The following is a 121,896-nucleotide window of genomic DNA, read 5'->3' on the forward strand; positions in this document are numbered from 1 at the left end:
ATGGCTTTATACATGTTTTTAAATTTTCACTCTATTTTAAAAGAAACTAAAAATGGAAATGGTGCATTGTAGGTAAAATTTAGACACAGAACTACACAGCATCTGTACTCAAAGAAAACAACATCAGGAAAAAACAAAAGGACTCGAACACTACCTGATTTCAGGACTTCATACAAAACTATAGTAAATAAGTAAATAAATAAAACTAAAGTAATGAAGACAGTGTAGAAATGAAACATAAGTAAATCACTGGAACAGAAGACAATCCAGAAATGGATTCATACATATGTGGCCAGTTGATTTTTGAAAGGTCCTAATGCAGTTAAATGGGGGGAAAACAATCTTTTTTAACAAATGGTGCTGGATACCTGGATAACCATATGTAAATAACCAAGAAACCTCAGACTTTATCTTGTACCATATACGAAATTTAACATGAAATGGATCATAGGTTTCAATGTAAGAGCTAGAAAAAATGCCTAGAAAAAAACTTAGAATCTTTGTGGCCTTGAGTATGGCAAAGATTTCTTAAACACAACACCAAAAGCACAAACTATTTTTTAAAATTGACATATTAGACTTCATCAAAATCTTAACCCTTTTCTCTTCAAAAAGCATGATTATGAACATGAAAAGGTAACCCATGGAATGAGACAAAATGTTTTATGTTTGTTCAAGACTTGTGCCTAGACTGTATAAATAATTCTTTTTTTCCACCCTTTTTTGGTTTTTTGAGACAGTCTTGCTCTGTCACCCAGGCTGGAGTGCAGTGGGTGGCGCAATCTCGGCTGACTACAACCTCCACCTCCTGGGTTCAAGCGATTCTCCTGCCTCACCTTCCCGAGTAGTTGGGACTACAGGCTCCTGCCACCATGCCTGGCTAATTTTTTGTATTTTTAGTAGAGATGGGGTTTCACCATGTTAATCAGGATGGTTTCGATTTCCTGACCCCATGATCTGCCTATCTTGGCCTCCCAAAGTGCTGGGATTACAGGCATGAGCCACCGCTCCCAGCCTAAACAATTCTTACAACTCAAAATAAGGAGACAGAGAACCCAATTTCATTTTTATTTTATTTTTTAGATAAGTCTCACTCTGTTACCCAAGCTGGAGTACAGTGGTGCAATCTCGGCTCACTACAACCTCTGCCTCCCGGGTTCAGTTGATTCTCCTGCCTCTGCCTCTAGAGTTGCTGGGATTACAGGTGCGCACCACCACGCTCAGCTAATTTTTGTATTTTTAGTAGAGACGAGTCTCAGCATGTTGGCCTGGCTGGTCTCAAACTCCTCACCTCAAGTTATCCGCCTGCCTCAGCATCCCTAAGTGCTGATATTTACAGGTGTGAGCCACTGCACCTGGCCCCCATTTTTTTTTTTTTTTGATGAGTAAATTGTTTGAATATTTCAAATTTAGGAACACTTAACCAAATATATACACATAGCAAATGAATTAAAAGATGCTGCACATCATTAGTCATTAGGGAAACATAAAACCACATTGAAATACCACTAGAATGGCTAAAATTAAAAAGACTGATCGTACCAAATGTTAGTTAAGGATGCAGAAAAACTGGAACCATCATATACTGCTAGTGGGAATGCAAAATGCTACAACTACTTTGGAAAACAAAATTGGTTCGGCAGTTTCTTAAAAAGTTAGACATATATCTACTGTAAGATCCAGCCATTCCACTTCTAGGTATTTACCCAAGAAAAATGAAAGTATATGTTCATACAAAGACTTATTCACAAATGCTCACAGCAGCTTCAGTTCTAATAGCCGAAATCTACAAACAATCCAAATGTCTATCAGCAGATTAATGGATAAACAAATTATGGCAAATACATACAATGAAATATTACTCAGAAAGCAATCAGATGAATCTCAAATAATCAGGCTGAGTAAAAGAAACCAGACAAAATAGGAGGTGTCATGAAGGGAATGAAGAATCTCTTGGAGATAATAGGTATGTTTGCCATCTTGATTGTTGGGATGGTTTTATGAGCACAATGTGTCAAAATTTATCAAATTGTCGACTTTTTTTTTTTTTGAGACAGAGTCTCACTCTGTCATCCACGCTGGAGGAGTACAACAGCACAATCTCTCAGCTCACTGCAACTTCCACCTCCTGGGTTCAAGTGATTCTCCTGCCTCAGCCTCCAAGTAGCTGGAATTACAGGCATGCGCCACCATGCCTGGCTAATTTCGTATTTTTGGTAGAGATGGGGTTTCACCTTGTCGGTCAGGCTGGTCTCGAACTCTTGACCTCAGGTGATCCAGCCGCTTTGGCCTCTCAAAGTGCTGGGATTACAGGTGTGAGCCACCACGACCAGCCAAATTGTCCACTTTAAATATGCAATTCTGAATATGCCTTAAGAATTTTTTTAAATGAAATAAAAATTAAAAATAATGATGACTTTAAATGTCCACTTTAAATATGCCTATTATATTTCAATAAAAATATTTTAAAGTTTACAGTGTATAGATACATATGTGTGTGTATATATATATATATATATCTTTTATGATTCCCTGCTGTAATTTTTTAATTCACCAACCAACTACAGGTCCCAATAGTGTCAAATGAGAGGGCTTCTACTCAACTTGCCCCCACTATCCTCACTAACCCTGGACAATGTCATCTATGCTGTTTGACAGATATCTGCTCTTCTCTGTCCAGAGAATTCTAGTGAGTATCTAGATGTAGTGAAATCTATACTGAATAAAACTAAATTAGCATTCCTTCCACTTCATATCCATTTTCATAAGGCAAGATCTGTTTTATTGTAAATTCACTTATATAACGAGAATACTCTGGACATTGCTTAGTAAAGTTCTATTTGCAATTTATTCTAAACTTTATCCATTAATTACAGGCACAATGAGTAACAATCATTACTACTAATCACTAAAATAAACAGATGAAGCACTCAAATGTATAAACCTTTTATTTAAAATTAGAGAGACTCAAATACAAATTAAATAAGTACAATACATAATAGTAAGCCTTCATAAAACAGATCACAATCACTTTAAATCATTTACTAGTTCTACAACAAAATTAAAGAGAAATTTAAATACAGTCCAAAATCAACTTATTTTTAAACTCTTATTGTCAACACTAAAATTATTACAAAAGATTCAAAGACCTTTAATTAGAAAATGAACAAGGCCAGGTGCAGTGGCTCATGCCTGTAATCCCAGCACTTTGGGAGGCCGAGGTGAGTGGATCATGAGGTCAAGAGATCGGGATCATCCTGGCCAACATGGTAAAACCCTGTGTCTACTAAAAAACAAAAATTAGCTGGGCATGGTGGCGCATGCCTATAATCCCAGCTACTCGGGAGGCAGAGGCAGGAGAATCGCTTGACCCACAGGACAGGGGTTGCAATGAGTCGAGATTGCACCACTGCACTCCAGCCTGGCGACAGAATGAGACTCCATCTCAAGAAAAAAGAAAAAGAAAAAGAAAATGAACAAAACTACTACAAGATGATTCCTGCTATCCACTAAAATAAATAACAATTAAAATTCAGTGTGATTTCCATTCATCCACAGATAAAAAACACCTCATTTTAAAAAGACAATTATCTGTTTCTTTCCAAGGCTATGAGTACTGATTTATTTGACTTTTAACTTTAATGTGGCACAACAAGCTTGATCAGTAAAAGCAATACCATTAAAAATGTTTAGAATGTTCCTTACAGATCCTTTCTGCTTCACTTCGGGAATGAGGTATCATATGTCTAACATTTAAAACATTATATAATGACACAATAGATACCTTTTAAAGTTATATGGCAAAATAAAAATATACCCTGGTTCAAGTTGGTGTTTGGAAAAAATAAAGATATGCATTAAACAATTAAGTTTCAGCCAGGCACGGTAGCTCACACCTGTAATCCCAGCACTTTGGGAGGCCGAAGCAGGTGGATCACTTGACATCAGGAGTTCGGATCAGCCTGGACAACATGGTGAAACCCCATCTCTATTTAAAATATAAAAAACTTAGCTGGGCATTATGGTATACACCTGTAATCCCAGCTACTGGGGAAGATGAGGCAGAAAAATCGTTTGTACCAGGGAGGTGGAGGTTGCAATGAGCCAAGATCACACCACTGCACTCCAGCCTGGGTGACAAGAGTGAAATGCCATCTCAACAACAACAACAACAAAAATGAAATCTCTTCTTTCCTTTATGATGGGAAAATGATCATATTCATTCTATTTTTAATTTTATTGTCTTAATTCTCCAGAAAAAAAAAGTTTTATGTTTTTATTACCAATGTTAATATATCCAATTCTAAGACTTTGCACACATACAAAAAATACCAAGGGATATAGTCTAATATGTTAAGCCTGTATTTTCCTGAAATTATTGGTAAAAAGTAGAACTAGACTTGTCTTAAGTAGATAACAGGAAAACACACTATTATGGTGTTTGTATACAAAAAATAATCCAAAACAAATAAAAACATACACTCAAGATGGCACCCACATTATTCAAGAATAAAGTTATTTACATATATACTAACAATTATATGACTAAATGATCAGTTTCCTAAAACATGCATATTGTCAAGCCTTTTATAAATAAACTTATAAAGCCAACTTGCATATTATCAACTGTCATGATTAGAGCTTTCTGTACACCAAGAGTTAAAATTTTAACATCTATTGTTCTATAAAACTAAAGATAAAATGTAATCAAATTCAGCAGTTCTCTGTAAAATTTTATATATCTCAGCAACCTGTCATACTGCCTGTCATCAAATAAATTAACTCTAAAATGTAGTTATTCTTTCCAGAATTTTTGTTTTTTTAGAGAAGGGGGACTTGCTATGCTGTCCAGGCTGGTCTTGAACTCCTGGCCTCAAGTGATCCACTGGCCTTGGCCTCCAAAAGCACTGGAATTACAGTCATCAACACCACACCCAATATCTTTTCTAAAACTTTAATTTCCACTATTGCTCTTTTGAAACCATTTTAATAAGTCACAGTTCTTGGAGAAAATTCACTGAGGGGAAGGAATTATTTTCTACAAGCAACTCTGTCATGAGTGATAGAGTTGTAGCTCTCTTATAAGTCTTTTTCCTCTTGCAAAGAGAATGAAAAATACGCAGAGATTTCCTTACTGACTAAATGTAAAGGTTAAGAGGACGTAATAAAACTTTGGATATAGTAGGATATAGGTTTTCACAGTTTATTTACTACTAACTAGCTATGACCTTAGGCAAGTCATTTAACATGCTGTGTTTTAGTTTCACCTTTGAAACAAAGAGATTCAAACACAAATATCTTAAGCTTCCTTCCAACTCTCACATAGTATGATTCTGTGCTTCTGCAGGAATTCTTAATTGATAAACTGAATCTTCCATAAATCAAGAGAACTGATGTGTACTAAAACAGCACAGCCAAACTGACCCTCTCCTTGTCAGAAAAAAAACACAAAGATCATGTTCAAAGCTCAACTTCCAAAACCTGACTAGACCCATTCCCTCTTCAGCCAAGCCAAAGAATAGCCCATAGAGTTGAAACCAAATCTTAATTATATAAATCACTTTAAAAGTATAATGTAAACCCATTAAATTTATTAAGTCTATGCCAGTTTTCCTACATTCTGATTCACATTATTATTATTTTTTTTTTTTTTGAGACAGAGTTTCGCTCTTGTTACCCAGGCTGGAGTGCAATGGCGCGATCTCAGCTCACCGCAACCTCCGCCTCCTGGGTTCAGGCAATTCTCCTGCCCCAGCCTCCTGAGTAGCTGGGATTACAGGCACGCGCCACCATGCCCAGCTAATTTTTTGTATTTTTAGTAGAGACGGGGTTTCACCATGTTGACCAGGTTGGTCTCGATCTCTCGACCTTGGGATCCTCCCGCCTCGGCCTCCCAAAGTGCTGGGATTACAGGCTTGAGCCACCGCACCCGGCTAATTCACATTATTTTCATTTTATCTACATTCAAGATAATATGTACAGTTAAGGAAGGGTCTATTTAATATCCTTACACTTCTAAACACTAGTAAAAGTTAAATAAAAAGAACAGAATATTAATAATTATCATATTCTGCCAAATTTTTAATAAAAATGTGCTAAGTACTATTTATGGGTTAGAGAAACAAGGCAAAGGTAAAAAAGCAAATCCTGCTGACAAACGCTGATGATCAAACGAACTTAGTTGTGTTTTGCAATTACTTTAAAAAAACAGGAAGGAGAGGATGTTAGCAGAAACCTACTTAAGCAATACTGAATCATGACATTCCAGCAGCTTTTGTGAAAAACAAATCTATAAAGTAGTATTTTTACTAGTGCAGTGCAAATTGGTTTTTCTCTGTCTAACAATGGACAGTAAGTGAGGCACTTAACTGTAACATAGAAAAATAGGGTATATTTAAGAAGACATCCAAAATCATTCAGAAAAGATCATTAGCACTATTGAAAAAGTTAGAAATACCATTTTTATTTAACATGCATTCAATGTTACACGTTTCACTGAGGAAAATCCTTCTGAAGGTAAGATTACCGTTTTATTTATAATATAAGAAACAGAAAACATTTCCTTTTCAAGGGATTCTGGATTTCTAAGAATAAAATCCAAGTCTTCTCAACCTGAGTGCTACATATTTATAAACAGAAAAATACGTCTTACCACACAGGAGAAATGTTATGAGTATCAACAAATACCATGAGCTGGGAGCAGTGGCTCCTGCTTGTAATCCCACATACTCGGGAGGCTGAAGCAGGAGAATCACTTGAGCCAGGACTTCGAGGTTAGAGTGAACTATGATCAGGGCACTGCACCAACAGAGCCAGACTCCATCTCTTTAAAAAACAACAACAAATACCACGTACCATGTGATCCTCAACTTTATTCTTGAAGGATCAGATGTTTTTATTTTATGTAACTTCAAAGAAGGGTACCTAATGACCACAACAGAATAATTAATAGATATTTAGCACCTAAATTTAGAGATGACTTATGTATTGCCATAGCTTTAAATACTTGTATGTCTGTAAGTTGGGGGAAACCAAATACATGTTGTTCAATGGCATTATTCTTAGTTACAAATGCATCTACCTAGAATATTCAAACACAATCTTATTTCTCCCTGAAGTTGCAGACATATATATCTTTTTAACAAGTAAAGTGAGGTTTATTATTTCTTAAGCATCATTAAATTGTCTTCTGAATGTGGCACTTTTTCAGATTAGACAAAAAGCAGTTCCTAAACAGTCATTCATATTCGACCACTAGTATTATTTTAAATGTTCTTCACTATGGGACAGAGGTCAAAACTGAAGTGAATAGCTGTGGACCTTCTGCTGAAATACATTAGTAAATATAAGCAGGAACAGAAGAGATGAACACACATTAATTTCTGACAATATATTGGCACATAAATGCTTATCTATAGGGTGAAAAAGCACTTAATGAAAGGATACATATTTGCCATGACAGTATTTCAAGTGAATGGAGACTAGTGTTTCCTTTCTTCATATCTAAGTGAAATATCCTTGTGTTACCTAAGTAAACTTGACTTTAATCTTGGATAGAACACTTTACTTCACATGTTAAAACTGATGGCTAGGTGCAGTGGCTCACACCTGTAACCCCAGCACTTTGTAGGCCAAGGCAGGCGGATCAAGACCCTTCTTGCCAATATGGTGAAACCCCATCTCTACTAAAGATACAAAAATTAGCTGGGCGTGGTGGCGCACACCTGTAGTCCCCGCTACTTGAAAGGCTGAGACAGGAGACTCGCTTGAACCCAGGAGGCGGAGGTTGCAGTGAGCTGAGATCATGCCACTGCACTTCAGTCTGGTGACAGAGCAAGACTCCGTTTCAAAAACAAACAAAAAACTGATGCATGACATTAACTGAAGTTTTCTATGAGACAATTTAATCATCCCCACTGAGAAATCCTATAATCCTACCTTTTCTTCCTTAATTTGCTTATAGAAAGGCTTTCCTTGGCTCAGAAAGGAAGAAAAAAGGCTTTAAAAAAACATTTTTACACCAAGGAGACTGGCAAATTTCAATAGTTCGCAGTCCTCACATTTCTCGTTTGTATTTATGTTATCAAATTTCATTCCTTACTATATAATTAATTTTCTCAGATACAGAAGGGTGAAAATTCATATATTTAAGGTAATTTTTTCTATTTTCTGTAATATATTCTAACTTATTTTTGAAAGTACATGGGTACATGAAAGAAACAGGAATATTGCTGATGCAATTTAGTGAAGAAATAAAGTGCATATAGCTTTTAATATAAATAGTTTGGTACATTACAGCTAAGTAAAAAGCTGCATGTACAAAATCAAAATGAAAACTCAGCTCAATACCTAAATTCTGAAAAATATGAGACATGAATACAAATCCTACATAAATAGTAACAAAATTAGGGTTAGGGAGTGCTCCCCTCCAAAAAAAAAAAGGCAACTGAAAGTATTTTTAAGAAAAGTTAAGTGGATATCTGCTTCCCAAAAGACCATCACATTCTACACAGTAATACCAACATGCAATACCTGAAATGTAGCATCACATTCTGACTGCTGCCCTTGAACCTCTGCATTTAATTTAGAATTCTCTTGTGTCTGGCTAACTTCACCTTGCGAAGTAGGAGGAATGCCATGACTCTCATCTACAGAAGCACCATCACACAAGGCATCTAACTGTCCTGGGAAACAAGCAATGTGAAGTTTACTATCTCCTGTCTCTTCATCAAAATTGGTCCTTTCATCAGCATCTTCCAGCTGTTGAACTGAAGTTAAATATTGTTCAAGCAGACTATTGTCCTGCTCATTATTTGAGCTTTCCTTATTCCATTCACCATGTTCTTCACTAACATCCCCTAAATCTGATTCTTTGCCATATCTAACTGTGTCAATGGAATTCCCCATCATGGAGTTTTCACTGCCTTCTGTGGAACTTTTTTCAAAATCTAAAGAACCCTGCGAAGAGTGAACTTGTTCTGCTAGAGAGGAATGAAAACCAGAGTCTGGAAAATCTGGTAATGATTTCTCTTGAGGAGCTACATCAGAAGCAGTGAACCAATCAGCATTTTGGTCAGAAGAGGACTCCTGGCTTTGGGTAAATAATGGAGGTTTAGATGGCTCAAGAGTACTTGATATAGGAGGAACATCAATATGGCAGGAACTTAGATGCTGGTCCACTGTCTGTTGCCAAACCTGTAGAGACCTTACCTATAAACCAGAAAACACAGTCATGTTATAAAAACAAAAAGTGTCTGGGTTTGTTTGTTTTTGAGACAGGGTCTCACTCTGTCACCCAGGCTGGAGTGCAGCGGCATGATCATGGCTCATTGCAGTCTCAACCTCCTGGGCTTGAATGATCCTCCCACCTCTGCCTCCTAAGTAGCTGGGACTCCAGGTGCCTATCACCATGTCTGGCTAATTTTTAAAATTTTTTTGTAGAGATGGGGGTCTCACTTTGTTGCCCAGGATGGTCCTGAAATCCTGGCCTCAAGCAATCCTCAGGCCTCAGCCTCTCAAGTGCTGGGATTACAAGCATAAGCCACTGCACCCTACCTATCTATTTTACAATTTTCCTTCGAGATCTTTTTGTCCAGTAGTCATGAAGTTGGCAAATTGTAAAACTGGAACTAGAAACTGCTGACTCCCTTTACCTTTTCCGGAGCACCCCAAGCCTAAACCACACTGGCACAAATAGTACATGTTCCTGGTAACAAAAGGCCCTCACCCAAAGTAGGGATGGGTGAAAGCAATTCTCTTGCTTCTACCAGAAAAACAGCCAGAAGCACAACAGTACGTGTCTAGCTAAGGGGTCAATCATGTATTGAGTATCTAATGAGATTTATTCAATAAGACAGATTAGAGCCCTTGATAGAAGTAGATCCTGTAAAATAAGTCTCACTTTAGATACCCAGGTAGATATTAAGAGTTTTAAAATATTATCAAACAATACAGTATACGCAACTTGCTAAAAACATATCAAATTCTTGACAATATGACCTCTACATTTCTAAAGTATAACAAAAATTCCAAAATTTTACTGTAAAAACTACAGACAAGAAAGCAGTATTTAATTTTTAGTTTCCTTTTGACCCCCCTCCAAGGTAATTACTGACAGCAACTTGATGCATACCCTTCCAGACTCTTTTCTAGGCAGTATTTTCAAATACACAGGGAAGCTGGACAAACTGGTGTGTGTCTGTAGTCCCAGCTACTCGGGAGGCTGCAGCAGAAGGATCACTTGAGGAGTTCAACGCTGTAGTGCACTAGTGCTGTTTTTTCACTAACCAGTATTATTCTGGAGATTTTCCCATGTCGGTCCATACTATTGCCTTATTCCCCTTTTTTTTTTTTTTTTTTTTTGAGGCCGAGTTTGGCTCTTGTGACCCAGGCTGGAGTGCAATGGCGCGATCTCAGCTCACCACAACCTCCGCCTCCTGGGTTCAGGCAATTCTCCTGCCTCAGCCTCCTGAGTAGCTGGGATTACAGGCACGCGCCACCATGCCCAGCTAATGTTTTGTATTTTTAGTAGAGACGGGGTTTCACCATGTTGACCAGGATGGTCTCGATCTCTTGACCTCGTGATCCACCCGCCTCGGCCTCCCAAAGTGCTGATATTACAGGCTTGAGCCACCGCGCCCGGCATTGCCTCATTCTTTTTAGCTGTTATATATTCCATAGTAATATTCTATAATTTAACCATTCCTCTATTGTTGGTAACTACAAAACCTTACAAATCAATAATTATTTTTTCATTTTATAGGTCAAATCCTATTATAACAAATTTGGCCAGGTGATGTTGCTCACTTTGGGAGGCTGAGGAGGGAAGACTGCTTGAGCCCAGGAGTTTGAGACCAACTTGGGCAATAGAGCAAGACCCTATTTCTATAAAAAAGAAGAAATAAGGGGCCGGGCGTGGTGGCTCACGCCTATAATCCCAGCACTTTGGGAGCCCGAGGCGGGTGGATCACGAGGTCAAGAGATCGAGACCATCCTGGTCAACATGGTGAAACCCCATCTCTACTAAAAATACAAAAAATTAGCTGGGCATGGTGGCGCATGCCTGTAATCCCAGCTACTCAGGAGGCTGAGGCAGGTGAATTGTCTAAACCCAGGAGGCGGAGGTTGCGATGAGATGAGCCGAGACCGCGCCATTGCACTCCAGCCTGGGTAACAAGAGCGAAACTGTCTCAAAAAAAAAAAAAAAGAAAAGAAATAAAAAATTTATTAAAATATTCCCAAGAAATTATCATCAGTAAGTATTTGATATGATACAATGCTAGTAAAACCAATTGCCTAAATTGTCCCTAAGTGTGGTATTATAGGCCGGGCACGGTGGCTCACGCCTGCAATCCCAGGATTTTGGGAGGCCGAGGAAAAAAAAAAAAAGAAAAGAAAAAAAAAGTGTGGTATTATAGGATTCAAACACTCTCCTGTACCATTATGTATACTTTTTTAGGATATGCATATTGTAGCCATATACCATCTTAATCACCTTTCATTCAAATATTCCCAAAAGATAGATAGATAGCTACATAAAACTTCAAATTGGGGTTGTTGTATATACTGGAAAGCTATAACAGCCTTCAATTAAGCCACTTTCCTCCTGCTTTATATTATTTTGTCTTTCTTGTCAAAATTGTCAGAATATTTTTCTTCAGATTAAATAAAATGCAACAAAATTCACTGTCCTGGCCCGGTGCGGTGGCTCACGCCTGTTACCCCAGCACTCTGGGAGGCCAAGGTGGGTGGATCACTTGAGGTCAGAGTTCAAGAGCTGCCTGACCAACATGGAGAAGCCTCATCTCTACTAAAAATACAAAATTAGCTGGGCATGGTGGTGCAGGCCTGTAATGCCAGCTACTCAGGAGGCTGAGGCAGGAGAATCGCTTGAACCCAGGAGGCGGAGGTTGTGGTGAGGTGAGACTGTGCCATTGCACTCTAGCCTGGGCAACAAGGGCAAAACTCCGTCTCAAAAAAAAAAAAAAAAAAAAATTCACTGTCCTAGTTTAGAGTTAGTGGCAAAGAACACAAACCATACCCTTAACCTTGAACAAGACTGCTTAATACACCTGAGTACTCTATGATTATCTCAATGAATAAGGAATTTTTATTTGATCATATATGAGGTAAATCAGGAGGAGGGTGTTTACCTGGTTCCAAAGAAATGTGAAAGCTTCTTCTTGTACAAATTTTTTAATACGTTCTTCGTCTCTTTCTTTTCGTAACCTACAATAATTCAGAACACATTATTGACGTAAGGAAGAGTGCTTTGACTCGTACTTCCTGTTACAACTAATAAACGCATGCATTGTAAAGAGATTAATAATCTAAGTTATCTTTCCCACTTTTACAATATCTAAATTAAAGCCTTATTTTATTTTTATTTTTTTAACTTCAGAATCAAAATGGAACAGTTTTATAAGTGACATCATAAAGCTTAATTTTGAACTGTGACTCAAAGTAGAAGCCAAATGAGATATGACTGAAATTCAGGTATTAGTTCTATAAATTATTTCCAGCAATAAGAAAAAAAATGTTAAAATGCTCTTTGTCTGGCTTCAATTTCTCAGTCAAACATACCAAAGGAATACAAAGTGCGAAAAGGAGTGGTTACCCAAAGCGTCCAAGACAATGAAGGGTCACACTTAAGTATTCATGATCACAGCCTGAAACACTCTCTCCTAAAGACTAATCCCAACAAACTTCACTTTTGTGTTTGCCCAAGTCTCTGATCTACTGCTTGCTAACAAGAGACCTCCCAACCATTATTCCTCATTCATTAAAGTCTTAGCTCTGGGATCCCTGCTGTTCTCTCCATACTTACGGTTTTCACAAACCTGAGGCTCCTCCTTTAGTGATCCATTATCAGCCAAACTGTCAACAGCATTTTGTTTCACACCTCTGACCCAGTTATCCACTTTCTATAGCCCCTCAAGCCTTTCTCCTATGCCATCTAGAGCTCTTGAATTCTAATCAGCAAACTCCCTTACATACTTCACCTCTCTCTAAACTTTTCCTTGTCCAAAGCAGATCCACTTTTGACAGAACTACAGCCCTCTAAGTGGAAGGTATTTTTCCCTCTCACTCATCAGGGTAGGAAGATTGTTTCTCACTGCTGTTTTCAAATGATTCTTGATCTCCCTCCTTTAACTCCTGCCATCCTGCAATTTCCCAAAATTCTTTGTCAAGTACTGATCTCTCACCCTCCGCTCCCGGTCACTGAAGTCTCAGCACCAGGCTTTCTCTTTGCCCCACTCCTGTCACCATTTTTGGAGACCTCAACATTCACATGGATGCTTTAACAATCATCCACTCGATGTCAGTCACCCATTGTCATAGTCTCACCCTAGGCCAAATCATTTGACGGCACCACTTTCAGAAGTGGTTGGGAACACCCAACACCACCCCCCACTTCCTATCCTCCCAGCTCACTTGCTGTTGTACCCACTGCAACAGTCCAGACCTCCAGCCTAATGATCCTTCCCTCCTACCTCACTTAAAATTCCACCCAGGCCAGGCACAGTGGCTCACACCTGCAATCCCAGCACTTTGGGAGGCCGAGGTGGGCGGATCACCTGAGGTCAGGAGTTGGACAGCAGCCTGGCCTACGTGGTGAAACCTCATCTCTACTAAAGACGTAAAAAAAAAAATAATTAGCCGGGCATGGTGCCAGGTGCCTGTAATCCCAGTTACTAGGGAGGCTGAGGCAGGAGAATCACTTGAATCTGGGAGGCAGAGGTTGCAACGAGCTGAGATCGTGCCATTGCACTCCAGCCTGGGTAACAAGAGCGAGACTCCATCTCAAAAAAATTTTGAAAAAATAAAAATAAGTAAAATTTCAGCCAGCAAGGTGACTCACACCTATAATCCCAGAACTTTCGGAGGCTGAGGCAGGAGGATTGCTTTTGCCCAGGAGTTCAAGACTAGCCTGGGCAACACAGACTTCATCTCTAAAAGAAAAAAATTTTTTAATTAGCTAGGCATGGTAGTGCATGCATATAGTCCCAGCTACTTGGGAGCCTGAAGTGAGAGAATCACTTGAACCCAAAAATTCAAGGTTACAATGAGCTATGATCATGCCACTATCCTCTCGCCTCAGTAACAGAGCAAGACCCTGTCTCAAAAAATATAAAATCTGAGATCTATCATTATTACTCCCTCTTAAATATCTTTAGCTCTCTTGCCCTTCCCTCACTCTCTCTACAATATCACCTAGGAAAAAAAATAATTTCTGGTTTAACCAAATGAACCATGCCTGAATCAGAAGAGAATAGCTAAGAATTGCTGATGCAAATCATACAACCTGATCCATTGCTTTGCACTTTTAAGTGTTTTCTCACATTCTCCAGCAACCTTCCTCCATTTTCCTCATAAGGTCATCTTTAAGATGAGCACCTCACACCTCTTACTTCTCTCCTTACACCTCCTTCACTCCTCTTCTACTTATCTGCAGGTGTTGACCACATCTTACACATTATTGAAAAAGAAGCAGCATCAGACAGAACTTTTTCCCATCTCCACCATCAAAGCTACTACCTTCCCTGCTCCTGCTCCTATCTCAGGCCACTTGCTCTGCTTTGATGCTGCATTACTTCTCCTCTTACCTTCTCAAGAACTACAATCCTGCTCTTCCTCTCCTTTCTCTTTTTTTATTCTTTTTTTTTTTTTTTGCTGCACCATCAGTGTTTCCCTCCTTATTTATTCATTCCATTAACACATGAACACATTCTGTATCTCGTCTCTAAAAAAGAATATTTCTTCACTCTAGATTCTCCTCCAGGAACCACTGACTCTCTTCTCCACAAAACAACTCTTTCCAAGAATTGGCAACACTCATCCTTCAAACTCTTTACCTTTCATTCACTATTCAACCCATCTCAAAATGGCCTTCATCCCCCTATACCACTGAAGCTGCTCTTGGGAAGGTCCTTGTGCAGTAAAGGGTTAACTCAGCAGGACTGGGATGTTCTTTTTTTTTGAGACAGCATCTCACTCTGTTGCCCAGGATGGAGTGCAGTGTCACGATTTCGGCTCACCGCAACCTCCACCTCCCAGGTTCAAGTGATCCTGCTGCCTCAGCCCCCCAGTAGCTGGGATTACAGGCACTCACCACCATGCCCGGCTAATTTTTTTGTATTTTTAATAGAGATGGGGTTTCACCATGTAGGCCAGGCTGGTCTCCAACTCCTGACCTCAGGTGATCCACCCAGTGGCCTCCCAAAGTGCTGGGATTACAGGCATGAGCCACCATGTCCAGTCGCAGGATTGAGGTGTTCAACACTGTATATTGCAAAGATAGGACTGGCCCTTGCCTGACTCCTGGGAGATAATCTCCAAGCCTTTGGAATATCCTGCCTGAAAAAGAATATCTTTGTACACCTGGGGTCTTCTTGGCCCACATCAGACAGTTTAGGCAATCAATGATTTCTAGTCAACATCTGTTTTGTCCGCCTGGGGCCCTGGGCCATGGAGTATCAGTGTAACCTCTATGGGGCCTGAGGTCTGAGTAGTTAAGATCAGTCACATGGGTACTCAAAACCTATGTGACTGAACCACAATAAAACCCTGGACACCAAAGCTGAGGTGACTTACACCAGCTGGCAATACTTCTTATGTGTTATCATACATCATTGCTGAGAGCAGTGAGCCCTGTCTGTACAACTCCACTAGGAGAGAACAACTGGCAGCTTGCACCTCATCTCTCCTGGACTCTGCCCTAGGCACCTTTCTTCTTTACTGATTTTAATCTGTATCCTTTTGCTGTAATGAACCATAATGATGAAAGAATAATATTTTCCCAAGTTCTATGAGTCCTTTTAGCAAATCATCCAACCTGAGGACAGTCTGGGAAATCACCAACACAGTCACCAATAATCTCCAACCTCCAAGTCTAATGCCTGTGTCCTCCCTATGGTACCTCTCCTCTCTCCTGAAACACTTTCTCCTGTTGAAGGTGGAACTCTCCTAGTTTTCCAACCACTGTGGCTGTCCCTTCTCAGTATCCTTTGCTGCCTCTTTCTCTTCTACCTAATATCAGTAAATATTGCTAGTTGCAGTATTAATGAAATCCTAATTTTCCGGGGTTAGCAGTCAGTAAAACATATGCGCCATGGGATTAAGGAATAATTCCTATTGTAGTCCTATAGAATTTTAGTCCCTTCTGAATCCCTGCTATTTTCTTTAATTCTTATGTCATGTACCGAATTCCATGGAGACTTCATCATCTTCTCATTTTTTTTTTTTTTGAGACGGAGTTTCACTCTTGTTACCCAGGCTGGAGTGCAATGGTGCGATCTCGGCTCACCGCAACCTCCGCCTCCTGGGTTCAGGCAATTCTCCTGCCTCAGCCTCCTGAGTAGCTGGGATTACAGGCACGCGCCACCATGCCCAGCTAATTTTTTGTATTTTTAGTAGACACGGGGTTTCACCATGTTGACCAGGATGGTCTCGATCTCTCGACCTCGTGATCCACCCGCCTCGGCCTCCCAAAGTGCTGGGATTACAGGCTTGAGCCACCACGCCCGGCCTCATCTTCTCATTTTTATACTTAGTTTTTCTACATTTTCTGTACCTTTCTATGTTTAGAATTATAGATCCCTATAAGGTTCATGTTCATTGAACATTTATTGCTACACTGCATCTATGTATCAAGTGCTTTGCTGGGGATGGAGATGCAGCAGATAGAGCAAACAGTCTCTGCTCTCCAGATGCTTTCAGTACACTGTAGGAGACAAGCAGACCAACAGTGGCCGCATGCTGTGAAAAGCGTTACAATTACAGAAGCACAGTGTTCCCAATCAACTGTAAGAATCTGACAGCCCGAAACCAACAAAACCGTGCATCAACAGCACTTTGGACCCACCTCCTTATTTCGTCAGTTAAGCAGACAATGTGCTCCTGCATTCTGCGCAGCCGGATTTCATAACGCGCATCTTTGGCTTGAGGGTTGTAGTTCCTGGCATAAAAGCCCCGCCAACAGGCCTGAAGCTTGGTGGCTGCATCGTTTAATTTCTGAAGAGCAACTTTATCTTGTCCCAAAGCAGCAGATCTCTGGGTTAAAATCATGCAGGGAAGTTTCTCTGAAGTTGCTTGAGATATGGTTTCTTTATTTTCTGGTTGTATATGGGAGACACTGTGTCCAGCTGACTCAGGAAAAAGTGTAAGACTGTGGTTATCATCCTTCAAGACAGAGCTGATTATTGTTGGCTCAGGGCAAGAAGAAAGCCCAGCTGTCTCATTTACCTCTGTACTGATCTCACTTTTCATCATTTGAACCAAATTCTCATTTGCAGCCCATAAAGGCTTTTCTTCTTCCTTATCCAATACCTGGCTTTCCAGCCCTTTCACAGATTCATCTGCAACACCATCATCTTCTAGGCCCAAGTTAATGCCTTGCAGCCTCAGCTCAACTGTAGGTGATACTGGAGATAGTCCTGATGCAACTGGCATAAAAGTAGACTCTGAAGAGAGAAGACTACAATTTAACTTGTCCTCATCTGTCTGTATGTCTTCCAGGTGCAGCTCATTTCGAGAATATCTTGTAGTGTGTACAGAGGCTGGAAAATTATTCTTAACCGCAAATAACTGATCATCATTACTGCTTATCCCAACCCAAGAATTGACTTGAATGACGGGTTCTAGAAGAATCAACAGAGTGTCATTTAAACCACTAAATATTTACATTTTAGTTATGTCCTTTTAATGAAATCTAATCCTTGAAATAGAGTAGAATGCAATAAAATGCCCTCAGTGATTTCTTCCAATATGCCTAAAACATCAAACCAAACCTTTTTAAGAAAACGAATTCTTGGGACAATCATAAGAATCATCAAAGCATCAGGTCTATACAAATGGTAGCAGTCCTTGAAATGTTTCTTAAAATTAGAAATATAGTAATTATAATATACATACATATATGTAAGATCTAAATGATTACTGAAGTTAGCAAACTAACAAAAAAATATGAAAATATGCACCTTTTTCTGCTTCATGATACCCAACAAATTAAACGACTTGGAGAAAAGGGATCAGAGACAAATTAATTTCTTACCACTTTCCTGGGATATCTGGCAATCCTGAACAGGGCTCGAATGCTCAGGGATAAGGGATGCCCTGGTTTCAACAGGAACAAGAGGAGACAACTCTTCATTTTGGCTTTGGTTCATCAATTGCCTCTGGTGAAACCTAAAAATCAGTAACATCTCGTCTGATCTACCCAAACCAAAAAAAGAAAGATTTTCTGCTTCCTAGGTAACAATGTCAAAAAGGTAGAAGTTTACAATTTCTCAAAGTAGTCACTTTTAATCACTGTCAAATTCAAAGCCTCATTTGAAAGACCTGGATAAAGAAGGTTAAGAAACTTATTTTTTTAATTGCAAAGACAGACATCCTCCTATGCACACATACACACATACAAAAACATTAAAGGCAGGATCTCCGATAAAGTAAATATTAAATGCTTCTGGCAATACTTTTTCTCTTTTTTTCACTGTACCTTTTAAACGCAGATATACCTCATAATGTAAGTATTCAGAAATCCACATGAAACACCTACATTAAAGAACAAATAAGTTGGGCACAGTGGTGCACACCTGTAATCCCAGCACTTTGGGAGGCCAAGGCAGGCAGATTGCTGGAGCTCTGGAGTTGGAGAACAGCCTGGGAAACATGATGAAACCCCATCTCTAAAATATTATGAAACATTAGCCAGAGTGTGGTGGTGCGTGCCTATAGTCCCAGCTACTTAGGGGTCTGAAGTAGAAGGATCTTTTGAGCCCAGGAGACTGAGGATGCAGTGAGCTGACATCACACACTGTGCTCCAGCCTGGATGACAAAGTGATCCCAAACGCAGTGGCTCATGCCTATAATCCCAGCACTTTGGGAGGCCAAGGCAGGCAGATCACCTGAGGACAGGAGTTCAAGACCAGCCTGGCTAACATGGCGAAATCCCATCTCTACTAAAAATACAAAAATTAGCTGGGTGTGGTGGCACATGCCTGTAATCCCAGCTACTCGGGAGGCTGAGACATGAGAATCACTTGAACCAGGAGGTGAAGGTTGCAGTGAGCCAAAATCACACCACAGCACTCCAGTCTGGCGACTGAGACTCTATCTCAATTTAAAAAAAAAAAAAAAAAAAAGAACAAATACATTTTTTAAGAATCCCGCCAGACGCGGTGGCTCATGCCTGTAATCCCAGCACTTTGGGAGGCCAAGGCAGGTGGATCACGAGGTCAAGAGATTGAGACCATCCTGGTCAACATGGTGAAACTTGTCTCTACTAAAAATACAAAAAATTAGCTGGGCATGGTGGTGCACGCCTGTAATCCCAGCTACTCAGGAGGCTGAGGCAGGAGAATTGCCTGAACCCAGGAGGCGGAGGTTGCGGTGAGCCGAGATCGCACCATTGTACTCCAGCCTGGGTAACAAGAGTGAAACTCCGTCTCAAAAAAAAAAAAGAATCCCATCCCATTTCCTGGCTCATACCTATAATCCTAGCACTTTAGGAGGCCAAGGCAGGAGAATCGCTTGAAGCCAAGAACTTAAGATCAGCCTGAGGAACAAAGTGAGACCCCATCTCTACAAAAAATTAGCCAAGCATGGTGGCATATACCTGTAGTTTCAGCTGCAGTGAGTTATGATTGATTGTACAGCTGAACTCATAGATCAAGGGACCAAGACCCTGTCTTTAAAACAAAAAACAAGGAAAAAAAAACCCTCCATTCCCCCATGCCATATTGTTTGGCTGTCTGCAGTGCACAGTCCAGCTTCCCGGCAGGAACTGCTACAGTGACAACAGGACTGATTATCCAGAAACATGGCCTACAGCACTTGCCTCAGGCCCACTATCACCACAGCAGAGACTCAGAGGTACTGTAACTTGTGAATTCATCAGCTGGTAGAAATAAATGGGCTTACCTCTGTTTGCTCAAAATCTTCTCTAGTTTGGCATCCTCTGCAGTTTGAAGACCTAGTGTAGAAGTGAGGGGGCAGACTGTAGCCAGATACTGGACAAGCTGGATGTGTTGGCCAGGCCGATATGCTCTCCCCTTGCCTTGACTATAGAGCCATTCAGCTTTTAAGCTGGAATTGAGGCACATAAAGAAGAGGAGATGGCCCAAGTCGGGTTAACACATATTGTCAGGCAATAACGATCTTCCTCTTAACTTACTTTATAGCACCACTGGATGCTTTTCATAAATAAAATTCTCTCTTTTTTTTAAATCAACCATTCCGCCTCACATTCCTCATTCTAATGTTTTAAACCCTTTTTCTTGCTTAGGGGAGCTTCCATAGAGCTTCCACTAATGGTGCCAAATATTTTTAAATCATTTTCAAGAAATCAATGAGTATTCTCTTCATTCACTCTGTCAAACTGAAATGCCTAAATAGATCAACTGCATTTAAATCCATTCGTTCATAATGACAGTTTAAAAAAAAAAAAAAGTAGCCAGGCATGGTGGCATGTGCCTCTAATCTCAGCTACTCATGGTGGCTCATGCCTGTAATCCCAGCACTTTGGGAGGTCAGGGCGGGTGGATCACAAGGTCAGGAGATCAAGACCATCCTGGCTAACACAGTGAAACCTTGTCTCTACTAAAAATACAAAAAAATTAGTGAGGCATGGTGGCAGGCACCTGTAGTCCCAATTACTCCAGAGGCTGAGGCAGGAGAATCGCTTGAACCCAGGAGGCAGAGGTTGCAGTGAGCCAAGATTGCGCCACTAAACTCCAGCCTGGGCGACAGAGCAAGACTCCATCTCAAAAAAAAAAAAAAAAAAAGGGGATATTAGCTAGGTGCAGTGGCTCATATCTGTAATCTCAGCGTTTTGGGAGGCTGAGGAGGAAGGATCCAATGAGCCCAGGAGTTCCAGACCTGACTGGGAAACACAGCAAGACCCCATCCCTACTAAAAAGTTTTAAAAATTAATCAGGCTAATATATTTTTGGTGGCATGCACCTGTAGTCCCAGCTACTTGGGAGGCTAAGGCAGAAGAATCGCTTGAGCCTGGGAGGTTGAGGCTGCAGTAAGCTGTGATCATGTCATTGCACTCCAGCCTAGACATTAGTGCGATACCCTATCTCTAAAAATTAAAAAGAAAAAGAATTTCTAGCACTAGGAATTTCTCCTTAAATAATTTTAAAAAGGAATATTAAGTTTCTCCAAAGTTCTGCTCCCATAAGATCTCTCACTAAGCAACAGAGTTACAGCTTTGGGCAAGGCCCTGTCAACAGTAAAACAGAGCTCTGCACACATTCAGAAAGAACTCCAAACACTGAGGTGCTACGCAAAGATGCTCAACTCCCCACAGGTGTGCTTAACTCTGAGACATTACTCAGCCAAAGCACCACAAGGTTGGGTTACTGCTCAGGTTACTCTTGGGTGACACATACACTCAAATCAAGATCCAGCTACCTGACATTATCAAAGAATCTAGGATACATTTCACAATGAAGAACTTTAACTTGGATGTTCTTAGCAAATAACATCCAGGATGAGCAGACTTTAAAACCTGAACATTCCCTCCTGTCCTTCAAGGGCAATTCTCAGTGCTGACCAGGAAAATACTTTATCACTGCTCAGGCCAAACACCGATTTTTAAGGCAATAGCTCTCCCTTAGAATAATGTCTCCTTCCTGAACAGAGTACTTCTAGAGTTGTTTTAAAACATGGGAGCACTGTTGACAGACTACAACTGTAACAGCATCTCATCTCTAGCACAGCATCAACCATCTAGGTTCCTTGGTTTGAGTGTAACTCTATCCATTCTTTTCTTTTCTTTCTTTGTTTTCTTTTTTTTTTTTTTTTTTTTTTTTTGCGACAGAGTTTTGCTCTTGTTGCTTAGGCTGAAGTGCAATGGTGCGATTTTGGCTCACTGCAACCTCCGCCTCCTGGGCTCAAATGAATCTCCTGCCTCAGCCTTCCAAGTAGCTGGAATTACAGGCATGTGCTACCACACCTGGCTAATTTTGCATTTTTAGTAGAGATGGGGTTTATCCATGTTGGTCAGACTGGTCTCAAACTCTGGACCTCAACTGATCCACCTGCCTCAGCCTCCCAAAGTGCTAGGATTACAGGCGTGAGCCACTAAAAAAAGTGCCCGCCCCCACCTTTTTTTTTTTCCTTTTTTTTGAGAACTCTATCCATTCTTGTACAGCCTAACAAGCCATTATGAACAGGGATCCTGTGAACATGCATGCACATGACTTTTGGTAGATCTAAGTAGCTATTTCTATACAGCATATACCTGAATTAAAATTGCTGGATAACGGGGTATATATGTATGTTTAGTTTTTCAAAGTAGTTGTACCATTTATACTCCTCTAGTTTATGAGCGTTCCAATTGCCCCACATCTTTAGCAACACTTAGTATTATCAGTCTTTGAATTCTGGTTAGTCTAGCTGGGTGCAGTGGCTCAGAAAGATGCTCGTCCCTCCATAGGTGTGCTTAACTCTGAGAAACTGCTCAGCGAGGAGGGTCATCCCAGTACTTTGGGAGGCTGAGGTAGAAAGACTGCTCAAGCCCAGTAGTTCAAGACCAGCCCAGGCAAAATAGCAAGACTTGGTCTGTACTAAAAATTTAAAAATGAGCTGGGCACGGTGGAATGTGTCTGAGTTCCAGCTACTTGGAAGGCTGAAGCAGGAAGGTCCATTCAGCATAGGAGGTGAGATTGCAATGAGCTAGGATCATGCCACTGCACTCTAGCCTGGGCAACAGAGTGACACTCTATCTTAAACACAGTGACAACAAAAACAAGAAACAGAAATCAAAACTACTGAGGAAAGGGAGGACCCACTGAGAACCATCCCAGTAACCCATCCACAGTCAGTCTTCCCCAGACACCATGAACCACATTGTGCAAACCTTCTTCACTCCTGTCAACAGCAGCTACCCACTAACTATGAGACGCTGAGGGAGGAGCATGAGGGGGCTGTGCTGGGGGCATCCCACAACCCTGCTCCCCGACATCCACATCCGCAGCAAGACGTCCATGCCCGACCATGTCATCTGGTCCCTGTTCAACACCCTCTTCATGAACTCCTGCTGCCTGGGCTTCATAGCATTCGCCTACTCTGTGAAGTCTACGGACAGGAAGATAGTTGGTGACCTGACTGGGGCCCAGGCCTATGCTTCCACTGCCAAGTGCCTGAACGTCTGGGCCCTGATTTGGGGCATCATCATGCCCATTCTGCTTATCATCATCCCAGCATTGATCTTGAAAATCTACCAATAGTTCAGGAGGCATCATCCAGGCCAGCAGCTCTGCCCATGACCTGTTTCCAAAGAACTCCACCTTCCATTCCTCGCCTGTCCCCAGACCCAAGTCCTGTATCAGCCCTTTATCCTCACACTTTTCTAGAATGGCATTCAACAAAGTGCAAGTGTTCCTGGATTTTTAAAAAGGTTTATTATAGTGGAAGCTGGTTGAAGACGCCATAATAGCCAGGAAAAAAATAATAATCTTTCTGAATTATTAAAAAGTTACCATAATAGTTACTTTTAATGAGGAGGGGAGTTATGACCAGAGGGTGACAAAGGGGACCTCTGGATGCAAATTGTATTTTCTTTTCTCACTTTGTTGCCCAGGCTGGAGTAGAGTAGTGCAATTTCATTTCATTGCAATGTCCACGTCCCTGGCTCAAGTAATCCTCCCACCTCAGCCTCCTGAGTCGCTGGGACTACAGGCACATATCACCACACTCAGACAATTTTTTGTATTTTTTTCTTGTAGCGATGAGGTTCCACTATGTTGCCCAGGCTGGACTCAAACTCCTGGGCTCAAGCAATCCACCCACCTTGGCCTCCCAAACTAATGGGACTATAAGTGTGAGCCACCATGTGCAGTTATGTTCCAGTCTTATTCTCTGTAGTGATTATAAGGATATTTTTAAAAATCATTTTTTAAACTGTATTTTAAATTATGTGATAGCTCTACAATTTTTTAAAAAGTGTAAAAAACAATGTTGCCATTGAGTTACCCTCCCACCTCCTCCTTCTTCCCATACTTTTTTTTTTTTTTGAGACAGAGTTTCACTCTTGTTACCCAGGCTGGAGTGAAATGGCACAATCTTGGCTCACTGCAACCTCCACCTCCTGGGTTCAAGCAATTCTCCTGCTTCAGCCTCCCAAGTAGCTGGGACTACAGGCACGCACCACCACGGCCAGCTAATTTTTGCATTTCACCATGTTGACCAGGATGGTCTCGATCTCTTCACCTTGTGATCCACCTGCCTCGGCCTCCCAAAGTGCTGGGATTATAGGATTGAGCCACCGCGCCCGGCCCCCCACTTTTTTTTTTTTTAATTATAATTTCAGTTCTGGGATACATACACAAAACGTGCAGGCTTGTTACATGGGTATATGCTTGCCATGGTGGTTTACTGCACCCATCAACCTGTCGCCTACATTAGGTATTTCTCCTAATGCCATCCCTCCCCTAGCTCCCCACCCCCAAACAGGCTCCAGCGTATGATGTTCCCCTCCCTGTGTCCAGATGTTCTCATTGTTCAACTCCCACTTATGAGTGAGAACATGCCGTGTTTGGTTTTTTATTCTGTTAGTTTGCTAAGAATGATGGTTTCCGGCCTCATTCACGTCCCTGCAAAGAACATGAACTCATCCTTTTACATAGCTGCATAGTATTTCACGGTGTATATGTGCCACATTTTCTTTATCCAGTCTATCATTGATGGGCATTTGGGTTGGTTCCAAGTCTTTGCTATTGTGAACAGTGCTGCAATAAATATATGTGTGCATGTGTTCTTATAGTAGAATGATTTACAATCCTTTGGGTATATATATACCCAGTAATAGGATTGCTGGGTCAAATGGTATTTCTAGTTCTAGATCCTTGAGGAATCACCACATTGTCTTCCACAATGGTTGAGCTAATTTACACTCCCAACACTGTAAAACTGTTCCTATTTCTCCACATCCTCTCCAGCATCTGTTGCTTCCCGAGTTTGTAATAATCGCCATTCTAACTGGCATGAGATGGTATCTCATTGTGGTTTGGATTTGCATTTCTCTAAGGACCAGTGATGATAAGCTTATTTTCATGTTTGTTGACTGCATAAATGTCTTCTTTTGAGAAGAGTATGTTCGTATCCTTCACCTATATTTGGATGGGGTTGTTTGATTTTTCTTGTAAATTTGTTTAAGTTCTTTGTAGATTCTGGATAGTAGCCCTTTGTCAGATGAATAGAATGCAAATATTTTCTGCCATTGTGTAGGGTGCCTGTTCATTCTCATGCTAGTTTGTTTTGACGTGCAGAAGCTCTTTAGTTTAATTAGATCCTATTTGTCAATTTTAGCTTTTGTTGCCATTGCTTTTGGTGTTTTACTCATGAGGTCTCTGCCCATGCCTACGTCCTGAATGGCAATGCCTAGGTTTTCTTCTAGGGTTTTTATAGTTTTAGGCCTTATCTTTAAGTCTTTAATCCACCTTGAGTTAATTTTTGTATAAGGTGTAAGGAAGGGGTCCATTCCCAGTTTTCTGCATATGGCTAGCTGATTTTCCCAACACTATTTATTAAATAAGAAATCCTTTCCCCATTTCTTGTTTTTGTCAGGTTTATCAAAAATCAGATGATTGGGCTGGGCGTGGTGGCTGACACCTGTAATCCAAGCACTTTGGAGGTCAAGGTGGGCGGATCACCTGAGGTCGGGGGTTCAAGACCAGCCTGACCAACATGGTGAAACCCCATCAAAAAAAAAAAAATTAGATGATTGTAGATGTGTGGTGTTATTTCTGAGGTCACTGTTCTGTTCCACTGGTCTATATATCTGCTTTGGTACCAGTACCATGTTGTTTTGGTTACTACAGTCTTGTAGTATAGTTTGAAGTCAGGTAGCTTGATGCCTCTAGCTTTGTTCTTTTTGCTTAGGATTGTCTCCACTATGCAGGCTCTTTTTTGTGTCCACATGAAATTTAAAGTAGTTTTTTCTAATTCTGTGAAGAAAGTTAATGGTAGCTTGATGGGAATACCAAATTTATAAATTTGGGGGGCAGTAAAGCCATTTTGATGATATTGATTCTTCCTATCCATGAGCATGGAATGTTTTTCCATTTGTTTGTGTCCTCTCTTATTTCCTTGAGCAGTGGTTTGTAGTTCTTTTTGAAGAGGTCCTCTCTTGTAAGTTGTATTCCTAGGTATTTTACTCTCTTTGTAGCAATTGTGAATGGGCGTTCACTCATGATTTGGCTCTCTGTTTGTCTGGTATTGGTGTATAGGAATGCTTGTGATTTTTGCACATTGATTTTATATCCTGAGACTTTGCTGAAGTTGCTTATCAGCTTACAGAGATTTTGGGCTGAGACAATGGGGTTTTCTAAATATAGAATCATGTTATCTGCAAACAGAGACAATTTGACTTCCTCTTTTCCTATTTAAATACACTTTATTTTTTTTCTCTTGCCTGATTTCCCTGGCCAGAACTTCCAATACTATGTTGAAAAGGAGTGGTGAGAGAGGGCATCCTTGTCTTGCACTGGTTTTCAAAGGAAATGCTTCCAGCTTTTGCCCATTCAGTATAATACTGGCTGTGGGTCTGTCGTAAATAGCTCTTATTATTTTGAGATACGTTCCATCAATACCTAGTTTATTGAGTTTCAGCATGAAGGGGTGCTGAATTTTATTGAAGGCCTTTTGTGCATCTATTAATCATGTGGTTTTCATCATTGGTTCTGTTTATGTGGTTGATTACAATTATTGATTTGCATATGTTGAACCAGCCTTGCATCCCAGGGATGAGGACAACTTGATCGTGGTAGATAAGCTTTTTGATGTGCTGCTGGATTCAGTTTGCCAGTATTTTATTAAGGATTTTTACACTGATGTTCATCAGGGATATTAGCCTGAATTTTTCTTTTTCTATTTTGTCTCTGCCAAGTTTTGGTATCGGGATGATGCTGGCCTCATAAAATGAGTTAGGACGGATTCCCTCTTTTTGTATTGTTTGGAATAGTTTCAGAAGGAACGTTATCAGCTCCCCTTTGTTCCTCTGGTAGAATTTCACTGTGAATCCATTTGGTCCTGGGTTTTTCTGGTTGGTAGGCTATTAATTACTGCCTCAAATTCAGAACTTGTTATTGGTCTATCAGGGATGTGACTTCTTTCTGGTTTAGTGTATGTGTACAGTAATTAATCTATTTCTTCTCTAGTTAATTTGCATAGAGGTGTTTATACTATTCTCTGATAAGTTTGTATTTCTGTAGGATCAGTAGTAATATCACCTATCATTTTTTATTGTATCTATTTGATTCTTCTCTTTTCTTCATTAGTCTGGCTAGAGGTCTATCTATTTTGTTGATCTTTAAAAACATAAATAAATAAATAAATAAAACAGCTCCTGGATTTTTTTTTTTTTTAAACAGAGTCTGGCTCTGTCACCCCAGGGCTGGAGTGCAGTGGTGCGATCTCGGTTCACTGCAACTTCCACCTCCCAGGTTCAAGTGATTCTCCTGCCTCAGCCTCCTGATTAGCTGGGACTATAGGCACATGTCACCATGCCTGACTAATTTTTGTATTTTTAGTAGAGATGGGGTTTCACCATGATGGTCTCAATCTCTTGACCATGTGATGCACCCGTCTCAGCCTTCCAAAGTGCTGGTATCACAGGCATGAGCCACCATGCCCAGCCGGATTCACTGATTTTTTTGAAGGGTGTTTCATGTTTCTATCTCTTTTACTTCTGCTATGATCTTAGTCATTTCTCATCTTCTGCTAACTTTTGAAGTTGTTTGCTCTTGCTTCTTTAGTTCTTTTAACTATGATGTTAGGGGGTCAATTTTAGATCTTTCCTGTTTTCTTCTGTGGGCATTTAGTGCCGTAAATTTCCCTCCAAACACGGCTTTAGCTGTGTCCCAGAGATTCTGGTACATTGGGTATTTCTTCTCATTGGTTTCAAAGAACTTATTTATTTCTGCCTTAATTTCATTATTTAGCCAGTAGTCATTCAGTAGCAAGTTGTTCAGTTTCCATGTAGTTGTGTGGTTCTGAGTGGGTTTCTTAATCCTGAGTTCTGATTTGATTGCACTGTGATCTGAGAGACTGTTATGATTTCCATACTTCTGCATTTGCTTAGGAGTGTTTTGCTTCCAATTATGTGGTCAATCTTAGAATAAATGTAATGTGGTGCTGAGAAGAATGTATATTCTGTTGATTTTGAGTGAAGAGTTCTATAGATGTCTATTAGGTCCTCTTGGTCCAGAGCTGAGTTCAAGTCCTGAAAATCCTTGTTAATTTTTTGTCTCATTAATATGTCTAATATTGACAGTGGGGTGTTAAAGTCTCCATCTATTTTTGTGTGGGAGTCTAAGTCTCTTTGTAGGTCTCTAAGAACTTACTTTATGAATCTGGGTGCTCCTGTGTTGGGTGCATACATATTTAGGATAGTTAGCTCTTCTTGTTGCACTGATCCCCTTACCATGATATAATGCCCCTTTTTGTCTTTTTTGATCTTTGTTGGTTTAAAGTCTGTTTTGTCAAAGACTAGGACTGCAAACCCTGCTTTTTTTTTTTTTCTTTCCATTTGCTTGGTAAATACGCCATCCCTTTATTTTGAGACTATGTGTGTCTTTGCATGTGAGATGGGTCTTGACTCCTTATCCAATGCCAGTTTGTGTCTTTTAGCCCATTTACATTTAAGGTTAATATTGTTGCCGGGCGCGGTGGCTCAAGCCTGTAATCCCAGCACTTTGGGAGGCCGAGGCGGGCGGATCACAAGGTCGAGAGATCGAGACCAACCTGGTCAACATGGTGAAACCCCGTCTCTACTAAAAATACAAAAAATTAGCTGGGCATGGTGGCACGTGCCTATAATCCCAGCTACTCAGGAGGCTGAGGCAGGAGAATTGCCTGAACCCAGGAGGCGGAGGTTGCGGTGAGCCGAGATCGCGCCATTGCACTCCAGCCTGGGTAACAAGAGCGAAACTCCTTCTCAAAAAAAAAAAAAAAAAAAAAAAAAAAAGGTTAATATTGTTATGTGTGCATTTAATTCTATCATTATGATGCTAGCTGGTTATTTTGACCACTAGTTGTTGCAGTTTCTTCATAGTGTCAATGGTCTTTATCATTTGGTATGTTTCTGCAGTGGATGGTACTGGTTGTTTCTTTCCATGTGTAGTGCTTTCTTTAGGAGCTCTTGTAAGACAGGCCTGGTGGTGACAACATCTCTCACCATTTGCTTGTCTGTAAAGGATTTTATTTCTCCTTCACTTGTGAAACTTAGTTTGGGCTGGATATGAAATTCCAGGTTGAAAGTTATTTTAAGAATGCTGAATATTGGCCCCCACTGTCTTCTGGCTTGTAGGGTTTCTATAGAGAGATCCACTGTTAGTCTGATGGGCGTCCCTTTGCAGGCAGCCCGACCTTTCTCTCTGGCTGCCCTTAACATTTTTTCCTTTATTTCAACATTGGTGAATCTGATGATGTGTCTTGGGGTTGCTCTTCTCAAGGAGTGGTGTTCTCTGTATTTCCTGAATTTGAATGTTTGTCTGTCTTGCTAGGTTGGGGAAGTTCTCCTGGATAACATCCTAAAGAGTGTTTTCCAACTTGGTTCCATTCTCCCCATCACTTTCAGGTACGCCAATCAAACGTAGGTTTGGTCTTTTCACATAGTCCCATATTTCTTGCAGGCTTCATTTATTTCTTTTCATTCTTTTTTCTCTAATCTTGTCTTCACACTTTATTTAAGTTAATCTTCAATCTCTGATATCCTTTCTTCTGCTTGATCAATTCGGCTATTGATACTTGTATATGCTTCATGAAGTTCTCGTGCTGTGTTTTTCAGCTCCATCAGGTCATTTATGTTCTATAAACTAGTTATTCTAGTTAGCAATTCCTCTAACCTTTTTTCAAGGTTCTTAGCTTCACTGCATTGGGTTAGAATATGCTCCTTTAGCTCGGAGAAGTTTGTTATTACCCACCTTCTGAAGACTACTTCTGTCAATTTATCAAACTCATTCTCCCTCCAGTTTTGTTCCCTTACTGGCGAGGAGCTGTGATCCTTTGGAGGAGAAAAGGCATTCTGGTTTTTGAAATTTTCAGCCTTTTCCCACTGGTTTTTCCTCATCCTTGTGGATTTGTCTACCTATGGTCTTTGATGTTGATGACCTTTGGATGGGTTTCTGTGTGGATGTCCTTTTTGTTGATGTTGATGCTCTTCCTTTCTGTTTTTTATTTTTCCTTCTAACAGGCCCTTCTGTTGCAGATCTGCTGGAGTTTGCTGGAGGTCCACTCTAGACCCTGTTTGCCTGTGTATCACCAGGGAAGCCCCAAACAGCAAAAATTGCTTCTTGTTCCTTTGTCTGGAAGCTTCTTCTCAGAGGGGCATCCACTAGATGCCAGCTGGAGCTCTCCTGTATGAAATGTCTGTTGACCTCTACTGAGAGGTGTCTCCTAGTCAGGAGGCATGGTGGTCAGGGACCCACTTGAGGAGGCAGTCTGTCCCTTAGCAGAGATTGAGCACTGTACTGAAGATCCACTGCTCTCTTCAGAGCCAGCAGGCAGGAACACTTAAGTCTGCTGAAGCTGTATCCACAGCCAACCCTTCCCCTAGGTGCTCTGTCCCAGGGAGATGAGAGTTTGAGCTATAAGTCCCTGACTAGAGCTGCTGCCTTTCTTTCAGAGATTCCATGCCCAGAGAGAAGAATCTAGAGAGGCAGTCTGGCTACAGCAGTTTTGAGGCACTGTGGTGGGCTCTGCCCAGTTCAAACTTCCTGGAGGCTTTGTTTACACTGTGAAGGAAATCCACCTACTCAATCCTCAGTAACAGCAGATGCCCCTCCCCGCATCAAGCTTGAGCTTCCCAGGTCAACTTCAGACTGCTGTGCTGGCAGCGAGAATTTCAAGCCAGTGGCTCTTAGCTTGCTGGGGTTCCTTTGGGGTGGGATGCGCTGAGCTAGACCACTTGGCTCCCTGGCTTCAACCCCCTTTCCAGGGGAGTGAAGTTCTGTCTTGCTGGTATTCCAGGCACCACTAGGGTATGAAAAAAAACTCCCACAGCTAGCTCAATGTCTGCCCAAATGGCCACCCAGTTTTGTACTTGAAATCCAGGGCCCTCATGGTGTAGACACCAGAGGGAATCTCCTGGTCTGCAGGTTGAAAGACTGTGGGAAAAGCATAGCATCTGGGCCAGAGTGCACTGTTCCTCCTGGCTCAGTCCCTCATGGCTTCCCTTGGGTAGGGGAGGGAGTTCCCTGACTCCTTAAGCTTCCCAGGTGAGGCAACGCCCCACCCTGCTTTGGCTCACCCTCCGTGGGCTGCTCCCACTGTCTAACCAGTCCCAGTGAGATCAGCTGGGTATCTCAGTTGGAAATGCAGAAATCACCTGCCTTCTGCATTGATCTTGCTGGAAGCTACAGATAGAGCTGTTCCTATTTGGCCATCTTGCCAGCCACCCTGCAACACTTCTTTAGTGCAAGACAACCCCAGAAAGGGAGACTACCCTGGGTGGGAGTTCACTCTTCCCAGTCTCCTGAAGTCTCTGAAATTAAATGTTTGCAAAGCATTATGGAGAAAGTTTAAAAAATATTCAAGTTCACCTTAAAGTCACTTGGATTAAAACCATTTCCACAGTATAGCAACATAGATTTTTGTGTCATTATTACCCAATCAACAAATATTTTCTGCCTTAACAGTCTCTTTAGTTTCAACAAACTCTTCAACCTTTAGTCTCTATCCTTATATAATAATTACATTAATCACCTACTATATGACCAGTTCTATATTCTATACATCATCCTTAATCCTAACATCCATGAAAGCTAGGTAGTAGTGCTATTTACATTTTACAGATGAAGAAACTTAGGCTCAGAAAAGCACTAAGGAACCTGACAAGGCCACATAGCTAACAGGTAGCAAAGAAAGAAGTGAAGCCTTCCCTGGTCTCTCCTAATCAGGTCTCACCTCTCTTTGTGGGTCTCTCTTTACATCAAAGCTTTGTCTCTGCCCACATCACCAGGCTGCCTCTCAGACATTAAAATGTTGCCAGTCCTACTCCCGTAGAAAAAGTCAACAACTGTAGCAAGGATAATCCAAGTAGACCCATATTCCAGATCTAGAACTAGTCACAGTTTGAAACAAAGTAAGGTTCACTCTCAGAGCAACATTCACAGCAGGAAAAAGGAAAAGCCACCCTTTCTTATAGGCAAACTAGACCTGACATATGTCCCTCACCCTACGCCAGCACCACCACAATCTAGCTCCTGGCTGCCATTCCTCACGGCCCCCTGCTTTACTTAGGAACTAAACAAAACAGCAGAGAGACAGAGAACAGAGATGCTGTCTGTAATCTATAACCCATCCTCCCATCAGGAAACCCCTCAAGTAACTGCCAGTCTATAGTGGAGAGGAACAAAAACTGGTGAGGGAGAATGTATGTGTTGAGTCCATGAATGCATGCCTGAATGTACTGAGAGGAAAAAGTGAAATGAAACATGGTAGAGAGAATAAAGTAATCTCAACTCTCACTATCCCAATTCCACTCCGTCTTTCCCATATCCTAGTTCTTTTTTTTTTTTTTGAGACGGAGTTTCGCTCTTGTTACCCAGGCTGGAGTGCAATGGCGCGATCTCGGCTCACCGCAACCTCCGCCTCCTGGGTTCAGGCAATTTTCCTGCCTCAATGTCCTGAGTAGCTGAGATTACAGGCACCATGCCCAGCTAATGTTTTGTATTTTTAGTAGAGACGGGGTTTCACCATGTTGACCAGGATGGTCTCGATCTCTTGACCTCGTGATCCGCCCGCCTCGGCCTCCCAAAGTGCTGGGATTACAGGGTGAGCCACCACGCCCGGCCATATCCTAGTTCCTTAACTCCCCTAAAGCTCTGATTCTACTGATCATGTGCCAGGATCCAGAAGACTCCATTCTGTAGGAGTCCCAGCTCCAAGCCACAGAAACTCTTAATGATCTACAGATGGGGGAATTCTCACTTCTGCCGCTTCACAGGTATAAGAAGGGGAGGACGTGGCCAGGCTCGGTGGCTCATGCCTGTAATCCCAGCACTTTGGGAGGCCGAGGTGGGCAAATCGCCTGAGGGCGGGAATTCGAAGGCCAGCCTGACCAACATGGAGAAATCCATCTCTACCAAAAATACAAAATTAGCCAGGCATACCTGTAATCCCAGCTACTCAGGAGGCTGAGGCAGGAGAATCACTTGAACCCAGGAGGCGGAGGCTGCGGTGAGCCAAGATTGTGCCATTGCACTCCAGCCTGGGCAACAACAGCAAAACTCCATCTCAAAAAAAAAAAAAAAAAAAGCGGGAGAGAGGACTAATCACCATGTGTGCTACCAGTTCCAAATTAAAACTCTGCATTTTCCCAGAGTTATTTTTATAATGAGTATTTGGAGAATTCGAAGATATGACTAATACTGCCCTTATGTGACTTGGGGTTAGATGATAAATAGAAAATAAAATGAATAAAAATGTGGCTCTGGGGCCGGGAATCCCAGCACTTTGGGCGGCCGAGGCAGGCGGATCACGAGGTCAAAAGATCGAGACCATCCTGGCCAACATGGTGAAACCCCGTCTCTACTAAAAAATACAAAAAACAATTAGCTGGGCGTGGTGGCACGTGCCTGTAGTCCCAGCTACCCAGGAGGCTGAGGCAGGAGAATTGCTTGAACCTAGGAGGCAGAGGTTGCCCTGAGCCGATATCGCGTCATTGCACTCCAGCCTGGCGCCTGGCAACAGAGCAAGACTCTGTCTCAAAAAAAAAAAAAAAAAAAAAATTGTGGCCCTGGTAGATTAATAGATCACAAGCTTTTGATAGATCACAAGCTTTTGTGAGAATGATCTGAGACACCCTACACAGGTTGTAACATGACGGTTTCTATGCAAAAGTGTTCCAAGCTCCATACAACCGATTAACAAAAGAACTTTTAGAAATCAAATTGTTGTATGTAGGGCACTAAGACTACTAGCTCCAACCTCCAGGGCTGAGATTTCTTTTTCTTTTTTTTTTTTTTTTTTTTTTTTTCCAGAGACGGAGTCTCTGTCTGTCACCCAAGGTAGAGTGCAATGGCACAACCATAACTCACTGTAACTTTAAATTCCTGGGCGCAAGCAATCCTCCCACCTCAGCTTCCTAAGTAGCTAGGACTACAGATGTGTACCACCATGCCCAGCTAATTATTATTTTTTTTAGAGATGCAGCCTCCCTATATTGCCCAGGCTGGTCTCAAACTCCTGGGCTCAGGCCATCCTCCTGCCTCGGCTTTCCAAAGCATGAGGATTACAGGCACGAGCCACTGCACCAGGCCAATATTTATTTCCTATCCTTTTTTAGAAATGACAGAAAATCCTAAATGACCAGCACATAGTCTGCCGTATAACTATAGTAATACTCTTAATTTCTAAATGCACATTTGAAGAAATACCTCTATTAATCTGTAGTAAACTAGAAATGGTCTTTTCAGTAACATTTGTCATGTTAAAAAGGGCATGTTCACCTTTCCTTCTGAGAAATCACATATCCATCTAGGACTCTGAGGTTTAAGCACCAGCTGACGATGTACGGCCGATAGTCAAATCCTGGGATGGAAGGTGTTGCCATCACACAAGGATTGTTCATAATCGACAACTGTTCCAATTCAGTTAAGGATGCCAAAAAAGAGATCTGGAACAAAAGATATCTTTGTTGAACAAAAGGACTATTCAGTGTCAAGCACGAGGTTTCCACTGATTACACATCTTTGGCAGCATTTGAGAATGTGATAATTTCCCTCTTGTTCTGAAAAGTGACAAGTATACACTGACTTCCAAAATTCCAACAATATAGCTATCCGTCCCTGCTGCACAAAATCCCTTAGCAAGTATCAGCGCACTGTTTCCTAGCAGAAAGAACCCTATTTTGAAAACAGCACAGCAGCCAGGAAAGTTCGACAGGGAGTCTTATAAACCCTCATGAGGTAGATGTCCCTCTACCACCAATCACTTCCCAATGGAATGATAATTACAACTTTACAAAGGAAATTAGATCTTAATGACCCACCGACAATAAGTAAAAGTGGAAAGAAAACTAATGATTATCTAGAGGCAAGCGCTTCATCTGAAGCGAAGTTTCTTCCAGGATGCTCACAGTCTAAAAGCAAGCTCACAACCCTCTCCAGTGTCTTTCCTGGACTTTCCAGCTTCCTGAATCTCAAAAATACCCTCAAATTTTACCTCATTTAAGTCTCGGATTTCATTTTCTGCCAAAGAAAGTATAGCAAGACTTCTGGGTAGGTAAGCAGGTGCCATTCTAAGAGAGGTGATGATGTTTCCATGTAAAAGCAGGGTCTTGAAAGTAAAAACAGTGTGAATTACAAATAAAAAGATTACAAATAAATTGGCCTATTGTGACAACACCAAAATGGCATATATAAGCATAAAAGAATCTACTTTATTATATTTCTCATCACACACAAATCAAAGACTGTTAATGCTAGAAGGGTCCTTGATGTTCTTCTGGTCCAACTCTCTGCTTCCATACCAACATCCTAAGCTCCAGATACTTTAAAGACTTGCCTTAAAACACATTGTTGGCAAGGCAACTAGGCATGCTATGAGATTTATGTTATGAGACACTGAGCAATTTCTAACATACTTGTTCAGTTTCTTTTAAAACATCAAAATACAGGCCACATGTGGTGGCTCTTGCCTATAATCCCAGCATTTTGGGAGGCCAAGGAGGGAAGATTGCTTTAGCCCAGGAGTTTGAGACCAGCCTGGACAACATAGTGAGACCTTTTACCTACTAAAAATCAAAAAATCAGCCAGGCATGACGGGGTGCACCTGTAGTCCCAGCTACTAGGGAGTGCTGAGGTAGTAGGATCGCTTGAGACCAGGAGGTTGAGGCTACAGTAAGCCATGATTGCACCACTGCACTCAAGCCTGGGTGACAGCAAGATTCTGGTGTCTCAAGTTAAAAAAAAAAAAAAAAAAAAAAAGCATTAAAACAACCACATATAAAGTACATTTTCTAAAAAAGAGAGTGACAACCTACAACCCATATTAGCAACTGTATTCTCTCAGTAACTAAAAACTAGAGGAAGGCAGAATATGTCACTTTTAGATGAAGCTGACTCACATTAAGTCAGCAACAAACAAGAATAAACTCGAAACTGAACACCCAGGATTCTGATCAGATAAACGTGCTTCTATTCCAGGGGAAAAACAAAACAAACAAACAAAAAACACAAAAAAACCCACAAACATTCAATCATCTTTAGCTCATTTGAATTCTTTCAGCATGTATCAGGGAAGCATCTGGCTACATATAATTGTTTAGAATAATTATTGCTAAAAATGATTTCTGCTAAAGATCTGGGAAAAACTGAACTAAGATACTGCTTCTAGGGCTTAATGAATACATCTGATGCTAATAATAACCAAAGGCAACAAACAATATTTAAAATGTCCTACATATGTTTTTCAAGACTATGATTTCAACCGTTACTTATGTGACTGCATGATACATTTCCCTCCATAAAAAGTGCTTTATGCTACATGTTTTTTGTTTTTTTTGAGATGGAGTCTGGCTCTGTCACCAGGCTAGAGCGCGGTGGCGCAATCTCGGCTCACCGCAACCTCCGACTCCTGGCTTCAATTGATTCTCCTGCCTCAGCCTCCCGAGTAGCTGGGACTACAGGCACGTGTCACCATGCCTGGCTAGTTTTTTGTATTTTAGTAGAGATGGGGTTTCACCATGTTGGCCAGGATGGTCTCAATCTCCTGACCTTCTGATCCACCTGCCTCGGCCTCCCAAAGTTCTGGGATTACATGTGTGAGACACTGAGCCCAGCCTTACATGTTTATTTTTTTTTAAGTGAAACTAATTTTGGTAATTAACTAATACCTATTACTTTAAAAATAGCAACCCTGAATTAAAAAAAAAAAAAAAAAGACTCAGCCAGCTCGGTGGCTCACACATGTAATCCTAGCACTTTAAGAGGCTGAGGCAGAAGGACTGCATGAGTCCAGAAGTTTGAGACCAGTCTGGGCAACAGAATAAGATCTCATCTCTGGCCAGGTGCAGTGGCTCATGCTTGTAATCCCAACACTTTGGGAGGCCAAGGCAAGAGGATCATGTGAGGTCAGGAGTTCAAGATCAGCCAGGCCAACGTGGTGAAACCCCATCTCTACTAAAAATATAAAAATTAGCCAGGCGTGGTGGCGGGTGCCTATAATCCCAGCTACTCAGGAGGCTGAAGAAGAATCACTTGAACCCAGGAAGCAGAAGTTGAAGTGAGCCAAGACTGCACAACTACACTCCAGCCTGAGTGACAGAGCAGAACTCCATCTCAAAAAAGAACAATAACAAAAAAGATCTTATCTCTATAAAAACTCAAAAAATTAGCTAGGTGTGCTGATGTACACACGCCTATGGTCCTAGCTACTTGGGAGGCAGAGGTGAGAGAATTGCTTGAGCCTGGGAGGTCAAGTGAGATCGAACCACTACACTCCAGCCTGGGTGACAGAGCAAGACTCTGTCTCAAAAATGAAGACAGACTCAAATTCAGGAATGATGAATCTCAACCTCACCAAAGATTATGTACTATATAATAAATAAAGCTACTAGCATTGGTTGGTTGGGCATCCAGGGAATTCCATCATGTTCAGAAAATTGTCAGTAAAATTAACCTTAACTACAATGGCCAGTTTCACATCAAATAAATTAGTTACAGAACTAACAACGAAACGTTCCATACTTAATTTCTGGTATTCTAACATAATTCCTTATTTCCGTTTTTTGTTTTGTTTTGTTTTGTTTTGTTTTGAGACAGAGTCTGACTCTGTCGCCCAGGCTAGAGTGCCATGGCCCAATCTCAGGTCACTGTAACCTCCACCTCCCGGGCTCAAGCAATCCCGCCTCAGCTGAGTAGCTGGGACTACAGTCCCACACCACTATGCCCCACTAATTTTTTGTATTTTTAGTAGAGATGGGGCTTTGCCATGTTGCCCAGGCTGGTCTCAAACTCCTGAGCTCAAGCCATCTACAATCCACAGCCTCCCAAAGTTCTGGGATTACAGACATGACCCACCATACCCAGCCCATAATTCTTATCATAAAGAAAATAATCTGTTCATATACAGTAGGCTAATTTTAGGTCAATAAGATGGCTTTCTCTTGGTATTTTGGTATAAAACTTAACAAATGACATAGAAAACATACTTACTTTCAGGGATACCAATTTAGATAGATCACCTATCTGAGATATGTTATTATCTGATAAATCGAGATGTTGTAGAGCTGTGCAGCTATTGATCTGTTCCATGGCCTATCACAAGAAAAGCATCGCATTATTTAATGAAAACAAAATCAAAACATAAAATTATTCCCTAGTTCTTTGTAGCTGAAAGAGTGTCTGGCCTTCTCTTATTATTAGAAGCAGAGTAGAAGAACTTAGCAAGAGAAAAGGGGGCAGTACTAACAGAATTTAGTAGATTGTCACGTTGTAAACTTACACTTTCATTATCTCTCTAGGAGTAGAGGGCTACCAAATGAATCATACTATCCAAGATATTTACAGCTTGAAGAAACCTTAGTAATAGCCAGGCACTGTGGCTCATGCCTGTAATCCCAACACTTTGGGAGGCTAAAGCGAGCAGATCATCTGAGGTCAGGAGTTCAAGACTAGCCTGGCCAACATGGTGAAACCCATCTCTACTAAAAAAAACACAAAAGATTAGCCAGGTGTGGTGGCGGCACCTGTAATCCCAGCTATTCAGGAGGCTGAGGCAGGAGAATCACTTGAACCCAGGAGGCGGAGGTTGCAGTGAGCTGAGATCATGCCACTGCACTCTAGCCTGGCAACAAGAGCGAAATTCTGTCTCAAAAAAAAAAAAAAAGAAGAGAAAAAGAAAAAGAAATCATAGTAATAATATATGACATTTGGTATAGAACAGAGTTTACAACTTTAGATTGAGACCAAATAGCCTGGATTTATATTCTGGCAGTGCAACATCGTAGCTCTGTAACCTCAAGCAAGTTACTTAACTTCTCTGTGCTTCACTTTCCTCACCTTTATAACAGGCATAATATCTATATCTACTTCATATGCTGCCATGAGATCGAATAAGTTAACATAGATAAATGCTTAGAACAGTAGCTCATATACATTAATGGCTTAATAAAAGGCAGCTATTAGTATCATTTAATCTAGTCCTCTCAGCTAGCATATCAAAAATAAGACACAGAAATATGTATTAATTTACCCAAAATTACACAGTTACTAAGTGGTAGAAGTAGGACCAGAATTCAGATCTCCTGACTTTTCAAACTGCATATTCTCCATTATAGCATTAAACATCTACTTAAAGCTTAATTCATCATGATATAGTCTCCTTCCTAAACACTTTAAGGTTTGATCTACTTTTCTTTAATACAATATAGATTCTTTGTTAACACTTAAAAAAAATTATACCATATCATATATTTCAAAATAAAATTTATTTTTGGTTTAACAGAGATTATCCCTGGAGAGTGGGAGTAGGTACTTTCACTTTTTAATTTGGCTTATTTCTACATTGCTTGAATTTTTTAATGCAGAATAGTTTTGTAAACAAAAAAGAAACCATTCACCTTAAGATTATTTCCTGCCAAATTCAGCCATTCCAGATGTACTAGTTCCTTTAGCCCTTCCACATTGCCAATGCTATTATGAGGTAAATTTAATACACGAAGCAACGTCAGTTTGGCCACACCCATCATCCGAACCAGCCGATTATTAGCCACTGATAACTGTGAAAAGGAAACATATTGTTATTTTTAGGAATAACATATATAAAATATTTTACTTTCAAGTGACTTAAAAGGTTTATTCAGATAGCCAAACACTCTCAAATAGACAAACTCCTTTTGTATATTTCACATACGTTGTCTAAATATTCTAATATGACTATCTGTTTTTTGCTGTTGTCCCTGAGCAATAGAAAACACAGAGAAAGCGGCCGGGCGCGGTGGCTCAAGCCTGTAATCCCAGCACTTTGGGGGGCCGAGGTGGGTGGATCACGAGGTCGAGAGATCGAGACCATCCTGGTCAACATGGTGAAACCCCGTCTCTACTAAAAATACAAAAAACTAGCTGGGCGTGGTGGTGCGTGCCTGTAATCCCAGCTACTCAGGAGGCTGAGGCAGGAGAATTGCCTGAACCCAGGAGGCGGAGGTTGCGGTGAGCCGAGATCGCGCCATGGCACTCCAGCCTGGGTAACAAGAGCGAAACTCCGTCTCAAAAAAAAAAAAAAAAAGAAAACACAGAGAAAGCTCAGTGATCAGACCTCCTCCCACTACTAAGACATTTTTAACACAGCAACAATTTGAGAATGTAAGTTCCACGGAATAGAGTTCTTACAGTCTCTCAGTCAAAACTTAATACAGCACCAGACATATAAGTGGGACTCAGTAACCGTTTCTTAAATGAAGGAATGAACGAACTCTTTGCCTCCATCATGAAGTAAAAGGTTACTTTAGTAACCTAGTATTTTGCCAACATAAAATGCTTCCTTTTCTTAACAGTGCTTCTTTTCCTAATCTACTCTCAATGTAGTACATGTATGTTCACCTTCAGAAGAAACTGTCATGTAAAAATTTAAGGCAACAATTAGTGCTTTTTAGGCCTGCACAGTTACTTTTAGTCAGGTTATTTTATTGTTTTAATACTAAATTGGTCCCATGCAACCATTTCCCAAACTGCAATACCCACCTGTATTAATCGTTTGCATTTCTCCAGATTTTCCAGTTTAATAATCTGATTTTTATCCAGAATCAAAGTGTGAATATCAGCTTCACAGGGTAAATTTGGACCTAATTTCTGTAGTCCCTGCCCTGACCAATTGACCACTGATCCTTGAAAAGAAACGGAAGTGTTAGAAAACACAGATAAAATAAAACATCTACAACAGCTGACTAGAGGGGTAGAATTATAAGATTTGTATATATTTCAAGTTAAAAAACGGTAGCGCATAAGGAATATCAACACTGTAAAATTAAGGCAATCTTGAGTTCTAAATGACCAGACTGGATTACTCATTTTTCTTCAGAAATATCAAATTAAAACTCGATTTGTGATAGTCTCAAGTTTGTATGATATACTTTGGAAATCTTCACATCTAAATATGAACGATTACTTCCATTTGTTGTGCCCAAGTAATGATACTATTGTTTAAATGTTACTAAACCTTTGACTGCAATCCAGCAGCTTACAGCCTAACTGCCAACACATTCTAAAGTGCCCAAACGGATTTTGAAAATCAAAGTATAGTTCAACTAATTCGCCCATAAAATAGGATAATATATCTATTTCACTAGTTTGACATGGGAATTAAAAAGACATCATGAACAGCACTTAGCCCCTTTCCTGGCACAGGGCACTCAATAGAGCACTTTAGTACAACATAGACCCACGTTCAAACCCTGCCTCTACCAGTTAACCACTGTGGTATAGTAGACAAAGGATTGATTTCTTTGGGGCTCACTTTTCTACTCTGTAAAATGGGGTAATACCTGCCTTATAAATGGAGTTCTACAGAGAAAATGAGCTAGTGTTAAATAATAAAATAAAAACGAAAACACTGAGAACTGGGTCTGGGCCATCAAAAGTGCTGTGTCCCTGTGAACTGCTGTCAGCAGCGACGCAGCCCCGGGGAGCTGGAGAGGCGGCCGACCTCCGACAGCGGGCGGGCCGGAGACACGGCCAGTCTGGAATTCACAGCCGGATCCGGGCCCCCGCGGGCGGTCACGACGCCAGGCCGCTGTCCCGGAGCGCGGGGCCGTTTTCCCGGCGTCTAACGGCTCTCCGCGCGGCAGAATCGGGGGCCCCTGTGAAAATCCGGGGAAAGCCGTGTGCTGTCCCGGTTCCAAGGTCGGCCAGCGGCTCCGAGGGCCCCGCCGACCCGGTCCGCGGGAACCGGCGGCCCCCGGAGAATGCACGCCGGGTCTCGGCCGGGAAGGCGCGCCTCGAACCCCGGGCCCCGCCTCCGCCTCGGAGGACCGGCAGCCGTCCGGCCTCGGAGCGGTGACCGAAACAAAAGGAGCTCGCGTCCGGCTCCCCGAAGAGCCAGCTCCGGGCCACGGAGGCACCCACACACTCCTGCGCTCCACTGGGCGGCGCCCAGACTCGACCCGCGGACCCGTGTGAAGAACGGGGAGCACGGAACTGCGGACTCTGCATTCATCCCCTGGATTTTACCGCGGCCACTGGCAACCTCCGAGGAAGGGTTCAAAGCCAGTCTAGGCAACGGTCTCCGAAGGGAGGTTTTCCTGAACATTCCGGAAACCAAGGAGAAAGGGGGATGTGTGAACCAAAAGACGGAGATCCCACACATTTCGCTTAGGCAGCCAGGACTCAAACTATCAAAGTAAACGGCCAAGAAAGGTCATCTCAGCCCGAAACCCACCGCCTCCTCAGCGTCGGGAGCGCGGGAGCCAGGGCGCCGGGCCGCGCGAAGGCTTCTGGGGGCTGTAGTCCCCGCCTCGGCCCTCACCGCGATGCCAGAGAGCTGGGCACGGCAGGCGAACTACAACTCCCAGAAGGTAGAGCGCCTCCGCGACGACCACAGCCCCGCATCAAAAGAACTGGTCCAGAACTCAGCTCTAAACCTAGGCTTTCTCTTCTCCACTGTTTGATTCGGCTCCATGGAGTAAACTTTAGGACTCAGGGGTAGGCATCACCTTACCTTCTCCGGGAGGCAAACCCGCGTCCACGCGCGCCACCGCCATACTTGCTGCTTGCTAATAACACCAGGCAACCGTCCTCCCGCCGCTCTGTGGAGCTTGTAGTCTGAAGGAGGGAGCCGGAAACTACAACTCCCAGGATGCACGGCTCCCAGACGGCCCAATCGGCTGCTCACGCCTAACGAGGTGAAGCCGCAGTTAGCACTTGAGAGCGGTGAGCTCAGGGACCCTGGTCCACTCGCTTGACGTGGGTTAACTGCTTTATTTGTTGGTCATTTCACTTCCTTGTCCAGGTGTTGGCGGAACTTGATACTTCTGCCGTCGGGACGATTGTAAGGAGGCTACTGAATGCAGACTGAATTTGACAGCTCATTGCTGGAAGTCTGTGGGAACTACTCCATTCTTTTGATGATTGTGAATAAGCTGCAACTTCAACTCCGCTATAGGAATGAGCGATCTTGTTGAGTTCATAAAAGTGAATGCATTTTATTTGAGAGTTTATTTAAGTAAAAGTAAAGCATGCTCAAGTAGAAACTTTTATACGATATTTTTAAGTGGTTGTTCTTGAATATTTGACAAATCTTTCGACTTAGGGCTGTAAGTATGAACCAAGAGCTTTTCCAGGGGGTAGTCAAAATAAATTTAAAATACAGTCTCCAGGCCGGGCGCGGTGCCTTACGCCTGTAATCCCAGCACTTAGGGAGGCCGACGCAAACGGATCACCTGAGGTTCAGACCAGCCTGACCAACATGGAGAAACCCCGTCTCTACTAAAAACACAAAATTAGCCAGGCATGGTGGCGCATGACTGTAATTTCAGCTACTCTGGAGGCTGAGGCAGGGGAATCACTTGAACCCGGGAGGCGGAGGTTGCAATGAGCCTAGATCGGGCCATTGCACTCCAGCCTGGACAACAAGAGCAAAACTCTGTCTAAAAAAAAAAATATATATATATATATATATAGTTTCCAACTTCAAGAATTATGTTGCCCGGTTAAAAGGCAGTAGGCTCACACTTTTTTTTTTTTTAAGAGACTATTTTTTTATTTATTTTTGCCCAAGCTGGCCTTCAAATTCTGAGCTCAAGTGATCCTTCTGCCTGGGCCCCTCAAAATGCTGAGATTACAAACACGAGCCACGCCTTTTTTGATACAACTATTATATGCTAAATGGTGTTATTGTAATTGAACTCAGTAAGATTTCAGGGAATGAAGAAAGAAATAGAATCTGAAATCTTCAGTGAAAACTTAATGGAGGAAGTGAAATGTACCCATCTTTTGATGGGTAGACTCTGAACAGTTGAAAAGCAAAAGGTGAAGACATTAGCACAGGCTGCAGGTGGTAACGAAGAAGTGCTCACAGGAAGTGAGAAACTAGTGTGCACCTGTATTCCCAGCTGGCTGAGGCGGGAGAATCGCTTGAAGCTGAGAGGCGGAGGTTGCAGTGAGTAGAGATCACGCCACTGCACTCCAGCCTGGCGACAAACCGAGACTCCGTCTCAAAAAAAAAGAAAGAAAGAAACTAAACAGTATACGAAAAGAGCTTCTGCTTTCTACTACCAACTCTCCCATTTCCTCTTGCAACCCTTATTTCGAACTCCTGTCTTTATGAAACAGGAAACAACAAAGTCTGATTATTTTTGCTTGGGAAAATCTAGTAACTGATGCTTCTAGATTTCCAGGCACTGGATTCTCTAAGCATTCCTTCCTTCCTGGGTTCTCCTATCTCTCTACACTTTTTTTTCACTCCTTTCGAATCTTGCTTCCTGCTCTTTTGGTCTAAAGACAAATTTCCTAGTTCTGAAGGGGAAATTGATGATTTTTCCTTCTAACCAAGAAACTCCTTACCTAGAGAACACAATCTTACTATATGTGTAAGAACAAAGCAAGGTCAGGTGACGTGGCTCACCCTGTAATTCCAGCACTTTGGGAGGCCATGGCGGGTGGATCTCCTGAGGCTAGGGGTTCAAAACCAGCCGGGCCAACGTAATGAAACCCCATCTGCACTAAAAATGCAAAATGGTGGCACATGCATGTAATCCCAGCTACTTGGGAGGCTGAGGGAGGAGAATCACTTGAACCTAGGGGGCAGAGGTTGCAGTTAACTGAAATCCTGCCACTGCGCTACAGCCTGGGCAACAAGAGCAAAACTCCTCCTCAAAACAAAAAAGAAAAAAGCAAGCCTGAATACTGCCTATGTTAACCCTTATTCCCTGGAATAGGCCATACGAATCTGGGAGAAAGGGTTTACAGTTTTTTCCAATCTAGTAAGGTGTAAGGGTAGCTGAGCAAAAGGAGAATAGACCCAAAGTGAGGCAAGAGCATTTTTTAAATTTATTATTTATTTATTTATTTATTTATTTATTTTGAGACGGAGTTTCGCTCTTGTTACCCAGGCTGGAGTGCAATGGCGCGATCTCGGCTCACCGCAACCTCCGCCTCCTTGGTTCAGGCAATTCTCCTGCCTCAGCCTCCTGAGTAGCTGGGATTACAGGCACGCGCCACCACGCCCAGCTGATTTTTTGTATTTTTAGTAGAGACGGGGTTTCACCGTGTTGACCAGGATGATCTCGCTCTCTTGACCTCGTGATCCACCCGCCTCGGCCTCCCGGCCTGTGCTGGGATTACAGGCTTGAGCCACCGCGCCCGGCAGGAAAATTTTATTAACCTGCCGGGCTGCTCCGTAACAGAGGAGGCAGCCCTGAGCTTACACCACCAGGGGTTTATATAGGGTGAGAGGGGCATAATCTGCTTACCGGTAACAGGCACAAACTGAGATAGTTTGTTAAATTATAACAGACCTACAATACACTATCCTGTGACTTTTGTGGCAGCAGTCTTTAAAAAAAGACAGAAACCAGGATTTTTTACAGATATATGTCCAACAGGAATTATTACAAGTATGGATAACCAACATGTTTTCGCTGTCCTCCCTGGAGCTGCCCGTGCTGCCCCGATAGCTGTAATTAGGCTTTGCTTAATTATCTGGCAACCTTGATGTGGCGCCTAGGTAGGGGTTCAGGAATGCGGCCGCAGAGCAATCAGAGGTGGGTGGGGTCAGCCTGAGCGGGTGGGATCAGCCTGAGCGAGTGGGGTCAGCCTGCGCGGAGGGTGTTTTCCGAGGCAGCACAGCCCCGTCCCTAACACAAGGTAATTACTTGGTAGGAAGGTCCTGGAAGCTTAAAAGGTACTTAAGAAGCACAGGTTCCTGCAAGTTTACAGCAAAAGCTAAAACATTACTTTGCCTGGTTCATCTGCCCTAGAATCCACAGGAAAGGACCAAAGGGCTTTTTTTTTCATGGGGCTAAGTATAGTCACAGCTCTTAAAGAGATTAGCCAGCCAGACGTTCCTGGGCAAGGTCTCACATGCGCAAGTGACTCAGCAACCCTCTAAAATTACAGCACAGAAACTCTTCTGTGCTTCAAATAACAGCCTTTACACCTAAAATCAAATTGCTACGTTTTAAACTGCCTTATTTTGCATATAATGTTAAACACTATAGGCTCCAACCAAATTAGGATCCTTCTAAACTATTAAAACTATGAACCTCTCAGTAAGGTAATGTTTCTCTGGCAGGCCGAGGCCCTACGAGAAAGCCTTCCCTTTCAGCACAGTATACTTGATCCCTACAACAGCTGATTACCCTGATCTTTGCCATCTTTAATTCATCTGCCCACAGTTACTGGCATGATCTAAGTAAAACAATGCCTTTTAGCATGTTATTCCCCTCTCAAAACTTCTCACTTGGGCCAGGTGCGGTGGCTCAAGCCTGTAATCCCAGCACTTTGGGAGGTTGAGGCGGGTGGATCACGAGGTCAAGAGATCGAGACCATCCTGGTCAACATGGTGAAACCCCGTCTCCACTAAAAATACAAAAAATTAGCTGGGCATGGTGGCACGTGCCTGTAATCCCAGCTACTCGGAAGGCTGAGGCAGGAGAATTGCCTGAACCCAGGAGGCGGAGGTTGCAGTGAGCCGAGATCGTGCCATTGCACTCCAGCCTGGGTAACAAGAGCGAAACTCCCTCTCAAAACAAAACAATAAATAATGTTTTAGTATAAGTATGTCCCAAATATTCATGTTGCAATCTTAAATGCAATATTTAGGACACAGCTATACTTAAAAAAGTGTTGTTTATCCGAAATTCAAATTTAACTGGATGTCTTATATTTATATTTGCATTTATATTTAATTTCTTAATTTCCAGCAACTTAATAAGAAGGACAGACAGAATTTTGGTTTTGTTCGTTTGTTTGTTTTTTGAGACGGAGTCTTGCTCCATAGCCCAGGCACAATCTTGGCTCAATGCAGCCTCTACCTCCTGGGTTCAAGAGATCCTTCTGCCTCAGCCTACCAAGTAGCTGAGACTACAGGTGCTCACCACCATACCTGGGCAACTTTTTTTATTTTATTTTTGAGACAGGGTCTTGGTCTGTCACCCAGCCTGAAGTGCATTGGCACGATCTCTGCTCACTGTAACCTCTGTCTCCTAGATTCAAGCAATTCTTCTGCCTCAGCTTCTTGAGTAGCTGGGATTACAAGCATCAGCCACCACACTCCCGGCCAGAATTTTTAATCCATGTGCAACTACATACATATTAAACTTTTTGGCTGGATGCGGTGGCTCACTTCCATAGTCTCAGCACTTTGGGAGGCCAAGGTGGATGGATCACCTGAGGTCAGGAGTTCAAGACCAGCCTGGCCAACATGGTGAAATTCTGTCCCTACTAAAATAAAAAAAATCAGCCAGGGGTGGTAGCAGGTGCCTGTAGTCCCAGCTACTCGGGAGGCTGAAGCAGGAGAATCACTTGAACCTGGGAGGCAGAGTTTGCAGTGAACTGATATGCTGTCACTATATTCCAGCATGGTGACAGAGTGCAACTCCATCTCAAAAAATAAAACAACAAAAGAAATAAATTTTCCAATAACTGATTTTAAAATATTATTAGCTGCACTTTTATTGTTTGTTTTTTTGAGACGGAGTTTCGCTCTTGTTACCCAGGCTGGAGTGCAATGGCGCGATCTCAGCTCACCGCAACCTCCGCCTCCTGGGTTCAGGCAATTCTCCTGCCTCAGCCTCCTGAGTAGCTGGGATTACAGGCACACACCACCATGCCCAGCTGGTTTTTTTGTATTTTTAGTAGAGACGGGGTTTCACCATGTTGACCAGGATGGTCTTGATCTCTTGACCTCGTGATCCGCCCACCTCGGCCTCCCAAAGTGCTGTGATTACAGGCTTGAGCCACCGCGCCCGGCTATTAGCTGCACTTTTAAAAAAATTTCTTAACTTTTTTTTTTTTTTTTTTTTTTTTTTTTTTTTGAGACAGAGTTTAGCTCTTGTTACCCAGGCTGGAGTGCAATGGCGCGATCTCGGCTCACTGCAACCTCTGCCTCCTGGGTTCAGGCAATTCTCCTGCCTCAGCCTCCTGAGTAGCTGGGATTACAGGCACGCGCCACCATGCCCAGCTGATTTTTTGTATTTTTAGTAGAGACGGGGTTTCACCATGTTGACCAGGATGGTCTCGATCTCTTGACCTCGTGATCCACCCGCCTCGGCCTCCCAAAGTGCTGGGATTACAGGCTTGAGCCACCGCGCCCGGCCAACTTTTTTTTTTTTAAACAGTCTTACTCTGTCATCTAGGCTGGAGTGCAGTAGTTGATCTCAGCTCACTGCAACCTCTGCCCCCAGGTTCAAGTGATTCTCCTGCCTCAGCCTTCCGAGTAGCTGGGACTGCAGGTGCATGCCACCATATCAGGTTAATTTTTGTATTTTTAGTAGAGATGAGGTTTTGCCATGTTGGCCAGGCTGGTCTTTAACCCCTAACCTCAGGTGATCCACCCACCTCAGCCCTCAGCCTCCCAAAGTGCTGGGATTACAGGAGTGAGCCACCACATCTGACAATTTCTTCACTTTTTAATAGACATGGAGTCTCACTATATTGCCCAGGCTGGTCTCAAAGTCCCGGGCTCAAGCAATCTTCCTGCCTCCAGTCTCCCAAAATGCTAGGATTACAAGTGTGAGCCACCACACCTGGCCAGATGCACATTTTATTTTCCTAATTAGAGCCTAATGAATATTTTAGTAGACATATATATATTAATATTTGTGTTTAGAAAGAACTCTGAAAGGAGCCACAAGAAACTATTAATTGTAGTTACCTGAGGGAAGGGCAAATGGAAATGCGACTGAGGGATTGATGAGGGACAGAGTTGGGGAGAAACTTTTCCCTGAATATATTTACATATCTTAAAATCATATGAATGTTTTGCCTATTCAAAATACTACATTTTAAAAGAAAACAAAAGAGAAAAAAAATAAAAAAACAGATGAAAAAAAGTAAAAATAAAGAAAGAAAAGAAAAATCAGTTTTCCAAACCAGGTGCAGTGGTATGCAACCATAGTCCCAGCTCCTCTGGAGGCTGAAACAAGAACACCTGAGTGCAGGAGTTTGAGGCTGTACAGCCCTACGATCATGCCTGTGAATTGCCCCTGCACTAGGACCTGCGCAACATAGTATGAAATTAAATAACGTAAACTTAAAGCTGTTGGAACTTCAAAATACTTTCAGCCTTGAGAGGAATGTGGCTATCTGGCCTGAATCACATACCATGAAGCTGCAGCTTCTGATTCTCCAATTGTAGATTAACTCTCATCTTCATTCTTGTCCTGTAAATGATTAGGAAAAACCAAATGGTACTAAAAATAGGAAGACCTCATCTCTAAAAAAAAATAATAATTTTTGGCCGGGCGCGGTGGACCAGGCCTGTAATCCCGGCACTTTGGGCGGCTGAGGTGGGTGAGGTCGGGAGTTCGAGACCAGCCTGACCAACATGGAGAAACCCTGTTTCTACTAAAAAAGAAAAAAAAATACAAAACTAGCTGGGTGGTGCATGGCTGTAATCCCAGCTACACGGGAGGCTGAGGCTGGAGAATCACTTGAACCTGGGAGTTGGAGGTTGTGGTGAGCCAAAATTGTGCCACTGCACTCCAGTCTGGGCAACAAGAGCAAAACTCCATCTCAAAAAATCATAATAATTTTTAAATGGCAGCAGACATAATGGCAGCAGACAAAAAATTATCACTACAGTGTCTATGGCTAACAAAAGCCCCCAGAGAAACTAGAGCCCAAATTGCATGACAATGGAAAGAAACCACAATATAAGAAATGCTTGTGAACAGTATGTTTGAGTCAAAATGGTAATGATGATGATGTTTTGCTGGGTACCAACTAGCACACCTGGTTAATGGGAAGATAACAAAGGTGTAAGGTTGTCTTTTTTCCAGCAAGTTGCAACATAGTAAGTATACTATGATTATAATTTTTTTTTTTTTTTGAGACAGTCTTGCTCAGGCGCCAGGTGCCAGGCTGGAGTGCAGTGGCATGATCTCGGCTCACTGCAACCTCTGCCTCCTGGGTTCAAGCAATTCTGCCTCAGCCTCCCGAGTATCTGGGACTATAGGCACATGCCACCATGCCCAGCTAATTTTTGTATTTTTTAGTAGAGATGGGATTTCATCATGTTGGCCAGGATGGTCTCGATCTTTTGACGTCGTGATCCGCCCGCCTCGGCCACCCAAAGTGCCGGGATTACAGGCATGAGCCACCGCGCCCAGCCAATTCTACTTTTTATAAAAAAAATTCTGTATCAGGAAAGTGTGAACAAATTGAACAAAGTCCGAACCATGGAGACCCCTGACACAGAGGCTGTTTAGCATACTGAAGGAGCACCAGGCTCCAAAGCTAGACCATGGAAGAATCCCACTGTTATCATTTACCAGCTGCATATCTTAATTTGTAATTTAAACTCTGTGGTCTGCCCTGTGAAAAATGGTAATATTAATCATTCCCAATCCATATCACTGCTGTGATAATCCAATCAATTAAATCTTGTTAGAAATTCAAATAGTAGGCCGGGCACGGTGGCTCAAGCCTGTAATCCCAGCACTTTGGGAGGCCGAGGCGGGTGGATCACGAGGTCAAGAGATCGAGACCATCCTGGTCAACTTGGTGAAACCCCGTCTCTACTAAAAATACAAAAAAAATTAGCTGGGCATGGTGGCGCATGCCTGTAATCCCAGCTACTCAGGAGGCTGAGGCAGGAGAATTGCCTGAACCTAGGAGGCGGAGGTTGCGGTGAGCCGAGATCGCGCCATTGCACTCCAGCCTGGGTAACAAGAGCGAAACTCCGTCTCAAAAAAAAAAAAAAAAAAAAAAAAAAAAAGAAAGAAAAAAAGAAATTCAAATAGTGCCTAACGTGATAAATATTCAATAAAAAGTACTGATTTTTTAATTATTGCTAAGGTGGCACTGTCCAATAGAAATTGCTGCACCTCATATGAAATTTTAAGTTAGCTAATAGCCATATTTTAAAAAGAAAAATATATTTTTAATTTATTCATATTAGCATTTCAACATATAAACAGCCGGGTGCGGGCTCATGCCTGTAATCCCAGCACTTTGGGAGGCCGAGGCAGGTGGATCACGAGGTCAATAGATCGAGACCATCCTGGTCAACATGGTGAAACCCCATCTCTACTAAAAATACAAAAAATTAGCTGGGCATGGTGGCGCGTGCCTGTAATCCCAGCTACTCAGGAGGCTGAGGCAGGAGAATTGCCTGAACCCAGGAGGCGGAGGTTGCGGTGAGCCGAGATCGCGCCATTGCACTCCAGCCTGGGTCACAAGAGCAAACCTCCGTCTCAAATATATATATATATATATATATATATATATATATATATATATATATATGCAATATAAAAAATGAGATATTTTGCATTAATTTTTTTTTGAGATGGAGTTTCAATCTTGTTGCCAAGGCTAGAATGCCATGACACAGTCTCAGCTCACTGCAACCTCCACCCCTGCCCTCCGGGTTCAAGTGAGTCTCCTGCCACAGCCTCCTAAGTAGTGGGATTACAAGTGTGTGCACCACCACACCCAGCAGCTAATTTTGGTATTTTTAGTAGAGACGGGGTTTCACCATGTAAGCCAGGCTGTTCCCTAATTCCTGACCTCAAGTGATCCGCCCGCATTGGTCTCCCAAAGTGCTGGGATTATAGGCATGAGCCACCACACCCAGCCACTTAATTTTCAATCAAGAATATAATGAAATATTTTTATAAAAGTTCTACTGCCTTTCAGAAAAACTTCAAAAGAGATGAAATAGAAATGTCAAGGATTCCTTTACTACGCTTTTAAATAAAACACAACTTCTTCTGGTTTATTTCGTTTTATTTACTTTACCTAAATAACCTGAAAAATATTATTGAAATTAATTTATGCTTCCACCTCTTTTAGCTGATATACAGGGAAAAAAATAAGATGAATATTTTAGAATCTCATGTTGAGTTGGTTAACTCATTTTTTTGGCCCTCTCATTGTGTTTTTTTTTTCTTTTTCTTTCTTTTCTTTTCTTTTCTTTTTTTTTTTTTTTTTGAGGCAGTCTCCCATTATCACCCAGGCCAGAGAGTAAAGTGACGAAATCTCAGCTCACTGCAACCTCCACTTACCAGGCTCAAGCAATACTCTTTTCAGCCTCCAAAGTAGCTGGCAGCACAGGGGCAAGCCACCACTTCCAGCTACTTTTTGGTATTTTCATTAGAGAAGGGGCTTCACCATGTTGGCCAGGCTGGTCTCAAACACCTGGCCTCAAGTGATCTGCCTGCCTCAGCCTTCCAACGTGCTAGCATTACAGGCATGAGCCACTGTGCCTAGCTGACATTGCATTCTATTTAGGATTGTTGCTTTAAGAATGTTCTGACTAGGCTGGATGCAGTGGCCCATGCTTATAATTCCAGCACTTTGGGAGGCTGAGGCAGGGGATCGCTTAAGCCCAGGAATTCAAGACCAGCCTGGGCAATATAGAGAGATCCTGTCTCTACAAAAATTTAAATGAATTAGCTGGGTATGGTGGCATGAGCCCACGGGCCCAGCTACTGGGGAGGCTATGGTGGGAGGATTGCTCAGGCTGGAGTTTGAGGCTGCAGTGAGCTGTGATCATGCCATTGCAGTTCAGCCTTCATGACAGAGTGAGATTCCGTCTCAATATTAAAAAATATTCTGTCCATCCTCCTGAAATCTCATTCATTTGGGGATGATAGGTTGCCAGTTTACCTCCAGAGTGGTAGTGGGAGCGATTACTCACTGGTCCCCCAACCTGTGTTGTTTTTTCTCTCCTTCAAAGAGCTTCCTATCAGTCTAGCACTAATTCCTGGCAAGAAGCCTGGACAGAACCCCGCTATAACATGGCAAAGTAATTAGCTCTCTGTCTAAGTACTAAGGAATTTTGTTGTTGAATTCTTTGACTTTGGTTTTAAGTTTCTTTTTGGTTTACTGACCACTTCTGAAAGACCATAACCTACAAAAGTTGTGGCCCCTCTTCTAGACAAGTGCACAGAGAACACACATGGAACTGTTAGTATATAACCTTTTCTACTGTTTGATTTTTACTACTGTGTAACACCTACTCCATAAAAGCATAATTCTTTCTGACTTCAGAGAAACTGACTTTTATTATTTATTTATTTATTTATTTATTTTTTTTTTTTTTTTTTTTTTTTTGAGACGGAGTTCCGCTCTTGTTACCCAGGCTGGAGTGCAATGGCGCGATCTCGGCTCACCGCAACCTCCGCCTCCTGGGTTCAGGCAATTCTCCTGCCTCAGCCTCCTGAGTAGCTGGGATTACAGGCACACGCCACCATGCCCAGCTAATTTTTTTGTATTTTTAGTAGAGACGGGGTTTCACCATGTTGACCAGGATGGTCTCGATCTCTCGACCTCGTGATCCACCCGCCTCGGCCTCCCAAAGTGCTGGGATTACAGGCTTGAGCCACCGCGCCCGGCCTATTTATTTTTTTGAGACGGAGTTTCGCTCTTGTTACCCAGGCTGGAGTACAATGGCGCGATCTCGGCTCACCGCAACCTCCACCTCCTGGGTTCAGGCAATTCTCCTGCCTCAGCCTTCTGAGTAGCTGGGATTACAGGGACACACCACCATGCCCAGCTGATTCTGATTTTTTTTGTGTGTATATATATATATTTTTTTTTCTTTTTTTTTTTTTTTTCAGTAGAGACAGGGTTTCACCATGTTGACCAGAATGGTCTCGATCTCTTGACCTCGTGATCAACCCGCCTGGGCCTCCCAAAATACTGGGATTACAGGCATGAGCCAACGCGCCCGGCCCGACTTTTATTTTTATTGTGTTTTCTGATTACATGAGCAATATATGATTTTTTTAAACATGCAGGAAAACAAAAAAAATACGTAAAATACAAGGTGAAAGTTTTGATAATCTCATCCCTTAAAGATGCATTGTCTAGTATGTTAGCTACTGTCTACATTTGGCTACTGAGTATTGGAAATGTGGCTAGTCCTAAATGACATGTGCTGTAAGTGTAAAATACACATTGGATTTCAAAGACTTACTTAAAAATAAGAATGTAAGCCTGAGCAACAGGGCAAAGCTCTGTCTCTAGTAAAAATACAAAAACTAGCTGGGCATGGTAGTGTGTGCCTATAGCCCCAGCCACTCAGAAGGCAGGTGGGAGGATCGCTTGAGCCCAGGAAGTTGAGGCTGCAGTAAGCCAAGATGGGGCCACTGCACTCCAGCACGGGCAACAGAGCAAGACCCTGTCTCAAAAAAAAATAAAAATAAAATCCCAACTATTTGGGGCGGGGGTTGGGGGGCAGGGGCAGAGGTTGCAGTGAGCCAAGATTGCACCATTGCACTCCAGCCTATGTGACAGAATGAAACTCCATCTCAAAAACAAAAAGAAAAGAAAAGAAAGGAGGAAGGAAGGAAGGAAAAAAGAAAGAAAATTAAGTGAGCAAGTTCTTTATTTTTTATAGAATAATATAATTTTTTTTTTAAATTCTAACTTTAATTCTATCTGGAAGATATCTAGTGCTTAAAAGCTTTGGAACTTTATAAGAGTGATAGTTTTGTTCTTTCCTTCCACCTCTGACTTAATTCTTTTTTTTTTTTTTTTTCCTTTTCTTGGCTCTAAGTCACCAGACTTGATTCATTTTCTTAATTAAAATTGTTTTAAAGTTATTATCTTTATAGAAACAGGGTCTCATTATGTTGCCCAGGCTGGTCTTGAACTCCTGGCTTCAAGTAATCCTCCTGCCTGAGGCTGCTAAAGTGCTGGGATTACAGGTGTGAGCTATTACGCCTGGGCAATTTTTTTTTTTTAATTTTTTATTTTGAGAAGGAGTTTCAGTCTTGTTGCCCAGGCTGGAGTGCAATGGAGCTATCTTGACTCACTGCGACCTCTGCCTACAGGGTTGAAGTGATTCTCCTGCCTCAGCCTCTCGAGTAGCTGGGATTACAAGCACTCACCACAGTGCCCAGCTAATTTTTGTATTTTTTAGTAGAGACAGGGTTTTCCTTGTTGGCCAGCCTGGTCTTGAACTCCTGACCTCAGATGATCTGCCTGCCTTGGCCTCCCGAAGTGCCGGGATTACAGGTGTGAGCCACCATGCCCGGCCTTTTTTTTTTTTTTTTTTTTTTTTTTTTTTTAATGAGGAGGTATGATGGTATGTGTGAATTTGGCTGGGCCACGGTGCTCAGATATGAGGTCAAACATTATTCTGAATGTCTCTGTGAAGGTGGTCTTGCAGATTAACACTTAAATACATGGACTTTGAGTAACGCAGACTGCCCTCCATGATGCAATACTGTGGGTATGCCTCATCCAATCAGTTGAATGGAATAGAAGACTGACCTCCCCTGAGCAGAAAGGAACTCTGCAACAGACAGCCTTTTAGATTTGAATCATGGCATTGGCTCTTGTCTGGGTCCACCCTGCTGGTCCACCCTGAAGTTTTTGAATTTGGCAGCCTCCATAATAATGTAAGCCAATTCCTTAAAATAAACCATACACAGGCCAGGGGTGGTGGCTCATGTTTGTAATCCCAGAACTTTGGGAGGCCTAGGCAGGTGGATCACCTGAGGTTAGGAGTTTGAGAGCAGCCTGGCCAACATGGTGAAATCCCATCTCTACTAAAAAATACCAAAAAATTACCCAGGCATGGTGGAGGGTGCCTGTAATCTCAGCTACTTGGGAGGTTGAGGCAGGAGAATTGCTTGAACCAGGGAGGTGGAGGTTGCAGTCAGCTGAGATCGTGCCATGGCACTCCAGCCTGGGTGACAAAACCAAACTCTTTCTCAAAAAATAAATAAATAAATAAACCATACACACACATACCTATTCCATTGGTTGTTTCTTTGAAGAACCCTGACTAATACAAGGTAGAGAAAGGGGTAATCAACTTCCAAACAGTGTTTAAATAGTGAAGTCTTCCCTTCTGAAATTCTATGTAATCATCCACCTCGTTTGCGGTTCCACTGACTGATATCAGTTAGAGCTAAGAAAAATTTGATGAATTAATGAAGATAATTTCTCTGAAGAGAAAGAAAATTCAGAGTATAGGTGAATTATGTGCCTCTCATAATGAAAGAGCTGACCCAGTATCACATATACCAGTGCAGCTAATCTAAGCATTCTAACTACAATGATTATTAGAACAGCTTTCTTACAAATCTACTTGTGCACAGAATGTTACACAAGTTTTAAAACCTAATCTGAATAAAAATCTCCAAAGGAGCTGAAATATAATTTTAGACTTTACTTTTGTCCTTCAAGATATACTTTATTTTTAAAAATAACAGCATAGGCCGGGCACAGTGGCTCGCGCCTATAATCCCAGCATTCTCGGAGGCCGAGCAGAGAGGATCAACTGAGGTCAGGAGTTCGAGACCAGCCTGGCTAATATGGTGAAACACTGCATCTACTAAAAAAATAAAAAATTTACTGGGTGTGGTGGCACACAGCTGTAATCCCAGTTACTTAAGAGGCTGAGGCTGAAGAATTCCTTGAACCCGGGAGGCAAAGGTTACAGTGAGCCGAGTTCATGCCACTGCACTCCAGCCTGGGCAACAGAGTGAGACTCTGTCTCAAAAAAATAAAAAATAAAATAGCATGACCAGGAATGGTAAGGCAGGAGAATACGGTCTGGAGGCAGGGAACCTAAGGCCATTGCTCAAACTAAATTCAAAAGAAAACCCTAACTTTCCATGCCTAGGTAACAAACCCCCACCTTTTCTGTGTGGCCTATGGGAAATTGGAAGTACCACTGATTGGTTACAAAAAGCATGGGAGTGTAACTATGTAACTATTGGTTTGCATGGAAATGTAACTATGTAACTTCAGCCTCTGATCATGGGCCGTCTTCATTTACATAAAAGGGCAACTTTGTAATTTCACTTTCGCCTCTGATTGGTTGCTCTTTGCCAATCAGATGTCTGCACTGGAGTGGGACCTTTGTAAGTTCAGCCTCTGATTAGTTGCTTTACAGAACACATCAGACTTACCGTCAGACACCACTTTGCGGTGCGAAGCGAGCATTAAGTGGCCAATGGGAAGCCTCTAGTGGGTGTTTGAACAGGAGAAGATACTGTATTGGGGCACTTAAGCCACTGCTCCAGCGAGCTCCCACACAGTGGAGTGTACTTTCATTTCAATAAATCTGCTTCCCTTCTTTCATTGCTTCATTCTTTACTTGCTTTGCTATGCATTTTGTCCAATTCTTTGTTTAAAACACCAAGAACCAGGACAACTTGCAGTCAAGACCCTCTACCGCTAACAATGGTGGCTCAAGCACGAAATCCCAGCACTTTGGGAAACCAAGGTGGGAGGATCACTTGAGCCCAGAAGTTTAAGACCAGCCTGAGCAACATATGGGATCCTGTTTCTATAAAAATAATATAAAAATTAGCCAGGTGTGGGGGCACAAAGTTGTAGTTCTAGCTACTTGGGAAACTGAGGCAGGAGGATCGCTTGAGCCCAGGTATTTGAGGTTATTCCTGCCTCAATTGTGATCTATAAGCTATGATCAGGTCACTGCACACCAGCCTAGGCGATAGAGCAAGATCCAGTCTCAGAAAAAAAAATTTTTTAAATACGCCTGGTGCAGTGGCTCACACCAGCAATTCCAACACTTTAGGAAGCCACGGCAGGAGGATCACTTGAGCCCAGGAGTTTGAGACTAGCCTGGGCAACAAGGTAAAAACTTATCTCTACAAAAAATACAAAAATTAGCCAAGCATGGTGGCGCATGCCTGTGGTCCAGCAACCGGGGAGGCTGAAGATCACCTGAACCCCACCAATCAAGGCAGCAGTGAGACTTAATTGTGCCACTGCACTCCAGCCTGGGCGACAGAGTGAGACCTGTCTCAAATAATAATGATGTTAATATAGCCTACATTCGTTTATTATTATTATTATTGAGACAAAGTCTTGTTTGGTCACCCAGGCTGGAGTGCAGTGGCACAATTAAGGCTCACTGCAACCTCTCTGCCACCCGGTTCAAGCAATTCGTCTGCCTCAGCCTCCTGAGTAGCTGAAACTACAGGAGTGCACCACCATACCCAGCTGATTTTTGTATTGCTAATTTTCGTAGAGATGGGGTTTCGCCATATTGCCCAGGCTGGTCTAAACTCCTGACCTCAGGCGATTCGCCTGCCTCAGCCTCCCACAGTGCTGGGATTACATGAGTGATCCACCCTGCCCAGCCCCACATTTTTTTTTTTTAAAGAACATGTTATTTAAAAATCTTTAAACATTTATACAAGGAAAAGATTAAAATCTCCCATAAACTCACTACACAGAGATAGTCTGTTATCATACTGGGGTGTTTCCTTGCAGTGTTTCATTGATGGAAATGTATTTAGGCTTCCTGCTCCCCCTACCACATACTGTATATGTGTAATACATGGTTGGGCGGGTGGCTCACGCCTGCAATCTCAGCACTTTGGGAGGCCGAGGTGGGCGGATCATGAGGTCAAGAGATCGAGACCATGCTGGCCAACATGGTGAAACCCCATCTCTACTAAAATTACAAAAATTAGCTGGGCATGGTGGCAGGCACCTGTACAGGGTGCTCGACTTATGACCACGGTCGGGACCGCAGAACGGTCGTAACACGATTTGGTCGTTAAGTTGAGTAGGCCATATGTACAGTTGAAATGGTGCACGTGGAGATGGTAGTGCTGCCAGAAGCTGGTCCGCGCTGTCGTACACCCAGCTGGGCAACGTTTGCGCTGCCAGACGCGGAGCAGTCGTGGCTAGTGATTGTGGTCATAAAGTCGAATGGTCGTTAATTGCATAGGTGGTAAGTCGATCAATACCTGTAATCCCAGATACTCAGGAGGCTGAGGCAGAAGAATCGCTTGAACCCAGGAGGTGGAGTTTACAGCGAGCCGAGATCATGCCATTGCACTCCAGCCTGGGCAAAAGAGCAAAACTCGATCTCAAAAAAATAAAAATAAAAAAAGAATACATACTCTGTGTGTGTGTGTGTATGTTTATAGACATATAAGCTGTAGACTGTGTGTATATGTATATATATACACATATATGTATGTGTATATATACATGTATATGTATATATATGGAGAGAAAGGGAGAGAGAGAGAGAAAGAAAGAAAGGGAGTCTCACTATGTTGCCCAGGCTGTTCTCCTGGGATCAAGCAATCCTTCTGCCTTGGTCTCTCCTCTCAAAGTGCTAGGATTACAAGCATGAGCCACTGTGCCCAACCTATTTAAGTAATATGTCTTAAACATTTTTCTGTGACCTATTTTTGGTGATGCTATGTAGCCTTTAAAAATGTTTGCTGGCCGCCGTGGATCATGCCTGTAATCCTACCACTTTGGTAGGCTGAGGTAGGTAGATCACCTGAGGTCAGGAGATTGAGACCAGCCTGGACATGGTAAAACCCTGCCTCTACTAAAAACACAAACTTAGTCAGGTGTGGTGGCGCATGCCTGTAATCCCAGCTACCTGGGGGCCTGAGGCACGAGAATCACTTGAACCTGGGAGGCAGAGGTTGCAGTGGGCCGAGATTGTGCCACTGCACTCCAGCTTGGGTCACAAGAGCGATACTCCATTAAAAAAAAAAAAAAAAAGTTTTTTTTTAACCTTAGGCCATGCATGGTGGCTCACACCTGTAATCCCAGCAGTCTGGGAAGCCGAGGCAGGTGGGTCACTTGCAGTCAGGAGTTCAAGACTAGCCTGGCCAACATGGTGAAACCCCATCTCTATTAAAAATACAAAACTCAGTGGGAAGTGGTAGTGCATGCCTGTAGTTGCAGCTACGCCAGAGGCTGAGGCACAAGAATCGCTTGAACCTGGGAGGCAGAGGCTGCAGTGAGCTGAGATCATGCCATTGTACTCCAGCCTGGGCAACAGGGCAAGACTCTGTATAAAATATATATATATATGTATGTATATACACCTTTCAGGCCTGGCACAGTGGCTCATGCCTGTAATCCCAGCACTTTAGGAGGTGTAGGTGGGTGGATCACCTGAGGTCAGGAGTTCATGATCAGCCTGACCAACGTGGTGAAACCCCGTCTCTATTGAAAATATAAAAATCAGATGGGTGTGGTGTCATGCACCTGTAATCCCAACTACTCAGGAGGCTGAGGCAGGCAGGAGAATCACTTGAACCTGGGAGGCGGAGGTTGCACTGAGCTGAGATTCAGCTACTGCACTCCAGCCTGGTTGACAGAGCAAGACTCCGTCTCAAAACAAAACAAAACAAAACAAAACAAAACAAAACAAAACAAAACAGATTTTACCTTTCCAGTCAAGAGAAGGTAATATCAAACACAGAAATATGTAATATACATAGGTATGCTGAGTATGCTGACAAAGGCAGATGTGTTTTTCTCTTTAGAAACTGGACTTTTTGTAATCCCAGCACTTTGGGATTAAAAGAAAGAAAGAAACTGGACTTGTAAAACTTTGAAATTGCTGGAGTTTTGTATTTAACTACAATACAAAATCTACAACGCAGAAGGAATATGAATAATAATCTTTTAAAATACTAATTTATTTATTTATTTTTTGAGACGAAGTTTTGCTCTTATTGCCCAGGCTGGAGCGCAAATGCGCGATCTCAGTTCACCGCAACCTCTGCCTCCCGGGTTTAAGCGATTCTCCTGCCTCAGCCTCCCCAGTAGCTGGGATTACAGGTAAACACCACTATGCCTGGCTAACTTTTTTGTGTTTTTAGTAGAGACAGGGTTTCTCCATGTTGATTAGGCTAATTTCGAACTTCCGACCTCAGGTGATCTGCCCGACTCAGCCTCCCAAAGTGCTGGGACTACAGACCTGAGCCACTGTACCTGGCCAATACTAATTCCTTTTCATGATCTCAAATGAACAAAAATACTCAAAAGGCTGCTATGTATAGATGTTCTCTAGCAGGAGTTGGCCAACTATGGCCTGAGAGCCATGTCTGACCTGCTTCCTGCTGTTGTACAGTCCACAGCTAATTATCATTTGTGCATTTTTAATGGCTAGAAAAAAATTACTATTTTGTGACGCACGAAATTATATGAAATTCATATTTCAGTGTCCATGAGAAAAATTTTATTGGAATACAGCCATACTTATTCATTTATCTACTGTCTATGGATGCTTTTACACTGTAGCAGAGTAGTCATGACCAGAGACCATTCTCATCACTTGGCACTGCTGCCATTACAAATCATAGCATGCATATTGCCACACCCTGAAATTTTATCATTTTTATTACCAGTGTATACTCTCATGTGAAAAAAAAAATAGGTGCACACACTGTAGTCCCAGCTACTCAGAGGGGAAGGTGGCAGGATCAATTGAGGCTAGGGGTTCAAGGTTGCAGGGAGCTATGATCACACCACTGCACTCCAGCATGGGTAACCCTAGACCCTGTCTCTAAAAAAAAAAAAAAAATGAGAGAGAGAAATGGACTTAAAATATCCCATCTCTCTCTCTCTCCTTTTTTATTTTTTTTATTTAGCTAAGTCTCATGTTGTCACCAGGCCAGAGTGCAATGGCACGATCTCGGCTCACCGCAACCTCCATCTCCCGGGTTCAGGCAATTCTCCTGCCTCAGCCTCCCGAGTAGCTGGCACTACAGGCGCGTGCCACCATGCCCAGCTAATTTTATATTTTTAGTAGAGAGGGGGTTTCCCCATGTTGGCCAGGATGGTCACTGTCTCCTGAACTCATGATCCACCTGCCTCAGCCTCCCAAAATGCTGGGATTACAGGCATGGGCCACCATGCTTGGCAAAATATCCCATCTCTAAGGTACAGTGAAGCATGCATTATTTTATCAAATTTGGTGATAAAGCATTGTGCTTATTATGCAAATGAAACTATATATGTGCTTGGGCTGGGCGCGGTGACTGAAGCCCGTAATCCCAGCACTTCGGGAGGCCGAGGTGGGTGGATCACGAGGTCAAGAGATCGAGACCATCCTGGTCAACATGGTGAAACTCCATCTCTACTAAAAATACAAAAATTAGCTGGGCGTGGTGGCGCGTGCCTGTAATCCCAGCTACTCAGGAGGCTGAGGCAGGAGAATTGCCCGAACCCAGGAGGCGGAGGTTGCGGTGAGCCGAGATCGCGCCATTGCACTCCAGCCTGGGTAACAAGAGCGAAACTCCGTCTCAAAAAAAAAAAAAAAGAAAAAGAAAAAAAAAAGAACTATATATGTGCTAAAAGAATGCTATATGTTAATGTTATTAGAATAAGCAGTTATCCTTTGGGAGGCCGAGGCAGGTGGATCACAAGGTCAGGAGTTCAAGACCAGCCTGGCCAAGATGGTGAAACCCATCTTTATTAAAAAACCAAAAAAATTAGCCGGGCCTGGTGGCAGGCACCTGTAATCCCAGCTACTCTGGAGACTGATGCAGACAATTGCTTGAACCTGGAAGGTGGAGGTTGCAGTAAGCCAAGAGTGCCCTCTGCACTCCAGCTGAGAAAGTGTTGCACTCCTGAGCAACAGAACAAGACTCTCTCAAAAAACAAACGATAAGCATATAGTAATTTAAATTTTTTAAAATTTAACTTAAAAAATATTTTTTAATTAAAAAATAACATTTTCTTTAATTTAAAAAAGAAAAACATTTTGCTTAAAACCATTAGCCTTTAGGTGAGTACAGCTGCTTAAAGCATTAAGGATACAGGAAACAACATGGAGAGTAAATTTAAAAATAAATTTAAGTTAGCCACATGAGATGGCCTATGCCTGTAGTCCCAGCTACTCAGGGAGCTGAGTCAGCCCAGGTGTTCAAATCCAGGCTAGGAGATCGCATCTCTAAAAAAAAAAAAAAAAAAAAAAAAAAAATTCAATTAGAAAAAAAAGCAAAGCAAGTGATTCTAAATGGTTTTCCTTAGTTTGTACTGAATTGACAATTGTTACTGATGTTGATAATTTGTTCCTTTTTACTCAAGGAATCAATGGTTGAACGGACTGAATAATTAGCTCCATAAATAGCTGCATGAAACAGGTAAGAATATTTTTAAAGAAGGTGAAAAAACACTAATTAAGTACACCTGAAATAGAATCTATTTGATATATCACAACTGATGACATAAAAAAAGAAAGACTTGACAGATTTACAATGCTTATGAAAATGTAAGATGTTTAAATCCTATGGTTAGAACATCATTGGATTATTAAACAACATAGTTTGTGGAAAACATTTGAACTTACCACGTACAGCTATTATTGAATCTGCAGTATCAGTGATAAAATTCATTCATCCTCATGGAGTTAACTGTTGTTAGTCCATGAATTTTTGGTCAAAATAGCAGAATATCCTGCCTGGCCCTGCCATATAGCATTTGATGAGTTAGCAATATAACATTTTATTGTGATTTTTTTTTTAAAGCCAAGATTGAAATTTTTCTAAATGAAAAGAACTTCTCTTAACCACTGATAACTTTACAAATCACAAGACCTATAAATTTAGAAAGACTTTATGTCTTACAAAGGCTTACAGCCTGCAAGGTGGCCATCCCATAGGCTGAGAAGCATAGCCTCCAGAGAGACTGGTGACAGGCACTTCAAAGGAGGAGTGGTTGGGGTACCAGCTTTATGCTGAACAGTTTGGGTAAACATACATATTCAACAGGTTACTGGAGAAACTATGACTATTCAGAAAGGTGATCCTGACACATAGGTATTGAACAAACATGCATGTAACATATGATCGATGTTCACTTCGGAGTGGAGATTTAACACTGGAATGTATTAAAATTAGCTCCCATATGTCAAAAGGTCTTTTTAAGACATGAAGGCATGCAAGAGTACAGCCTCTGCAAGCTTGCAACAATCAGTCCATGCTGGTGTTCTTATCAGGAGAAAGTTGCTAAAATCAGTCTCTTTTTTTTTTTTGAGACGGAGTTTCGCTCTTGTTACCCAGGCTGGAGTGCGATGGCGCGATCTCGGCTCACCGCAACCTCCGCCTCCCGGGTTCAGGCAATTCTCCTGCCTCAGCCTCCTGAGTAGCTGGGATTACAGGCACGCACCACCATGCCCAGCTAATTTTTTTGTATTTTTAGTAGAGACGGGGTTTCACCATGTTGACCAGGATGGTCTCGACCCGCCTCGGCCTCCCAAAGTGCTGGGATTACAGGCTTGAGCCACTGCGCCCGGCTAAAATCAGTCTCTTATCCAATCAAAGCTGGTGGAATGGGCATCAGTTACTCATGTCTGATGGTGAGCTGCAAATTTTTTTTTTCTTTTTTCTTTTCTTCTTTTTTTTTTTTTTTAGAGACGGGTTTCACCATGTTGGCCAGACTGGCCTCGAACTCCTGAGCTCAAGCAATCCACCCACCTCGGCCTCCCAAAGTGCTGAGATTACAGGCATGAGCCACTGCGCCCAGCCTACAATTGTTTTAATATTGCTTATCTCTAGGCCAGTGATGGTTTAGCTGTTACAGAAAACGAAAAACCTTGTGGCAGTTTGAGAACACAGTTTATTCTTTCCTTTTTTTTTTAAATTAAAATAATTACTTTTTATTAGCCAGCTGGGAGCCAAAATAATTTTATCATGACGTAAGAATTACTCTGAATTACTCATGGGTGCTATACTCAGGTCCTACAACATACCGTATTCTTTTTTTAATTGCATTTTAAGTTTTGGGGTACATGTGAAGAACATGCAAGATTGTTGCATAGGTACACACATGGCAGTGTGGTTTGCTGCCTTCCTCCCCATCACCTATATCTGGCATTTCTCCCCATGCTATCCCTCTCCAACTCCCACCCCCTGCTGTCCCTCCCCCATTTCCCCCCCGACAGACCCCAGTGTGTGGTGCTCCCCTCCCTGTGTCCGTGTGTTCTCATTGTTCAACACCCACCTATGAGTGAGAACATGCGGTGTTTGATTTTCCGTTCTTGTGTCAGTTTGCTGAGAATGATGGTTTCCAGGTTCATCCATGTCCCTACAAAGGACACGACCTCATTGTTTTTGATGGCTGCATAGTATTCCATGGTGTATATGTGCCACATTTTCCCTGTCCAATCTATCATCGATGGGCATTTGAGTTGGTTCCTGGTCTTTTCTATTGTAAACAGTGCTGCAATGAACATTCATGTGCACGTGTCCTTATAGTAGAATGACTTATAATCCTTTGGATATATACCCAGTAATGGGATTGCTGGGTCAAATGGAATTTCTATTTCTAGGTCCTTGAGAAATCGCCACACTGTCTTCCACAATGGTTCAACTAATTTACACTCCCACCAACAGTGTAAAAGTGTTCCTATTTCTCCACATCCTCTCCAGCATCTGTTGTCTCCAGATTTTTTAATGATCGCCATTCCAACTGGCGTGAGATGGTATCTCAATGTAGTTTTGATTTGCATTTCTCTAATGACCAGTGATGATGAGCATTTTTTCATATGTTTGTTGGCCTCATGTATGTCTTCTTTTGTAAAGCGTCTGTTCATATCCTTCACCCACTTTTAAGCCAAAATAGACAAATGGGACCTAATCAAACCCCACAGCTTCTGCACCGCAAAAGAAACAGTTTATTCTTTTAGTGTTGCGGTGTATGACTTAACCCTTACCTGATATGGCCTTAGGCCTTGTGTATCATTTGATATCTTATTGCCACAAAAAGTCTGTCAGTGGTATGATCTCTTCTTTAACATCACTGCTGGTCAGTTGTATCTAAACTCCAAAAGGGAGGGAATGCAATGAATCACGTCTGACCTCCTGTACTATTATGGTCAGAAACTCCTTTTTTTTTTTTTTTTTTTTTGAGACGGAGTTTCGCTCTTGTTACCCAGGCTGGAGTGCAATGGTGCGATCTCGGCTCACCGCAACCTCCGCCTCCTGGGTTCAGGCAATTCTCCTGCCTCAGCCTCCTGAGTAGCTGGGATTACAGGCACGCGCCACCATGCCCAGCTAATTTTTTGTATTTTTAGTAGAGATGGGGTTTCACCATGTTGACCAGGATGGTCTCGATCTCTTGACCTCGTGATCCGCCCGCCTCGACCTCCCAAAGTGCTGGGATTACAGGTTTGAGCCACCACACCCGGCCAGAAACTCCATTTTAAAAGTTTTTCTGGACCCCCTTGGCCATGAGGGGTACGTTTATGCAGTTGGCAGCAGGCTCAGGATTTTATTTTTAGTTTACACTACTGACTAAATGACTTTTAAATTCATTTTTGCTAGTTTGCTGATTTAGATCATTTGATGATGCTTCTTTTTTTTTTTTTTTTTTTTTGAGGGAGTTTCCCTCTTGTTACCCAGGCTGGAGTGCAATGGCGTGATCTCAGCTCACCACAAACTCCGCCTCCTGGGTTCAAGCAATTCTCCTGCCTCAGCCTCCTGAGTAGCTGGGATTACAGGCACGCGCCACCATGCCCAGCTAATTTTTGTATTTTTAGTAGAGACAGGGTTTCACCATGTTGACCAGGATGGTCTCGATCTCTTGACCTTGTGATCCACCCGCCTTGGCCTCCCAAAGTGCTGAGATTACAGGCTTGAGCCACTGCGCCCGGCCTGATGATGCTTCTTAATAAAGTCGACATAAATTAAAAAGCATAACAGTACTGACCTGCAAAACTTATTGTGATGAAGTCATTTTGACAACTAACATTATTTGAGTCACAAGTTAAAACAAAAAGCAAGCTCTCCATCCTCGCAAAAGTTTGCAGCGGTTGTATTTTTCAAGCTCAAACTATAACTTTAGTAGTGTTTTACTGATCTCTGCAAACACAAAGGAAATTTTCATATTTCAAAATCCATTTATTAACTGTGCAATTGAGGAGCTTCCACCTAACTATCAGTTAGAAATGATTCATCTGACATGCTAAAAGGCAGATATCGCCGGGCGCGGTGGCTCAAGCCTGTAATCCCAGCACTTTGGGAGGCTGAGGCGGGTGGATCACGAGGTCAAGAGATCGAGACCATCCTGGTCAACATGGTGAAACCCCGTCTCTACTAAAAATACAAAAAATTAGCTGGGCATGGTGGTGCATGCCTGTAATCCCAGCTACTCAGGAGGCTGAGACAGGAGAATTGCCTGAGCCCAGGAGGCGGAGGTTTCGGTGAGCCGAGATCTCGCCATTGCACTACAGCCTGGGTAACAAGAGCGAAACTCTGTCTAAAAAAAAAAAAAAAAAAAAAAGGCAGATATCAAGAGAATAATGTGTTTCCATAATTGTTTTCCAAGAGGATAATATGCTTAATTTAAATCATATGCCCTTGGAGTGACATCATACTGGGTAATGCCTATATGAAAAGATATTTTTCAAATATAAAATTTGTAAAATTTCATTTCAGATCATGATAGACAGATGAACATTTGCAATAGATTTTGATAGGGATTAAGAACTTTGAAACCTAATTAAGAAAAATGTTATTCTCTACCTCCTCCCCCCCCAAAAAATTTCATTCTTCTGATTAGTATACCAGATTTTCAAAAACTTGTACTCAATGTTATTACATTTTGAATTTCATCAGTGAAAATGCTGTGGAAATTGGTTTTCCCTGTTTCTCTACAAGTATCTATATAATATCTTCAGTTTTGCCCCTTAGCCCATAGAGCCTAAAATATTTACCATCTGGCCCTTTACAGAAAAAGTTTACTAATTCTTGTTCTATATAAAGTAAAATCTAAGTAGGAAGTTAGACAGTGGAAGAGTAGAAAGACTTTCAGCTTGGGCACAGGAGAAAGAACCAATGAGGTATGTAAAAAATAAGCAATCATTCCATACCAAATCACATTTTAAAACCATATTTTGGCCAGGCACAGTGGCTCACATCTATAGTTCCAACACTGGGAGACTGAGGTGGGAGGATCACTTGAAGCCAGGAGTTTGAAACCAGCCTGAGCAACAAAGCAAAGCCCTCATGTCCACAAAAAATATAAAAATAATTAGCCAGGCACCTGCCTGCAGTCCCAGTTACTTGAGAGGCTGAGATGGGAGGATCGCTTGAGCCCAAGAATTTGAGGCTGCAGTGATCTGTGATTGTGCCCCTGCGCAACTGGGCGACAGAGGGAGATGCTGTCTCAAAACAACAACAAAAACAAACAAATAAAAAACATGTTTTCTTGCATTTGCCTTTTTGAGCCAATCAGTAATACCAGTTTCTCCCAGAAGATATCTCCCTTTATTTTCCCTAAAAGGAAAAATTTCAAACATACACAAAAATTCAAAGAATTGTTTAATAAACATTCATTTACTTACACTTTGATTTTTTCTTTTGGAAGGGTGATGTGGAGATAGGGTCTGGCTCTGTCACCCAGCCTTGTGTGCAGTGGCACAATTAAGGCTCACTGCAATCTCCACCTCCTGGGCTCAAGTGATCCTCCCAAATCAGGCTCCTGAGTAGCCAGGACTACAGGGAACACACCACCACACTGGGCTCATTTTTGTATCCATCTATCTATCCATCAGTCTATCATTTTTTGGTTTTGTTTTTCACACAGGGTCTGGCTCTGTGGCCCAGGTTGGAGTGCAGTGGCATGACCTGGGCTCACTGCAACCTCCTCTTAAGGATGGCTTAAACCATCCTCCCTCCTCAGCCTCCCAAGTATCTGGGACTATAGGTATGTACCATCACACTCAGCTAGTTTTTGTATTTTTTTTTTTTTTTTTTTTTTTTTTTTTTTTTTTTTTTTTTTTTTGTAGACGGAGTTTCGCTCTTGTTACCCAGGCTGGAGTGCAATGGCGCGATCTCGGCTCACCGCAACCTCCGCCTCCTGGGTTCAGGCAATTCTCCTGCCTCAGCCTCCTGAGTAGCTGGGATTACAGGCACGCGCCACCATGCCCAGCTAGTTTTTTGTATTTGTAGTAGAGACGGGGTTTCACCATGTTGACCAGGATGGTCTCGATCTCTCGACCTCGTGATCCACCCGTCTCGGCCTCCCAAAGTGCTGGGATTACAGGCTTGAGCCACCGCGCCCGGCCGTTTTTGTATTTTTTAGTAGAGATAAGATTTCATCATGTTTCCCAGGGTGGTCTCAAACTCCTGGGCTCAAGCCATCCACTCACCTCACCCTCCCAAAGTGCTGGGATTAGCAGTATGAGCCACCATGCTGGGTCCACTATGTTTTTTAGTGGGCAAGTACATCTCTCCCTAAATACTTCAGCATGTATTTCATTAACTAGTGTTAAATATTTATTTAGTGTCCTTTCTGCTGAAGTAAAATTTACATACACTGAAATTTTCAAATCTTAAATGAGCATCCCCTGAGTTTGACAAACTGTGTTATTAAACCAAAAGTCATCAAGATATAGAAAACTGAGCAGATGCAGTGGCTCATGCCAGTAATCCCAGCACTTTGGGAGGCCAAGGTGGGTGTGTCACCTGAAGTGAGGAATTCAAGACCAGCCTGGCCAACATGATGAAACCTTGTCTCTACTAAAAACACAAAAATTAACCTGGTGTGGTGGTGGATGCCTGTAATCCCAGCTATTGGGAGGCTGAGGCAGGAGAATCGCTTGAACCCAGGAGGCAGAGGTTGCAGTGTGTCAAGACTATGCCATTGTACTCCAGCCTGGACAAAAAGAGTGAAACTCTGTCTCCAAAAAGAAAAAAGAAAAGAGATAAAGAAAATTATGATTCACAAGGAAAGTTCTTTTCTAGCCCTTTCCAGTCAGTCCTTCCCTTCCCAGAGGCCACTGGTGTTCTGATTTTTTTCCCCTCACCATAGGTTATTTTGCATGACATAGAACTTGATATATATGGAATCATATGGTATGTACTTTTAATATAAGTCTTTCAATTGCCATAATGTCTGAGACTCATCAATGTTGTGTAAATCAACTGTTCATTCTACTTTGTTAAGTAGTAGTACATTGTTAAGTAGTAGCACATTGATAAATATTATAGTTTGCTTATATATTCGCCTACTGATGGGCATCTAAGCTGTTCCCTGTATTTGTCTATTATGAATAAAGCTGCTATAAGTATTTCTGTATACAGGGATTTTTCCCATAAAGTTTTTTTTTTTGAGAGAGTCTCATTCTGCCACCAGTCACCAGGCTGGAGTGCAGTGGCGCGATCTCGGCTCACTACAACCTCCGCCTCCTGGGTTCAAGCAATTCTCCTGCCTCAGCCTAGCTGGGACTACAGGAGCACGCCACCACACCCAGCTAATTTTTGCATTTTTAGTAGAGATGGGGTTCCACCATGTTGGCCAGGATGGTCTCGATCTCTTGACCTTGTGATCCGCCCGCCTCAGCCTCCCAAAGTGTTGGGATTACAGGTATGAGCCACCACACTCGGCCTCCATAATGTATTTTTTTAATTACAAAATAATACAAGTGGTGCTTACTCTATTTTTCAGCACTGAATTGTGGGACACAAGTCTATCAATCCCAAGGCACATAGTAATTGTTGGAAACTTTTTATTATGGAAAAGTAATTTAAAAGTATCTAATAATATAAAGACTATTTTGATGAACCCTGGTCCTAATATCCAGCTTCAACCTTTACCCACTTCTGGCCATCATCTTTCTTTCCTTTTTTTTTTTTTCTTTGAAACAGAGTTTCACTCTTGTTGCCCAAGCTGGAGTGCAATGGTGTGATCTTAGCTAACTGCAACCTCTGCCTCCCAGTTCAAGCAATTTTCTTTTCTTTTCTTTTCTTTTTTTTTTTTTTTGAGACGGAGTTTCGCTCTTGTTACCCAGGCTGGAGTGCAATGGCGCGATCTCGGCTCACCACAATCTCTGCCTCCTGGGTTCAGGCAATTCTCCTGCCTCAGCCTCCTGAGTAGCTGGGATTACAGGCACGAGCCACCATGCCCAGCTAATTTTTTGTATTTTTAGTAGAGACGGGGTTTCACCATGTTGACCAGGATGGTCTCAATCTCTCGACCTCGTGATCCACCCGCCTCGGCCTCCCAAAGTGCTGGGATTACAGGCTTGAGCCACCGCGCCAGGCCTCAATTCAAGCAATTTTCCTGCCTCAGCCTCCCAAGTAGCTGGGATTACAGTTGCCCGACACCGCGGCTGGCTAATTTTTTTGTATTTTTAGTAGAGATGAAGTTTCACCATGTTGGCCAAGCTGATCTTGAACTCCTGACCTCAGGTGATCCACCCACCTCAGCCTTCCAAGCTGGGACTACAGGTGTAAGCCACCAAACCTGGCCTCCCTTTCAAGGCACTTTCTGAAGTCAAACCTGAGTCAGGATTGCAACCCTGCAGAGAACTCTGATGGTAAAGTCTAACACTATAGAATCCTTCCCACACCTGAGAAGGAAGTATTTTTTAGAAGGAAACACCAGAATCGCACTTAAGTCACTGCAAAGGCATTCATGCTTATACATTTCTGAAATTGTCTTACTTGAACTTTAAGTGGCTTTTAGTGCTATCGAAATGTTTCCATAACCTTCTGTGAGGTTACTGTTATGGATCTCTATCTTTGCCCCATCTGCTCAGCCTCCTTCAATTGATTATTTTCCTTCATTCATCTAGCCTTTAAATATTAGTATTTCCTGATTCTTTTTTTTTTTTTTTTTTTTTTTTTGAGATGGAGTCTTGCTCTGTCACCCAGTCTGGAGTGCAGTCATGCGATCTAACCTCACTGCAACCTCTGACTCCCTGGTTTAAGTGATTCTCCTGCCACAGTCTCCTGAGTAGCTGGGATTATAGGTGCCTGCCACCATGCCTGGCTATCCTGATTCTTTTTTTGATGACTCACTCTAGTCATGATTTCTATGGTGGTAGACACAGAAACACACTATCCAGATCTGCCTTCAAGCAAGGCCTTGCTGACTCACAGTGGGCAGCACTGGCACCAGCATCCTCCAGCCATCAGTAGGGCCTGGCTCAGCTGCTGAGTACCCCCTCACTTGAGGTCATGACGTCTCTGGGGCAGCACACTTGTGGTGACTGAGCAAGGCAGAAGTATAAAGACGCTTCACCATTTCGTCCAACACAGAATACTCCAACAGGCAATAACTGTTCCATAGCTCCTGACAGGGTTGACTGAGGTTTGTTTATTGATTGATTGCAGTGGCATGATCATAGCTCACTTTAGCCTCAAACCTCTGTGCTCAAGCAATCCTCCTGCCTTGGGATTACAGGCATAAGCCACAGCACCTGGCCTGACTGAGGTTTTGGTAGGGCCTATAAAGTATGCCACTTCTTCCTCTGCCTAACACTGTTTTCTCCCGCTTCTTTTACAAGACTTAATCTATAACAAATATCTTGAACCCCAAACTCGGTCTCAGTAACTCTCTGGTTTCCAGAGAAGCCAGCTTGTGACAGTAGGTGATATTACCCAACATATTCTGTCACCGTAAGTTCATTACTACTAAAATATATCCTTGGCTGGGCATGGTGGCTCATACCTGTAATCCCAGCTTTTTGGAAGGCTGAGGTGGGCTGCTCTCTTGACTCCAGTTCAAGACCTGCCTGGGCAACATGGTCAAACCCCATCTCCACTAAAAGTACAAAAATTAGCTGGCCATGATGTGCAATACCTGTAGTTCCAGCTACTCACAGGGCTGAGGTGGGAGATCACTTGAGCCCATGAGACAGAGGCTGCAGTGAACCCTGATCTACCACTGCACTTCAGCCTGAGAGACAAAGTGAGACCCTATCTCAAAAAAATCAATAAAATCAAATAAATTTGATTATAAACACTTTTCTGAGCATGTTTAACTTCTCACTTTTACAGTTTTACTTTAATATACCTATCAGTATCTAGAACCCAGCCTTTTCAAAATTAACTCTTTCAGGCCGGATGCAGTGGCTCATACCTGTAATCCCAGCAATTTGGGAGACCGAGGCAGGCAGATCATCTGAGGTCAGGAGTTTGAGACAAGCCTGACCAACATGGAGAAACCCTGAAAAATACAAAATTAGCTGGGCGTGGTGGTGCATGCCTGTAATCCCAGCTACTTGGGAGGCTGACACAGGAGAATAGCTTGAACCCAGGAGGCAGAAGTTGCAGTGAGCCAAGATGGCACCATTGCACTCCAGCCTTAGCAACAAGAATGAAACTCCATCTCAAAAACAAAACAAAACAAAACACCCTGTAAAATTAACTCCTTCCCTGACAAACCTACTCTCTTTCTCTTATCTGTCTCTCTTGATAAATGACACCACCATTTGCCAAGCCCCCATTGTTGATTTTTCCTTACCTCCTATATTACCTATTTCTATGTTAACAAATTACTCCCCAAAATATAGTTTAAAACAACAAACATTTATGATCTAACAGTTGAAATGGGTTAGGAATTGAAGAGTGGTTTAGATGAGTGGAAACTGGAAGAGCGAGGAACACATTCTGCCTTAGATCCTTGATGCAGAGAGCACACAGACACCTTAATTTCAGCCGTGATACTGATTTTGAACTTACAGCCTCCAGAACTATGAGAAAATAAGTATCTGTGGTGTTACCAAATCCATAGTAATTTGTTACAGCAACCATAGGAAACTAATAGAGCAGGGAAATATGTACAAATGGGTGAAGAAACTGTGAAGGGAGGCACACACTGTTCTCAGGAGGTACAGAGGCTGAAAAGGGCACCAAGTTTGGTTTAGTATTGCTCCACAAATGAATAAAAAGAGAACAGAGTGTAGCTGAAGCTTTTGCCTATAATAAAAGAGAAGGCATGGATAAAGTTAGCAATAATTTATAGATGGTGTCACAAGTTGTACTTTATGACACTGTATAATACAAATTCATTTAGGGGTCTCTCTCTGCGTAATTTCTCCCTCTTCTAAGAGCATTTTGAGCAGTTTGTTTGTTATGGGAGTGTTACAAGGAACCCTGACATACCAGCTCAAGAATGCCCTTGAGTAAAATACAGCCAAAATCCCTAAGACCCAGTTTCCTGCATTTCTTCCGCAGAACCAGTCAGGCCAAACGTGATTTCAAAGAACAATGAAACAGAATCTTTCTAAAATATTGGGAAGGGACTATGAATTCTGAGGTTCTGCAGAGCAAAAAGGACTGCATTCCTGCAGGTGGATCCTGGTGCCACCAGCTACCTAAACACAGCTGTACCTTGGATCTTGCAGAAGCCAGGACTATTTCAGAAAGACTTTTTTAAATGACCAAACGTTTGTTCAATCAGCCATGATTTAGAACAGAGATGGATGAATGTCAGAATTATGAAATTCATCAAGCCATTGAAGTCTGAGAAAACAACTCTTCCAAGTGTTGAAAGTATTCTCGACAACTGGTCAGTGTTGGTTAGGCTGTCACATTTCTAATCTTTGCTCTGCTTTTTGATTCTGTAAAGTCTCCTCTTTTTTTTTTTTTTTGAGACGGAGTCTCGTTCTGTCTCCCAGCCTGGAGTGCAACGGTGTGATCTCTGCTTACTGCAACCTCCGCACCCTGGCTTCAAGCGAATCTCCTGCGTCAGCCTCCGGAGTAGCTAGGATTACAGGCACGCGTCACCACGCCCGACTAATTTTTGAATTTTTAGTAGAGACCGGGGTTTCGCCATGTTGGCCAGGCTGGTCTCGAACTCCTGACCTCAAGTGATCTGCCCACTTCGACCTCCCAAAGTGCTGGAATTATAGGTGTGAGCCGCCACAACCCGCCATCTCATTCTTTTTTTTTTTTTTTTTTTGAAACAGTGTTTTGCTCTTGTTGCCCAGGCTGGAGCGCGGTGGCACGATCTCGACTCACTGCAACCTCCCCTCCAGGTTCAAACGATACTCCTGCCTCATCCTCTCGAGTTGCTGGGATTACAGGCCCGCGCCACCACGCCCAGCTAATTTTTATATTTTTAGTAGAGACAGGGTTTCACCATGTTGGCCAGGATGGTCTCGAACTCCTGACCTCAAGTGATCCGCCCGCCTCGGCCTCCTAAAGTGCTGGGATTACAGGAGTGAGGCGCAGGGCACGGACGCCTAACTCATTCTTAAGACTAGTCCCAACATAATTGTACAGTTTTCCTAACATCAGTCAGCCACCTTATGAGACATTCCAAATCTCTTCAACCAGCCATCTTACAAAACCTTTTTAGAGTTGCATACACAGAAAGCAGAAATCAATTACTACGTTTGTTTCCTAGTCATATACTCCAGCCTCCCACAGAACTCAAGAATTGCCTCTGGCCACTCCTTGCCATACGATGAAATTTGTAGCATCATAGAAGGGCTCAAGAGATTGAGCCCTCGACCTCCCAGCGGGGCTCCACCGACCCCCTCTGCTTCACTAGGCAGCAGCTCCGAACTGTAGTTCTTGGGCGGGTACGCAACAGAAATTTTGGAAACTGAATGAGCTCATGTTTGCAAAGCCTTTGGCAGAATTCCTGGCACAGAGAAAGCGCTCAACGGATGTGAAGCACCACCGTGCACTGTTGGATTCGCACAGCCTGGGAGACGGGTCGGCTGTCATCACTTTCTTACAAATGGCTAAACTATTAACTGGTTTGGTTGAGGAAATGAGCAAACAGGGAAGGCAAAACGTCGAGTTGTTTTACCTGCGGGGCATTCGTCCTTGGGTCTCTTTACGAAAAGACTGAGGACACCTTTCTCTTCGGTTCACATTCCCTGGCTCTAGAACACTTGGCAGTAGGCGAGAGAGAAGGACTCAAACCAACCGACTGCCTTTTCGACAGGCCCTCTGGGCTCGAGCCCTCCGGCACCTCCGGAGGAATTCCACCTGCGGAAGTCGGTTCGCAGGGAAACCCAGACCTGCCGCCGCGCGGCGAGGACGTCATCAAGAAGCGGCGGGAATTGCGGGAGACTTCCGGCCCCCACCCGCGCCACGACTTGATAAGGTCTCTTCCCATGATCCTCTCCGTCTCTTCGCCATCTTTTCTCTTCCCGTGCGGCCGCCGCCATGAAGTAAGCAGGACCGGTGGTTCCCAATCCGCTTACATCCTCGGGCACAACGCCTCTCCAACGTCCGGGACATGGCTGCAGACACCCTCCTTGATGGACTTTCACTTTTTGTTGCAGGGTCGAGCTGTGCAGTTTCAGCGGGTACAAGATCTACCCCGGACACGGGAGGCGTTACGCCAGGACCGACGGGAAGGTAAAAAGCCGCGTCGGCTTAACCTAACTTCTTGTAGTCTCCGGAGGAAAGGCTGGTCTGATTCGGTTCCAGCAGGTTCATTCCCCGCGTCACCCTTGGTCTCCGGAAGGCTTCGTGGCCGCTCCGTGGACTGGTCGTTGGGACCAGAAGCCTCTGAGTGAACCAGCGCTATTTACTGTGAGCCGGTCGGACGGCAGGAGGGGTTTATGTGACTGATGCAGGTTTATGGAACTTGATGCACATAAACCCCTCCTGATGTCCCACCGGCTCACCGTAAATTATTGCCGAGGTACCGAGATAACTGGCAGTTTCCTCTCGGAATCCATCCGAGGACCGGCAAGAGCAGAATGCTTCCCCGAAGGACGCACCACCCTGCCCTTCGCTTTGAGCTTAGATTTCCTGCTCTTAAGAAAAAAACTAAACGCAAGGACCTTCATGATGCCAGACAGTTACCTGCCTTTTGGTCTTTGTAGGCCTCGGTTTTGTAAAATGAGAAGCCAGAACTAGAATATTGATCTTCTAAGGATTTCAAGCTCACTCAGCTTGTGCTGTGTATAGTTGGCTAGGTAATTCCTTTGAATTTGTCACTTTAGGTTTTCCAGTTTCTTAATGCAAAATGCGAGTCGGCGTTCCTTTCCAAGAGGAATCCTCGGCAGATAAACTGGACTGTCCTCTACAGAAGAAAGCACAAAAAGGGACAGTCGGTAAGTGGAATAGCCTTGATGTTGTGCGGCTCTTTAAGTTGTTTAAGCTCCCTGAACGTTGGTTTTCTACTCTGTAAAATTAAATCAGACCGTGTGCGAAAGTGCTCCTAAACTGTAAAGCATCAGCGAAATAGAAACTGTCTCTATACATCTTAGGCTAACAGCAATACCGAGATGAAACTTTAAAGTCAGATAAATGACGTTAAGTACATTTGGGTTATAGGGCACGGTGGAAAGGCTCGAGTTTTCCAGTGGGAGGAAATTGAGTTGTTGCCATAATTTGATTTCGTTACAATATTTATAGAATTCATCCTAACGTAGCCATCAGTTGACTGAACCAGTCCACCGTACTGGTTCGTTCTCAAGATAATGGTTTTTCTGGTCCTTGTTAAGTGTCCTTTTAGCTGAGAAAAAGTTTGAGTATGAGTAAAAGTTTGAGCGCCATGGTAGGGCTAGTGTTCAGGAGGCTTGGGAAGACTTAGCACCTTTTTGATGAAGGACTTTTCTAGGTTTTGTGAGAAATAAATGCCATCAGACATAAAATGTGTCGAAAGTTAAGAAGGAGGAGGAACTTAAAAGTGGATATGATGCACCTATTAGGGTGACTGTTCAGAAAAAGCATTACAGGTGTTGGTGAGGATGGGGAAAAATTGGAACCTGTGTGCATTGCTAAATACCATGCAGCAGCTGTGAAAAAACATTTGGTGCATTCTCAAAAGGGTAAACATAAAAATTATCCCAGCAATTCCACTTGTAAGTTATCCCCAAAACAGTTGAAGGCGGGGATTCATAACTTAACACTTGGATATCACAAATCCAGGCTCGGTGGCAGCAGCTGGGCTCTAGCTCCCCCGGAGGCCAAAGTGGGAGGATTGCTTGAGGCCAGCCTAGGCAACATAGGAGGCCTTAAAAAAAAAGTTATTTAGACGGATAGTAGTGATAGCTACACAGCACTGTGAATGAACATAAGGCCGCTGTGTATGTTTTTTCTTTTTTCTTTCTTTTTTTTTTTTTTTTGGAGACAGTTTCTCTGTTGCCCAGGCTGGAGAGCCAGTGGCAAGATGACAGCTCACTACAGCCTCAGCCCTCTGGGCTCAAATGGTCCTCCCACCTCAGCCTACCCAGTGGTCCACAGGCACATGCCACCATGGCCCAGCTGATTTTTTTTGAGACGGAGTCTCCCACTGGCACCCAGGCTGTAGTGTAGTGGTGCCTTCTCAGCTCACTGCAGTCGCCACCTCCTGGGTTCAAGCAATTCTTCTGCCTCAGCCTGCCAAGTAGCTGGGACTACAGGCATGTGCCACCACATTCAGTTATTTTTTTTGTATTTTTAGTAGAGACAGGGTTTCTCTATGTTGGTCAGGATAGTCTCCATCTCCTGACCTTTGATCCACCTGCCTTGGCCTCCCAAAGTGCTGGAATTACCAGCATGATCGCCCGGCCCCAGCTGATTTTTAATAATATATGTTTTGTAGACACTGGGAAGTCTTCGCAGTGTTGCCCAGGTTCATCTCAAATTTTTGGGCTCAAGCAATCCTCCTGCCTTGGCCAACCAAAGTACTGAAATTACAGGGATGAGCCAATCCGTCCCCGCTAAATTATAATTTAAAAAGTTAAAATGGGCCTGGTGCAATGCCTCACGCCTGTAATTCCAGCATTTGGGAGGCCCTGGCAAGAGGATCCCTTGAGCTTGAGGCCAGGAGTCTGAAACTAACCTAGGCAACATAGTAGCGAAGACTCCAGTTTCTGTTTTAAAAAAAATAGAAGATGGGCTGGGTGTGGTGGCTCACACCTGTGATTTCAGCACTTGGGCAGGCCAAGGCAGGTGGATTGCCTGAGCTCAGGAATTAGAGACCAGCCTGGGCAACATGGTGAAAACTGGTTTGTACTAAAAATAGGAAAATTTGCTAGGCATGATAACAGGTGCCTTTGATCCCAGCTACTCAGGAGGCCGAGGAAGAATTGCTTGAACCAGGGAGGCAGAGGTTGCAATGAGCCCAGATGATGCCGTTGCACTCCAGCCTGGGCAGTGGAGCAAAACTCAGTCTCAAAAAATACAAAAAAAAAAAGATTAAGATTGTCAGCTTTATGTTTTTACCACAATAAGAAAAATGTTTAAGTAGGCCGGGCGCGGTGGCTCACGCCTGTAATCCCAGCACTTTGGGAGGCTGAGGCAGGCAGATCACAAGGTCAAGAGATCGAGACCATTCTGGCCAACATGGTGAAACCCCATCTCTACTAAAAACCACAAAAATTAGCTGGGCATGGTGGTGTGTGCCTGTAGTCCCAGCTACTTGGGAGGCTGAGGCAAGAGAATTGCTTGAACCCAGTAGGTAGAGATTGCAGTGAGTCAAGATTGCACCACTGCACTCCAGCCTGGTTGCCTGGCGACAGAACAAGACTGTCTCAAAAAAAAAAAAAAGAAAAATGTTTAAGTGTGGGTTTAAGATAAAAATATTAAACAAGTAAATACTGCCATTTACTGTAGAAACAGTAAGATTTAATCTTTATAAAAAGTTTAAAATTAGAATGTCTGTAAAACACCACTGTGCCTTATTTTTGTTAAAAGTTTTTAAGGTAATTTTGCATTTCTGTGCCTTAATAAACAACTTTTCAAATATACTTTGTTCTTGGACCAAGGTGCACTGCAAGATCTTTGTCTCATAAACACTGTAGTATAGGTTTCCAATATAGAATCTGCAGAAAATGTTAGGATAGATTCCACTCTGCCTTGATTCTTAAATATACCCTACCTAACATTTGGTGGCTCTCGTCATAAGTCATTGTCTACCTTGAGTATTTCTCCTAGTGACTAGCTTTTGAGTTAAAATAGCTGAACTAAAGTTTCATAATTTTTTTCAATATGTAAATCATTAAAAGTATTAACAGTTTTCATTTATATTACTGCAGTCCACGCAATAACCATTTTTCCAAGAGGTTTTTTTTTTTTTTTTTTTTTTTGTCTATTCAGTTAAAAAAAATGGCTAGGATTCGGAATAAAGGGCCTCCATTAGTGGAAAACATGTTTTATTTCATTTCAAATAACTGATTTTTTTGTTGAATATGAACCTTAGAATTAATTTTTCCTCCTCCTAAATTCTCAAAGGAAGGTTTCTAAATGTGTCCCCCAACTTTATTTTGCAGGAAGAAATTCAAAAGAAAAGAACGCGCCGAGCAGTCAAATTCCAGAGGGCCATTACTGGTGCATCTCTTGCTGATATAATGGCCAAGAGGAATCAGAAACCTGAAGTTAGAAAGGCTCAACGAGAACAAGCTATCAGGTGAGGAATGCCTTTTTCTGCTCTGTCACCTAGGCTGGAGTGCAGTGGTGCGATCTCCACTCACTGCAACCTCTGCCTCCTGGGTTGATGATATTCTCCTGCCTTGGCCTCCCAATTAGCTGGGATTGCAGTCCAGTGCCACCACGCCCAGCTTATTTTTTGTATTTTTAGTAGAGATGGGGTTTCAACATGTTGGCCAGGCTGGCCTCAAACTCCTGACCTCGTGATCCACCTGCATCAGCATCCCACAGTGCTGGATTACAGGCATGAACCACCATGCTTGGCTGGAACACTTTCATTATGAGCATTTCACCTGTTGGGATGGATTTTAGGTTTGGGTCTTAACTAATTAATGTTGCCATATAGTCTTATGTTAAGCTGATTTGGTGGTTAATGAAAATTACTGACAAACTCCTCGGATTTAGCCTACAAATAAATAGAGGTGGGGAAGGAAGGGATATATGATCATTGTACTTGTCTAGTACTGTCTAACTCCTAGTTTATAATAAGTTGTACCACTAAGGAGTAAAGTGCTTTTGCCTTAAGTTGTTTTTACCTCACAGGGCTGCCAAGGAAGCAAAAAAGGCTAAGCAAGCATCTAAAAAGACTGCAATGGCTGCTGCTAAGGTAATTATGGGGTTTCTTGACTTTCTTAAATAATTCAACAGGAAAATTTCTTTTTTCTTTTTTTTTCTTTTTTTTTTTTTTTTTTTTGAGATGGAGTCTCTCTGTTGGCCAGGGTGGAGTGCAGTGGCACGTGATTGGCTGCCTGCCACCTCCACCTCCTGGGTTCAAGCAATATTCCAGCCTTAGCTGGGAGTATAAGCATGGGCCATCATATCCAGCTAATTTTTTTTTTTTTTTTTTTTTTTTTTTTTAGTAGAGAGGGGTTTCACCATGTTGGACAGGTTGTTTTAAACTCCTGGCCTCAGGTGATTCTCCCCTCCTCAGCCTCCCAAAGTGCTGGGATTGCAAGTGTGAGCCACTGCGCTCGGCTAGAAAATTTATTTTCAGTCTACATTGTGATAAATGAAAGTTTGACAGTTTTAAGGAATTGAGTGCAAGGCTCAATTGGAAATGATGTCTAGAACCGATTACCTGGTTTCCAGAGAGGTGGTCCGCTCCATAGCCAAAAGCATCTGTTACTGTTAGGAATTGGGAACATTAAGGGTGGCTTTTGGTTTTGTGTTTTGGTTTTTGTTTCCTTTGACACAGGTTCTCACTCTGTACTCCGAGCTGGAGTGCAGGGCTTGTTGCAGCCTCAACCTCCTGGGCTCAGGTGATCCTCCTGCCTCAGCCCCCTAAGTAGCTGGGACTAAGGCGAGTGCTGCCACACCCAGCTATATGTACTTTACAGAGATAGTTTCGCCATGTTGCCCAGGCTGGCCTGAGACTCCTGAGCTCAAGCGATCTACCTGCCTTGGTGCCCCAAAGCGTTGGGATGAGCCCCTGTGCTCTGCCTAGTTTTGAAAGTTACTGTGGTGATCTACACTGATAACATTGAGAAAAGCTGAGTCAACACTGTGCTGTTACTGAGAACTTTTCAGTGAGTTTCTGTTAGGATGCACTTCAGGATCGTTCGCTGCACTTGGTTGTGTCGCCTTTCTTCCAATCTCATGGTGTCTTAGTCTTTGTCTTTCATTGTAAAGATGGGCTTTAAATATTTAAGGGGATTCACATTAAAAGATTGGGACTAGAAGTACAGTTAAATTATTAAGATAGGCCAGGCGTGGTGGCTCACGCCTGTAATCCCAGCACTTTGGGAGGCCGAGGTGGGTGGATCACTTGAGGTCAGGAGTTTGAGACCAGCCTGGCCAACATGGTGAAACCCCATCTTAAATAAATAAATAAGAAAGTGATCTAAGATATATAAATCTGTATGTGAAAGATGGGTAATAGGGTGACAAAAGTTTTACAGAATAATGTCACATTATTTTTTTACAGGCACCTACAAAGGCAGCACCTAAGCAAAAGATTGTGAAGCCTGTGAAAGTTTCAGCTCCCCGAGTTGGTGGAAAACGCTAAGCTCGCATATTAGATTTTTAAATAAAGATTGGATTATAACTCTAGATTGTGCTGGATATTTTTATTGTCGTAACAGGCATGTTGGACTTTACATGGTCATAGGTAAACTAGTAAAGTTAAAAATGTAAGATGTGGCTATTTTATTAAAGAGTCTTGCTCAGGAATAATGCATCCTAAAGTAAGCTTCTTCCTTGGAGAGAGGTTGGGCAAAGTGATGTAAGAAGATGGGTATAGTCAGATGCTACCTTAGCTGGGGTGTATAGGGCACATTACAAAAACTTCATTGCCTTAACTTTTTGGATACATGGCTGTAAGAACTGGGATGTTGGTCGTGCAGTGGCTCACAAGACCAAGGTGAGCTGATCACTTGAGCTCAGGAGTTCAAGACCAGCCTCAGTGACATGGCAAAACCTCATCTCTACAAAAACACAAATGTGAGCCAGGCATGGTGGCAGGTGCCTATAGTCTCAGCTACTTGGGAAGCTTAGGTGGAAAGGATAGCTTGAGCCAGGGAGGTTGAGGCTGCAGATGAAATCGTGCAACTGCACTCCAGCCTGGATGACAGAGCAAGACCCTGTCTCAAAAAAAAAACAAAAGATGTACTTTTTAAGTGATTTTCTTGTTAAATTACCGTTTCCCATGATAGACAAATTTAGTTTATATTGGTTTGCTTGAAGCCATTGGTATATCACCTACCATTTGCTAATAGCTAAGTTGAAGGTGCTTAAACTATCAGCTGTATTAATCCTCATTTTCAGAAAGTAATGCCTAAATGAAAAGCACTGCCGCTTGAGTAAAGAGTATCCTTAGCTAAATTCCCAGAGTGGTTGGGCTGGGGGCTTCCCAGAGCCATGTTGAAATGTCTGAATAAACTGATATTCAAGATATTTATATATTTAAGATGTGATAAAATAGTAGTAATCAAAACTTACATGTGAAGAATAGGCTTGTGCTTCTACAGAAAGTAGATTTTTTTTTTACCTGCCAACCTGTGCCAAGTTGCAAGGATACAACTGGACAAATCACAGTTCTCTAGGGAAACATGACTTTACAGAGAATAATAGGTGAGGGTATATAGTAATGTCAACATTTTCCTCTATCCCTATTCTATGCAAGGTGATAGAATTTTCTTTTTCTAGTGCATGTTACATTCAGACATCCAAGTGTTATAAAATGAGTAAGTCCTTTTGGGAACTGACCAAAAATGGAAACTACAATCAATTACTGAGAAATGTGTATGCAGCGCAGTGGCTAATGCCTGTAATCCCAGCACTTCAGGAGGCTGAGGCAAGCAGTTCACCAAGTCAGGAGATGGAGACCATTCTGGCCAACATGGTGAAACCCTCTCTACTAAAAAAAAAAAATTAGCTGGGCGTGGTGGCATACACCTGTAGTCCCAGCTACTCGGGAGGCTGAGGCAGGAGAATTGCTTGAACCCAGGAGGCGGAGGTTGTGGTGAGCCGAGATTGCGCCACTGCACTCCAGCCTGGGCCACAGTGAGAGACTCCCATCACACACACACACACACATATATATGTAAATTACAGGCTTTTGCTCATAAAACCAGAATGTTAAGATTTTGCATAGGAAAAACCATTTTTGTGTAATGATGTTACGTTTTATTTAGGGAATTACTGGGAAAATTGTCATTATACCCAACTTGAATGTAAAGCTATGCTTGCTAATTTTTGGAGAATAAAACATCCTCAAGTATTGTTTTTCTGGGCTAAATGTTGGCTTTTAAGAAAGTCAAACTGCCCATTCTGATTACCGTTGAGTCTTGGGTAACCTGGGACCCAGAAGAAGCTAGAAATAAATCTCACTACAGCAAATTTAGCTTTGCGTAGGAAGACAATTTGACCACTGGGAAAGCATGTTATTAAAACGTTTGTTTCTATTGGCCCAAAGGATAATGCGTGATGCATTAATGGGCTTCTCAGTGCTTACAGGTGATGTTCTGGCAAAAACTAAACTGAATGGAGGAATTCTTTAACTTGGCTCTCATACATCTTACCTGTATTGTTTAATTTCATTTGAATGTATTCACTTAATATATTGAATGTTTTATATTAAATATCAATTCACTTAAAACATTTCGTTTTAAAGACCGTCAATGTGACAGGAGAGTGGGGCTGGCCCGACATGCACAGAGTGTGCGTTTGGTCTTCTGCTCTCACTGCCCCACCCCATGGGGGAAGAGGTGCATCTCCATTTTTAAATTCCTCCTTTTAGCTCTAGTGGCAGAGTCGGCACCTAAGTAGATCCCAGGCCTGGTAGTTCTGTTTTTCCTCCGGGCCGTCTGGGAATTACCGCATGCGCGCGCACACACACACAAACACACGTTCCTAACACCAGAGGCTGGGTGTATCGTTCCGTTTTCGAGCCTGTTGTATTCACCTGACAGCTACTTCTGCAAGGTCAAAGGCCTCACCCAGAGACTACAGACCCCCTGTGGGGAAGCGTTGTAGCCACGTCTGCAGCTAGAGCCCTCGGCCTGAAATTTTCTGGCTTTAGCAAAGCGGTGACAGTGGCCAACCCCAGTCGCAGAGGAGGCTCCTGTGAGCGCTGCAGACTGGTTCCAGGAAAGGGTGACCGAGATCGCTGCTCCGGGATTACCAGCTAAATATCTGAATTAGGACTCTCAGCACGCACTGGGACACGCAGTTCAAGTCCACGGCCCTTCTCGTGCTATTAGTACAACGGTGCAAAATGAAGAACGTTTTCCCCTACGTTTGTGTAAAAAGGTATGTAAATAAAGCTTTACGAAAAGTGTTACCGACCCCCTTTTCCACTCCCAACAAGATTGACTATGTGCTCATCATTCCAGAAACATCTCGACGGTTCCTTGAGTATTCTGGAGCTAGCACTTCCAAGTTTAGAAACAATAACTCATCACTGAGGGAATCGCGGAAAATTTTCTGTTAACTGGAATCTAAATTTCCATGTGAATGGGGCTGTCTCTGGTCTTGTGTCAAGACGGATGCTTTTCCGAGAGCCTGAAAATGAGATGCTTTTATGATCTCGGGAGTCTCCAGGTAAGCGGAAAAACGGACTCCTTCACCGTTCTAAGCGTCTCGGATGAGCTGACAACTGCCCAGCAGCGCCCCCTACACGTGGCTCCTTAGAAAGCGTGGAAAAGACGGGAAAAATGAAAAGAGAAACTGCCAGGACTTAAGATGTCTGCCTAAAGACCCTTCGAGCTGCCATGAAGATTCTACCCGCTTCCAAAATGTCCACCCGCACTCCTGACGTCACCCGGTCGCCTCCATCGAGCCAGAAAGCCAGAGTGCGCTCCAATCAGGGCCCAGGGCCCAGCCCCCGCCCCCGGCTCGCGTCACTTCCGGTGGTGCAGCAGCCATTTTGTCAGTCGCCAGCGGATCCCGCGCGCCGGAGAAGTGCAGTTCCCCCTGGTTACCAAGTCGTCCGCCGTCCCTCCGCACGGAGCGAGCCGTCGAAGAGCGCTCGCCAGAGGCGCGGCCGTCGCTCCCGCTGCAGCCGCGCGTCGGCGGTGTGCCGTTTCCCTCGGCCGCCCCTGACAGGCGTCCCCGGGGAGCCGCGGTCCGCGATGTCAAGCGAGGAGAGCTACCGGGCCATCCTGCGCTACCTGACGAACGAGCGCGAGCCGTACGCCCCGGGCACCGAGGGCAATGTCAAGCGGAAAATCCGCAAGGCGGCCGCCTGCTACGTGGTGCGCGGCGGGACTCTGTACTACCAGCGGCGGCAGCGGCACCGCAAGACCTTCGCGGAGCTGGAGGTGGTGCTGCAGCCGGAGCGGCGCCGGGACCTCATCGAGGCGGCGCACCTGGGGCCCGGCGGCACCCACCACACGCGGCACCAGACCTGGCACTACCTGTCCAAGACGTACTGGTGGCGAGGTGAGGCCGCGCGGCGGCGAGGGGGCGGCTGGCGGCGCGGAGCGGGCCGGGGACGCCGGGGACGCCGCGGGAGCCGTACGGCCCGCGGGAGGGAGGCCGGCGGGGCGGGGGCGGGGCGGGCCTGCGGGGAGGGGCGTCCGCGGGGAGGGGGCGTCCGCGGGGAGGGGCGTCCGCGGGGAGGGGCGTCCGCGGGGCGGGCCCGCGCCGCTGCGTCAGGGGCCTGCTGGGGGCCCGCGGGCGGCGGCGGGGCGCGCTGGCGGTTGGAGGGGCCGCGCGTGCCCTTCGGGCCGGGCGTGGGCTCGGCGCTGGGCCGCGGGCTGCCGTGGGCGCGTCCGCCCGTGTGCTCGGCGCTGCCGCCGCGGCGTCGGGGAGGGACGCGGCCGTGCTGTGCGGAAGGGACGAGCGGCGGAGAGCCCGCCCGCAGCCTGCGTTTCAGAGGGATTCAGGGTGAAGACGGCGGGTGCTCGCGCGTGTGTGGCCGGCTCGTCTCCGCGGGGCGGTCGGTCTGGCGGGCGGTTTTGCGCACGCGGGGCTCGCCGCGTCCCCTGGTTGGTCTCCGGCCCTGGCCTCCAGCGCTCCTCCCGGTCGGCGGCCCGAAGCCGTGGGGTTGCAGGCGCGAGCCCCCGCGCGCAGCGTGACGTTCGTAGCTCTGACTGTCGGAACGATCTTCCCCTAATGTGAAAAGCGCCTCTGAGCGTTGTGTACACACGGGAAACACACGGTTACTGTGACTTCTTTTTTTGAGGTGGAAGGTCGCTCTTACCGCCCAGGCTGCAGTGCAGTGGCGCAATCTCACCACCTCCGCCTTCCAGGTTCGAGCGATTCTCCTGCCTCAGCCTACCTGGCAGCTGGGATGACGCGCGCGCCATCGCGCACGACTAATTTTGTGTTTTCAGTAGAGATGGGGTTTCACCATGTTGATCAGGATGGTCTTGAACTACCCACCTCAGGTGATCCGCCCACCTCGGCCTTCCAAAGTGCTAGGATTGCAGTTGTGAGCCAAGGCTCCCGGCCTCCTGTGACTTTTCGATTGTCAAAAAATACAGCTCTGAAGTTATTTGACTCCTTAGTAACCAGTTATAGAGGAGGAGAGCAAGTGTCCTTGTCTTAACCATCTTCCCTCCCGCAGTTGATGAATGTTCAAACCAAGAGAATTAGTAACAGTTTCCAGGCCTATTGAGAAATTTTGTTAGGAACACTTCTGCTGTTCTTCATATGGCTATGGAAAAGTTAATTCATAAGTTAGTTCTTAGTTACTTCGTCTGTGAATAAGGAAATTACTGAATAGTTTTAAAAAGTTCTTTTCCGTTTATAAACGTTGTCATCAAGTTTATTCGTTTACAAACTATTGGATAATCAAGTTATTTCATTTATTTTTTGTTTTAAACCCATGTCTGATTAAATTCTTGCAAAGATAGACAAATGCAAAGAGTAAGCTATGGGGTAATGAAGTAATAATCAGTGCATTTTGTTGGGATAGATTTGGGTAGACATTAGTTTGTTGAACAAACATTTAATACTTTAGGATTTGTTAAAGATGATAATTGTAACTATAGGTAACACTGACCAAGATTTTATATAGAGGATGTAGTTGTTAGCATTTGGCGTTTATTTAACCCTCATAAAACCGTGATTTTTTTGGGGGGGTGGGGAGATGGGGTGGAGGCTCTTGCTTGGTACAATGACATGATCACAGCTCAGTGTAGCCTCCACCTCCCAGGCTCTCATGATCCTCGCATTTCAGCCTCTATCTCTGTTTTACAGATGAAAAAACTAAAAGAACCAGGATGTTAAATAAAACAACAAAATTCACACAGCTGACCTTTGTGATCTTAACACTTTTCTTGATCCTGTTTTAGGTGGTATTTGTATTCAGAATTCCCTTTTTCTAAGTTGATTATCTGTGATTTTAATGCAGTTTTTTTTTTTTAATTTTTAGTGTGCGGTGTCTTAAAAGACAAAAACCTGGCCGGGCGCGGTGGCTCAAGCCTGTAATCCCAGCACTTTGGGAGGCCGAGGCGGGTGGATCACGAGGTCAAGAGATTGAGACCATCCTGGTCAACATGGTGAAACCCTGTCTCTACCAAAAATACAAAAAATGAGCTGGGCATGGTAGCGCGTGCCTGTAATCCCAGCTACTCAGGAGGCTGAGGCAGGAGAATTGCCTGAACCCAGGAGGCGGAGGTTGCGGTGAGCCGAGATCGCGCCATTGCACTCCAGCCTGGGTAACAAGAGCGAAACTCCCTCTCATTTAAAAAAAAAAAAAAAAAAAAAAAAGACAAAAACCTGAGACGGTGTTTATTTTTTATTTTTATGTATTCGTTTTTCAGACAGTGTTTCACTCTGTTGCTCAGGCTAGAGTGCAGTGGCGCAGTCTTGGCTCACTGCAATCTCTGCCTCCTGGGTTCAAGCGATTCTTGTGCCTCAGCCTCCAGAGTAGCTGGGATTACAGGTGCCTGCCACCATGCCCAGCTAATTTTTCTATTCTTAGTAGAGACAGATTTCATCATGTTGGTCAGGCTGGTCTAGAACTCCTGACCTCAGGCGAGCCACCGCGCCTGGCCTGAGACAATGTATGTTTTAACCTAATTTAAAACTGAAAGAGGTACGTTTCAGAATCCTTAAACATCTAGAACAGCTGTTCTCAAAGTACAGGAGCCACTAGAGGAAGGACGCCCTGAAATCCTTTCACAATATCCACAAGGTTAAAATCACTTTCATAATCTTTAAGTATCACTTGCCTTTTCACTGTCATTCTCTGATGAGTATATAGATATTCTTAGACTTACAGTGGGATTACAGCCAAATAAACCCATTGTAAATTGAAAATATCATAAGACAAAAATGCATTTAATACACCTAACCCCACCATAGTTTAGCCTAGTCTACCTTAAACATGATCAAAACACTTATATTTGAAAAATCATCTACCCCAAAGCCTCTTGTAAAATAAAGTGATGAATACTGTATCTCCTCAAATTTATTGACTGTTGGCATTGAAAGTGAAAAACAGAATGTCTGGGTATTTGAAGTATGGTTTCTGCTGAATGAGAATCACTTTGTCACCATCAAAAAATTGGCTTGGTGCGATGGCTCACTCCTGTAATCTCAGCACTTTGGGAGGCCCAGGCAGGTGGAACATGGGGTCAAGAGATGGAGACCGTCCTAGCCAACATGGTGAAACTCCGTCTCTACTAAAAATACAAAAATTAGCTGGGTGTGGTAGCTCACACTTGTAATCCCAGCTACTCGGGAGGCTGAGGCAGAGAATCGTGTGAACTTGGGAGACAGACGTTGCCGGGAGTCGACATCATGCCACTGCACTCCAGCCGAGCAACAGAGTGAGACTCTGTCTTTTAAAAAAAAAAAAATTGTAAGCCAGACAATCATAAATCAACTACCGAGGTACAGTGGAGTTTTCCAGAGGCTATATGACGTGAAATTGGATGCAGCAGCATAAGGAGCTGGCCCTTTGCATCTGTGGATTCAGCCAACCTCAAACGTAAATATAAAAAAGGATAGTTGCTTCTGTATTGAACTGGTATAAACTTTGTTTTGTTGTCATTATTCCCTAAACAATATAGTATAACAACTATGTGCATAGCATTTACATTGTTTTAGGTATCATGAGTAATCTACAGGTGATTTGAAATGTGCAGTAAGATGTGCATAGGTTCTATGCAGATACTACACCATTTCATACCAGGTACTTCAGCATCTGTGCATTTTCGTATCCGAGGGTGTCCTGGAACCAATCCACCAGGAATACCAAGGAAGAGACTGTATAAAATAACCTGTCTTGAGGCCAGATGTGGTGGCTCATGCCTATAATCCCAGAACTTTGGGAGGCTGAGGTGGGCAGATCACGAGGTCAAGAGATCGAGACCATCCTGGCCAACATGGTGAAACCCCGTCTCTACCAAAAATACAAAAATTAACCGGGCATGGTGGTGCACGCCTGTGGTCCCAGCTACTTGGGAGGCTGAGGCAGGAGAATTGCTTGAACCCAGGAGGCAGAAGTTGCAGGGAGCCAAGGTCGTGCCACTGCACTCCAGCCTGATGACACAGCGAAACTCCGTCTCAAACAAACAAACTCGTCTTCTGTTTAGCCACATGTTAAAAAGATTTATAAATATGTAAGAGTACCATTCTTCTCACTACTTTGTTTTTTGTCCTGGAAAACAGTTGTTTTTCATACAAGTGCTATTTATGTTAGCATGTAATGGATGTACTACATTATTTCATTATTAAATCATATTACTATTTTTCTATTTTTTGGAGACGGACTTTCGCTCTTGTTACCCAGGCTGGAGTGCAATGGCGCGATCTCGGCTCACCGCAGCCTCCGCCTCCTGGGTTCAGGCAATTCTCCTGCCTCAGCCTCCTGAGTAGCTGGGATCACAGGCACGCACCACCATGCCCAGCTAATTTTTTGTATTTTTAGTAGAGACGGGGTTTCATCATGTTGACCAGGATGGTCTCGATCTCTTGACCTCGTGATCCACCCGCCTCGGCCTCCCAAAGTGCTGGGATTACAGGCTTGAGCCACTGCGCCCGGCACATATTACTATTTTTCATTTAGTCTTTCCTTATTTAAAATTGGTATTTCTTTTTTTTTTTTTTTGAGACGGAGTTTCGCTCTTGTTACCCAGGCTGGAGTGCAATGGCGCGATCTCGGCTCACCGCAACCTCCGCCTCCTGGGTTCAGGCAATTCTCCTGCCTCAGCCTCCTGAGTAGCTGGGATTACAGGCACACGCCACCATGCCCAGCTAATTTTTTGTATTTTTAGTAGAGACGGGGTTTCACCATGTTGACCAGGATGGTCTCGATCTCTCGACCTCGTGATCCACCCGCCTTGGCCTCCCAAAGTGCTGGGATTACAGGCTTGAGCCACCGCGCCCGGCTAAAATTGATATTTCTAGTCAGTAAGCATAAGAGCAGTTTTCTCTCAATTATTACCTGTTTGTTTTGATGTTTATTGTGTTAACACTTTGCTTATTGTTTCTTTGTTATAGGCTTGTTAGATTAACAGAACTATATAGAAAAGATTACTCTTTTAAAAACTATTTTACTATTTATTTTAAATTCTGAAATAAAATCCAAATAGTATTCTGAAGCCAAGAGAAACTTAAATTTTTATACTTGAGTACATGAGAGAATCAATAAGGAATCAGTTAATTCACGACTACAACTTTGTGTATTAAAGACAAATTTGCAAGGTGTGTCCTATACTCAGTTCTCTTTTTTTTTTTTTTTTTTAGACGGAGTTTCGCTCTTGTTACCCAGGCTGGAGTGCAATGGCGCGATCTCGGCTCACCGCAACCTCTGCCTCCTGGGTTCAGGCAATTCTCCTGCCTCAGCCTCCTGAGTAGCTGGGATTACAGGCACGCGCCACCACGCCCAGCTAGTTTTTTGTATTTTTAGTAGAGACGGGGTTTCACCATGTTGACCGGGATGGTCTCGATCTCTCGACCTCGTGATCCACCCGCCTCGGCCTCCCAAAGTGCTGGGATTACAGGCTTGAGCCACCGCGCCCGGCTAGTTCTCTTTTAATTGCATCAAACACTCTTAGACCAATGTTATTACATTCTTGATACATTAGTGGAATGGAAAGAATTTTCACTAATCAATTTCTTCATAAGTAATTTGTTCCAAAATTTTAAAACGTCTTTTTTAAGTAACTTTATATAGCACACTTCTGAGCAATTAAGAATTCTTAAGCTGATTGTTAGTTCCAGAGGTGTTATTTATAACAGGTATTGGTAATGATCTAGAACTGATAATTGATAAAACAAGCTTTTTTTTTTTTTTTTTTTGAGATGGAGTTTCACTCTTGTTACCCAGGCTGGAGTGCTATGGCGCAATCTCGGCTCACTGCAACCTCCGCCTGGGTTCAGGCAATTCTCCTGCCTCAGCCTCCTGAGTAGCTGGGATTACAGGCATGCGCCACCATGTCCAGCTAATTTTTTGTATTTTTAGTAGAGACGGGGTTTCACCATGTTGACCAGGATGGTCTCGATCTCTCGACCTCGTGATCCACCCGCCTCGGCCTCCCAAAGTAAACAAGCATTTTTAACTGTTAAGTTTTTCATGTGTTTTATATTCCAAATGGGCTCTCCAGAGATACATATTTTGAAGCCATTGTAGACTATATGAGCAAATAAAATTTGGTTAGTTTAGATGCTCAGAAAAGTACATATCCTATTGCTTCTTTTCTGTTTTAGTCAGAATTATGCTATGGCATATTTGTTCAGGGGCAATGTTTAAAAGTCAGTCTACTAAAAGTTGTACCAGGGATAGTTTACTAGAATTTACATTATGCTGTTTTTTTCAGGAAAGCTCCTATCATAAGCTATATTCTAGTGCTTAGGCAAGATTACCTTGTTTGGGGACAGTGAAAAACTAGCTCAATGCTGAAAGTTTATATATATTAGCTACCCCAACATTTCGTAGTGTAAGATGTTGATATTTTTTGTCCCTTCTTCTTATTTTATCCTGTGTTATGTGTGCTGGAGTTTCATTGTTGTGTTTTTTGTTTGTTTGTTTTGCATGTGTGTGCTGGAGTTTCAAAATGACTTTCCCTTGCCTAAATCAAAAGCTGGTGTGTGGGTATATATAGTTAAGTGTATCCAAAGTGTGTGGATTAGAGTAAATCAGAGGCCAGGCATGGTGGCTCACAACTATAATCCCAGCACTTTGGGAGGCTGAGGTGGGCAGATCACTTGAGTTGTAGAGCAGCCTGGCCAACATGGTGTGTATGTGTGTACATACATATATATAAAAATCCTTATCCCTGCACCCTCACCCTACGCCAGCATGTCCAGGAGCTAGAAGTTGAAATTCAAAATCATCTTTTGTGAGTGGCTTGTATACAGTCTACTTTTGTTAGATTGCTTATGCTGTTATTTCACTAAACCCTAAAATCTCATAACTTTCAAAACAAAAGATTTATTTTAAACTTTCATTACAAGTTTTGGTTGTAGTCCTGTTCCAGGCTACAGATTGGTTTCAACTTTTTTCTTCTGAAATTCGAGTTTAAGAACAACATCCTTTTGGACATGCTGTTCGTTGTGAGAGGGGACAAAGATTCGAGAACTGGTGTGAAATACTCAGTGCCAGAACTTAAGGTTCTGTTCAGATATGGTACACGTCATGTGTGCACGTCAAATCACATGGCCATGCCTGATGTCACTGGGTGGAGAAGTATTAGCCTGAGCCATATTAAATTGTTAATTTGTTTGGTTTTTGTTTTGAGGCAGTCTCTGTCACCCAGGCTAGATTGGCGCAATCTCGGCTCACTGCAACCTGTACCTCCTGGTTTATAAGTGATTCTCCTGCCTCAGCCTCCAGAGTAGCTGGAATTACAGGCGTGTGCCACCGTGCCTGGCTAATTTTGTATTTTTAGTAGAGACAGGTTTTTCACCATGTTTGCCAGGTTGGTCTCGAACTCCTGACCTCAGGTGATCCACCTGCCTCAGTCTCCCAAAGTGTTGAGATTACAGGTGTGAGCCACCACACCCAGCCTCAGTTGTTAATTTGCATGAGTCAAAACCAGTTGAATATTGGCAGTTTCCCTCTTGCATGAAAACATTGCAAATTAAATGGAAATAGGTGGACCTCTATAGTCATCTTATGATTGGGGAAACAAATAACCGGTAATAAACAACATTACTTTAGCATGGGAATATCATTTATAACCTTATATATATATTTTTAATTGTTTTCTTTCTCTGTCAACTGAATAACCTTGTATTTTTGGGGGGAAAATAAGTGTATCCTGCATTCTAATGAACTCTACGTATTTTTTGGGATGTGAGTGTCTGCACATATGTATTGAAACACGTATTAATATACACAGACTAAATAATATATTCCCTGTTTTAAGAACAGTATTAAATTTGACTTGTTAATATTTTCATTGTAGGTATATTGAAGCAAGTCAAAGATTACATTAAACAGTGTAGCAAATGCCAGGAGAAACTAGATCGATCCCGTCCAATATCAGATGTTTCAGAAATGTTGGAAGAATTGGGACTAGACCTAGAATCTGGAGAAGAAAGTAATGAATCAGAAGATGACCTGAGCAACTTTACTTCATCTCCAACTACAGCCTCCAGGCCTGCAAAAAGGAAGCCAGTGTCCAAACATGAGCTCGTGTTTGTAAGTGGTACCCTCCATTCATCTTTAACATTTGTAACTAGTGTGCTAGTGTTTGCAGCCTTGGTGACATACTTTTCTCAAACCACTAAGACTTCATATTGAATAAGACAAAATGGGTAATATACTGTGTTGTTATGTAAGCTGAAAGTATGCTAATACTGCCTCATCATTTATCTAAATGTTTATTTTTTCAGGATGAACTTACTAATAATTACCTGTTGGTTGGTTGTTAATTATTCCCCCTCCCTTCTTTTGTGATAACATATTGGTACAAATAGACAGATTGACATTTCTGGAAGCAGTCTCTGGGTTATGCCCCAGGGTAAAATTAATCCGTCTTCATTTTTCACCTGCATCAGTTTCATACATCATCACATTTCGGATCAGTAATAAGAGGCAGCCAGAAGTGAGATACAAGTTTTCATTAGGTCAGGTAGAATGAAGAACGTGGCAGAAAATAGGATAGGACAACATATCTTTTTATTTAAATACATAGATAACAAAGAATATTATTTCTTCATACCTGGTAAAAGGTAATATGTAGTGTGTCTTGTTTTAAAGCCTGTTAAGGGTAAAAAATACAGGTAATATATCACTCCTGCTCTCAAACTTGTTTTGACAGGTTGACACCAAAGGAGTGGTAAAACGTTCTTCTCCAAAACATTGTCAAGCTGTCTTGAAACAGCTGAACGAACAGAGACTTTCCAACCAGTTCTGTGATGTTACTTTGCTAATTGAAGGAGAAGAGTACAAAGCTCATAAATCTGTTTTGTCAGCAAATAGCGAGTATTTTCGTGATCTTTTTATTGAGAAAGGAGCTGTTTCCAGTCATGAGGCTGTGGTGGATCTTTCTGGTAAGGATTTTCTATTACTCTTGCTTTTTGTTTGTAATGACGTTCTAGAAGAGGGGGATATGTGTCTTCCACACACAGACTTTATGCCGAAGTAGTAGGAGAAGCCCATGTACAGCAGCAGACTAAGCTGAACTGAAAAGGTTCTTTTTAGCAGGATTTCTATGGAAGAATTATGGCAGAGGCTGTCATTTCCTTTCACTACCTCTTAAGTGAGACAGTTACAGCAGAAAAATAATTTCTGGGATTTAAACTGTTAAAACGTTTGAGAGAAATCCACAACTGCATCAGAATTATTACATTAAATGAATATGTTACTTAAAAATTGACTGTTTAGGGCCAGGTGCGGTGGCTCAAGCCTGTAATCCCAGCACTTTGGGAGGCCGAGGCGGGTGGATCACAAGGTCAAGAGATCGAGACCATCCTGGTCAACATGGTGAAACCCCGTCTCTACTAAAAATACAAAAAATTAGCTGGGCATGGTGGCGCGTGCCTGTAATACCATCTCCTCAGGAGGCTGAGGCAGGAGAATTGCCTGAACCCAGGAGGCGGAGGTTGTGGTGAGCCGAGATCGTGTCATTGCACTCCAGCCTGGGTAACAAGAGCGAAACTCCGTCTCAAAAAAAAAAAAAATTGACCGTTTAAGGTAGATATGGTGGTGCACGCCTGTAGTCCTACCCACACAGAAGGCTGGGATATGAGGATTGCTTAAGGTCAGGAGTTCCAGGCTATAGTGTGTCATTGTACCTGTGAATAGCTACTGGTCTCCAGACTGGGCAACATAACAAGACCCTGCCGCTAAGAATAAAAAGTAAGCAAAAATTGACTTATTTACATCTTATTTCATGGGGCATGTAATTATAATTTGTAAGTCTTTTGGTTTTTAAAGATTCATCATTATCAAGTTCAATAATCAAATTATCAATACAGAAAATTCAAAATTCCAGGGTTTTTTTGTTTGTATCATATTATTGCAGATAAATAGTTTGACTTTCTTTTTGCTTCACTAGAATTTATACATTGGTTTCTGAGTCAACAAATGAAAATTTAAGAAGAATTAAAATAGGTAACATTATTTACACATTTTCTCATAATACAAACTTGTTATAAGTTTTGAATTACTTATATAACTGAAATATTTTTTTTCTTTTTGAAACAAAAAGTTACTTTGTCTAGGTTTGTAAACTGTTAATTATTTAACCACTGACCCTTTTGTGCTGTATTTTTTTTTTTACCTCTTCAGGAAAGATACATTTTTCCTTAGCAGTGGCTTTGTTTATAGAAAGCAATAATAGCTTTCTCTATATAAATAAATATTTTTTAAGCATCCATTGCATACAAAGAACTAGCCTAGGCATAGGGATGTACATGTGAGCAAAAACTTTTTGGAGCCTAGAGTTGACATTACATTCTAGATTAGTGGTATTTGGGGTTTTTTTTTTTTTCTGGGTTTGGTGACTCAAAGAAGAAAATATATCTTACACTGAGCCATCTGAATATAAAAACCATTCACAGGTTATTCTTTTGATATGTTAGCATTGGAATTTTTTCTCTGTATTTCATGCATCTGAAGCATAATGCATGAGTATTGCTCTTTTCTGGTTTCTCAGCAGCTTATAGCAAATGAAATGTCTGCGTGAAAACACTATGGTACAGCATCCTAATATTCCAACAAAATACATCATTTAATCTTCATTCCATATGCATATTTTTGTATATTGTTCAGTAAATATTATGTAAGCCAGTCATAGGTGAAATAGACATTATTTTAAAAATGTTTGATTTAAATATTAAATAGATAAGGCTGAGCACAGTGGCTCACACAGGTAATCCCAATACTTTTTGGGGCTGAGACAGTTGGATTGCTTGAGCTCAGAAGTTAGAGACCAGCCTGGACAACCTGGTAAAACCCTGAGGCTACCAAAATTTATAAAAATTAGCCAGGCATGGTAGCACATGGCTGTAGGCCCAGCTACTTGAGAGGCTGAGGTAGGAGGATCACTTAACCCCAGGAGGCAGAGGTTGCGGTGAGCCAAGACTGCACCGCTGCGCTCTACTCTGGGCAGCAGAGTGCGACCCTGTCTCAAACAACAACAAAAAAAGTTCTTAAGTGGGTCATTTAGATTATCTTAATCTGCCATACCCCTGGATGTGGCAACCATAATTTTTCCATCTGTAATAATTGTCCATTTCATTTGAGAGAGAGGAGATTTTTTTCAAGTTTTTCAATCGTTTTTTTAAAAAATTACCCTCTTAATGGTTTTTCTTTTCTATTAATTTATTTTCAGATAGTCCCTGAAATAGAACAGGTTTAGAGAGGCTCCCCGCTTTTATTTTCAGTTGACATGTAATAATTGTACATATTTATGGTATACAAAATGATATTTTGGTACACATATACAATTAGTAAAGAACAAATGAGGGTAATTAAGATATACTTATCACCTTAAATATTTACCTTTCTTTGTGTTGGAAACATTCAAAATTCTTTCAGCCTTTTTGTTTTTTGTTTTTGTTTTTGTTTTGAGACAGTCTCATTCTGTCACCTAGGCTAGAATGCAGTGGTGCAGTCATGGGCTCAAGCAATTCTTGGGTTCAGTTTTCCTGTCTCAGCTTCCTGTGTAGGTAGGACCACAGGTGCATGCCACCCTCCCCAACTGATTTTTTGATTTTTGTTTTTTTATTTATAGAGATAGAGTCTGACTTTGTTGCCCAGGCTGGTCTTGAACTCCTGGAGTCCTCCTACCTCTGCCTCTCAGTGCTGAGATTACGGGGGGTGAGCCCCCATGCCAGGCTTCTTCCAGCTTTTTGAACATACGTGATAAAACTCTTGTTAACTATATACCCTGTGGTGCTATACAACACTCAAAGTTACTCCTATTTAGCTAGCTGTAATTTTGTATCTCTTAACCAATCTCCTCCTGTACTCCCCCCTTCTCACCCTGCCCATCTTCTAATAACCATAACTCTTCTCTCTACTTGTATGATCTAATTTTTTTAGTTTCCCCATTTGAGGACATTTGATATTTACTTTTCTGTCCTTGATTTATTTTACTTAGCGTAATGTCCTCCAGGATTATCATATTGCTGCAAATGACAAGATTTCATTTTGTTTATGGCAGAAAAGTATTCCATTGTGTATATTTATCACATTTTCTTTTTCCATTCATCTGTTGATGAACATGTAGGTTGATTTCATTTCTTGGCTATTGTGAATAGTGCTGCAATACATATGGGGTGCAGGTATATCTCTTTGACGTATGATTTTGTTTTCCTTGGGTAAATACCCAGTAGTGGGATTGCTGGATCATTTGGTAGTTAGATTTTTAGTTTTTGAGGCACTTCCATACTGTTTTTCATTCTGGTGTACTAATTACATTCCCACCAACGCTGTTTAAGAGTTCCATAATGATAGTCCGGGTGCGGTGGCTCAAGCCTGTAATCCCAGCACTTTGGGAGGCCGAGGCGGGTGGATCACGAGGTCAAGAGATCGAGACCAACCTTGGTCAACAAGGTGAAACCCCGTCTCTACTAAAAATACAAAAAATTAGTTGGGCATGGTGGTGCATGCCTGTAATCCCAGCTACTCAGGAGGCTGAGACAGGAGAATTGCCCGAACCCAGGAGGCGGAGGTTGCGGTGAGCCGAGATCGTGCCATTTCACTCCAGGCTGGGTAACAAGAGCGAAACTCCGTCTCAAAAAAAAAAAAAAAAAAAAAAAAGTTCCATAATGATGATGATTATTATTACTATTTATTTTTTGAGACAGTTTTGCCCTGTTGCCCAGGTTTGAGTGCAGTGGCACCATCTCGGTTTACTGCAGCCCGCCACCTCCTGGGTTCAAGCGGCTGTTTTGCCTTAGCCTCCTGAGTAGATGGGATTACAAGTGTGTACCACAATGCCCAACTAATTTTTGTAATTTTAGTAGAGCCAGGGTTTCACGGTATTGCTCAGGCTGGTCTCAAACTCCTGGCCACAAGCAGTCTGCCTCCCAAAGTTCTGGGATTATAGGCGTGAGCCATGTCACCTGGCCATAATTATTTTTTAGAAGTGTACAGTTCAGTAGTGTTAACTGTATTCACATTGTCCTGTAATAGATGTCTACAACCTTTCCATTTTGGAAAGTCGTCCGTTTCATTTGATTAAAATGTTTTGTAGGGCATGTGTGTATAAAAAGATTGAAGGTAAAAATGACATATCAAAATTATCTACCTATTCTCTGTTGATGGTAGGATTGGAAGTAATTTTTTTTTTTTTTTTGAGAGACAACATCTTGCTGTCACCCAGGCTGGAGTGCAGTGGCATAATCTCAGCTCACTGCAGCCTTGACCTCCTGGGTTTAAGCGATTCTCCCACTTCAGCCTTCTAAGTAGCTGGGACTGCGGGTGCACACCACCATGCCTGGCTGATTTCTTCTGTAATTTTTGTAGGGTTGAGGTGTCACCATGTTGCCCAAGCTGGTCCTGATCTTGGGCTCAAGCAGTCTGCTGCCCTTGGCCTCCCAAAGTTCTGGAACTGGAGCTGTGAATCACTGCACCCAGCCTATAAGTGATTTTTTTTTTTTAGTTTCTTTTTCTTTTATGGTATTTACATTAAACCTATGAGCATATCTTTGTAAAAGTGGTATTTAAAATGCTATTTGGAGCAGTGCTAATGTTTTCATAGGACTTTGAAATTTTTTCTTAGGACTTTGGACTTAGAAATTTAAAGGGCAAGTCAAGCATGGTGGCTCACGCCTGTAATCCCAGCAGTTTGGGAGGCCGAGGCAGTCAGATCACTTGAGGCCAGGAGTTCAAGACCAGCTTGGTGAACATGGCAAGACCACGTCTCTACTGAAAATGCAAAAATGAGCTGGGCATGGTAGCAGTTAGCTGTCAACCTAGCTACTCGGGAGGCTGAGGCATGAGAACTGCTTGAACCCAGGAGGTGGAGGTTGCAGTGAGCTGAGATCACACCACTGCACTCCAGCCTGGGTGACCAAGTGGGACTCAGTCTCAAAAAAAAAAAAAAAGAAATTTAAAGGATATTAGGTAAAAGACCAAAATACATTACAGTGTTTTGTTAGTATGTGATTTTTTCTAAAAGGAATATTATTTACCTCTTACTTGGTCTCATCAAGATTAATATGGTTTCAGCCTTTTTAAGAATTAGCTTTCCTAGGAATGGCTGAATTCACCGTGATGTTAATGTTAATGTGGAGTCCCCTCAGTTTTCAGCCTGAGTCCTAACATCTCACAGTTTGTCTTCTCTGTATGCTTGTTCATCCTTTGTAGGTTCTTTTGCATAAAGAACCACACTTCACATACTTTGAGTCAAAACTGAAAATTATAGCAAATAGGGCTCTCAATTGTATATTTAAAAATCTCTAAGATAAATTATTGTATGAGAAAAAAAAAAGCAAAAAAGTATGTGTAATATGACACCTAGTGTGAGAAGGCGGAATACGAATAGTTGCTTCCGTCTGGGTGTGATGGCTCACATCTGTAATCCAAGGACTTTGGGAGGCTAAGGCAGGAGTATCACTTCAGGCCAGGAGGTCGAGACCAACCTAGACAACATGGGGAGACCTCCATCTCTACAAAATACAAAAATAAATTAGCTAGGTGCATACATGCCCAGCTACTCAGGTGGCTGAAGCAGGAAGACCACTTAAGCCTGGGAGGTCAAGGTTACAGTGAGCCATGATCAAACCACTGCATTTCAGCCTGGATGACAGAGCAAGGCCCTATCTCAAAGTAACTTTAAAAAATTACAATATTTTTGGCTGAGCATGGTGGCTCATGCCTGTAATCCCAGCACTTTGGGAGGCCGAGGCATGTGGATCACAAGGTCAAGAGATAGAGACCATCCTGGCCAACATAATGAAACCTTGTCTCTACTAAAAATAAAGAAATTAGCTGGGCCTGGTGGCACACGCCTGCAGTCCCAGCTACTCGGGAGGCTAAGGCAGGAGAATCTCTTGAAGAACCCAGGAGGCGCAGGTTGCAGTGAGCCGAGATCGTGCCACTGCACTCCAGCCTGGTGACAGAGTGAGACTCCATTTCTAAATGAGTGAGTGGATGGATGGATGGATGGATGGATGGACGGATGGACGGACAGACGAATGAATGCTTGGCTGTATAAAGAAACTCTGGAGAGCTATACAAATTCTTAATCATTCTGGTTATGGACATAGAGTTAGAATTATGACTGTGTAATATTCTTTTTCTTTTTTTTTTTTTTTTGAGACGGAGTTTCACTCTTGTTACCTAGGCTGGAGTGCAATGGCACGATCTCGGCTCACCGCAACCTCCGCCTCCTGGGTTCAGGCAATTCTCCTGCCTCAGCCTCCTGATTAGCTGGGATTACAGGCACGCGCCACCACGCCCAGCTAGTTTTTTGTATTTTTAGTAGAGACGGGGTTTCATCATGTTGACCAGGATGGTCTCGATCACTCGACCTCGTGATCCACCCACCTCAGCCTCCCAAAGTGCTGGGATTACAGGCTTGAGCCACCGCGCCCGGCTGACTGTGTAATATTCTTTCTGATTTTTAATTCATGTGAAAATTATTAAGAATTGAAAATGACTTTTGAAAGTGAATTATTGAGAATTTTAGAAAAGAAACTGACCTTGTTTTCTCACAGAAGAATGTAATACCTCACGTGTATAGTAATTGTTTCATTCTTTATACCTGGTATAGGCAAACTACAGCCCAAGGACCAATCTTCCCTTCCTTCCCTTTTTGTAAAGAAGGTTGTGCCGGGCGCGGTGGCTCATGCCTGTAATCCCAGCACTTTGGGAGGCTGAGGCAGGTGGATCACGAGGTCGAGAGATCGAGACCATCCTGGTCAACGTGGTGAAACCCCATCTCTACTAAAAATACAAAAAATTAGCTGGGCATGGTGGTGCGTGCCTGTAATCCCAGCTACTCAGGAGGCTGAGGCAGGAGAATTGCCTGAACCCAGGAGGCGGAGGTTGCGGTGAGCCGAGATCGCGCCATTGCACTCCAGCCTGGGTAACAAGAGTGAAACTCCGTCTCAAAAAAAAGAAAAAGAAAAAAAGAAGGTTGTATTGGAATATAGCCATGTCATTGGTGTATATCTGCTTTTCAGCTACAGTGCCAAGCTGAGCAGTTTTAGCAGTCACCTTGTGGCTTGCAATATTAATCTGACTTTTTTTTTTTTTTTTTTTTTTTTTTTTGAGACGGAGTTTCGCTCTTGTTACCCAGGCTGGAGTGCAATGGCGCGATCTCGGCTCACCGCAACCTCCGCCTCCTGGGTTCAGGCAATTCTCCTGCCTCAGCCTCCTGAGTAGCTGGGATTACAGGCACGCACCACCATGCCCAGCTAATTTTTTGTATTTTTAGTAGAGATGGGGTTTCACCACGTTGACCAGGATGGTCTCGATCTCTCGACCTCGTGATCCACCTGCCTCAGCCTCCCAAAGTGCTGGGATTACAGGCTTGAGCCACCGCGCCCGGCCTAATCTTACTCTTAACAGAACAATATTGCTGACCTCTCCCTTAGGTTATTGTTATTATTATTATTATTATTATTATTATTATTTACTTTTAGTCATGTAACACTGTTCAATCACATTTTTATACGGACAACTATTACTTGGAAGTACAGCTATATTTACTGAAGTGAGTTTAGGGGACAGGTTGGTTGAACCCTGCCTACTCACCTGCCTTCCTCTCTTTTTTTAACCCTCCATTCTCCAGCAGCTGTTCTTGAGGGGAATTTGAGGAATCCCCGGGGTTCTAAGGAGTACAGTTTGAAAATGACTGCCTTACAGCAACTCTTGAGGTAGTAAGTCTGATACTATTTTCTGTATTAGGTACTGAGACTCAGCTCAGAAAAGTGAGTTGGTCAAGGTTTAATAAGAAACCAGAACAAAATGCAAACCCAGGGATGATTAGTTACAGAATAAATGGTCATACTTATCTTTGAATTATATTTTATATTGTCATAATTCTGTATTGTTTCATTGGTAATTGACTTTTTTGTCTTAACCTTCCTTGTATTCATACAGGTTTTTGTAAGGCCAGCTTCCTTCCTTTACTGGAATTTGCCTATACTTCTGTACTAAGTTTTGACTTCTGTAGCATGGCTGATGTAGCCATCTTAGCTCGTCATCTTTTCATGTCAGAAGTCTTAGAGATTTGTGAAAGTGTACATAAGCTAATGGAAGAGAAGCAGCTAACAGTATATAAGAAGGGCGAAGTACAAACAGTTGCATCCACCCAGGACTTACCAGTACAGAATGGAGGTCCAGCACCTTCTGTGACTAGCAATGAGGGAAGCACAACCACTTTATCTACGGAACTTGGGGATTGTGAAATTGTACTATTGGTAAATGGAGACTTGCCAGAAGCTGAGCAGAATGGAGAGGTAGGACGACAGCCTGAGCCCCAGGTTTCTCCAGAGGCTGAAGCTATCCAGTCATCTGTAGGGTGTATAGCTGATTCCCATCCTGAAATGGTGTCTATTGATTTAACAAAAGACAACCAGATGGAACTAGAAACTTCAAACAACAGAGAAAAGAACACAGTTTCTAATACATATCCTAAACTTTCAAAAGAGACTGTAATTAGTAGCTCACCAGAGGATAGTGATGTGGGAAATGATATATCAGCTGAGGATATCTGTGCCGAAGACATTCCAAAACATATGCAGAATGTTGACCAGCCTTTAGAAGATCAGGAAAATCTAGTTGCATCAACAGCAAAGACAGACTTTGGCCCTGATGATGAAACTTACAGGAGCAGGCTTCGACAACGTTCTGTTAATGAAGGGGCATATATTCGACTTCACAAGGGAATGGAGAAAAGACTGCAGAAACGGAAAGCCATTCCCAAGTCAGCAGTTCAACAGGTATGATGCAAAAAGGGTAGACCTTTGTAGCTTTAGCTTTAGGCTAAAAGCATTCTATTGATGAACATATGGCTATCGTGAAAATTATTTGGGAGGGGAGATGGGTGCAAGGTAGCAACTTAACGCTTTAAATGCCAGTGTTAATAAGATAATGTGAATGTGAAATCTTTTTGTTAGAAATTTATAGCATGACTTTAAAAATTGGGTATATTTACTTAGATTGTGATTTCTGTCTCTTATTAGGTGGCTCAGAAGTTAGTTCAAAGAGGAAAAAAAATGAAACAGCCAAAAAGAGATGCTAAAGAGAACACCGAAGAAGCATCTCATAAATGTGGGGAATGTGGAATGGTTTTTCAGAGACGATATGCCCTTATAATGCACAAACTGAAACATGAAAGAGCTAGAGATTATAAATGTCCAGTAAGTATTTAGAAAGCTAATTCAAGATAACTCTAATCTTATATAGAATCCAACTTACTGCTAGGTTGTCTTTTCACTTGTGTTTCACTTGTCTTATATGGCCATAAGAGTCATCTTCTGATTTAAATGTGCACGTCATTTACTTGCCTCCCCAAAATATTCAGTGACTTATCTCTGCTTCCTCCTGATATCCTAGTAAAACAACAGTAAAAAGATCATTTTAAAAATGTAACTCATAAAAAGGCAGAGAGAACAGGAGATCTTAACAGCTAAATTCTAGATATGAATAAATAGATGGAGTAACTTATTCAGCACATTTGAAAGGATTCGCTTTCAGGTTTTCAGTGGGGAAAGTTAAGAATCAACTCAAATTGTATTGTAGAACCACCAGAATGTCTCAGGAATTAGTAGTGCTAGCTGCCTTGAAAGTAAAGGCAATTAAATCACCACCACTGCCCCCTTCGCCAAAGAACCGTATTCTACTCCTTGGAAAAGATAAGCCGGGAACGGTGGCTCATACCTGTAATCCTAGCACTCTGGGAGGCCAAGGCAGGTGGATCACCTAAGGTCAGGAGTTCAAGACAAGCCTGACCAACATATATAAGCAGGGCGAAGTACAAACAGTTACATCCACCCAGGACTTACCAGTACAGAATAGAGAAACCCTGTCTCTACTAAAAAAACACAAAATTAGCCAGGCATGGTGGCACATGCCTGTAATCCTAGCCACTCAGGAGGCTGAGGCAGGAGAATCACTTGAACCCAGGAGGCTGAGGTTGTGGTGAGCTGAGATTGCACCATTGCACTCCAGCCTGGGCAACAAGAGCTAAACTCCATCTCAAGAAAAAAAAAGGAAAAGATAAAACCGTAACTCTACTGGGGAGTGCTATGTACAGTGAAGCTAAATGTACAGTACCTAAAACGTGGAAGGTTAAAAGCATAAAAGCATACTGAATATTGTCTTTTTGGTTGGTTGGTTTTTTGGAGATGGAGTCTTGTTCTGTCACCCAGGCTAGAGTGCAATGGCATGATCTTGTCTTACTGCAACCCCCACCTCCCAGGTTCAGGTGACTCTTCTGCCTCAGCCAGCTGAGTATCTGGGACTACAGACAAGGACTACCATGCTTGGCTGATTATTTCGTATTTTTAGTAAAGACAGGGTTTCACTGTGTTGGCCAGGCTGGTGTCAAACTCTTGAACTCAAGTGATCCGTCTGCCTTGGCCTCCCCAAGGTCAGGGATACCACGCATGAGCCACCGCAGCCGGCCGAAGTTCGTTCTTTACTTAAGTCCTGGGATCTAGGCATCTAGACATTAACTGTAAAGCAGCAGGATTTCTCAGAGATGAAAAATCTGAAGCCCAATAACAAAAGACCTAAAGATACTACTGACTAAAGCTCATGGTTAACAACAATCCCCTCCTCACTTAAGTGGAAATTCCAATGAATTATTTTTTTTTTTAAGAGATGGAGTTTCACTATGTTAACCAGGCTGGTCTCAAACAAACTCCTGACCTCGCAATCCACCTGCCTTAGCCTCCCAAAGTGCTGGGATTTACAGGCGCGAACTACCACGCCTGGCCCCAATGAATTTTTTAATGTTTTATTCTAAAATATGAACAGATATTAGGGACTATTAGACTCATGACAAAAGATTTCAAGAAAATAACTTTGGCTGGGCACAGTGGCTCATACCTATAATCCGAACGTTTTGGGAGGCCGAGGCAGGTGGATTGCTTGAGCTCAAGAGTTCAAGACCAGCCTGGGCAACGTGGTGAAACCCTGTCTCTAAAAAAATACAAAAACTAACTGGACATGGTGGCACACACCTGTAGTCCCAGCAACTTGTCAGGGCTGAGGCAGGAGGATTGCTTGAATCCAGAAGGTCAAGGATAAAGGGAGCCAAGATTGCCCCACCACACTCTAGCCTGAGTGACAGACAGAGTGAGACCCTGTCTCTTAAAAATAAAAAAAAAAAAAAAAAAAAACAACTTTGAGGAACCCAAGACCAGCAAGAGAAAAACTGAAAAAACCTCCAAGTATTTTATGTAAGAGATTTTTTATAAGAGATAAATGAACAAATTATGTTTACAGAACAACCAGGTACTATGTTTTTGTTTTTTGTTTTCTTTGAAACAGAGTTTCGTTCTAACTGCCCAGGCTGGAGTGCAATGGCGTGATCTCAGCTCACCGCAGCCTCCGCCTCCCAGGCTCAAGCAATTCTCCTGCCTCAGTCTCGAGTAGCTGAGATTACAGGCATGTGCCACCATGCCTGGCTAATTTTGTATTTTTAGTAGAGACAGGGTTTCTTCATGTTGGTCAGGCTGGTCTTCAACTACTGACCTTGAGTGATCCGCCCATGTCAGCTTCCAAAAGTGCTGGGATTACAGACATGAGCCACCACACCGGGCAGTACTATGTTTTTAAAAGGGCACATTGAGGCTGAGCATGGTGGCCTATCCCTGTAATCCCAACACTTTGGAGCCAGAGGTGGATCACTTAAGCCCAGGAGTTCAAGACCAGGCAATATAGTGAGACTCCATCTCTACCAAAAAAAAAAAAAAAAATGTTTTTAATAAAAGATCACATTGGCTGGTCCGAAGTTAGTAAGTTATCTCCATTGATTGTTCACAGTTACAGATCGAACTCCTTGTTTAACTCTTTACCCGCTTCTCACTACCGCACTTGACTAATGTTTAAAAAAAAAAAAAGTCTAAAAAAAGTTTTATTAGTCAGGCACAGTGGCCCACACCTGTAGTCCCAGCACTTTGGGAGGGCAAGGCAGGCAGATCACAAGGTCAAGAGATCAAGACCATCCTAACCAACATGATGAAACCCCATCTCTTCGAAAAATACAAAAATTAGCTGGACATGGTGGTGCACACCTGTAGTCCCAGCTACTTGGGAGGCTGAGGCAGGAGAATTGCTTGAACCTGGGAGGGGGAGGTTGCAGTGAGCCGAGGTTGCACCACTGCACTCCAGCCTGGCAACAGAGGGAGACTCCCATCTCAAAAGAAAAAAAAAATTTATTAATATAAAGGACACATTAAAATTAATGTTTTTTAGGAATAAAACATATAATACCATCTAAAAATCTCAGAAAAGTTGGGAAATAAAACTAATGAAATCTCCCAGAAAATAGCACAAAAAGACAAGTTAGAAGTGGAAGTGAAAGAAAATCATAGGATTTGTCTAAGATACCCAGTATACAATTAGTATTTTCTTTTTTTTTTTTTTTTTTTTTTGAGACGGAGTTTCGCTCTTGTTACCCAGGCTGGAGTGCAATGGCGCGATCTCGGCTCACCGCAACCTCCGCCTCCTGGGTTCAGGCAATTCTGCTGCCTCAGCCTCCTGAGTAGCTGGGATTACAGGCACGTGCCACCATGCCCGGCTAATTTTTTGTATTTTTAGTAGAGACGGGGTTTCACCATGTTGACAAGGATGGTCTCGATCTCTTGACCTCGTGATCCACCCGCCTCGGCCTCCCAAAGTGCTGGGATTACAGGCTTGAGCCACCGCGCCCGGCACAATTATTGTTTTCAAACAACATGGAAAACATTAATAAAATTTTCAGAACTTAAGGATAGAAGTTTTTGTGTTAAAGGAGTATACTGAATGCCCAGAACAGTGGATAAAAATAAAACTCTTATTAAAGTACATTATAAAATTTCAGAATGAAGGGACAAAAGTAAAATAAATTGTCAGAGGAAAGATAAAAACATTGTCAGTATCAAAAAGAATGAGAATCAGAATGGCTTTAGGCTTTTCAACAACAGCAACAGAAACTAGAAGACAAAGCTACAATGTGTTTAAAATCTAAAGAGAAATTATTTCTGGCTTGAAATCTTAGAGCCAGTCCTTCAAACTTTTAATTACTTACGTTGGTAGAATAAGAATATTTCAGACATGCCAGGTCTCTAAAGTATTACCACCCAAATTTTCTCAAGAAGCTATTGACATATGTTTCGCTAAAATGAGCAAGACATGGTAAATGGAAAACGTGGTGTTCAGTTCAACAGAGTCCTAGGGGATTCGTCAGGAAAACAGTGAAGGGAGATCCCAGGATGAAGCTGTGTACCAGGCACTGGGAACAATTAGTCCCAGGACATTTTTTTTTTTTTTTTTTTTTTAAAGACAGGGTCTTGCTCTGTTACCCAGGCTAGAGTGCAATGGCACTATCAGTGCTCACTGCAGCCTCCACATCCCAGGCTCAAATGAGCCTCCTGTCTTAGCCTCCCAAATAGATGGGACCACAGGCATGCAGCACCATGCTCAGCTAATTTTTGTATTTTTTTGTAGAGACGGTTTTACCATGTTTCCCAGGCTGGTCTCAAACTCCTGGACTCAAGCGATCTGCCCTCTTCAGCCTCCCAAAATGCTGGGGTTACAGGCATAAGCCACCAGGCCCAGCCCAGGACATAATAGTTTGAAGAGATTTCCAAAAAGGTGATGGGTTTTAAATCTCCTCCCAGTACAGTTGGGGGCAGGGTTTGGCAAATTAGTAAGTGCAAAGAGACTTAACTAAAACAAAAAGCAAGAAAGGAAAAAGAATTATAGTATACTATATGTGGCCCAGTGGTAATAACATTTACATCCTAAAAATGCAAGCCTTGAAATTGATCTACTCAAGAATATGATACAACAGTATTGATAAACAGGGGTAATGGAAATCGTTTACATGTCTAAGTAGGGAGTAGAGGAGTGAAAATGCGAATCAACTTCCTTTATGTATGTTACATAGAGTTACAAAGAGAAGCATTGAGGGCTTCATCCAAGCACAGCTGCACTTAAAAACAAAGTCAAAGATAACTCTAGAAGCAAAATATAGTGGAGATGATTGGCCAGGAGACCAATTTTACTTGTTATAAAAAATAGAGTTTGAAGAGGGTAAGCATATATAACTTTGATTTTAAAAAGAACAAAACTTTTGTGAATCTTCAACGATGAGATAAAATCCAAGGACCATTAATTATAGCCTAACATTTCTGTTTCCAGCCCCTACTTCTATTCCACACGACAACTATTAGTACTCATACTAATGATAGTATTCTTTTTTTTAACCCTTCCTGTAAAACCTATTTGAAGCCCAACCTTCTTGATAATTCACTTTTTTAACATGTAAGTCTTGTGCTGTTGAGATTAGGTGATCGAGGCCATCATGGCCAACATGGTGAAACCCCACCTCTACTAACAATACAAAAATCAACTGGGCGTGGTGGCACACGCCTGTAGTCCCAGCTACTCTGGAGACTGAGGCAGGAGAATCGCTTGAATCTGGGAGGTGGCAGTTGCAGTGAGCTGAGATCATGCTACTGCACGCCATCCAGCCTGGGACAGAATGAGACTGCATCTCAAAAAAATAAAAAAATGTCTTCAATTATTTCAGGTTTAAAAAAAAAAGAAAAGAAAAAAAATGACCAGGCGAGGTGGCTTGCCTGGCCTATAATCCCAGCACTTTGGGAGGCCAAGGTGGCTGGATCATGACGTCAGGAGTTCGAGACCAGCCTGGCCAACATAGTGAAACCCCCATCTCTACTAATAATGCAAAAAATTGGGTCGGGCGCGGTGGCTCAGCCTGTAATCCCAGCACTTTGGGAGGCCGAGGCGGGTGGATCACGAGGTCGAGAGATCGAGACCATCCTGGTCAACATAGTGAAACCCGTCTCTACTAAAAATACAAAAAAAAAAAAACTAGCTGGGCGTGGTGGCACGTGCCTGTAATCCCAGCTACTTAGGAGGCTGAGGCAGGAGAATTGCCTGAACCCAGGAGGCGGAGGTTGCGGTGAGCGGAGATCGCGCCATTGCACTCCAGCCTGGGTAACGAGAGCGAAACTCCGTCTCAAAAAAAAAAAAAAAAAAAAATTGCAAAAAATTAGCCAGACGTGGTCGCAGGCACCTGTAATCCCAGCTACTCAGGAAGCTGAAGCAGGAGAACTGCTTGAACCAGGAGGCAGAAGTTGCAGTGAGCCCAGACTGCACCATAGCACTCCAGCCTGGGCAACAGAGTGAGACTCTGTCTCAAAATAATAATAATAAAAAATAAATAAAGAAAACAAAAATCTTGTGCTATCATCAGACTTCAGCCTCTCCAGAATAGGACTTGAGTCTTACCGCTTTTACCTTTATAATCTAGTACCTATTGTTTTTTACATAGTACATGTGTTTATTGATTTATATAACTGTAACAAAAACCAAGTTCAAATATGAGTTGAGTTTCATTTAACATTTTGTAATGTTAATACATTTAATGAGAATTTTGTTTACTTTTCTTTTAGTTGTGTAAAAAACAGTTTCAGTACAGTGCCTCCTTGCGAGCACACCTTATTCGTCATACCAGAAAAGATGCACCCTCTTCATCTTCATCCAATTCCACATCTAATGAAGCATCAGGAACATCATCTGAGAAGGGCAGAACCAAACGGGAATTTATATGTTCCATATGTGGAAGAACATTACCTAAATTATACTCTCTTCGAATACACATGTTAAAGCACACAGGTGTAAAGCCACATGCATGCCAGGTAAAGCTATGACATTTATTTTGCTATTTAAAGAACATTAGAACTTAACTATGGGTGCCAAAGAGACTGGCGGGATAAGTATTCTCAAGTCACTCGTATTTTTAAAATGTCAGGGAAATGTATGACTTCTTTATTGCCTAGATCAAAGGTGATTCCCTATCGTCATACATTTTTAATTTGCTCTCTGACGTTGTAATTTAAATCTATTTAAGATGTTTGTGAAAACTTACTAGGGTTCAGAGAATGTATAGGGTAAAAAATAACCAATTTATCCTTCCAGTCATTCCTTAATCTTCAACAGGACCAACCGGGACTGGAAAGGAACCCATGGCTTTAACAAATCTCTGTGGTCCATAAAAGTCCTGCCTAAGCTGTGTTCCCTAGAGCTAAAGATCGAAAGTACCTAAATGCCAGGCCGGGAGCAGTGGCTCATGCCTGTAATCCCAGCACTTTGGGAGGCCAAGGCAGGTGGATCACAAGGTCAGGAGTTTGAGACCAGCCTGGCCAACATGGTGAAACAGCATCTCTACTAAAAATCAAAAAACAAAATACTAGCTGGGCATGATGGCGGATGCCTATAATCCCCAGCTACTTGGGAGGCTGAGGCAGGAGAATCACTTGAACCTGAACTGTGGAGGTTGCAGTGAGCTGAGATTGTATCACTGCACTCCAGCCTGGGCAACAAAGCAAGAATCTGTCTCCAAAAAAAAAAAAAAAAGGGGGGGGGGTACCTAAATGCCAAATCGTGAATCCTGTAAGTAGTCACTTCAGGCTATTTGAAACAGTGAAAAATTTCTAGTAGCACTTGTAACCTTACATATGAGTATGACTCAGTTTGGGTTTTTTCTGTCTGTTTTGAGACAAGGTATTGCTCCATCACTCAGGCTGGATTGTAATGGCATGATCACAGCTTACTGGAGCCTCCACGTCCCAGAAGCTTAAACCATCCTTCCACCTCAGCCTCCCAAGTAGATGGGATTACAGTTGTGCACCACCACACCTGGCTAATTTTTTTTTATATATTTTGTGGAGATGAGATCTCACTGTCTTGCCCAGGCTGGCCTCAAACTCCTGGGCTCAACTAGTTCCTGCCTCAGGCTCCCAAAGTGCTGGAATTATAGGCGTGAGCCACTATGCCAGGCCTAACTCAGTTTTTTTTTTAATTAAAAAACAGTTCTAGGCCGGGCGCGGTGGCTCAAGCTTGTAATCCCAGCACTTTGGGAGGCTGAGGCGGGTGGATCACGAGGTCGAGAGATCGAGACCATCCTGGTCAACATGGTGAAACCCCGTCTCTACTAAAAATACAAAAAATTAGCTGGGCGTGGTGGCGCGTGCCTGTAATCCCAGCTACTCAGGAGGCTGAGGCAGGAGAATTGCCTGAACCCAGGAGGCGGAGGTTGCGGTGAGCCGAGATCGCGCCGTTGCACTCCAGCCTGGGTAACAAGAGCGAAACTCCGTCTCAAAATAAATAAATAAATAAATAAAAAATAAAAAAAAGAACATATTCATTTTCTCTGTCCTCGTTGTTAGATAATCTCCCTTTTTGTTTTATTGACTTAATCACCCCCGTTCTATCTTAGGTCTGTGGAAAGACTTTTATCTATAAGCATGGTCTAAAATTACACCAGAGTCTCCATCAGTCACAAAAGCAGTTCCAATGTGAGCTGTGTGTTAAGTCATTTGTTACCAAACGGAGTCTTCAAGAACATATGAGTATTCACACAGGTAATGAGAAATTTATATTGACATAGTTACATTTCATAAACTATTAATTTATAATGATTATTCTGTAATTATACCAGAAATAATGTTGATAAACTGATAGTTGTGTGTGCTCAATTTTGTATTGAGACAGTATTTAAAATTAAAAGCATTTTTCTTAACTGTTGCATTTTCTTAAATCTGGTTTTACAGCTGTGTTTGTGTACAGAATATTCATTGTTTGCTTCAATGTAGAAAAATGTGTACTAAGTGTTAAAATCGGCATAATTTAAATTTAGGCATAAAGAAATGATCATGCTTTTAAAAAATTAAACGATAGGTAGTCATAATTGTCCACATAGGAGTTGACTTACATTTTTTGTCCATATTTACTTATTTTTAGATGTTTTAAAGCAGAAATGTACAAATAGCCAATGAAGGGTAGATCCTACTGCAACTTGAATTCAACTGTATTACTATAACAATCCATAGGTCATAACAACTGTATCACATTTCTTGGAGTGTAGCCTCTGATAATACTATAGTTGTTGAGAGGAAAGGGGGATTTTGATACAGTTTATTGTTATTCTTATATGTCTGCCAAATGTTATAGATTCCATGTCCCTTTGGTAAAATAACTTCTGAAATACGACATAAAGAATTCTGTTAAAAGAGGACTGATTGCTGGATATGTGACAGGATTTTAATTTTTTTAATAGGAGAGTCCAAGTACCTTTGCTCAGTTTGTGGAAAGTCTTTTCATAGGGGTTCTGGACTCAGCAAGCACTTCAAGAAACACCAACCAAAGCCTGAGGTTCGAGGCTATCATTGTACTCAGTAAGTATTCAATATGTGAGGCATTCAATTAATTTAATTATGTTTTCTTTTTTTTTTTTTTTTTTTTTTGAGACGGAGTTTCACTCTTGTTACCCAGGCTGGAGTGCAATGGCGCGATCTCGGCTCACCGCAACCTCCGCCTCCTGGGTTCAGGCAATTCTCCTGCCTCAGCCTCCTGAGTAGCTGGGATTACAGGCACGCGCCACCATGCCCAGCTAATTTTTTTTTTGCACTTTTAGTAGAGACGGGGTTTCACCATGTTGACCAGGATGGTCTCGATCTCTCGACCTCGTGATCCACCCGCCTCGGCCTCCCAAAGTGCTGGGATTACAGGCTTGAGCCACCGCGCCCGGCGCAATTTAATTATGTTTTTACTCAGTTTTCAAAAAAAATTTGAAGATGATATTAAACTGTAACTTCAGTTTCCTCATGATTTTAAAGTCTTTTTTTTCTTGCTTAAGTGTTACTATTTTTAAACATCTTTGTGATATAAATTATAAGCCATACAAATCACTCATTTAAAGTGATTTAAGGAGATTTTCAAATGTACTACCTGGAGGTGGGGACTGTGGAAAGAAGGGTCTCACTAGCAGCCAGCTTCTTTACCCCACTCGTCTTCATTTCCAGAGCCTCCTAAAATCTCTGTTATAATCGAGGTAAAATTCATATAGCATAAAATTAATCAAGTCAGGCACAGCAGCTCAAGCCTGTAATCCCAGCACTTTGGGAGGCCAAGGCAGGAGGATCATCTAAAGTCAGAAATTTGAGACCAGCCTGGCCAACATGGCAAAACCCCGTCTCTACTAAAAATACAAAAATCAGCCAGTCATGGTGTCACAATGCCTGTAGTCTGAGCTTCTTCAGAGGCTGAGGTAGAATAATCACGAACCCGAGAGGTGGAGGTTGCAGTGAGCAGCACAAGATTGAACCACTGCACTCCATACTGGGTGACAGAGTGAGACTCGCCTAAATAAAAAACGATTCTAGGGTGGGTGCAGTGGCTCATGCCTGTAATCCCAGCACTTCAGGAGACAGAGGTAGGAGGATTGCTTAAGGCCAGAAATTCAAAACTAGTCTAGAGAGGCAACATAGCAAGACCCTGTCTCTTGGGGTCGGGGGGAAGCCAGGAAGCTATCTCCCTCTCCCTCTCCCTTTCCCTCCCTCCCTCCCTCCCTCCCTCCCTCCCTCCCTCTCTCTCTCTCTCTCTCTCTCTCTCTCTCTCTCTTTTTTTTAACTTTTATTTTAGGTTCAGGGGTACATCAGAAAGCTCTCTTACAGGGATTCAGCAGTTTTTTTTCTTTATTAAACATTTGCAGGCTGGGTGCGGTGGCTCAAGCCTGTAATCCCAGCACTTTGGGAGGCCAAGGCGGGTAGATCACGAGGTCAAGAGATCGAGACCATCCTGGTCAACATGGTGAAACCCCGTCTCTACTAAAAATACAAAAAATTAGCTGGGCGTGGTGGTGCGTGCCTGTAATCCCAGCTACTCAGGAGGCTGAGGCAGGAGAATTGCCTGAACCCAGGAGGCGGAGGTTGCAGTGAGCCGAGATGGCGCCATTGCACTCCAGCCTGGGTAACAAGAGCGAAACTCCGTCTCAAAAAAAAAAAAAAAAAAATTTGCCTGGTCAGTATAAGTTTTTAATTAGTGTCTAGAGTTCCTGGTGAGGTTGATTCTGACAGTTTGCTAGTTTATCCTCTGCTTTTACAGAGAGATGGGCTTTTGGAGTTTCCTACTTGCCATATTTGTTGATGTTACTCTAATTAGTCTTATTTTGAAATAAAGATAGTTTGTCATCAATACATTTTCAGTTGTAAGTGAAAGTACACCCAACCAAAACAGGCTTGAATTAAGTGTAAAGTCTAGGAGTGTAAGTGGTTTAATGTAAACTGTATTCAAATTCATTAGCACTTTGGTTTCTCAGAGGCACCATATGGATGATGGCAGTGGTTTCAGTCTCACATCCTCAAAGGACAGTGGCAGTGGCAGTGGATTCAGTTTCACATCCTCTCAAATCCCAAATTGTCAAACTTCGTCTCTGGTAGTTCCATCAAAGCCCTGAGGGTTACTCCAGTTACATCAAGTCAACCCCGAGTCAATCACTGTAAGGCAGGCATCCCTGAACTTTTTACACAGGGGCCAGTTCACTGTCCCTCAGACCGTTGGAGGGCCGCCACATACTGTGCTCCTCTCACTGACCACCAATGAAAGAGGTGCCCCTTCCTGAAGTGCGGCGGGGGGCCGGATAAATGGCCTCAGGGGGCCGCATGTGGCCCGAAGGCTGTAGTTCGGGGACGCCTGCTGTCAGGGAATGCTGTCCTGTGATTGACTCAGGCCCAAGTCATTGCTGTCTCCCTAGGGTCAAAGGTAAAGCCTACCCTCAACACATGGACTGAGAATTAGAGGGTTGAATCTCAAAGTGGGGTCAGTTAGGGGAGAGAGAATAATAAATTTCCTCTGTAATAACTGTTGAGAACATGTACGATTCTTTCGAAAACATTTCTAGTGGTCTTACAATAAAAAGAACCTAAAACCCTGTAGCCTTTATGAAAGATTGGAAAATTAGGGAATTCTTTTAGGTTGAGATCATCTTTTGGAGTTCTAAAAAACTAAAAATAGTTACCGAGTTCTTGGAAACTTGTTTTAAAGGAATAAGATTATACAATTGGGTAACTGAACTTTATTGCAGATGTGAAAAAAGTTTCTTTGAAGCTAGAGATCTTCGCCAGCACATGAACAAACATCTTGGTGTGAAGCCATTCCAGTGCCAATTTTGTGATAAGTGCTATAGTTGGAAGAAAGATTGGTATTCCCATGTGAAGTCTCATTCTGTCACTGAGCCTTATAGGTGGGTACATTTGAGAAGGAGCTGAACTTGATGCATGTGTGTTCTCTGATTGTTACGGCTGCTGCTGCTTTGGACAAAATAATTTGGTCTTTTGCCCTATTTTAGGTGTAATATATGTGGCAAAGAATTTTACGAAAAAGCTTTGTTCAGAAGGCATGTAAAGAAAGCTACCCATGGGAAAAAAGGAAGAGCAAAGCAAAACCTGGAACGGGTGTGTGAGAAATGTGGAAGAAAATTCACTCAGCTAAGAGAATATAGGAGACACATGAACAACCATGAAGGTATCTACGCTTTGTGTTATATGTATCTAAATAGAATAAAAGCTACTCCAGTAGTGATTCTCCTTTTGCCGGCTGTTTCACCTTCCTTGGTTAGAGATTAATTTTTTTTTATTTTTTTTATTTTTGAGACGGAGTTTCGCTCTTGTTGCCCAGGCTGGAGTGCAATGGCGCGATCTCGGCTCACCGCAACCTCCGCCTCCTGGGTTCAGGCAATTCTCCTGCCTCAGCCTCCTGAGTAGCTGGGATTACAGGCACGCGCCACCATGCCCAGCTACTTTTTTGTATTTTTAGTAGAGACGGGGTTTCACCATGTTGACCAGGATGGTCTCGATCTCTTGACCTCGTGATCCACCCGCCTCGGCCTCCCAAAGTGCTGGGATTACAGGCTTGAGCCACCGCGCCCGGCCAGAGATTAATTTTTTATCTTTATTCAAATGACAGAGGTGATCCTCAACCTGAGTACCTTTTATTGTGTATACAAACAGATTCCTATTTTAGTGAACTTAATTCCATATCAACATTGTTAGGCTGAACTAACCTATTTGAAGCCTCTTTTTTATTATCGTAGGGTTATAGGATTGCTGTGTAGGAATGAAGGAATAAATGAGATCATGCACAGAAACTAAAATTTGTCTCTCAATCACATCTGTCCATACGAACATCTTTAGAGAGATTTATAGAGTCTTGTTTATTCTAAGGAAAACCATTAGGGCCTAAATAAAACGTTTCCATAGTCAAGATAGAAAGGCTTATCTAATGTACATAAAAGGAAATTTGGCAGACAGTTTAAATGTATTTTGGTACTTGCCCCTCACTACACATGCTTTTTTTTTTTTTGTCTTTTCTTTTCTTTAGGAGTTAAGCCATTTGAGTGCTTAACATGCGGAGTCGCTTGGGCTGATGCCCGATCTCTAAAGCGCCACGTCAGAACACATACAGGTGAACGGCCCTATGTCTGTCCCGTATGTAGTGAAGCCTACATAGATGCTCGAACACTCCGTAAACATATGACTAAATTCCACAGAGACTATGTGCCTTGCAAAATTATGCTGGAAAAAGACACCCTTCAGTTTCATAACCAAGGAACTCAGGTGGCACATGCTGTTAGCATCTTAACAGCAGACATGCAGGAACAAGAAAGCAGTGGTCCTCAAGAACTTGAGACTGTGGTAGTGACAGGAGAAACTATGGAAGCTCTGGAAGCTGTTGCAGCTACTGAAGAGTATCCATCGGTTTCTACACTTTCTGACCAAAGTATAATGCAAGTGGTTAATTATGTATTGGCACAACAGCAAGGACAGAAGCTGTCTGAAGTTGCAGAAGCTATTCAGACTGTTAAAGTAGAGGTAGCACATATTTCAGAAGGAGAATGAATATGTTATGAAGATAAAAAGTAACATCTCTTTTACACTGAACTCACAGAACATTTGTTTACAGTTCTTTGTGACTATGTGCTTGGAGTTTACATATCAAAGCTCTGGGCTGTTTGGTAACATAACATTTCCAAATATTCTGTCCGGTCAATGGGTTCTATAGAAAAGTCCATTTAGTGTAAAGGAATTGAAAACAAGTCTATTAGGTTGGTGCAATTACTTTGTAATTGGCTAATTAATTACTTTTGCACTAACCTAATATTTGATGGCAGTGGTTTATCATGATACACCTTTTATGAATTAATGTTTATAAATGACTGTACTGAATTTAAAACTGTACAGTTTCATTTGCATTTTGACATCATTATACATTTTGCATTTAAAAGGCTGCACCAGTTGGCTTTTCTTCTGTTTTATTCTCAAAATATAGAGATTCCGTGATTTATTTGCCCTGTTTATGGATTAAAAAGAAAATTCTAATATAAAAGCATTTCAATAGGATGCATAGGTATATTACTTTTAAATGCTTTAGATCTGTGATTCTTGACTATTTATTTTATCCCCTTTTAAGTCAGGGATTCTTTATTCTGTTTTAAAGCACTTAATGAGTTACATGTTGTAATCAAGTTTGCACAATATATTTATCTATATGGGGAACCCATAAATGAATAGCTAATTTTCAAATGCCATTAAAATGCATGAAATGCTTATTAAAACCTTATTATACTGTCTCTTCAAGGCAAGTAAATTGACCATGAGAAAAGAACAGTTATTAAACACTGTCGATGGAAAATTTCTCCTTGTTAACATAGGACAATTAATGGGGAAAAAAAATTCTCATTCTTTGCAAAGAATGAACAAGTTGATAAGCTAGGTTTGGTATGTTTTCAGCTTTTTTATCATGTTTGTTTAATTTGGTTGAAAAACTGCAGCTGAGAAATCGGATAGCAATACAGAAATTCACAGCAGCTCTGTGGATACCATGTAATTATCAGATAATTTCAGAATATTGAATATTATTCAGTGCAACCCTCATAGTATAATACTTGAAGAAATTAATTGATTACAATTTCACCAAATTGTTGAAGGTAAATTTTTTTCTTTTGAGATGAAGTTTTGCTCTTTTGCCCAGGCTGGAGTGCAGTGGCGCAATCTCAGCTCCCCATAAGCTCCGCCTCCTGGGTTCAAGCGATTCTCCTGCCTCAGCCTCCCAAATAGCTGGGATTACAGCATGTGCCACCATGCCCAGCTAATTTTGTATTTTCTGGTAGAGATGGGGTTTCTCCATGTTGGTCAGGTTGGTCTCAAACTCCTGACCTCAGGTGATCTGCCTGCCTCCGCCTCCCAAAGTGCTGGGATTACAGGTGTAAGCCACCATGCCCAGCCTGAAGATAAATTATTTTTAAAGGTTACCTGAAAACTAAATTATATTAATTCATATGTTTGATTTTTAAATCCCACCTCCTTAAAGCTATCCAATTTTCTGACTTTGAAAATAACCATGAGAGATGCCACATTTCTCTCTGGGGAGTTACCACTCAAAGTATAATTGTTAAAAATTAAGCCTTTAGGTATTAGAAGCTGTTATAAAGTATTAAATAAAGATACAAGCAGATCACATGTAAATCATTCCTAAAGCACAAGAAAAGAATGTGCCTTGATGTACATATATTATTAAGATGCCTCTCCCAGTTTACTTTAAAAATGGCTTTAAGAATAAAGAATAAATGTGATAGTTGTGCATGCATTATATATTTGCATTTGCAAATTTTTCATTGTTTTAACAGCTGTGTGGCTGACTTCCAATTTTAAGAAGTGAATTGATATATAGCCCATAACTTTATAATGGCTGCTCATTTATCTTTCGGTTGGCGAAAAAGCATTTCAACCTGTCTAAAATTTGGAATTGTGTCTTTTATGTTCCATCCTCACTATTGTTACTAGATTTAGTTTAAAAATTGTATACGACCATTAATGTATGTCATAAATATGTAAATAAAAGATGTTGAATCTTGTTTAAAAGCATGAGCTTTGGAGTTGGGCTTGTCACTATTTTCAATTCATAAATCAGTTGTTACTTGATATGTTATTACGTTAATTTATTTTAAAATGGAAAGGAAATCAAACATGAAAAAATAACGATTGGAGGAAGGAACACAATATTAAAACTTCTTACTCTTAAATATAATTGATATGGACAGGAGGCAGGGAAATAATGGGTAGAAGGGGTTCCCCAGCAAAGGCCTGGAAAACCCACGGCCCTAAATGGGAACAGACATTCCTGTTTTCAGGCCCAAATGTTGCTTTGTGGTCCACCACAGCCCCCGATCCTGTACCCATATAAACCCTAAACCCCAGGCTCCATGAGCAGAAGAGCAATGCAGCAGAGAATGAGAGAGAGAAGGAGCATCTAAACGAAAGGAGTTCAGCTGGGGATGGTCGGAGAGATCAGCCGTGGGGTGGCTGAACTCCGAGGGAAGATGATCTTCCCAATCCATCCCCTTTCCAGCGCCATCCATCCCGCTGAGAGCCGCTGTTACCCGGCAATAAAAGCCCTTCATTTACTATCCTTCAATTTGTCCATGTGACCTGATTATTCCTGGATGCCAGACAAGAACCCAAGTACCAAGAGAGCACTGAGCTGGTTTAACACTTAAGCCATCTGTGGACAGCAGTGCTAAAGGAGCACTATAACATGCCCGCTGGGACTTCAGGAGTCACAGGCACCCCCAACCAGACGCTACTATGGGGCCAGAGCTCAAAAGCGCTCAATCCAGCTCCTGCACTTGCCCAGTCTGTGTGCTCCCCCTTCGGTAAGGGGTTTGGCTGAACAGATGAGCCATAACCCCATCGCATGTGAGGGGATCAGGGAACTCTCCTGTTTTATAATCTTGCCATAAAATTAAATATTGTGCCATCAGCCATCAGCTTTGAATAATTTAAATGTGTAGAATTATATAAATTCCATGTAGAAACAACTGTTGAGGTTCCAAAAATTCAGCACAGTTTTAATGTTACCATGAGGGCATTGCTAATTTATAACAATTCCTTTTTAGAAGCATAAAGCATATTGCTGTCATCCGATGACTTCCAAAAACTATAGGTGTCTCCTGATCAAATACCGAATCCTTAAGCACTTGTGGCTACTAGTTACTGCTGCTGGTACTAATCGATCTGAATCACTGCGGTTACTCCCTGAAATGCCATGTGTTGTCAATAGAAATGAATTAAGTAATGCTCTAACACGTTTTAATATGTTCATTTTACTAAAAGCCAATGGGAGAGTTGCATAATTGCACAAGATAAACTTGAATTTAGAGCTAAACCAAACCTTCAGGCTTTTCCCCCTCTTGTTCTTACAGCATTCATTGGTAAAAACTGTGGGCATGATTTTTTTTTTTTTTTTTTTGAGATGGAGTTTCGCTCTTGTTACCCAGGCTGGAGTGCAATGGCGCGATCTCGGCTCACCGCAACCTCCGCCTCCTGGGTTCAGGCAATTCTCCTGCCTCAGCCTCCTGAGTAGCTGGGATTACAGGCACGTGCCACCATGCCCAGCTAATTTTTTGTATTTTTTAGTAGAGACGGGGTTTCACCATGTTGACCAGGATGGTCTCGATCTCTCGACCTCGTGATCCACCCACCTCGGCCTCCCAAAGTGCTGGGATTACAGGCTTGAGCCACCGCGCCCGGCCGATGTTTTGTTTTTTTGAGACAGAGTCTCTGTTGCCCAGGCCAGAGTGTAGTGGATCACTAAATCAGGAGTTCGAGACCAGCCTGGACAATATGGTGAAACCCTGTCTCTACTAAAAATACAAAAAAAATTAGTGGGACATGGTGGCACACGCCTGTAGCCCCAGCTACTCAGGAGCCTGAGGCAGAAGAATCATGTGAACCTGGGAGGCGGAGGTTGAAGTGAGCCAAGATCGCACCACTGCACTCCAGCCTAATTGAAAGAGTGAGACTCTGTCTAAAAAAAAAAAAAAAAAAAAAAAACAGCCGGGCGCGGTGGCTCAAGCCTGTAATCCCAGCACTTTGGGAGGCCGAGGCGGGTGGATCACGAGGTCGAGAGATCGAGACTATCCTGGTCAATATGGTGAAACCCCATCTCTACTAAAAACACAAAAAAGTAGCTGGGCATGGTGGTGCGTGCCTGTAATCCCAGCTACTCAGGAGGCTGAGGCAGGA

At 42.5% G+C, this 121,896-nt stretch overlaps 3 protein-coding genes across 6 annotated transcripts; 2 read left to right on the forward strand and 1 right to left on the reverse strand.

The window, feature by feature from the left end:
* Window positions 1-6,890: 6,890 nt before the first annotated feature.
* CEP97 (centrosomal protein 97) lies at window positions 6,891-75,643 on the reverse strand. 4 transcript variants are annotated; one of them, XM_074404443.1, is made up of 12 exons: window positions 75,425-75,643; window positions 42,669-43,106; window positions 40,697-40,839; window positions 39,577-39,735; window positions 38,171-38,272; window positions 35,177-35,290; window positions 34,462-34,628; window positions 19,922-20,086; window positions 18,053-18,186; window positions 16,865-17,639; window positions 12,153-12,228; window positions 6,891-9,210 (listed from the first exon to the last, which is right to left on the reverse strand). In XM_074404443.1, exons 2-12 carry the CDS (start codon window positions 42,709-42,711, stop codon window positions 8,506-8,508), a joined length of 2,583 nt encoding a protein of 860 aa, XP_074260544.1. In that variant the 5' UTR covers window positions 42,712-43,106; window positions 75,425-75,643; the 3' UTR covers window positions 6,891-8,505. The 4 variants fall into 4 exon arrangements, with proteins under 4 accessions (XP_074260544.1, XP_074260545.1, XP_010348323.1 ...); XM_074404444.1 differs by lacking the exon at window positions 75,425-75,643 and having other exon boundaries at window positions 16,865-17,462; window positions 42,669-43,588; XM_010350021.3 differs by lacking the exon at window positions 75,425-75,643 and having other exon boundaries at window positions 42,669-43,587.
* A 37-nt stretch (window positions 75,644-75,680) lies between these two features.
* Window positions 75,681-82,035, forward strand: RPL24 (ribosomal protein L24). The gene is made up of 6 exons (XM_039477131.2): window positions 75,681-75,791; window positions 75,906-75,981; window positions 76,575-76,685; window positions 79,830-79,966; window positions 80,530-80,593; window positions 81,911-82,035. The coding sequence occupies exons 1-6, from the start codon at window positions 75,787-75,789 to the stop codon at window positions 81,989-81,991; spliced, it is 474 nt and encodes a 157-aa protein (XP_039333065.1). The 5' UTR covers window positions 75,681-75,786; the 3' UTR covers window positions 81,992-82,035.
* A 100-nt stretch (window positions 82,036-82,135) lies between these two features.
* Window positions 82,136-119,739, forward strand: ZBTB11 (zinc finger and BTB domain containing 11). Its single transcript, XM_039477133.2, has 11 exons — window positions 82,136-85,866; window positions 93,792-94,027; window positions 94,650-94,881; window positions 102,893-103,734; window positions 103,978-104,154; window positions 110,428-110,673; window positions 112,254-112,398; window positions 113,094-113,211; window positions 115,899-116,057; window positions 116,163-116,338; window positions 117,194-119,739. Exons 1-11 carry the CDS (start codon window positions 85,197-85,199, stop codon window positions 117,709-117,711), a joined length of 3,519 nt encoding a protein of 1,172 aa, XP_039333067.2. The 5' UTR covers window positions 82,136-85,196; the 3' UTR covers window positions 117,712-119,739.
* Window positions 119,740-121,896: the final 2,157 nt, after the last annotated feature.

The sequence above is a fragment of the Saimiri boliviensis genome, chromosome 8 (genome assembly GCF_048565385.1).
Source record: "Saimiri boliviensis isolate mSaiBol1 chromosome 8, mSaiBol1.pri, whole genome shotgun sequence".
Taxonomy (NCBI): Eukaryota; Metazoa; Chordata; class Mammalia; order Primates; family Cebidae; genus Saimiri; species Saimiri boliviensis.

Bases quoted from the DNA above. Each gene is read 5' to 3' on its own strand.
- CEP97 (XM_074404443.1), bottom strand. From the start codon at position 42,711: ATGGCGGTGGCGCGCGTGGACGCGGGTTTGCCTCCCGGAGAAG. The intron at 35,291-38,170 runs GTAAGTATGTTT...TTTACTTTCAAG, and splicing joins CTAAATTGGTATCCCTGAAA to ACCCTGCTTTTACATGGAAA. The intron at 18,187-19,921 runs GTAAGCCCATTT...ACTGATTTTTAG, and splicing joins AAGATTTTGAGCAAACAGAG to GTTTCACCAGAGGCAATTGA.
- RPL24 (XM_039477131.2), top strand. The intron at 75,982-76,574 runs GTAAAAAGCCGC...TTGTCACTTTAG, and splicing joins ACGCCAGGACCGACGGGAAG to GTTTTCCAGTTTCTTAATGC. The intron at 76,686-79,829 runs GTAAGTGGAATA...TTTATTTTGCAG, and splicing joins AGCACAAAAAGGGACAGTCG to GAAGAAATTCAAAAGAAAAG.
- ZBTB11 (XM_039477133.2), top strand. From the start codon at position 85,197: ATGAAGATTCTACCCGCTTCCAAAATGTCCACCCGCACTCCTGACGTC. The intron at 104,155-110,427 runs GTAAGTATTTAG...CTTTTCTTTTAG, and splicing joins CTAGAGATTATAAATGTCCA to TTGTGTAAAAAACAGTTTCA. The intron at 116,339-117,193 runs GTATCTACGCTT...TCTTTTCTTTAG, and splicing joins ACACATGAACAACCATGAAG to GAGTTAAGCCATTTGAGTGC.